At 47.7% G+C, this 143440-nt stretch overlaps 3 protein-coding genes and 1 pseudogene across 11 annotated transcripts; 1 reads left to right on the top strand and 3 right to left on the bottom strand.

Moving 5' to 3' along the window:
* Positions 1–4018: 4018 nt before the first annotated feature.
* On the bottom strand, positions 4019–17823 carry LOC132676134 (tubulin polymerization-promoting protein-like). Its single transcript, XM_060628299.3, has 3 exons — positions 17615–17823; positions 5117–5270; positions 4019–4947 (listed from the first exon to the last, which is right to left on the bottom strand). The coding sequence occupies exons 1-3, from the start codon at positions 17821–17823 to the stop codon at positions 4753–4755; spliced, it is 558 nt and encodes a 185-aa protein (XP_060484282.1). The 3' UTR covers positions 4019–4752.
* Positions 17824–23605: 5782 nt separating this feature from the next.
* On the bottom strand, positions 23606–62837 carry LOC132678952 (palmitoyltransferase ZDHHC11-like). Of its 3 annotated transcripts, XM_060631976.3 has the most exons (16): positions 62758–62837; positions 61479–61744; positions 60104–60316; positions 55807–55982; positions 55271–55372; positions 52340–52464; positions 50046–50198; positions 47495–47604; positions 46205–46236; positions 43420–43507; positions 41198–41232; positions 39418–39502; positions 35287–35321; positions 33687–33780; positions 28180–28252; positions 23606–24463 (listed from the first exon to the last, which is right to left on the bottom strand). In XM_060631976.3, the coding sequence occupies exons 3-16, from the start codon at positions 60314–60316 to the stop codon at positions 24168–24170; spliced, it is 1617 nt and encodes a 538-aa protein (XP_060487959.2). In that variant the 5' UTR covers positions 61479–61744; positions 62758–62837; the 3' UTR covers positions 23606–24167. The 3 variants fall into 3 exon arrangements, with proteins under 3 accessions (XP_060487959.2, XP_081651131.1, XP_060487958.2); XM_081795005.1 differs by having other exon boundaries at positions 60104–61747; XM_060631975.3 differs by having other exon boundaries at positions 60104–61744.
* A 3179-nt stretch (positions 62838–66016) lies between these two features.
* On the bottom strand, positions 66017–132275 carry LOC144615671 (uncharacterized). 7 transcript variants are annotated; one of them, XM_078442666.2, is made up of 10 exons: positions 132153–132241; positions 131302–131467; positions 114231–114269; positions 84402–84511; positions 83686–83769; positions 69802–69944; positions 68997–69128; positions 67804–67935; positions 67450–67552; positions 66017–66746 (listed from the first exon to the last, which is right to left on the bottom strand). In XM_078442666.2, exons 6-10 carry the CDS (start codon positions 69843–69845, stop codon positions 66705–66707), a joined length of 453 nt encoding a protein of 150 aa, XP_078298792.2. In that variant the 5' UTR covers positions 69846–69944; positions 83686–83769; positions 84402–84511; positions 114231–114269; positions 131302–131467; positions 132153–132241; the 3' UTR covers positions 66017–66704. The 7 variants fall into 7 exon arrangements, with proteins under 7 accessions (XP_078298792.2, XP_078298794.2, XP_078298791.2 ...); XM_078442668.2 differs by lacking the exon at positions 131302–131467 and having other exon boundaries at positions 132153–132275; XM_078442665.2 differs by lacking the exon at positions 132153–132241 and having other exon boundaries at positions 131302–131468.
* Positions 82167–82742, top strand: LOC132676144 (large ribosomal subunit protein eL20 pseudogene; annotated as a pseudogene).
* Positions 132276–143440: the final 11165 nt, after the last annotated feature.

The raw sequence follows: 143440 nt of genomic DNA, 5'->3' as shown, positions 1-143440 counted from the left end.
AATCATTTATTTACAGGGTTTTTGTATGGTTACTTACTGCCCATTTTTTGAGCCACTTCCCTGCAGACATTCTGTCTGTGGTCATGTTCTTGCTGCAATTAGACTTACTTTTAATGTCTGCTGGTGCAGTTTTCCTTGTTGTAGTCTTAGAATGAATGCCTTTATCTTCAGTTTTGAAAACTATTTCACAGAGGATTTCATGTTGGTACTTACTCGAGGACATCATTGCTATGTCTGGGCCCCCACCCGGGGCTGCACCAGGGCAAGATTGGAACGAGCCTGGGACTACGAGGCAGGTGGCCTGGGGTCAGGCCAGGAGTCACCCTGTCTAAATGAGGAAGCAAAAGTTTCCACCCTGTGGGGAGGTGACGTGAGACCCTGTGAGCTGTGGCTCCCATCCCTCCCACAGCCCCTCCCACAGCCCGTCCATGTTAGATGTTAGTGCCTGTGTGCGACTGCTGGTGTAGGTGGTGCACCTTGAGGACAACAGATCCACATTTCAACACCTTTATTTATCACTTTACCAATTTGACACACAATGTTAACAGCAAACACAGGAGAAGCAGTATGCAGACAGACACGAGCTGCTTCACTACAGGTTTGCAGGTCAGGCCTTGACGGCAGCTCTGACCGGGGACACAGTGCCTCATGCTCTGGGGAGGGAGAGGAGGGCCACCCCGATCCCATACATATCCCTGGTTGAGTGCGGCTTTGAGACGCCAGCAGACGTGCCTTTCTGAGTCAGAACACCCAAGACGTCAACTCTACTCTTCACTATCACACTGATAAAGTGATACACTCAGGACTCCCTAATGGTAACAAAACAGTGTAAAAATATATTGCATATATATACATATATATATATATATGTATATATATGTATATATATAAATTTATTTCCCTTTCCTGAAAAAAACTTAGTACAAACTAGTAGTATACGATCCCTTTCAAGTTTCTTTTAAGTTGTGCGGGTTTCCTTTCTGTTTGGCTTGGTTTGGGTTTTCAAGAGTCTAGAGGGAGAGAAAAAAACCTCTCGAAGCTCAGGGTGGCCACTGCCCAGCCCACCTGGGGCCATGCACTCCACATGCCCAGGGACAGAGGCCATACCCTGAACCACCAGGTTCCACAGTGTTCAGTAGTCAATCAGTGGAGGGGAGCTGTTCACGGTCAGTGTTTTAAGGATATTCTAGCCTATTGGTAACTTCACAGTACAGCTGAATTTTCAACCTGGCCTGCATGGAACAGGTGACCACAGGGTGTCCCATGTGGCGTGGACTGCAAGACGGGGGAGCCGCCAACTTGTGTATGAAGAGAGCTGGGCTGGGTCCCCAGGGCAGGGCCAGCACATGCTTTTCCCGTAAAGGGCCAGATGGTGAAAATTTTAGGTGTCCCCTCCTACCACCACCAGGCGACATAGCGCAAAACCGGCCATACGTCATGCCCGACTGAGCACATGGGCACAGCTGGGCGCCAAAAAACTATTCACAGAAGCAGTCTGGGGTGGGGGCATGAGCCCGCTGCCGCAGGCCCTGTCCACGAGCAGCCAGAGGGACACCCGTGGCCTGTCCTGAGCGCTGAGCACGGGGACGCAGACACAGAGCCACACCAACAGGAAGTGGTGCCAGCGAGCCGCCTGCGCGCACTGTTCCCCGGCTTCTCGCATCGGCTGTGATTTTCATCTGCCGCAAACGTAGGACTGGGGACACTAGAGGTGTGAAAATACTCCGGTATAAATATATATCTTCTGCGATAACATCCTAAACTTACATGATTTGAACTTCACTTTGGTAAAGCTGACTGTTACCGCCACCTAGTTGCCTATCCTATCACGTTAAATAGAAATAAATAAGTGTTCTGGTGTGATCAGTGTTAAGCACCCTTCTCCAGTTCTCCTGACACTCGCATGCTGTCAGCCCTGCCCTCCCTGGCAGAACGTGTCCTGTCTCCTCGTGCTGTGCGGTCTCTCGCTCACAGATAGACGCTGGATTTCTGGGTAACCACGGTTAGTAGAAGATAATTGGCATTGCATATAACATGCAGCAAAGACACACACCCTGCCTGTGTGTTCTCAGTGTTCAGACGCCGATGGAGGAGCACGCGTGTGCGTGTGTGTGCGCGCGCGCGCACATGTTCTGTGTGCGGGGGCCACACACATGCGGGGCCACGTTTAGCAGATTATTTTAAGCTGATGGAATGGAGAGCACTGAGGACTCGTGATGGAGTCTTTGCCACCTCCCCCTCCTTTTGAGGGAACGTCCAGGCTTTGTCTGGGGACGGGTGCCATCTGAAGAGGCTTTGGGGTTGGGCAGGGGAGGCAGGGGAGACTGTAGCCCCTGTGGGGCCAACCGGACCTCCCTGCTGTGGGATGGGGTGGACCGCCAAGGGGACCCATTCACAAACCCCATGGGAAGGTGCTGTGAGAACAGTCAGGAGCACATTGGGAAACACTGGTCACAAGTGAGCAGCTCAGCTCCACCAGACTGTGGCACTGGTGCCTTCCACTAAGAAGAGGGCTCCTGCTCTGGGGAAGGGCGTGACAGCAGGGGTCCCCGTGGGCAGGCAGATGTGTGGTTTCTCTTGCTTAGACCCCAATCTCCCAGGGTTGTCCTGGGGAGGCTGTTTTGCCTGGAGACCCCGCTCTGGCACAGAAGATGGCCTCCTGGGGGTGAGAGGGGCTGAGAAGGGCCGGTGGAAGGGGGTTGTGCATTCCCGGTACAGGCTGTGGCATGGGGACCCTCGTCCCTCGGCTCACTGGGGCATGCACACTGTGGGGGCCAAGGTCCTGCTGGACTCCAGTGTCCACGCTGTGTCATGGCTGTGACGGGGGGACCCAGGCGGTAATGGCAGGAGGCGGAGCCCCACCGCCTCAGACGGTGCTCCCCAACATGGTGCCCAAGAGGATCTGGGAGGAGGTCTGGTTTGTGATCTGCTCGTTGTTGAGAAACATTTGTCATGTTCAGAGTCGCCTTCCAACATTTCCCACGTCCTCCCCTTGCCTCCAGATCCTCACCGCAGTCCAGCCGGGGATACTGTGTCCTGCTTGCTTGTCCCTCCTCCAGCACTCAGTCCTTGGTTTCCCCACCTTCCCCCACCATGGGGTGGAGAGGCCTGGCCGGGCAGCTCAGGATCGCCAAGGTAGAAACTAGAGACTGCAGTGAGCACAGGTGACTCAAGGCCTGCAACCATCTCAGATTTTTCCCTGCACTGGGAAGTCTCAGAACCTCGGAAGGAAGCTGCTGGCGAGGCCCCACCGTGGGGGCGAGGGGGAGGACCACATCCCTTCAGAGGGGCCATGCTGGATGGGAGCTCGAGCCCCGAGCCCCACCACACAGACGAGGGACCATCCCTAGCTCTAGCGATGACCAGCATGCCCTTTGGGCACAGGGAGGCGGGTGCGTGTGCCACCCCGATGCTGGTATTTATTTCAACAGCCTGTGCTGTGCGCCAGGGAGTGCCCCCAACCAGCCAGCTGCCACGGACACAGAACAGTGGCCAGGGTGGACGGGCTCCAAGAAGCATTTCCCTGAGGCTCCCATGGGCTTTTCCCAAGACCAGCGCCAGGACCACATGGCCCCTCCAGTCACTTGCCAGGCTTGGTGGCACTTCTGCAAGGGGACATGTCCCCATGAAGCCACTGTGATAAGAGTCCCAATGCTTGGCTCCCCTGTCCAGCCTCATGGAGAAACCAAATGCCAACAAATGCTGCTGGCCTCGGGGCCCTTTGTGGGCCTGCCTCTCTTGTGTGGTTTTCTGCATTTGCAGGGGTTGGGAGAGGTTAGGGAATACTCATGCAGAGACTGAACCACTGAGATCTGTGCCACGTGCCAGTGAACAGGGAGCAGCCACAGGGACCCACAGCCCGAAGGCCCTGAGTGCAGAGTGGGGCCCTGGACAGAAGACACCATCATGCCAGCAAAGCGACTGCATGGGAAGCCTTAGCCAGCAGGGTCTCCTGGCCTAGAGACACAAACGGCAGGAGAGAAAGGGGCAGAAATGGTATTCTGTCTTTGCTGAACCATTCTGGGAACAAATACATTTCCAGTTTATTCTTAGAAAAACACAATAAAGTGAACGGTCTTGTCCTTGGTTTCCATTTTGACAACTTCAGACCGTGTTCCTCTGGTCCACTGAGGAGCCCCTTCCACTGGCTCACCTTCCTCCAGCTCCACAACGTGTGTGCGTGTGTGTGTGTGAGCATGTGCGTGTGTGCAAGCACACACATCACATGTAGGTATGTGTGAGTGTGTGTGCACATGCAAGCACCTGTCCCACCTCCTCACACCTTCATGATGTCCTGTTAGCAGCTCACTTCTGTCTTCTTGGTGCTGCTGGTTAGTGCGTTAGCTTGTGCTGCCCTCAAGGTTCCAGGGAGGGGTTTGCAGGTCAGCAGGGGGCCAGCTTCTGACAGGGTCTGTCCCACTCACCCCTTGTGGCCCACTGGCCCCTTTAAAATGGACTTTTCGCCTGTAAGCCAGGTAGTTAGTGTGGTCTGGTCCCAGGAGACGCTCTGAAAAAGGCCATTTGTTGTCGGCCAGCACTGGACGCGGCAGGTGTGTTAGAAATGGTCAGTGATTTCGGGGCCTCACTTGGGGGTCAGAGAGAAGCACACCAGGCCGCAAGCAGGGGGAGGCCTGACTGCCACCCCCACGGTCCCCCGGGGCCCCAGCCTTGAGTTCTTCCCCAGGGAGCAAGGGAATGTAATGAAGTGTGAGGTGGCACGGGCCCCAGCGGGAAGGGCTGCTCCTGGACTGGCTACTTGCCACCCTGTACCTTCTGGTCATAGGTGCCCGCGTGCTTATAGCCCGGTACGTAGCCTGACTCATCCACCAGGTCCACACGGCCCACCTTGCTTTTGCCCTTGCCTGATGGGTCGAAGCGTTCCTTGTGGGAGCCCGTGAACTTGGTCGTGTCCGTGAGCTGGGACACAGTGGGCGACGAGATGGCCTTCTGTAGAGGGAGAGAATGGGGCGCGCCCGTGTGAGCGCAAGGGGCCAAGTGAGCACGTGAGGCTGTCGGCAGCTGGGTCGGCACACCCCCAGGGAGTAACACGTCCCCTGTCCCACCCCAGACCCCATGGGCTGCTGCCCTCCAGGGAGTCCCTGCTAGCCATGCTCACCATCACCCCTGAGATGATGGGGGCCTTGCCCTCAATGAGCCTGTGCACCTCACGGACGGCCCCCTCGCTGCTCTTGTCTTTGAATCTCTTCTTGGAGAGCTCTTCAAACGCCTCCTTGAACTGCTCGAATGTGATGGTCCAGCAGGATTTCCCTCTGAGGGAGGAGAGCGCTCAGGGCCCAGGCCAGGGCCACTCCCCTCCATAACTCACAGCCCCACCAAGTAGTGCCCCCAGAACCTGCTGACATCCGGGGACCAGGTGATGTCAGGGGACCCCTTCCCAGGGACCTGGTGGCATCAGGAGACCCCCTGCTCGGGGACCAGGTGACATTGGGGAAACCCTGGCCCTGCCCAGGGACCTGATGACATCGGGAGACTACCTCCCAGGGACCTGGTGACATCGGGGGACCCCTGCCCCTGTCTGGGCACCCAGTGACATCGGGGTAACCCTCCCCCCACCCAGGGACCAGTGACATCAGGGGATCCCTACCCAGGAACCTGGTGGGGGCCCAGTGGCCTTGGGGAACCCCCACCTCTCTCCCACAGCAGAAATCAAGTCTAACGTTAAAATACAGAATATGCCCCTCCCCCGCCCTGGTGTGCACTGTTTTTGCCCAACAGTCGGCCGCCATGGGCAACGGCAGCAAATATAAATTGTCTTGGAAAAAAGCTTAAAGGAACTATATCCTTTATGAACAACTGGACATTAAAACAAAGCTGCTGTCTGGTTCTAAAATGGGGCGTGTGTGGCGTCCACTCAGAGAAGGAGGGAAAAAGTCAGGTCAAGAAGCTCGTCCCATCTGAAACACACAGAGGCCAAGTCCTGCCTGGGGCCACCATGGCCCGATGTCCCTGTCATCATGCAGGGACGGGGTCGGGCGGCGGCCTCACCAATACGCCCGGCAAAGTGGTCCCAGGGCCTGTCCCTCCTCCCAGGACCCCCACTGCCCCCACCTGAAAGCCACCTGCCTAAGGGGCACAAGGTGGCTAGGGGCAGATGCAGCCCTATTCACTCCTTGCTGCAGGCCACTCACAAAATTTCAGGAAGATTCTAAACTGTGCACTTTTTTAAATTTTTACTAAAAAACCATTTTTACCACTTTGACTGGATCTCTCCTGCTAATCCATGGAGTGAGTTGTCAGGGTTTTAGAACAAGAGGTCCTGTGGGGGCGGCTCCCTGCCATTCAGGGACACCCTGTGGGTGCAGAGGCCTGAGTGGGACGGCCCTGCAGATGTCCACGAGCAGATGGCCCAGAACAGCCACAATAACCACGAAGGCACAGGGACAGACCCACACGAGGGTTTCCACGGAAGAGCAAAGAAAGGCAGCCCAGCAGAGAAAGGGCCGTCTCTAAACAGCTGATGCTGGTACAGCGGGGACCCAGCCCTGCACTGTGCCTCGAAGTGCCTACAGAGACTCACTCAAAATGGGCCATCGTCCTAAGTTCAGCACAAAACCTAGAACTATAAACTTCTGGAAGAATACCTAAGAGAAAAACTTTGTGATCTTGGGTGAAGCAAAGATTTCTTAGAAACAACACCAAAAAAGTCCATAAAAGAGACAAGGAATTGGAATGCACCGAAATTTAAAACACCACGCCCTTGAAAAGATGCTGTTTTGAGGAATACAAAATGAGCCACAGATGGGGAGAAAATACGGGCAAACAGACACCTGAAAGAGAAAGCTTTTCAAACTTAACAACAGGGAGAATCCCGCATAGAAAACAGGGCAAAATACCCGAACCAGACACTGTCCAGGAAGACCCCTGGGTGGCCCGCGCAGAGCACACAAAGCACCACCCCACATGGCGAGTCCTACCAGACTGGACGGCCAGCGTGGCTGAAGCCAGTGAAATGGCCACACCGGGAGGATGTGGTCAGCTGGGCACTCCGACGTGGCGTCCACCGGGGGAGGCAGTTTGGCAGTTACGGCTCTGAGCCCCCAAGTCTGGGCTCGACACAGGACAGACGCACCATAGTCCCACGTAAACCATGTAGTCAGGTGTCCTTCAGCAGTGAACAGATGGACACCACACGCAGGGACTCAGAGGCACTTGACGTGCCCGTCGGAAGACACGGGACACAGCCCACAGTCGGGGATCGGGGCTGGGAAGCCTGAGCCCCCACGGGGCCTGCACTCAGAACACAAATGCCCCTTCTGTCCTCGGGTGCTGGTCCCGACCACGACCGCACAGCAGGGGCTGGTGACCTGGTGGGTGCAGGGCTTCCTCAGACCCAGTGGTGGGCAGTGGGCTCTGCCCCCGCAGCAGTTGGCCTCGACCCCCCCACCCAGCCTCTGGGGAAACGTTCCTCGGCAGCAAGGTTCTCACAGCAGCCGCCCCACATGGAGATCCCTGCCCTGCTGCCTGGCCAAGGCCCTGTTTGTTTGTCCTGGGCCGTCAAAGGCACTCCTGTCTCCTATTCACGCCCTGCCCGGGTGGCATGTGGATACCAGGCCTGACGGCCAGCCCCGAGACTGGCTGCCGGAGCACACAGCCCTCTCTGGGCACCGCGGCACCAGGCGCCACCAGTGGGAGTCACTTGAGCTGGGGGTGGGGGGAAAGGCTGACGGGGGCTCCCATCAGAGGGCCACATTCAGAGCTGGTGGACACGAGCCTAAGGCCGACTCTCCCACTCCACCTGGCTGGGCCAGGTGTCCCCAAGTGTCCCCAGCGTGATTGCCCATCAGGGAGTTCTCCCCACGGGACCCGGCACCCTGCTGCTGAGAGCAATGCACAGTGAGTTCTAGAATGACAATGCCCGTCTCTTCCCCAGAGACACTGATCACATTACACTGCTCTCTGGACACAGAGTGAGCCTGTTCTCCAGAGTCCACAGAACTGGAGGGTGTCCCCACACTGAAACCCCCTCTCCCAGCTCCAGGCCTGGCTGGCCAGTGCCCTGCCTGCAGGCCCGCCCAGCAGTAATGGGGTCACTGATCACACACAAGGCCCCGTGAGCTGGGGTTTCACTTTGCTTCCCAAGCCTTGTGTCCCCCAGGCCTCCAGACCCAACTCAGGGTGGGCAGGGGGCTAAACCCTGCCAGTGCCAAAGGTCACCTGGGGACACTGGGGCTGGCGGGGGCCCGGGCAGCCCTCCAGAGACAGGCGTATGTCCCTCCAGGGCCAACAGCAGGAAAGCTCCCGGGCTTCAGGCCAAAATGTGCCAGCACCTCCATGATTCAAGACCGATGGCACTCACAGGGACACCTCTCCAAGAGGTGGCAGGCAGCATGGTGGGTCATCACGGAGAACTTGGCATTCATGTGGGAGGAAGCTACTGGCCCCCCATGCCCCGCTCCGCAGCAAAGCCAGGGGCCTGGGTGACCTGTCCAGAGGGCAGCCTGGCTGGCCAGGATGCCCGTGCAGGCAGGAAGTGGGGTGTCAAGGGGCCACTTAAGGCCCTGATGAGGCTCAGTGAGAAGGAGGGGCCTGTGGGGAATTCCTTTGGGCTGGCAGGAGTGGGGGGCTCCTGGGGGAGCTGTCATTGTGGCTGTGATGTAGCGGCGATGCCCTCACATCATGCCTGACCTGGGGCAGTTCCCAGGCCAGACCAGCAGCTCCAACTGCACGCTGTGCCCAAGGAGGACCGCCGGTGGGACGCCTGGGGGGCTCTGTCCATCAAGTGTCTGACTTTAGCTCAGGTCATGGTCTCAACGGTACCCGAAGCCCGGCTTTGGGTCTGTGCTGACAGCTCGGAGCCTGCTACCGACCCTCTGTCCTCTCTCTCTGCCCCTCCCCTGCGTTCGCTTGCTCTTGCCCTCTCTCTTAAAAAAAATAAACAACAGAAAAAGGAGGACCAATTGAAGCCAGACCTTCCTGGCAGACAGTGGCCGCCCTGCTCCTACCCAGGGCTCCCCATTGCTGCTGATCCACCCGCCTATCAGGGCCTGGGCACAACCATGATGCTGTGGGGCTGTAGGGGCCGCGGGGAGGCCCTGACCTGCCTGAAGGGGCAGCTGTGGCCCCGACTCTTCCCGGCCAAGTAGGAAAAAGCCACCCTAGCGTGCTTGCTTCATGCAGGTGCCTGGGGCTGGGCTTGCCCTGTGAGGGGCAGGGGCGGGGTCCCTGGGGGCTCCAGCCACCACCCCCACCCACAACCTGCACCCCTAATTGCCATCGTGGCTATGGCAGGGGATGGGCTATGAAACAGACCCACTGAGGTCACTGAAACCATTTCTGAGCATTTGGGGAAGGTCACCTTAAAAGGACAAAAGGTGTGCTAAGACCCAGCATCCACATCAACCCAGCAAGGGACCAAGTGTCAGCAACTCCCCAATTCCAGACACACCAGGCTGCCCATCGTGGAGGCCCTACATGGCCTCAGGCCAGGAGAGGGCCCCCACAGAGAAGGCCTCAGCCACATGGCCATCCTGACCCCGCCGCTGACCCCAAATGCCCACGCTCACTTGCCCCCTGCCTGGAGAGTGTGGGCCCTGGGCAGACCCAGCACAGGGGAGCCCCTGTCCCTGGTGTCTCTGGGATGTGTCCGCACGCACGGGGCCCTGCCAACCTCAACCAGACCTCCCGTGGATGCCCCTGCCCCACAATCGTGCTGGACCGGCGGCGGGCAGCATCTGGACTGTGTTCTGTGGAGAAGGCTTAGCTCTGTTATTCCCGCTTCCTGCCTCGGACAAATCCCACCATGTCCGGGCCGTGGCCACGTCCTGGCTGGGGCCACAGGGTGTGTGGCAAGAATGGAACCGGTCAGTGGCCAACAGGTCCCAGGGAGCCCCACCAAGGTGCTTCTTCCTAACCTGAGACCCAGACACCAGCATCATGTTGCAGGAAACATGGCCCCTCACTCTGAACACACAGCAACCCCAAAATAGGCGCATGCATGGGCCAGGAGGCCGCCCTCTGCCCCCCTCGGCCGGGCCCTCCACCTGCACCCCACGCGAGCACACAGGCCTAACTGAGGGGACGCTGTCGTCCAGGCTCCCCACATGGGGCTGTCAGGGTGCTATTTGTGCAGGATAGCACACAGAGTCTGGATTAATTAGTATTTCAGACCCACCGAGGTCTGCCCCTCGGGGCGGAGAGGGTGCCAGAAGGCTTTGTCTTGGTAACAATAGCGTTCAATCGAGACCCGGTGTGGAGCTGCAAGAAATTTTTTTAAACAACCTCCTTAAGCCTCGACTGCCTAAAGCAAAACTTACAGAAAAGGTGACACAGGACAGACCCCGACAGACCACCGTCAGCTGCCACATGGACATCAGCACACAGAATTCCTGACCAGGAACACTGGAATTCCCTGTTAGTGATGTTCCTGCAACAGAAGCAGGTGTGTCTGTGAGCATGACCAGGTGTGTCTGTGAACAGAGCCAGGTGTGTCTGTGAGCAGGACCAGGTGTCTGTGCGCAGGCTCTGTGGAAGAGCTGCACTTACACTAGAATCGGAGACCAGGGATGGTGTGCAGAGTGGGGTAAGGTGGGGGCCGGCAGGACACATGTGTCTGGGAATCTGGACAGGCCACAGGGAAGCCAGAGCTCACCCAGACCCCCATCCCCCAGTCCTCCACATGCTGCTGGCTTCTGTCATTCTTCCTGGGGGCTGCATGAGCCCCTCCTCTGGCCCCATCTCCCTGGGAACCTCTGGCCTGGAGGTGAGCAGCCTCCCAGAGACCCTCTCTGAGAAATGCCAGCCCCTCCTCCTGCCCACCTGCCCCTGGGCCCCCGCTCTGAGAGGGGGGAGAGCCCACCAGTGTGACCCCAAGTCCCCCAGCACACTTCCCAGGCTCTGTCCTGACTCCTGAAACTCCATGTTGGTGTCCTTGAAGGAGCCAGGTCCTGCCAAGCTGGTACCCAGGTGTCCTGCACTGGCCTCCCCGTGCTGCTGGGGTGCGGTGTGAGTCTAGGCCCCTGAAACAGGGGGAGCCAGTGTCCTCCACGGGGACACCCTGCGGCCACAAACCCAGAAGAGGCAGATATTCTTTGCTAAATAACAGGGCTGGAGTGTCCTGAAGCCTTGGAACCTATAGCGTTCCCTGGAGAATTCCCTATTTGCGTGCAGGGAGAATTCCCTATTTGCGCAGGCCTGTGTGGGGGCTGCTCACCCCGCCAAGCCCCTCGGCTCCCAGAAGTACCCGCCCACGAAAGGCAGGATCTTGTTCCGGGCTCTTGCCTTAACCTCTTCCGCTAAAGGCACAGCGCCAGCCCCTCTGGGTGCAGTGGAGTCTGCACGGGACACACTGTGTTGCAAGTGGGATTGAGAACCAGGCTCTGGGCCCCTGAGGGACACCACAGGCCCTGTAGGGGGATAGGGCTCCTGGGGGCAGGCGCATCAGAGGGAAGCTTCTGGAAGCCACTCTGGCTCTCCCTGAGCCCCTGCTCAGTGTCCCTGCTGTTCACTCCCACCTCTCCCGGATCTTGACACCTGGGCCCAGGCCAGCAAAAGCTCTAGGTGCTGAAGCCCTTGGGATGGTCGCTGGGCCCACCGATGGGACGCCGGGGCCCAGGGTCCAGACCGAGACCTCATTTCTGTGCAAGAACCCTCGGCATGAGGACACCACAGCATGAGGGGCACCACGGCACACCCCCAATCACGAAAGAGGGCCTCAGAACCAAGGAGAGCAGAGTGGCATGGGAGGGTGGCCCCGGGTTACCAGCAGGGACAGAGGAGAAGGGGGTTCAGCCCACCTGAGCCCTCTGGGGTCCCCTGGCTCTGAGATGGCTGCCCAGGCCCACACTAGCCCGTGGCTCACCGTCTGGGCCACAGGTTCTCTAAGACCTGTCCTAAGATGCTCTGCCCACAAGTCCCAGCCATGACACAGAAAACACTGAAGCCCTGAGGGTGCGGGTGCCGCGTTTCCCACACTTTACACTCTGGTCTTGGTGGGCTGAACCGGAGGGAGACTTGAGGCTCCCGGACAGATGTCCCCGGGCAGGTGGTGCCCTACGGGCTGGATGAGGACACAGGTGGAAACTTCTAGCCGCTCAGTCACCCAGCGCCTGGCCCCACAAGTGCACGGCCAGGGGTCTCTGTCAGCGCCTGCAGGCAGCCTGAGGGCAAGTGGAGTGGGCTGAAAGGTGGCCCCGAGAAAGGAACGGCCACATCCTAACCCCCAGAACTGTGAATGTGACCTTGTTTGGAGAAAGGGTCTTTGCAGGTGTCATCAAGCTGAAGGTATCAAGGCGAGGCTGATTTGCCTGGCGGCCCTGAACCCAATGACAAGTGTGGGGGTGGGGGCGGGTCCTACACAGCCCTGCTGCAGAGGCAAGGCAGCCAGGTCCCAGCCTCGGTGGGAGCCAGAGTCACTCCACACCGCAGGCAGACCTGAGGAGCTGCCCATGGATACAAAAACTGTCCTTCACAATCCTAAACAAAACATTAACCAACAGAATCCTGTCATACTAATGCCACCGTCATAAACGCAGGGAGAGCATCTGACAGAAGTCAGCATCTATGCATCATGTGAATTCTTAGTAAATCAAAAAAAGAGGAAACTCCTTAATCTGAGAAAAAGGGCCACTTGAAAAAAACTGAAAAATGCTGCCACACTTGAAATATTGAAAGCGTTTGTTTTTAAGTTGGGCAAGTACTGTATTCCCCATGTCAGTACAGTAAGGCAAGAAAAGGAAATGAAGATATAAAAATTGTTAGGGAAAAAAACTCATCATCTGCAGTTTCTAGGGTTGTGCACACATCAAACCCAAAGGGATCCCAGGACGATTATTAGCATCAATAAGTGAGTCTAGTGGTGTTTCTGGATACGTGGTCAACACACAAAAGGCCATTTCATTTCTGCATAACAGCAAAGATGCACAGTAAAAAGCATTTAGAAATGCAACATTTAAAATATGAAGAAATACAAGTTCCTAGGAACACCGCTCACAGAGGACACACAGTCAACACAGAAAACTCGGCCACTGAAGGAAACGAAAGGCCTAAATGATGACGTTATGAACATGGGTTGGAATCTACATACAGAAAGATGTCAGCTGTCCCTAAATTTAACCAGCCTTAACTTAATCTGGATAAAAACTCCGACAACTTTTGTGTCTAGTATCCAGATGCACTGAGCTGGGAGAAGGGCTGTGAATACACAGTGATTTTAAAAGGACAAGATTTGCTCCACGGGCATGGAGACTCAAGAGAAAGGTCTGGAAGCAAAGACAGCACTAATGGGACAGAATCAACAATGGGAGGGACGCCAGAGCCCAAACACATGTGCACACGTGTGTGACCTGCAGAAAAGGTGGCCCTGCAGAAAAAAGGGAGGAGCATATTTTCAGTAAATGGCAGACGCAGGGGAGACGGGGCATCGACACCACCCTTCAGGCGCTCCGAGGACTGAAGTAGGAAAGGCAAAATCCTCACCAAGGTGAGGGCTGAGGGTATCTGACGTCCTGGGGATAGAGAAAGATCCACTGCACAAGCCTCAAAAATCACTGCCCTTAAAGGAAACAATTCTAGGATGGCACCAGGCTGAAATCAAGAACTTCTGTTCATCAAAAAATATCACCGATGGAGAGAAAAGGGAAGCCATGGGGTAGGAGAAGATACAAATATGGGCTTGTCTCCAGAACCCGCAAAGGACCCTACAACTCAATGAGAAAAAGGCAGCAAGTCCAGAGAAGCAGGCAGGGGCCCCTGCCAGGGTGGAAGGCCCAGTGGGGCAGGGCCTGCAGGGTGTCAGGAGAATGGAGCCTCAGACCCCGAGGACGCGGGGGACAACTGACCAAGCAGCAGGAATCAGAACCAGGGCGCAGCGGGCCGCGCGGCTGAGGGGGCCGTCCACCCACAGACATGCGACCTGCTGCCAGGGAAAGGGTGCAGCGAGTCCTGAGGGAGCAGGCCAGGGGCCGTCAAAGGCCGAGGGGCACAGGGCCAGGGGCCCCAGGGGCTGCCACAACTGGTCCTCCGAAGCACCGAGAAGGGGGCCACCCTAGAGCGTCTCCCACCCACCAGCTCCTGCCCCTCAAGCCAGGGGCCCTTCCAGCTGGCCGGACCATGGGACACAGCCAAATGACAAAGAACCAGGCTCCCCTGTTCCCTCAGGGGACAGGCAAACGTTCTGGAGAGACCCCACACAGAGACAGGGGAGCCTCGTGCCAGCCACTCAACCCAGACTCAACTAAGCAGGGCAGCCTCGGGTGGTCCTGTCTGGCCAGCAAACCCCTAGCCGAGGTCAGGGGGTGGGGACCACTGTCCGTGCCAAGCCCTGCTGGGTGGCAGAGTCATGAGCAAAAGCAAATGGGGTCACTGTCTTAAAGCCCTGGTTTGGGGACAGTCTGTCCTACGGTATTAAATGACGGGAGCGGGGTCAAGGGTCAGTGAGTGCACGAAGTGCGTACACCTGGATGGAGAAGGAGGGTGTGGGTGGGCTTTCTACAGACAGCTTGTGACGCAGCGCCGCAGGCACACTCGAGGAGCACCTGACTTAACCTGACTTAACGTCGGTTCTGGGCCCAGACCCACACCTGCACTGCACGCCCCACACCCTGCCCACCTGGCGCCCCCTCCCCCCCCACCCCCCTGTGCAGGTGAGACAGCGGGGCATGTGGGGACTGCACGAGGTGACCCGGGGGCACCGGCTGCTGGGTATTGTCCCCAGTGCAGTGGGGCTTCCCATCTGGCAGGTGCTCAGCAGACATGCAGTCACACAGGTGTGACAGGGAGAGATCTGGGGAAACGTGGCTCAGGGCCGGAGGTCACACGGAGCCCATGCGGGGGCACTGCACTTATGCCAAGAGAACCAGAGACACAGGCACCCTGGGGACATGCTGGAGACATGCAGGGACATGTGGGGACACACAGGGACATACGCTGGGGACACATGGGTGCGCCCCACCACAGAGGCAGCAGGGGGAGTGGAAAAGGCTCCAGGTGGTTTTAACATCTAGGCTTGAGCAAAGGTAAGAATCCATCATTCCTCACCACAAACCTAATTAAAAACAAGAAAAAGTCGGTGTGAACGTGCTCCTCCCAGGACCGGCTGGCAGGTCCCCCTGCTGAGAGAAGCGAGGGCTGGGGGCGAAGGCTGGGAAGGCAGAAAACTGTCACTGCCTTACACTCTATGCAAGACTTTAGACTCTTCACCAAGAAGGTCCTGTGTTTGAATGCTAAATTACACCTCCCGGCTGACGGCCGTCCTGTGCTATTGCACAGTTCCAGGGAATAAGGAGCTTGGAAGCAGACTGACACCCCACATCAGATGGGAGGAGGGAGGAGCAGCCCCCCCCCACCACAGGCCGCTCCTGGGGCTCACACAGGGCCGCACCCTCACCCGAGGCCCCAGCAGGGCCAACCCCGCACCCCGCACTCTCCGCTGCTGCAAAGGGTCCCCCTGAAGACGCACTGCTGAGGGCAGACACCAGGGCTCTGTCCTCACCCAGAAAGGCTGGAGACCACGTCTGAGCCCCAGGTGCAGGTGCGCTCCATCCCCCCACCCCCTTGAGGTAAGGCTGCTGCTTACACACAGGCAAGTGTCTGCCAGGTCCAGGGTCTGTGGGCTCAGGGGCACACCGCCCCGCCCCCACCGCCCTCCAGCTGGAGCCACGCTGAGCCCAGAGAGGACCTGACACTTCAAGGTGCAGCAGGGCCCTTGCCTTGTGGTCCCAAGATCCCCAGACATGCTCCTCCTGCCTCACCAGCAACATCACCAGCTATAAATAGGCCTGGCTTCCAGGCAGCGCAGCCTCTCCCAGAGGAAGCTTTTCATTCTCAGTCTCTCCTGCCTGGAGCACTCTGCGGCCCTGAGGACCGTCTGGCTGCTAAAAGCCTTCTCTGCATCCTCAAGCAGTGATGAGTGATTTAATTTTCTTTAAATTCTCCTGTGATTTACACATTTTCCACCATGAGTATTTATAACCTTGTATACACTTTTACAACAGTTATTTACTGAGACTTCAAAGGATTCGGGAAGAGGAGCCAAACAGCACCAGGGAGATAAGAATACAGCCAAGAGAACTTCCCATGATCTCCATCACTTCATCCTTCTGTACTCACGGAGAGGGATTTTCTAATGTAGCACTTACGTTATGGTACCTTTCTGACTCATGGAACCCTCTGGAAATCAGGAAAGCGGCAGACCCTTCCGCCAGGAGAATGCACATACCCTCCTACCGCAGGCAATTTGCAGACAAATTCACCAGCACCCCTCCCCCCAGAACCCTCGAGGAGCCCTGTGATTTGGACCATGTGATGGGAAGAGGGGCTGGTACCAGAGACAGGGTCACAGAATCCAGCTTAATTAAGGCATCAGTCAAGCCGCTGTTTCGCTGCCCCACCCCCATTTCCTGCTTGTTCCAAGCTCTCTCCCCATCACTCCAAGCCTCTGTGGTCCCAGGGCACTCAGGATCCAGATTGGCCTTTACCAATCACCTCCTAGGAGTGCGGGGCTGCCCTGGATTGTGCAGAGCTCCCCCCGCCCCCCCCTCCCCCCCACCTCCATTGGGTCCTCCCTGAGAGGCTGGCCATGGGGAGTCAGGACAGGCCTGCAGAGTGGGACATGGGAGCTGGGTCCTTTATCCAGCGTCCCCGAGACCCTGCCGAGACCCTGCCGGTATCCAAAAAATGCCAGGTAAATTAACCACTAAATACGCAGATAGATGGCCACACTGTCAGCTTACCCTAAACGGTGTCTCATCTTCAGAGACACCAAACGCCTGTCGAAATAGTCATGAGCAGAGTGGCAGGAATGGATTTTCTCCCCAGCTCATTTCGAGGCTGCATTTGTGTAACTGAAACCGCAGAATAAAGGGTTTCTCTGGTCCTGCTGCACAGGTGGGGCACTGCTCCCCAGAGGTGTGTGAGCAAACCTACTGGCAGCGGATCTCTTCATCCTGACTGCCAGGTTCTGTGCTCACAGGCGATAAGTGAATGTGTCACCCTCCGTGGAGGCTGCTGGAGTCGCACAGTGAGCGGCAGACACTGTCACCTGGCATGATAATGGTGAAGCAAATATGACCAGAGAGGGGCCTAGGACCCCGAGGGGGCGGCGCGGTCTTTGTCAAGGGACCACGCTCACTCTGAGCTCTCTGCGTGGCCCCGGGTCTCCCGGAATTGGGGCTGCAGGGCACTGGCTTCATTACACACCTTCTAAGTCCTAATTCCCTTCGGTCTTGCCGGCGGCGACCACCTCAGGCCCGGGCGTCCCCGTAGCGGGACGTGGGGAGGCAGCAGCTGCGGCTGCGGCGGCGGGGAAAGGGGCTGCCCGGAGGGGGCGGGGCGTGGCTTCGTCGCGTGAAGCGCTGCCGCCCAGACAGGCCTCAGCGCCTCATCCGGGGCCCACGCACCAACCACCTGTCCCTTGCGGCGCGGTCGCCCCCGCCCGCGCCCCTCGCGCCCCCGGACCCACGCCCCCGACGCAGCCCCCGGGGGCCTCAGCGCGCAGCACCGACCGCCAGGCAGCCCAGGGCTTGGGATGGGGGCGCAGGGACGCAGGGGGCCGCAGCCAGGAGGGGGCGTGGAGGGCGCAGGTGGCAGGCGGGGCGGGCCCGGGCGGAGTGGGTGGTCCTGCGTCCAGCGCCCGGGACCTAGCTCTGCGGACGCTTACCTCGGAGATGCGGCCACTGCAGCGAGCGCCTCCGCGACTCGGCCGCGGGCGACCGGGTGTTCGGCGAGCTCCCGCACCCCCGCCGCCCCGGGCTCGCCAGCCCTGCACCGCGCGCCCCGATGGCCCGCCACGCACCGCGCGCTCATTGGCCCGCCACGCCCCACGCGCTCATTGTCCCGCCCCCGGCCCGGCCCGCCCCGCACGCTCATTGGCCCGTCCCCGGCCCTGCCACACTCCCGGCCCCTCCTGGCCCGGGGAACGCGCGGGGTGCACGGAGGCATGTGGCAGCGCGGTCTGCCTTACAAGGCCGGCGCGGCGCAGGGGCGTGGGAACCCCGCAAAGGAGGCGAGCCCGGGGCGGTGGGCTAGGGGCGGCCGCACCTGGCCCTCCGGGACCTCGGGAGGCTCGCCCGCATCCCCACGGCAGACAGCACGGGAGCGGACGGGCCTCCGGCGAGGGGCGGGGGGACGGCGGGGCGCTGGCCTCTCCGCGGAGACTCGGGCCAACGAGGTGGCCCAATGTGGAGTGGGGTCGGGGTCGGGGGTGCGGGCTGGGACCTCACGCAGGGGGCGCAGGGAGGGCCGGCGGGGAATGGGCCTCGTCCCGGAGATTGGGAGCAGCCGGAACGTGCAGCCGCGCCTGGGTGCGGTCAGGCCATGCTGGGCCCCGGTGCAGCCAGGGCCGCCCTCCCAGGGACAAGCAGCGGTTGCATTCCCAGCGCAGCCAGGAGACCCTTTTCTTCCTGCGCTCGAGGTGGGCCCGTCCTGCCTACCTGCGCACGCAGATCCGGAAATCTTCCAATGTCTCCTCTTTTCTGGCTGAGGCCTGCTGCCCTTCCCCTCCAGGCTGGCCCCACTTGCTCAGTGCTGGGGCTTGGGGTAAGGGTCTCCCTGTCTGTCCTGCAGGACACCCTCCAGAAGAGAAGGCCGGTCGGGGGGCGGGGTGTGACCCTTCTTCCAGTTTCATTGCTGTGGCTCCCTTGGACCTCGCCAAGGAACCACTATCCCAGGTTCTGCCCTCCCCTCCTGGCTACAGAACCCCCACCCACATGCCCACCCAGTCTCTGTCCTTGGTCCATCTGGCACCAGACCCCTGCCCCCACCCAGGCTCTGTCCTTAACTCTCCCAGCTGCAGAGACCCCCCCCCCCCACACACACACACATACACCCCCTCCAGACTCTGCCCTGCTCTCAGAGCCCCATGAATCACAAGTGCCAGACTCTGCAGGTGGGATGCAGCTTTGGGGCTCACCTCAGAGATTCCAGCCTGCTCAGAGCCTGCACAGGCAGCTCACGAACCAGAGAGGGGGCTATGGTGCAGGCTCTGCCGCAGACCACTAGGCCACGGTGGGGAGGACGTGCTTTTCCTGACATTTTGGGAGCCAGGGACAGGCAGCCCTAGGGGCTCAGCCCCACCCCAGCCCCACAGAGGTCCTGGGTTCCACATGCCTCCTTTCAACCCTCTAGTTTCTACTTCTGCTACAAACTGGTAGAAGATGGGCGACCGTCTAGAGGTCTGTTCGTTGAGACTCAGGGTTCTGTTTGTTCAGGTCGGAGCTGGACAGCGTCTTCGCTGCATCCCACTCAGGCCTGAGCACTGCTTTCTCCTGGACATCACTACTAATGATGCAAGAGGAAGAAAGAAAAACATTGCACACTATGTTCCCACTGTCGTATCAGCCAAAGGTGACCGTTGAATCCATTTTGCAAGACCTGTTAGAGCTCTGACATAGACACAGGGTAATCTGCCAACGGAGGTGGGCACCAGGTTTCAGGAGCATAAATGTTCAAGGAGCATTTTCCCTGGGAAGGAGAGGCAAGGCCTCGGGAGATGGGGACACCCTCAGGGCCAGATGGGCAGAGTCACGGCCCGCGGAGGTCCTGCCCCCACATTTCAGGCTGGCTGGCGCCCTGCTTCTGGAGGGTGGAGACAGCATCACTGTCAGGGCCAGCTATACATACGGGGCCTGGTCAGAATTCAAACTTGGGGCCCCTTGTGTAAAAGTTAGTAGCACCCCCAAGATGGCAACAACAGTGTATTGAACAGAGCTCAGGGTCCTCCTTGGGGTCCTCAGCACACACAGCCCTGACTGCAGTCCTGCTGCCAGGCAACTCTTGGGACTCAGAGAGGTTGGGTAGTTGACATGAGGACACACAGAGGCATAGGGCAGGGCTGGCGCCCACAGCCCGTGCGTGTGATGCTTACTTCAGAAACTTGCCTTTTCATCTTTATTTTTAAATGCAAATTTATTTAGTTTGAGAGAGAGAGGTGGGAAGGGGCAGAGAGAGAGGGGGGTGGAGACAGAGAATCCCAAGCAGGCCCCTCACCGTCAGCGCAGAGCCTGATACGGGGCTCGATCTCATGAATTGTGACATCATGACCTGAGCCAAAATTAACAGTTGGATGCTCAACTGACTGAGCCACCCAGGGAGCCCAAAACTTGCTTTTTTAGCTTATGAATTTATCCTTGCAATCATAAAACTGGGCCTGGAGTGTGCACCAGAGGAGGCGTGTGAACAAGGTGGCTCTCTGGCTGCCCCTCTGGGAGGACGCAGTCCACCACCAAGTTATCGGGTGATGAAAACAGAAACAATCTGCCACCACTGAGATCCAAGCCCTTCAAGGAGCTGCTCCCACATGTGCATGTAAACCTGTCAGAAGGCAGCCGTGGGACAGAGAGGTGCCACAGCCTCCCAGGAAGCCTCCACATGGTAACAAAATCTGTCCCTTAGTACGGTCCAGATCTGCCCCCAGTTAATCTAAGCCAGAGTTCCTCTGCAGCGTTCCATGCACAGGACTGCGTGCGCACCTCCTGGTTAGCGCAGCCATGCCCTCTGCTCTGACACAGTGCTCCCCTCGAGAGTTCCGGGATTGGGTTCATCCCAGTGCCTCTCCACCTCCTGGGGACACAGCAGCTGAGCCTTTTAAGGTCCGGCAGACTCTGCTTCCATGATTGCATTTTCTGCTTTTGCAGAGGAAAATGGGCCTTTGTGCAGCAGCACGTACCATCTGTCCCATTGTTACAGTTTTTCGCGTCCAGATAAGGCAGAGTGACAGAAGTTAGGTGTGCTCTCTCACATGGAGCAAAGGCAGCAAAGCACAGGACCCCTGAGTGGCAGGGTCCCCAGCAAGTGCCTGGGTAGTAGCCTCCAAGCGCCATGCAGGGTGACAGAACTCAAAGATGGACCCAGAGCCCCGCAGGAGCCCGTGAGAATGCAGCTGGGTCTGGCCAGCGTGTGCAGCAAGTGTGGAGGCCGAGCTCAAGACTCAGCATCCGTGGAGTGCCGACTGAGGCAACAGGGGAAGGAGACAACTTAGTGGGGGACTATTAGCCCCAACCAAGACACAAAGATCAAAGTCTTTAACTGTATCTCGGAATAAATTTCAAGAATATTCATAAAAATACAGGAATACTCAGCACCCCAAAAGGTGAACATAATGATTCCATGTAGCAGTACCAGGGGTGCAAACCAGCAGGAAAATCAGATCCATGTGACAAGACCAGTCATCTGGGACTGACCCAGGACTGATACGAGGTATTAGCACAGCTAACTGCATTCCACAGGGCCTGAAATTTAAGTTGAGACATGGGAGTCACAGCAGCACCACAGACTGAATTAGTAGGACTGAAAAACTACAGTGTGTGACATGGAAAATACCCTGGACAGGCCAATGGCAGATTAGGCACGGAACAAATGTAGCAACAGAAGCTACCCAAAGTGAAACAGGAAGAAGAGAATTAGAAAACCCAGATCGTCAGTGATCTGTGGGACAGCTTTAGGTAGCCTACTGTGTGCTTAATTGGGGTCCCCCCAAAAGCAGAGAGAATACTTGGGACAAGGGTGCAGAAAAGGTGTTAGAAAAATAATGGCCAAATGTTTCCAAGTTTGACGTAAACTATAACCCACAGACGCAAGAGGCTGGATGCTCCCCAACCATAAGGACCACAAGGGGAATGCTGCTGGCAGTGAGCAGGAAGGGACAGGAACAGCCGGAAGACCGGCACAGTGTGAAGGGGCAGAGGAACAGAGGGGGCGGCACGCCGAGGGTCCCTGGGTGAAGTGTGCTGAGGTGAGGCAGGGCAGCCCAAGCTCCGTTTCTAGAAAAGGTCCACGAGCCCCGGGAGAACACACACCTCCCAACAAGTGAGCCTGGGGTCCGCAGCCATCCCGTGAATCAGGCTCGTTACTTGTGTCGTCCAAATCTGTGTCTTTACTCTGTGAAAACCTGGTGAGCTGACAGGAAGCACGAGAGGGTCAGGGTGAATGTCACACCTGTTCCCCGTGCCTCCTGTCCATGTTTGCTTCGCGCACTTCTCTCCCTTCTGCCTTCTCCAGTCACAGCACTATGTGTTTGGTGGTAGTAAGCACAGTTCTCTGTCATCTACAAATGTGTTTTTACTTTTTCCTACGTGTAGCACTTCTGGGTATGTGACTTTTCTGTCACGCTTTGTGGAAGTTGTTTCCTCCCTCTGTCCTTACGGCCAGAATGTCTGCTGTCTGCTCTTCCTCTGTTGGTGGTCTTTCCTCTGGCTGTCCTTAAGGTCAGAGTGTCTCCGGTGCCCCATGCTTCCGTACAGGAGGTCGAGGTGTAGATCTCCTCACCTGTGCAGCTGGCTGGACAAGAAGCCACTGGCACGTGTTTTGTGAGTCCTGGGAGACCCGGCCACTACAGTAAGTCCCTTCTCGTGGGCTTTGTGGACGCGTCTGAGGCCCACCTGCCCTCCGCACCTGCCAGCCCTCCCTCCACGTGGCCCTCACGGCTGCATCCACATTCCGACAACTTCTTCAGATTACTTTCCAGTTCAAGAACTCTCTCTTTGGCTATGTTTAATCTGGTGTTTAACTTATCCAAGTTTTAACAAGTATATTTTTTATTTCTAAAAATTCTTTTCAGTCTTTTTACGTACCTTCCTGATCATTTAGAACATCCTCTCCTTGCTTACTTATTGTCATTCTGTTTCACATTAAAATATTTTGGTTTAAAAAAAATTTTTTTAACATTGATTCTTGAGAGACAGAGAGCGTGAGCAGGGGAGGGGCAGAGACAGACACACAGAATCTGAAGCAGACTCCAGGCTCCGAGCTGTCAGCACAGAGCCCGATGTGGGGCTCGAACTCACGAGCCGTGAGATCGTGACCAGAGCCGCAGTCAGTCGCCCAACCGACTGAGCCACCCACGCGCCCCAACATTAAAATATCTTGTGCATCCTCCTTAATATCCCGTATTTCTAGTCCTTGAGGTTTCTGGGGGTCTGAATTCTCTTTTACTGTTTCTTGGCTCTCTCATGTGTGATGGTTTGTGATCTTTGGTTGTGAGCTTATCTGGACTGATCTCAAGCTCTGAAAATCTAGCTTCTTAACTTGGGCCAGTTTAGCTCAGTTTATTTTTGCCTGAGACTGGATTCATCCCGGATCCTTGCCACCAGCTCTGTTCCTGGCTTCTGGATCAAGGCCTGGTTTCAAAGGAGCCCCTGGCCCTGGACCACCTACCTATCAGCTCACTTTTGTTCTCCAGTGTTGTGGGGATTTTCTCACTTTGTATGAATCCAGGATGCAATGAAATTACATTTTCATGAGAGCACTAATTATCTTGTGGTGAAAAGTTCACCATAAAGCCAGAAGCCCTGGGGCGCCTAGGGGGTTCAGTGGGTTAAGCGTCTGATTCTTGGTTTGGGCTCAGGTCATGATCTCACTGTTTCTGAGTTCAAGACCCATATCAGGCCCTGTGCTGGTGGCATGGGGCCTGCTTGGGATTCTCTCTCTCTCTCCTTCTCTCTGCCCCTCCCTTGCTTGCTGTCTTTCTCTCTCTCTCTCTTTCAAAATAAATAAACTCAAAAAAAAAAAAAAAAAAGCCAGAATCCCCTCCTCTGTATCACACCCCTCGGCCTCACTCTGGCCAGGACTCAGGTGGCCCCCAGGCTGGGTGGGGGCAGGAGGGGCTTTGAAAAGGCCACTTGAAACCCAAGAATTTAAAGTTTACCAAGACTGATTTCAAGCTTATTGCCAGTGAAATTATTTTTTATTATTTCGTATAACTTTCTAAGAAATTCTGAAGAATTTCCTTAAAGGCTACTTAGGTTCATAACAGTTGTCAACATTCCTAAGTAACACAAGTGAAAACATCACACCAAGTCTGTCCTGAATCTTGGAGCACGATGGGGACGTGTTTGAAAAATTATGAATGGCTTTCAAGTATGGCTTCCAGGTGGAGTGAGGCGCAGGGGTGGTCAAAGTCTTTCCGTTTAGCACAAGTCAGGGTGCGCACAGGCTCCCTTCTTTCCTTGACTCTGGATGCAGGACCCAGCACTCCGCTTGGAAGAAGCCGGGCCATCGGCTGCCACTGGTGCCTGCATAGAGTCGAGGGCTGCACTGCATCATGAACACGGCGGGAGCGCCTGCCGGCCTCAGGCCAGTCAGGCATCATGGGAGTCGGGGTGAGCGCCTGCCCTGGACTCAGGGGCTTCCGTGGCAGGGCGGACACAAGTTGTGCTGACAGAGATATCCAGGTTGACCCTGGTCTCTCCCTGAGCATCGAGCGGGCTCTCTGCTTCCTAGCTGGGTGGCGATGCCCGGCCCCAAGTCTCCTCTTTTATCTGTCCTGGAAGCTGGATGTCCTCTCCATTGCACACCTGCCCATCTGCAGGCTTCCTGGTGGTGATGACAGTGGCAGGCTCCATGCCGTAGACCTGCTGCCTCTCCAAGGGGACATCCATGTGCGGCACATTCTGGCTGCTGGAGGGCAGTGTGTGCGGGAGCCTGAGTTTCTTCAGGGCTGCCTCCCGAGCCCGGATCTCTAAGGCCATTGGTGTGTGGACAGCCCATTTGGCCAGTGTGGGCTCCTCGTCTCCTGCAGAGCAAAAGAAAGTGCCATGAGCACCTGAGGGCGGTGAGCAGAAGGCGCGCCCAGTCCTTGGCCCTGGGTGCAGAACCGGCCCTCTGCAAGGAAGGCCAAGGACAGGTTCCTGGTGCAGTCCGTCCTGACATCTTGCCAGGAGGGCAGCTGCTTCTGCACAGAACATCTGTGTCTGCACACACAGCCCTGCTCAGCGGGTCAGCGGGAACCCTCCTCCACCTATCCCCCATGCTGGGATCCCCGTACTGGGCATCTCCTCAGACCCAGCAGCAATGCTCATGGCTCCTGGTGCAGCGGGCAGGCATTTCCCCACCCACACCCAGGATGACTGGCGGTGCCGACGGCCTTGTCCACCAGTTGTGGGTGCAGCACTGGCCCAGCCCACCAGCCACGTGCACGTCCCAGGCCCACCTGTGCCAGTCCTCAGTGATGTCAGACTCACACCTGCTCATGTGACAGGGACCTCACCCCACCACATGTGGTTTTCAGTCACATTTCCCGGAGGATGGCAGCAGGTACACACTTGTTTGTGGGTCTTCTGGGTTCCCTGTTCCCTGAAGTGCCTAGTCATCATGTGTCTACGTTTTTCCTGCTGGTGTCATAGTACTTTGTGTCCTGGACACCAATTTTTGTCAGCTATGTGTTACAAATATTTTCCCAATTTTTGACAGCCTCCCTTTGTATCTGGGTGTGATCTAATTTCTGTGTATCTTCCTTTAGGGACAGTGCCTTAAAGAAAATCTTGCTTAAGGACCCTCAGTCACCATGAGGACATAAGGACAGTACCAGGAGTGCCCGGGGGGGCTCAGTCTGTGAAGCATCGGACTCTGGGTCTCGGTTCAGGTCAAAATCTCATGGTTTCCTGGGATCGAGCCCCGCATCGGGCTCTGTGCTGACAGTGCTAAGCCTGCTTGGGATTCTCTCTTTCCCTGGCTCTCCACCCCTCCCCTATTCTCCGTCTCTCCCAAAATAAATAAATTAATTAAAAAAAAGAAGATAGTACCAAATATTATCTTCCAGTTTGTATAGTTGTCCCTTCACGCATTATGTCTTTAGTCCACGTGGAATTAATTTGTGTCAACGGTACAAGGTGGGGTCTGGTTTCATTAGTGTTATTCCCACACGGCACCAAATGTTTCCGCGTTTATGAAACAATCTACCCACCCCTGCTCGTCAGTCGCCCCACACCAGAAACAGTGTCCCTGTGCCCACTGACGTGCTCGCGGCCCCTGCAAGCCACCACACCAGGCCCTGTGCTTATTTCTGCACAGACACCACTCTGTCTTTGATTCACAAGCTTCGTGGAAGCAACCCAGCCAGACATCCTAAATTGCTCCTTTTCTGCTTCTTGGCATTCTTGATCCTTTGCAGTTCCACACACATCTCAGACGCAGGGTTTCGAGCTGGCATCCTGCACTGGCCTCTCTGGGAGGCCTGGCACGCACTCTGTGAACTGTGTCTGTCCGCACTCATCAGGCTCCTTAAAACGTCTCTCTGCAAGTTTTATCATTTTCTCCATGAGTCCGGCATGTCTTTTGTTAGGTCTGTTCCTAGGGACTTTGCTTTCTAAAAATGCTACGAAAATGGTCTATTTTTCACTCCCTAACATTCCTTACTTCTGTGTGAAGTGCCTGTTTCACTTTCACCTTAAAACGTGCATCAGCCAGGAGGGCAGCCCTGGGCTGATGGCCCCCTATACTGCAGGCAGGACTCCACTCTGCTGTAGCTTCCATTACAACGAGTGTAGCTAGTCGATATTCCCTGGAAGGACTCCCCTTTTTTATCGCCAAATATTTAAAAATACGCATTTTATTTGTCTCTGGAGTGTGCCAGCTTGCTCACGACATATCTACAGTCTCATTTGCTGTTCCTGGACTCATTGGACCCGAGTGTGTGCGGGTTTGCAGTGCAGGGCCCTCAGCCCCACTGCCTCGCACAATGCCCCCTGAGCAGCCCTCCTTGCAGGGGAGCCCGCTCACACCACAGACCCAAGCCCCACCTCCGGTCACGCTCTCCGCCTGTCGTCCCTTCTTTGAGTGTCAGGTAACTTCTCCAGTTCCAGCTTCGAGCTCACGAACTCCAACTGTGACCCGTGTGCTACAAAACCCTCAGTCAGCTGCCCCACGTCAGTGGTATTTTCTGCAGCTCTAAGTTTTATTTGGTTTCTCTTCAAATACACATGCAATTTAAACAAGTTTTCTGTTCTCTTCAGATGTTTTCCCCTTTGCCTGTTGTTTCCCCAAACAACAACCACAGTTACTTTGCATTTGGTCCTTGAGCCCAACTCCCAACATGTGTCTTTTTCGGTGGTGTCCTTGGCCTCCATGAGGGCGTGGCCATGTGGGATGAGAGCGGCTGGTATCTTCCCAGCTCCTGCGAGGGGAGCGCCTCTCGGCACCTGCAAACGGCTGGTCCAGAATCACTTGGTGTTAATCCTCAGCTTGAGGAGTTTGGGGATTTTCTCAGCTCCTTTCGGCTCCAAGGTTCATTCTTGTGTCTTGTGGGAGCGGAGCACGGGGTTCCTCCGGGCTCACCACTACAATGCACGTGTAGCCATTTGAGTCCCGATTTTACAGGATGACTTATCGGCCTTCCATTCTGGCTGCGCCCTGAGCTTGGGCCTGTCTCTCCCTTATGTGAGGCCGTGAGAACCCGGCTCACCAGGGAGGCAGGGACTCTTGGGACATAGGCTGCAGGTGCCCACGGGGCTCTCTGTGGGTTTTTTCTTTGCCTCTGTCCCTGGCTGAGGACCCCTTGTTCTTACCTGTCCACAAGCACCACACCCACATGGACAGCGTGCACATGCATGTGCCCGTGGTGTCAGTCCACTCAGGAGCCAACCTGCCATGTACCCAGACCTGAGGCTCAGGCTCCCTGTCACTTATGCCACTTGCTTGTATTTTATGTTTCTTAAAATCCAGCTTCGGCCCTTTCTGGAATCACGCAGAAATCAAACTCACCCTCTCAGCCTCCACCTCTTTTCTAGAAACAGGAGCCACTGACTCCTGCGGCCACAGGTGTGTTGAAAGGTCAGCCTCCACCTCTTTTCTAGAAACAGGAGCACTGGAGAATTGCACTGTGAGCTCTGAAGTGATGGTGGCAGCAGGAGGCGTCATCGTGGCCAAGGGTAGGTAGTTGTTTAAAAGCTGAGTGGTGAACATTTCCTTAGATGAGGTGGGGCCGTCTCAGAAGGACTCTGGAAGGGTCAGGCGAGTGAACAACGAAATCACCGTGCATTTCGGCAGACAGCGTGCGGGTGGTGGAGTCTGAGCCTCTAACAGAGCACATCAGGCCTTTAGTTCCAGTCACTAGTCAAACTCTCCGTGGCCCTCGCTCTGGTGCCATCATTAGGCTGGCCACCCCTGCACGTCAGGGTCCATGGCTCACATCGGCAGCCACAGCAACACCATCCAGGGCCAGCTCCTACCTTGCCGGCACTCTGCCAGCGGGGCGTTCAGCCCCACGTCTTGCACCTGCTGCTTTGTGGCACACAGAGCAGGTGGTGGGGCTAGCGTGGGGACGCCAGGCACCATTGGCAGACACTACGTGAGCCCAAGCTTGTCCTCCTTGCCACTGAGACAACAAGCGTCCTAGCCTTTGACTCCCCACCGGTGATTTCTCCCTCTCCTTGTTTTTCTGGAGAAAACATTTTCCTCTTTAGGGAATCAAACTTGGGTGGATGTCAACTCCCACACTGTGTGATGTCTTACCTGAAGCTGGGCCTTTGCCCTCAGCACTGTCTCCTTCCACAGGCAAACTCATTTCCTGTTGGTCCTTTAAGACCTGCAGAGAAATAACAGGAAATACGTGACATGGCATCTCTCGCACTGCCAAAGGGGACAGAATGTAGCAGCAAGAGCACAATTTGGAGATGGAGCCATGACGGGCTCTGGGACACTGGCAGCCATCTCGCCTCTTGAGTTCAGAGCACTCACTTGTATGTGGGGCTGCTGATGAGGCTGCGCTGGGGGGGTGGCTTTTCCCTCTGCATGCGCATCAGGACAGAGACAAGTGGTGCTTTTCCTGATGAGCAGGAGGGTCTCCTGGGGGCCAGCAAAGCCTATTTGGACCATTGGCATGGGGGGAAGACACAACACAGGCCGCCTCATCTTGCTTGGCACCTTCTCTGCACAATCTGCTTGCTGGTGGTGAGTTCTGGCTACCCAGGGGCCCCGAATGTCTTCACACCGTCTCTCGAAAGCAGGAGGTTTCTCCCTTGCCCTGGTGCTACTGGGCCTGCTGACGGTGACTTCAAATCCCCTGCACAGACGACAGGGGAGAGCCTGGCTCTTGCCAAATGGCCGGGGACGGTGCTCCTTCTGACTTACAGGGCTGCGGTGGGACTGGACTGTGCAGCTGTGCACAACTTTCCTTGGAAGGTTCTGCAAGTCCAGTGTCTCTAGGAGATCTCTAAACCCGTACATGCCTTTGTCCTCCTCCCAGAGCCAGCTCTTGAGAATTAGTCAAGATACAAACTGAGGCATGAATGAGGTTAAATAGGAAGGAAATGAAAGGGGAGCCTCATGAACAATGGCTCCCTGAAGAAGAGGAAGCAAACGGGAACAGACTGCAGAAAAGCCAGGCGTGAGGACAATGCTGTTGAGATGGACAGGCCCCCAGGAGACCCAACGCAGAGGCAGTTGTGGGAGCTGAGGTGGGGGCAGGGCTCTGACGGGTAAGAGGTGGGGGCGCCGGCCACAGAGGGCCACAGAGTGGGCAGCAACCTGATAGAGGCAGGACATGTAAGAAAACCCCACAGAAGGAGGTCATGGAGCTTGGAAGCAAAGGTGATCAAGGTATTACTGAAATGATGCCCCAGGGAAGCACACTGTTTGTTTAGAATGAAAACAGAAACACAATGGAGCCGGGCAGTGGAACAGTGGAGGCCTGCCTGCGGGGTAGAGATTTGTGGGGAGGTGGTGACACGTGTTCTCAGAGTGCACATCGGCATCCTTCACCTGAGGACAAAGCCAGGGAACAGGAAGCATGACCAGATGTGACCACTGTGCTAAAGAGAGCCTTTGGGGTCAACTATTCCAGACTCTGAAGCCAGACCAGACATGGTGCACAGCACCAGGGAAGGGATGCTGTCCAACTCTCCCGAGTGAGTGGTGTCAACAAAGCAGCGACAAACCCACCCTTGGTCGTCCTGTGGCTACAGGCCAACAGCCTTCATTCCTGTGCAGGCAGTAGGGACTCTGTACTCCAAAACTTGTCTGTTGTGCCTTTGGTTGGTCTGGTCTGGTCATGTCCCGAGGGGCCGGCACAAGGGCTCGCTTGCCCTGGCCCCCTTGGCAGCAGTAGCTGTCTTTGGGAGCATCTAATGGGACACTTATTCCCCTTATTTGCAGCCAGACATTGAAGGAAAACACTGGCTGACCACAGAGATAATGAGAGAAACTTTGCAACAACAAATACATGTTTTGCAAAAGTAGCTTGGGAGAGTCACAAACTGACAGTTCAACAAGCAAAGATCTACAATCCCAAGCAGTGGGAGAATCTAATGTCCAGACTTAACCACATTATAATACTCAGAATATACAGTTCTCAACAAAAAATTATAAAACATCCAGAGAAACAGGAAAATATGGCGCATTCAAAGGAGAAAAATAATTTGACAGAATTTCCTGGAAGAAGCCCAGACATTTGAATTAGTAGTCACGGACATTAGGTCAGTTATCTTAAATGTGCTCAATGAGCCAAGGTGAAGAATTAAAGGAAGTCATGAAAATACCGAATGAACAAAAAAGAAAATCAATAAAGAGATAGAATTACAAAAAAGAACCAAATTCTGCCACCGAAAAGTGTGAAATTAAAAATTCACTAGAAGAGTTCACAACAGAGCAGGAGAAGAAAGGATCGGTGAGGCTGAAGACAATTGAAATTCTCCAACCTGAGGACCAGGGAGAAAAATGGAACAAAGGAAAATGAAGAGCACCTGGCGGACCTGAGGCCCAGAAGGAGAAGAGAGGGGGCAGAGAGAAAAAGTATCTGAAGAAACACAGCCTGCACACTTTCCAAATCCGATGGAAGATATGGATCTACACATCCAAGAAGCTCAACAAACTCCAAGCAAGATAAACTCAGAAGGGTTCACACCAAGACACAGCATTGCCAGATTCTCAGAACCCAAAGAGAGGAGTCTGAAAGCATTGAGAGAGAAGTGGTTAATCACATACAAGGGGCCTCAGTAAGATCAACAGCTGATTTCTCATCAGAAACCATGGAGTCCAGAGGGCACCTTTCAAGTCCTGGAAGGAAAATCAATCTGCCGACCAAGAATTCTAAATCCAGCAAAACCATATTTTGGGAATAAAGAAGAAATTAGGATGTTCTTAGATAAACAAAAGCTGAGAGAACTCATGAGCAACAGACCTCCCCTACAAGAAATGCTAAAGGGAGATATTTAGGCTAAAACAGAGGCTCTAGACAGTAGATGAAATAAAGTACGCTCAGAAAGATAACCACACAGGTTGAGACATAAGCCAGGATTGTCGTACTTTGGTTTGTAACTCCTCTTCTTCTCTAGGTGACTTAAAAGACCAATTCACAGAATAATTATAAATCTTTCTTAATGGGCACACAATGTGTAAAGATGTAACAATATAAAGGAAGAGGTAGGAAGATGTATAGGATCAGAGTATATATTACCGAAATTAACGTAGTATTATTCAAACTAGACTCTTATAAGTTTAAGGTATTAATTGTAATCCCCAAGGTAACCAGTAAGAAGGTAACTAAAAAGTATAAGCAAAAGGAAAGAAGATGGGAATCACAATGGCGCAGTATGCAAATTCAACTAAATACAGAAAGGCAGTAGTGGAGGAAGTATGGAATAAAAAGTATACGAGACATACAAAAAATAAATCAGTGGGGGAAAGAAGGTCCATTTGATGTTTAGCGAAAGCAGCTGGAACAACAGAAACCCACCTGGAACGGATGAAGCTGGATCCCTACCTCACACTAAACACACCAATGATCCACAGAGTGAGGACTCAACTCTCAAAATCAAATGTTGAAAATTAGTAGTGGAAAGTATAGATGGCTGTCTTTTAGAAGATTGGGTTCAAGATTAAACGAGACCAAAAAGCATTATCATAAAATATGCACAAGTGTGAGTGTGACTCTGACTCATCAAATGTTGAGTTCAGCTAAGCATCGAGTCGAGTTGCTGTGACACTCTATCTGTAATTCACCCAACTAATGAGGCGTTTGTATCAAGCATATATAAAGAACACAAATATATCTATAAGAAAAGCAGAAACAGGCCAGGAGGAAAATGGGCCAACGACAAGAGCAAGCACTTCCCACAGAAGGAAATTCACGTGGCTAATGCACATTCAGCACCATCGGTGGTGAGGGGAAGGCTGGGAGGGATCATGAGCTGCCAGCCGCACCACTAGGTGCCCCGGGTGTTGGGGACGACACGGACCCACGGGGCTCTGAATATGCATATGCTTCTGCGGGACTGCAGACCGAGCACCCCTGTAGAAGAGTCTGGCCTTGTAGAAGAGATGGCCTACTGCTCATCACAGAGGCCCGCACGGGGGCACACGTCCTGCTGGCCCACAGCAGAGGGGAGTTACAAGAAGCAGTCGCAGAAGGAAGGCAAATGAGCTCCGCCACCCGGGACAGGGAACCACCGTTTTGACCGAGAGGTGATTCCCCCAAATTCCAAACATCACATACACACTATGTCCTTTCTGTGAAGTAAAGAGTAACCGATGTGTTGTGAGCATCTATTTTTTAGGAATACGTATGATGTGAAACACTGAAGTGAAAGGAAAACATGAGAACAAAGAGCGTGGCCAAGCCACATACACAGAAGCAGACCACATGTGGCTGGGCCACACAGAAGCTGACCACATCAGGACCCTGCCTTTTTCTGGGGGGGTGGGGTGATGCTTCATCTGTTACCAAAAATAAATGAAATACTGAGTAAACTTAGGAAGCAGGTAATGCAGAGATCAGTGATGAGTCTGTGTCCTCAGATGAGGATTATAATTAATGGGCAGCAAGGTCCAAAGCAGGTGTGATGGGGGACGGGGGTTACCATTTACTGAGCACCAGTCCCAGCTGGACACCGGCAGCAGGACTCGGGACCCCACACAGAGTCCATGCATATCTTGCAAGCGTGCAGACCCAGGCACTCCAGGAGGTTAAAGAACTTACTCTGGGCTGTGGAACCAGTCACGCTTGCACACCAGAGTGGACTCCAAGTCCAAGTGTGTCTTATGGCGCCCATTTTTCTCTAATGACTCTGCTAAGAGCTACGGGCCTTGGGGTCACCCGCAGAGGGGTGGGCCTGGTGTGAAGTGGGGCACACAGGGTGTCAGGATTAAACGCGGGTTCCAGAATGAGCAGAGAGGAAGCCCCAGCCCGGGGAACGGCGTGAGTTCAGTGAATGTGCATGGGCAGCTGAGCACCAGGGTCTGAGGGGCCCTCTCAAGTGCAGTCAAGCTCGAAGCCGAGGCTTCCAGCACATTGTCTGGAGCCTCGTGCTGTTACAGAAGCAACTCAGGCCCCACTGGCTGGGTGGCCTCGTGAGCCACTCTGGAAGGGAGCACACAGAAGGATGGACGGTGGGACCCGGGTCCTCCACAGCCCTGCCTTGCTGGGTTCTACACTCACCTGCTGGTGAGGCTGCCACCATACTGTGTCTACCTGTGTCTCTGCCTGGCCACACAGGCCACCCCACACGCCCTGTCCTGGGGCCATGAGCGTATCATCTGCAGGCTTCCTCACTCAACCCCGTGTGTGGCTCACACGCTCTGTGTTGACCGTCAGTTATACACACCCCTTCTCTATCCCAACATTTATCCCCAACATTTATTATGAAAAACTCCAAACACACAGAAAGTTGAAGGGATTACACAGGACACCCTGAAAACACCCACTGCTGAGAGTCTATCACAGCGGGCGTTCTGCTCTGTGTCACCTACCACGTGGCCATCACCAGCATGTGGCACCAGAGCACACATACGAGGCTTGTTTTAGGGACACCTGTCTGGGGACTCCGCTTCTACACACACGGGCCCCTGTCAGGAGCGTGATCTGCTCTCGCTTCTCCTCCTACTCCACACACACCGTCGGTGCTCTTTGTGTAGTGGCCCAGGCACCCAGTAAATGCAGAACACCAGTGCGACCAGCATCCAGGTATGGTGCTGAGCCCAGCTTACGAGGGAGCCCCAAGCCCTACATCTGAGCACAGGCTCACCTTCAGTGGCAGGTGGTCCTCTGTGCCGGCGGCCAAGGTGGGGTGTAGGGTGAAGTCACTGGATAGCGACAAGGACACCTTGCTCCCAGGTAGGCTAGGGCAGAGCAGGGAAGGAGGAACACATTACAGAGCAGGCCCTCGCTGGGCGGGCTAGCACGTGGGGACCCTGCAGGCTCCACGGTGTCCGTGGACATCTCCCCGCTGGGGCCCCCTCTTATCTGCAGGCTCGGGAGCAGGCAGCGCCTGGAGGCTGAGTGCCAGAGGGGGTCCCGCGCCATAAACATGCAGAAGGTTCATGCGAGAAGGACACTGCAGGCTTCCACCACCAGCGGAAAATTAAAACAAGCCACCCGGTGGATTTCTGCTGACAGAAATGCCTTTAAAACCAGACAGAAGCAGCTTCACCTGCATGATGGACCCTCCCCCTTATTCATATATTCACTGTTTGGCTGATTTGTACATAACCAGCAGACCATACACCCTAGACAGATAAACAGCCGGAAAGAAGTACTCCCAATAAGTTTGTCTGCCAGCGACCGCCAGGAACACAGGCTGCATTAAGTCCTACAAGGTTTCCCTGTGATCGACGTCCCAGGGAGGCCCTGGGTAGGTGGGCCTCGAGGACTAAGACTCGGGTGAGGCCTCAGGAGCAGGCCACGGAAGGTGTCTAAAGCGCTAGCTGCTCAACTGGGTCCAAACTCTTTGGTTACCAAAGAAACATTTTCTGCAACAATCCCTGCGGGCCAGAGCAGGAGGTGTATGTGTGTGTGTGTGTGTGTGTGTGTGTGTGTGTGTGTGTGTGTGTGGTGGGTGACATTCAAGTAAATAACTTGCCCTTTTTAATTTTACTTCAAATGCATTAAAGGGCACTTGGTACAAAGTTACTGAGGTTGTGAAGTCAGGATACAATATTCAGACACTTACAACTGCGAAATATTCCCCAGAACCATCCTTCCAGGAACAGAGGGAGCCTGTGCTCACCGTGTGCTCAGGGAAATGTAGGGGAGACAGCACAGACCTCGCTGACACGGGTGCTGTGAAGCCTCCTGTTACTCATACTCCAGGAGAAGATGACGTCTTGTCAAGGGGACGGTAGTCACCGTGTTTCGCTACACCTGATTTATTCTCTAAAATGTGTGCTTGAAGCTGGGCCATGATGTGAAAGGGGCTACTCTCTGTCTCTGTGGCACAGGAGGGGCAGAGGCCGTGTGCTCCCCAGGGGCCGTGTGCTCCCCAGGTGCAGTCACCCACCTGGCACACGGTGAGCCCTGCCACTGCTGCACACGGTCATGGACCGCGGTGTCCTCTGCAAGCGGCACATGCTCACAGACAGAAAGTAGACGGGCATCGCTTACACCTGTGCACTAGCTCACATGTTACTTGTGAAGAACCTAGAGAGGTCTCATCGCAAGCTCCAGTGAGCGGAGTATGGCGAGCCCTTCGGGGGGCAGTCCGCATCTGTGACGTCAAGGGAAACTGGTTTGTCTTTGATCACGTCATCACAGTACCCCAAGGTTTCCCACAAAAGACTGTGTTCCTCGGGAATCATGGTGAAGGCTTTGAGACACGGGAAGCACCTGCAGGAGGCTCAGAGACTCACCCGAGGGCAGATAAAGTCAGGCTGTTGTCTATTTCCTGTGAGAGAAGAAATGATTGTTCACGACAGGAAACAAGATGGAGTGGTCAATGTCGAGCTTATTGTTAAACAAAACCCACATTCTTTATTACCCGATTTGGAGCAAATATTCTCAGGGTCCCAGGGTCAGGGAAGGGGTCTGTGAGGGAGCGCACTCCACAGCCAGTGCCCACACTGGCCAAGGGGCCCGCTCAGGACCGGTATGTGTCACACACGGCCACCGGCGGGCCCTGACCTCTGTGGCAGGTCTGCATGCGGGCAGCTGCCAAGACTGAGGCGCACAGAAGAGGAGCCGCCTGAGGACTCGGAGGGCTGAGGGGAGACACCCCAGGAGAGTCTGACCTTGACAGCACCTGGGTCTCAGGGCAGTCAATACCTAAGTACGGTATTTTTTTTTTTTTTTTAGTTTTTTTGTTTTTTTTAAATATACATCCAAATTAGCATATAGTGCAACAATGATTTCAGGAGTAGATTCCTTAGTGCCTCTTACCCATTTAGCCCATCCCCTCTCCCACAACCCCTTCCATAACCCTCTGTTTGTTCTCCATATTTATGAGTCTCTTCTGTTTTGTCCCCCTCCCTGTTTTTATATTATTTTTGCTTCCCTTCCTTTGTGTTCATCTGTTTTGTGTCTTAAAGTCCTCATATGAGTGAAGTCCTATGATTTTTGTCTTTCTCTGACTGACTATTTCACTTAGCATAATACCCTCCAGTTCCATCCACGTAGTTGCAAATGGCAAGATTTCATTCTTTTTGATTGCCAAGTAATACTCCATTGTATATACCACACTTTCTTTATCCATTCATCCATTGATGGACAGTTGGGCTCTTTCCATACTTTGGCTATTGTTGATAGTGCTGCTATAAACATTGGGGTGGATGTGTCCCTTTGAAGCAGCACACCTGTATCCCCTGGATAAATACCTAGTAGTGCAATTGCTGGGTCATAGGGTAGTTCTATTTTTAGCTTTTTGAGGAAGCTCCATACTATTTTCCCGAGTGGCTGCACCAGCTTGCATTCCCAGTACGGTGTTATTTTTATTTCACAATGGATATCTGGTTGTTCCAGGACCATTTGTTGAAATTTTCACTTCTCCCCAAAGGATTGCCTTGGCCATAAATGTGAAGGCTTACTTCTAGAATTTTTATTCTATTCCATTGACTACACTAACCTGATTACTATAGCTTTTTAGTAAATTTTGAAGTCAGATTGTATAATTCTTCCAATTTTGTTCTCTTTTCAAAATTGTTCTGGCTACTCTAGGTACTCTGAATTTCCATGTACATTTTATGATCAGCTTGTTGGTTAAAAAACAACAACAACAACAACAACACACAAAAAAACAGAACCTCCTAGGAATTCAATAGGGATTGTACTATGTCCATAGATCAGTTTTGGGGGAAATGCTATCTTAACAATATTGAGTGTTCATATCCATGAACGTTGTATATCTTTCCATTATTTTATTTTATTTTTTTTTAATTTTTTTTTTCAACGTTTTTCATTTATTTTTGGGACAGAGAGAGACAGAGCATGAACGGGGGAGGGGCAGTGAGAGAGGGAGACACAGAATCGGAAACAGGCTCCAGGCTCCGAGCCATCAGCCCAGAGCCCGACGCGGGGCTCGAACTCACGGACCGTGAGATCGTGACCTGGCTGAAGTCGGACGCCCAACCGACTGCGCCACCCAGGCGCCCTTCCATTATTTTAAATGTCTTCAGTTTCTCTCAGCAACGACTTATAACTTTCAATGTATAGACTTTACTACAGTTTTGTTAAATTCATTATTGTTAATGCTATTGTTAATAAAATAACTAATATTATTTTCAGTGGCATTTTTGCCAAATACAGAAATATGATTGGACTTGCTATTTTTTTTAACAATACAAAGTCAAAAGATTTGTTTTTTAACAACTGTTTCCATTCCAGATAATGGCAAATTACATAAAACTTTTCTAGGTCAGCCAAGGCAATGGAGAAATTTTTACTTTGACCACGTGGTGGCAATTTGCTGTGGAGCTAGCTGGAGGCACGCAGAGGTTCCTGACGCCAGGTAGGGACTGTATTTGATTTCAGGTGTGCTCTGGATAACACTGAAGATAAATGTCCCAGAGCTTACTGGAGAGCACTTTACCTGCCTCTTGCAAAGCTATTTCATTACTAGTAGTTTTGTTTTTTGTTTTGTTTGTATTTTAGAATCATGTTGTCTGTGATCAACACAGTTTCACTTTCTATTCTTTATTCCTTTTTCTTGTCTTATTGCACCAGCTGGAACTTCAGTACATCCTTGCCTTGATCCCGGTTTTAAGAGGGATGTACTCAGTCTTTCACCAGGAAGTATGTTAGTTGTATTTAATAGGTGTATTGCATAGGTCAGAATGAAGATCTTTTCATTTCATTCCTAATTTGTTGAGAATATTTTTTTGTCACACGTAAGAGTTTCTTATTGGCAACTCCCTTTCTGAATTGACATCGCCATATTATTGTCATTTATTGTTGGTATTTTGTATAATGTCAAATAATTTTCACATAGCCATGGTACTTAATCCTGTATGCTGCTAGATTCGGTTTGCTAACACTTAATCAATGGTGTCTGTCTGTGTTTTCTTGAAGGATTTTGCCTCGTGATATTCTTTTGGGATGACATTGTCTGGCTTTGGTATCAGGTTGGAACTGGCCTCACAGAACAGGTCTCCCTTCTTCTATATTCTGAGAGGGTGTGTGTCATTATTTTTTAAAAATTCAGTAGAATTCGACAGTGTTGGTAATTTGTGTAAATTGGCTGGAAAGGTAACTACCTTTCTTAAGTGAGAAATGCATTTTTCAACACTGGAAGATTTAGAATGAATATACAAATGTTTAAAAGCTCCAGACCCCATGCTATTACTACTGTGGCACTAGAAAGCCATATGACCATATCTGGCATATACAGTTTTGAAAACAGAAGAAAATGTATCCTCAGGGGTGTGGGGTGGGGAGGGTTTAAGCCGGTGGGATCCTAAAGCTCCACGCACACCAAGAGGCGAGCCCAGCCATCAAAGTGGGATGATGATCTATCTCAGATAATCCACAGAGGGATTAAACGTGATGATGGATGACAAGTGTCCAGCAGAGTGACAATGAACGGTCACAGCTTCCTTGGATTCCTGAGACAGGATGGGAATAAGGTGGCCCTGAGACTGCTCTACTACACATTCTAGAGGCGAGCTCCAGAGCCACACACCAGAGAGAGGGCTTCCACATGTTCGCCTGGACACACGTTATAACCAGCGGGGGTACATGGCCCTCACGGTCATACATGGTCAACACCCACATGGTCATCACATCTTTGCTTCTTGAGATGTGTCCTTCATGTCACTCAGAAGCTGTGTGGCCACCACCACCCAAGAAGGGATGGCAGGGATGGGGCGCCAATAGATGCTATCACTGCCACAGCCACCACTGTGACCCCTGGAATGGAGCATCAGCCTGGTCTCCATGCATGTAAAGTGTGTACTTGTTGGAAGGCTTGATGGGAGCGAGTGGCGGGGAGGGGTCATGCCATAATTGTGTTGGCTACGGTTTAAGCTGTGACTTGGCCAGTCACACACAGTCCCCACTGAAGACCGGCCTCCAGCATCTCCAACACGGAGCTCTGACTCCAGGCTCTGCAATGAACGCAGTGGACCAGATATGTCCCTCCTCCCCGCTGACCTGGGAGATGAGCAGGGGCACCCTTCTGCCGTGACAGTAAGTGGGTCACTGAGCCCTTCCTGGCCAGAATCCCGCCAGCTTGCTGGAGTGCACACATGTCACCCAAGCACACGTGTGATGCTTCCGTTCCAGTAGCACCCATTTTTCCGTCATGTTTCTCTGCTCACACACATGCCCTGTGTTTTAGATCGTTTGTGCTGCCCGCCTTGTTTCCCTTTATCCCCCTCCCACCACTGTCCTGTTCAAGCAGTGTCCCCGGAGGACACCATAAATGCCTTAAACCAGCCAGACAAGCAGGTCCAAATACTGTCCTGCCCTTGCTCTTGTGGGGAGCTTAGACTCAGCACTGGACCCCACCCCTGTGTTTGAGGCTCACTCACGCACGGCCGTGCCTCACTTACCATCACCCACGAGTCCTCCATGAACGTGTTGGTGGAGAAGGGTGGACCTGAGTGCACATCCAGCAGCAGGTGGTTGAACTTCACTCTGTGGGATGGCAGGGGGAAGGGGAGACACTCATCAACAAGGACGGCCACTGCTTCCTGGAGGGGATACTGATGGCTGCCGGAAACCACAGGCCACAGCATCACACAGCCTCCTTACCACCCTTTCCCCTCAGGTCCACTGCATGGTGGGAGACCCCGGGAGGGCAGGGGAGGAGCACCTAAAGGGAGAGCTGCAGGAGCAGCAGGGGGTGTCAGGAAGAAGGGGTGCCCCTGCAGATCAGGAGGGGATTTGGGAAGAGACCCTGGGTTTGGAAGGAAAGAGATGTTCAGGAATTACCAAGAGCAATGGTGGGGATGTAGGTCGTGGGACACTCAGCTAACTGAACTGTGCAAGTGGATTGAACAGTGTCCACCAATGACCTCACATTGCTGTAAGGGGGGTTTTCAGATGCAGCGACTCTAGCAGCTCAAGGTGTCATCACCTGAGACCAGGGTCAGCCCGACGACCGCGTCCGTGCAAGAGGACAGGCCCTCAGCCCGACGACCGTGTCCGTGCAAGAGGACAGGCCAGCCCTCGGCCCGACGACCGAGTCTGTGCAAGAAGACAGGCCTTCGGCCCGACTACCACGTCCATACAAGAGGACAGGCCCTTAGCCCAATGACCGCATCCGTGCAAGAAGACAGGCCCTTAGCCCGATGGCCGCGTCCATGCAAGAGGACAGGTCAGCCCTCGGCCCGACCACCATGTCCGTGCAAGAGGACAGGCCCTAGCCCGACGACCGCGTCCATGCAAGAGGACAGGTAGGCCCTCAGCGGGATGACCACTTCCATGCCAGAAGACAGTCAGGCCCTTGGCCTGACGACCGCATCCGTGCAAGAGGACAGGCAGGCCCTCCTGGTTCGTTAATTTTCAATCATTCTTGCCAGAAAGGGGCAAAATGGGAAAACTGAAGAGACAAAGGGAAAACAGCATCAGGTTCGAGCCAAGGAGAGAAGCCAAGTGCAGGTCCTATGACTGGGGACATGTCGAGGTGAGTCCGGCTCCAGCCTCCAGAGCAGTGAGACGGTACATTTCTATTTTTTAAGCCACCTGTTTTGTGGTCCTTTGTCAGGGCAGCCCTGGCAGACCGAGACCCTCACCCTAACGTGAGCATATTTCTCACTTCTCCATGTTCTGAGGTGACTTTCCACGCTGGTACAGTTTCAAAGTGGAGACCAAGTGCACGTTTTAAAATGTGTGCTTACCCTGGGTTGTGACCTTCATAATGGGCCACTTTCTGCTTCTGTGACTTTGCAGGGGTGCACTTTGGGTGCGTGTGTGCCTGCAGGGCTGTCCTCTGTGTGACTCCTCGCAGGCTCAGAATGAGCAGGCATGGCTCAGGAGCGACGGGAAACTAGGTATTATCGGAGGTCATAAAAAGGAGGCTGGGACCCGCTCCCCACACGTTCTCCGACTGACACACAGAATAAATGAGCGCTGACGCTGGTGTGCTAGTTCAGATGCAAGTTGTCCACAGGGAGAGAATTACTGCATTTCCCCAAGCACGTGGAGCGCAAAAGGTCCCTGCGTAGCTGTACGTGGTACTGTTACGTTAAACAGAGCTATTTCCTACTGTGTTGTCACATTATTTAAAAATATCCCATCAGAGATGAGTCACTTTCCAAAGCAATTTGACTTAAGATCGCGTAGCCATTTTCATTCAGAGAGAACAAGTCCAACAAGCTTACAACCTACCTGTGTGAGGGTGATTTCAGGTCACCTGTGGCTGCCTGTGGGGGTAAAGGAAAAAGAAGAAGAAATTATTGGTACTGAGGCTATTCGTAGGAAATCAAGTCCGTCATTAGTTTCAGGTGCGTGTGGCTCAGAGACTTCCCAGGAAGGGGTCTCTGTGTCAGAGGTTAAGAATACATTGAAGATTTTAAGAAACTGTCAAACTACTTTCCACAGTGGTATCACTGTAAACCCCCGACGACTTTGCACACCTAGCTACGGGCCTCCGGTTCCTCTGTGTCTCCCGCTGCTGGTGCCGGTACCCTTTCTCAGGGAGCCGTTCCAACTGTCTTACCGTGGCTTTAGTTGCACTTTCCTAGTGGTGAATGATGTTGAACATCTTGTCAGGTGATTATCTGCCACCCATATATCCTATTTGGTAAAGTTTATTAGAATCTTTTCCCCATTTTAAAAATGGGGCCATTTTTCCCTATTAAGTGTTGAGAGTTGTTTATTTATTCTGGATTTAAGTACAGGGTTTGCAAATATTTATTCCAACCTGTGACTTACATTTTTATTTTTGCAGTGGTGAATTCTGAACAGGAAATGCTTTCTTTTATAAAAAAGTCAAATTTTCCACTTTCTTCATAGTGGTTTTGGTGCCCATATTAAAGAAAACTTTGTCTACCTCAAGATCACAAAGGTTTTCTTCTGTTTTCTTCCTAAAGTGTTATAGGTTAGCCCCTAAATTCAGAACTGTGGTTGATTTTGAGTTATTTTTGTGTGTATGGTGAGAAGCAGCTATTAAGCTCTTCCCCGCCCTCTTTTTTTACATATGGTCATCCAATTGTTCTGGCACAGCTTATTAAAGATACTCTCATCTCTCCCTGTTTAATTATCCTGGCACCTCTGTTTAACACCCACTGATCAGGTTTTATTTCTGGACTTTCTATTCTGTTCCCTTGACCTGCATGTCTACCCTCACTGGGCACACCACCCTCACGGCTCACACTGTCCTGACTACTGTAGCTTGATAGTTCATTTTTAAGTCAGATTGAGTAAGTCCTCCAATTTGCTGCTTCTTTTTCTAAATTCTTTTGGTCACTCTACGTCCTTTGGATTTCTGTATCTATTTTAGGGTTGGCTTGCTATTTCCTTAAAGAAAAAAGCTTGCTGGAAACTCAATAGGGCTCATGGTAACTATGTAGATCAATTTTGGGGGGAGTTTTCTATCATGACAATATTTTGCGTTCCAGTCCACAAATATTCTAAATCTTTCCGTTTATTTGGATTGTGTTCAGTTTCTCTCATCGATAGTTTGTAGCTTTAAGTATACACATTTGGTGCTTGTTTTATTTTATTTTATTATTTTCAATGCTATTACAGATGGAATGGTTTTCTTAATATCATTTTGAGATTTTTCATTGTTAGTATACAGAAATATAATGGGGGTTATTATATTCATTTTGTATTCTACCACCTTGCTGAGCTATCTTATTATTTCTACTATATTTTTTGCAGATTTGTTAGAAGCATGTTTCCTGCAAATAAAATCAGGTTCATTTTCAAATCTATATGTCTTTGTATTTCTTGCTGTATTACACTGGCTGGAACTTTAGTAAAATGTCAAACAGAAGTTTGAGGTGGACATTCTTGCCTCAGTCTCAATCTGTGAAGAGCAGACATAAACAGACACACACACACACACCCCTTACTCCACGTCTGTGTCCTATAGTTATTCCGTAACACTTTTTTAAGAATGGACAATTTCAAACACCCAGAAAAGTGGAAAGGATTGTACAAGAATGCCCAAACACTCAACTTCTAGGTTCTATCATCATTAAAATTTTGCTGTGAATATTTCTTTTTAACCATGTGACTATCCATCCATCATTTTATTTTCTGGTGCTTTTCAAAGCCAGCAGGACACAGACATCAATACCCTTCGTTAAAGCACACGGATGCCACTTCAGTCTTCGCACACCCAGATTGCATTGCATTTATCTCTTTCTCCCCCCTTACACACACACACACACACACACACACACACACACACTATAAGCCCTACAGTTAAGGATATTTTCTGTCAGTTTTTCTTCTCTTCTCCCTCCACCTTTGTTCCCATACGAGTAGCATGCCTGGGTACTGAGTAAATGCTTCAAACCAGTCAAACAAGCAATCCCAAGCGTTTTCTGTCCTCATTCTGGGGGCAGCCTGAGACCTTTCACATGCCCAGCGGCTCTCACCTGCAGCGGGGAGCTCTCCTCACACGTGGTGATGGTGGAACGCAGACCCGGGCACCTCAGCTGCGGCGGGGCCTCCTTGCGCTGCTCTCTACAGGGATGGGGCAAAAGGGAGGACAGACTTCCATGAGCAAAGAAGGGCCTTGCTTTGTGTAGTGAGCTCAGAGAGCACCGCTGACGGCTGCAAAGCTCCATGCACTGGCCGCCATCGTGACATGCTCATCTGCAGAGCCTCAGAGCCAGGAGCTCCTGGGAGGCCGTCCGTGTGCCCTTGGGTTGGCTGCACAACGGAGGACACGGCGCAGGAGCACCATCCATAAAGGTCTATGACTGCTTGCCGGTGGGAGGCCACAGGGGTGCTTCTTCCTGCTGCGGCACCCCCACGCTGGGCCACTGCGTTCTTGAGTCTGTGTGTGCAGCAGGGCTCAGTTACAAATGGACAAAGTGACCTGCCTTGGAGACCATGGCATTGTCACTTTGTGCTCATTCCTTGCAGCAACTGTAGGAAACTGAGGACTGTCCTTGATTACCCAAGTAGGTCCAATGCAATCACACGAATCCTTAAAAACTGAGAAATGAGGAAAAGGAGGAAGTCCGAGAGATCTAAAATATGAAGAGACTAGACCCACCATTACCAACTTAGAGATGGAAGGGCCACATAGCAAGAGTGGGAAAGCAACAGCTGCACTGGCATTCTCTATCTGCCCCGAAGCAGACTCTTCCCCATAACCTCCAGAAGGGAGGGCTGACCTGGTGAGCCGTGACTGTTGCCTTGGGAGGCACCAATCAGGGACCCAGCTGAGCTTGCCAGGCACATGACCCACAAGCGCTTTCAGACGAGTCTTAGTTCAAGCCACTACATTTGTGGGAATTTGCCAGATAGCAATAAAAAATTAATACAAGCCACTTGATGGACATTAGCTGAGCAGAACACCTGTAGAATTAGGCAAGAAGTATCTTCACACGTGTGATCCTACTTTTGCAGCAGATTAATGGTCCAGAGGAAATACTCCCAATAAATTGGTCTGATACCTACTAATAGAGAGAAGCACCCTAGAGAGTGCTACACTAAGTTCTCCCCTAAAATATACCAGTGATTTACATCATGGAACTCCACAGGCACTTACTGAGTGGATTTTTCTTTTGGGGGGATTGACAGAGTGCCATGTGATTTAAAGATACTCTTTGATCTCTTGGAGCTGACATTCTGACAGTGGGCTTTGCCTAACATGTAAGTTACACGTGAGTGTCCAGGTCAAACTAGGGACACTTCTGCAGGAAAGAGAGGCCACTGGGACAGATGGCCCAGCGCATTGAGAGGGCTTGTCTCTCAACACAATCGACCTTTCAATACAAAGGTTAGCAGCTCCCTTTCCAGTTGGAGAAGGGAACACTATAGTGATTGAAAATAAGAAATAACATTCCAGAAATGAGGAATATGGTCCCTCCCAAAGATGAAGTAACTTATATTCATAAAAATTATGTTTCTTTTTCTTTTAACTATGTCCACAATGTATGGAATTTTTTTAAGTGTATTTATTTATTTTGACAGAGAGAGGCCTTGGGGAGAAGGGGCAGAGAGAGAGGCAGAGAGAATCCCAAGCAGGCTCACTGCTGCCAGCACAGAGCCCAACGTGGGGCTCAACCCCACAAACCGTGAGATCATGACCTCAGTAGAAACCAAGTGTCCCATGCTTAACCGCCTGAGCCACCCAGTGGCACCACAATATATGGAATTTTTAAAAGGGGCTCTAAAGAGTTGAACAATGTGATTACAATTTTATAAAAACAAAGCATTGTGAGTATAACTCACAAAATAATACTAAAACGGAACTTGGAAGACAGTCCTCGGAGCACCAGCAGTGACTGCAGTGCGTGGGGCGGCCAGAGACTTGAGGTCCCCAGTTCCTGCGCAGTGTCCACACCGACTGCCCAAAAACGGGGTTAGTCTCAGTTGCTTCTAGAGGCGGCTGGCCCCCAGGCTGGACAGGGCGAGGGGCACGTGCTCAGATTGTACCTAAAGGACCGCAGTGTGGCAATGCTTCAAGTGAAACTCCAAACGACCCGGGTTTTCCCAGAAGCATGGCTACCGGGTGTCTAAGGAAACAAATGCAAAAGGAATGAGCGGATTCTTTGGAGGGATTCCCGATCCTCGGTCGAGAACCAGCACCAGCCCTGCGACCTGCCCAGCTCCACCAGAACACGGGAGTCGCCCCCCACCCGTTTCTGCGAGGGCCGAACTTCCGAGAGCACCACAGAACTGGGGCACTTACGGCCCGCTCCCCCAGGGGAGACCGACTTCTGGGGCAGTTTCAGGGCTTGGAGCTGAGACCATGCGGCTCCGCTCGCTCCCGCCTCTAAGGAATGTTTCCTGTAACTCCACTTGGAACTCTGCCTTTCTCAGAACTGCATGAAAACTATTTTAAAAATGATACGGAAACTAAAAACGTGGAGGAATTGTCAACAACTATGAAAACTAAAGAATGCCAAGGGCGTTCCCCTGCTGGACATTCAGGGTGAGGCACGGCCGGAAGAGGGTCTCCTGGGGGAGCCGGGGGCACCAGGTCCTGGGCAAATCCACCTTAGCCCCTGTCTCTGTGAACACACAAATTCAGGACGGCTTGGAAATCAAAATGCAAAGCGAATAAAGCTGGTGAAAACACTAGCAAAGAATGTGGGTATTTGTATAACCTTGGAGTAACGAAGACTTTTTAAAGCAAGACTATTGAGAGCATATAGTATTTGTCAGACAGATAAAACAACTCTAGTAAGCTTACACACTACTTACCTACGTGCAGACGGACTCAGGTCATCTGCTTGCTGTGAGCAATAAAAATTCATAACGTGAAAAAGTTGTTGACACTGGGCTTAGTCTTATACACGATTCAAGTCAGTTATTAGTTAATTTTGAGTAATGGTGCCTCAGAGTCCCTGGGTCCTAGGAAAGGATCTCACTGGGGGATAGCACCCCTGTCACATGAAGAATACCTGTGTCTTCACTTCTAATAGTTAAGAAACTGGAAGTGGGGTTGCTGACTTCAACGCTGACTATACATTTCACTTTTTAAGAAAACACCAAACTGCTGATCAAAGTGATATAATTTGGTATCTGCACTAGTAACGTAGGAGCCTTTCGATCTACAGCTTCACCAACGCTTTTTATTATTGGTTCTTTTGATTATAGCCATTCTACTGGGTGTGTAATGGTATCTTACTGTGGTTTTGTGTTTTCTTAATGGTAAGTGATGTCGATGTGCTTATCTGCCACCGTGGATCCTCCTTGGTGAACAGTTGGTTCAAATCTTTTGCGCATTTAAAAAGTTAAAACACTGGGTCATTTTTCTTATAATTAAATTTTGAATTCTTTATATATTCTGGGCACAAGTATATGATTTGCAAATATTTCTGCCTTTGGCTTATGTTTTCATTTTCTTAATGGTGCTCGTTTGAAAAGCAAATGTTTTTAATTTTGATGAGAAACAGCTGCATTAATATATGGGCCTAAAAGGAGTCAGCCCTGCTGGCTTGATTCTGTGGACAGTGAACGTACAAATGATATAACACACATGCACACCACACACCAAACACACATGTACTGCGCTGCACACACACACATACACTGCATCACACACACCATGTACACATGCACACATACACATGCACTGCATCACACACATGTACTCGGTCACACACACACACACACCGTATCTCACACTAAACACACACACACACACACACACACATGCACTGCATCACATACTATGCACACACAACCACACACGTGCATCACATTATACACATCATGCACTCACACGTGCAAACATGCAGTGCATCTCACACCAAACACACGCGCACACACACACACTGCATCACACACACCACATACACATACACACATACACCTGCACTGCATCACACAACGTGCACACACACACACACACACACACACACACACGGAATCAGAGAATTGTGCCAACACAGAAGCAAAGGACTGTGAGAAGTTCCAGCTGCAAGGTGACACTGGGCGCTGCCCCAGGCCTGGATAGCGCAGATGGTGAAGCAGAGGGGCACCCGATACCTGTGGCATGCTTATTTTGAAGGACAGCTCTTTCCTCCCTGCTGGAACTTTTGGAATATTTTGATAGCGGTTCTGTGTCACATACTCATATGTGCTCAACTTCTTGAACACTAGAGAGGAGAAAGGCGGAAACAGGCAGTTACAATTACGCAAGTGGGCAGAGTGGCCCACAGGCCACAACCCGGTCTTCCAGGGCTTCCCCCCCAGGGTGCCGGGAGCTGCCTCCTAACCTGGGGCGCTGGGGGGCTGCTGCATGGCCACCCCGGGGCCCACCTGGCCTGTGGGAGGCAAGCAGTAGCTCGTCACAGCCCCAAGGCTGCTGGCGCCCCGTCCCAGGAACAGCTACCCTGCAGCCTTCCAGGCCCACAAAGCCAGTGTGGACCTGGATGCTGGCTCCGGCACTGTGGCAGAAGCACCCCAGGTCACTGAAAGGACATCTGAGACCCGAGTCTGTCAACAGACAGCACCGTCCACGAAACGGGTTCTGTGCCTGCTTCAGCAGACGCACCAATCCTCCCACTTCTCTCCCTAAAACCAACAAACACGAGGACAGATGGCTTCTAATTATTTCTGGAAAGGGATAAGGGCCACCCACAGAAGCCTAATTGCAGCTGGAAGGGCAGACGGAAGGTGGGCTGCCCCCACACCCGCGTGGAGCCCGTTCCCTTCCCTGGGTGGTTTGTACAAGGGCATCTGTCTGTGTTTGCTTTGGCTTCCTGATGAACTACACCTGGCTCTTACTGGTTCTCCCACCTCCCCCAGAACCTGTGTGAGGGCATGATTTGCATCTGGCCACATGCTCGCGAAAACACTAGTTCTCTGGCAGGGATTGCAGGGATGGCTGCCATCACCATCAGGTGGCAAGTACACACTGTGTGTTCCCCAGAGCTCACACTCGTCCTGAGTTTTGAGTAAACACCTTCATCTGACAGTAACGAGAGGAGATGTGGCTGGGGAGGGAGGCCAGAGTGCGGTGTGCACTGAATGAGTGTCTGCCGTGTCCCCTCCAGCGACACTAGGCATCAACACAGCAGCCCGGGGCCCCTGGTCTTTGGGATGCTCTGTCCCCCGCTTGTGTGGAGGCAGCTTTCCCCACACCCCTGCTGCTGGTACCAGACATCTGTGCATCTTCCTGGGAGGTCTTGCCCTCACCAATGCTGCACTCCACTCGTGCTGCAGTGTCAGGATGTCCTTCCCCCAAACTTCAAAGAGGCATCCAGCTGCCCACAGCTTCTGACAGGCCCCCCAGCAGCCCCTACCCCCCACCTCAGGGTGTTTGTGTCACGCCATCCCTTGGAGAGTGGGTGGCCCCAGCGCCTTGCACAAGAGGTGAGGGGCGTCACTTCCATGACTGGGCTACAAAAGGCCGGCTGCCCCCTCATGCTGGAGTGTCCTGGTGGGAGGAGGCACCAGCCAACAACTCACGGGGAACTGAGGCCAGGAACTGGCCTGCCAACACCCTGGTGTTGAACCTAAACGTGGGTCCCAGTCGGATGAGACCACAGCCCTTCCTCACACCTGGCGGAAGCCTTGTGGCCGAGCAGGGCCAGTGGACCCAGCTAAGCTATGCTGAACCCATGACCCACAGAGACTGCAAGGTGATAACTCTGTTACTTCAAGCAGGGTAAGTTTATTATAACAATAGCTAATATCCCAACTTTTTCTGGAAGTCTGTGCTTTGCTGTCCAAATACCCTGTAAACAGCACCTTGAGCCATAAGCTCCGTGTGCATCTCCCTCCCCTACCCCCACAGTGAGTGTGGCACCACCAGCCTCCCTGTTGCTTGGGTTGGGGCCCTCTGGTCCCTGTGCCTGGATCTCCCATTGGCCATCTGTCCCGTGGACCTGTTCTCCAGTCTCACATCCGTCTGTCCTGAGTGGCCGCAGTGGACTTCTGGACCTGCCCAGCTTGCCACCTGCTGGCTGTACTGTATGCTGCAGCTGGGGCACTGTCCCCAAATTCAACCTTGTCCCCATTGGCCAGTGAGTGGAAGCTTTAGGATAAGGGCCTGGGCTGACCCACCTCTGGCTCCGGGTGCTGATTCCGGCCCTGGCTCTGCTGAGGACACTCCCTGTGCCAGACCCGCTCTGGCAGCCACATAGGGCCCCCGCTGCCACCTTCTCCCTTGCAGAAGCCACAGAGAGAATTCATGCCCTCCCCTGGGCCACTGCGTGGTGGGGCCTGCTGCACGCAGTGCCGCGTGGACTCCAGGAAACGGCCAGTGTCCCTGCAGCAAGCTGGGTCAGCAGATACCCTGTCGCTGGCTCACTATGTTTCATTGTTAGGACTTGGTGCTTCTCTAAATCCCCTGTTCTTTTTTTAATGGTGCCTGTTCCTGCCTCGCATGTTCTGCTCCCTTATCTAACTTACTCCTAGTCCCTCTCGTGTCCTCTGCAGGCCTCAGAGCAGAATGAGCCCTGCTGTCCCTCTAGGGGTGTCTCTTCCTGTCATTTGTCTGATGTGCTCGTTTCTAGCAGGGGCCGGCAGACCTTGTCTTGGGCCATGTGGGAACGCAAGGGACAAAGACTGGAGTGGGGGTCAGGACACATACTTAAGAAGAGGTGGAAGATGAACAGGTATCCAGGCAGCAGGAAGCTGAGGGCAGACAGCAGCAGGACGAACACCCCAATGCCCAGGACCACCAGGGCCTTCGTCTTTACAGGGAAAAAAGGAAGGAACAGCAGCCAAGTGTCCTTGGAGACACCTGCGGAGGCAAGGGAGACATGCATGCATCCGGCACCTGGGGCATGGCCAGCCCCTCCTTGGGAGGTGGGGGAGGGTGAGCAGCCCAAGGAAGCCCCTCCCCCACCCCAGTGTGTGCCCTACCTCACCCAGGTGCCCTTGCAGCCCCCTGACTGAGGTGGGTGTCACAGCCCCACTTTACGGGTCTGGAAGGTGAGGCTGGGAGAGGATAACTAAGGGTCCGGGTTGCAGAGCCTGACCCCCTGCCTGGCTGAACCCCCACCCTGTCCCAAGGGCCATGCCACTGTGCCAGGCCCTCCCCGTTCTCAGTCAGCCGCCCTCACAGGGAACTGCAAGGCAGTAGCCAGCGCCTTGGGACATTTCCAGGACTTGGTCATCTGGGCCCCAAGGGCTGTTGACACTTCCAAACTTCGGTGTGAGGAAAGCACTGAGGAATCTGCAGGCAGGCCCATGGAAATGGAATCCAGCTGAAATGCTCTCATCCCACCACAGAGTCTGGGAGGTACTGATTCCAGTCCTTTACGTGGCATGGAAAGTGGCTGCCAGGCCCGCTGTGTGCCTTGGGGGCTGCAGCGCAGTGTGCATGAGGCTGGATGTACCATGGGGTGGCTGGCCACATGCTTGTCCCCTTAGCTGGTGATGTCTTGATGAATTCCCACCAATGAGACCAAAGTGCCCCAGGGAACTGGCGGGTAAGCAGCCCCATGGAATCTTCTGGAACAGCAAACCCAGGAGATTGCCTCAGTCATCAGGCATTCATGTGCAGCACATCCACGATGGTTCTGGAGCGAGCAAGTTCCCAGAGAGAAGCACCTTCGGAGACCAGGCTGCCCTCTGTTCTGCCAGCGCGTGGCAGCGAGGGCCCAGCCGACGCCCACATTGGAAGGAAGTAAGGACACGTGCTATGGAACTCGGGTGCGCTGAGGCTGCTGCTTACCATGTGTGAGCCGCATTTCAGAGTGTGTTGGGGCAATGAGAGGCCCCGTGGCCGGGAGGACCTTCGCAGGGAATCCCCAGTGCCCACCGGTGACTGTTCTGAGGCGGCAGTCACCGGCCAGCCCCTCTGCTCAGGCCATGTGTGGGGAATGTCAGGAAGGATGGCAGGCGGAGGCCTCCAGCTGGTTGTGTGCAGAGCGCAGGCGGCTCTTCTGCTGAGCAGGGCCGGGTCTCGCTGAGACTCCCACTGTTCCCTTTTACCATGGAAATATCCAGGATGCACTCCGGAGCAGGTGCAGGTCAGATAGCCCATCCCACCAGGGCTCATCCAGCCCAGGTGCACTGAAGGCCTTGGGATGAAGGTGCACAGGGCATGGTGCCCTTCCAGGAAGAGGGCATGGCCGTGACGTGCTCTGGAGAGAGGCCTGGACCGGGAAAGGAAGCTTTGCTCTGAACCCTGAGGGCTGAGGTCCCCAAACACTCAGGACAGACACATGAGGTGCTCCGCTTGGGGTTCTCCCTGTGTCAGTGTCCAGGGCTGCTGTGACTGATGGCCATAGACCAGGCAGTTTCAACAGCAGAGATGAAGCCCCGAAGTCAGGGTGTTGCAGGGCCCGTCTCCCTCCGAGGCCATGGGGGAGGATCTGTCCTTGGATCTTCCAGCTTCTGGGGCTCCAGGCACCCCTTGGCTTGTGGCCATGTCCCTCCAGTCTCTTATAAGGATGTTTTCACTGGATCCAGGATCCCACATATTGCCAGGTAACCCATGATCATCTCAGGATCCTTAATCACATCTGGGAGGACCCTCTCTCCAAATAAGGTCACGGTCACAGGCCCGGGGTTGTGCAGTGATGGACAGACCTTTGAGGCACATGTGTTCCCAAGGCCAGGTTCCTGGAGCCGCTCAGCAGACACCTACAGCCACACACCACCCAGCACCTTCCCCAGGCAGCCCTGCCCTCCCGCCCCACCCTGCTCCCTGCCAAGACCAACTACTGGGTGATGGGCACGGGGCCCCAAACCTGCCTTCTGGTCCCTGGGGGACTGCTGCCCTCCTGCCCGGCCCCACAGCTCACCCAGCTAGGGGCGGGCCAGACTGACGTCCCCCAGAAGGAGAGCTTTCCCTGAAAGACAGCTGGAGGGAGAGGCTACCACCACGAGTGACCCGAGAGAAAGCAACGCCAGAGAGGGCCCCCCGCCCCGTACCTTCATAGAGGGGATGAGTGCGCAGCACCTCCGGGTTGACTGAGTACTGGATGAAGATGTACAGCAGGATGCTGATCAGGCAGAGCAGGCTGGCCGAGGCGGAGACCAAAGAGCAAAAGAAGTACCTGCGGGGGGCAGAGCCAGACTCAGGGCTGGGCAAGGTGCCCCTGACCCTGAACCCAAGGCCCAGCCTTCTTCCTGTCTCCTGGCACCCGAGCTCCCCAGGGGATGCCCTGAGGGCACCTCCAGTTTCTGTGCCCCCCTCCCACCCCCACGCGGCAGTGAGAAGGGCCTGGCCTGGCTCCCAGGTGGGTACACGGAGGCTCCAGGCGGGTCGGGCTGCCCGCAGCTTCCTCCACACGCCGCCACTGCTCACCAGGGCTCTGCCGGGTCGGGATCAGGACCACCACCCCTGCCCCCCATGTTGCACGGGATCCTGGGTGCTGTGCTTCATCCAGAAGCATGGAAGCCCAGCAGGTCGGGGAAGCAGGGGTGCTGGGACAGGCGCCTGGCCGGCCAGCGGCCCACAGTGCATCATCTCCACACACCCTCCCGGGGCCTGTGCACACTTCTGTGCACAAGTGACATCTTGTGCTTTGGCATTAGACCAGAATCACTCCTGTCCTCTTGCCTGTGCTCAGGACACAGAGAACAATCTAACCATCAAAAAATTAAATTCTGGTCAGCAATTCTTGGAATAATCTTCTGCTGCAAGGTCTTCCTTTGGGCTTTCTACCGTGGTGATATTTAAGGAAACTGTTTCTTTAGCATTTTCAATCTTCAGCAGTGTCTTTTATCCAGCTGAAATTTATCTGACTCCATTATTCTTTTCCAGAACATCTTGAGGTTTGTTTTTGTTTTTTTAACACATCTTTAGGCAGAGAGCTAAAACGAGAATGTCCTCAAAGGGTCATGTGGATGTGGAGGGCAGCCTGCATTGTGGCCCCTTGTCAAAGGCCCTGGAGGGCACGTGTCCTGTGTGTCCCCGAGGTGCAGGGGGCACAAACCTGGCCCCACACCTGGCTCTGGTTCCCAGGGAGCCTGTGGTGTGCGGTGCAGCTGTTCCAGCCGACGGGCCCACCCCGCAGCAGAAGGCCCTCGGCCATCCGGTGCTGCTGGCACCAGGCCAGAGGCGGCCCTCCCGGCAGGGTGAGGGCCAAAGCCTGTCCAACTGCATGTTCGGGGCCAGAAACGTCGCTGTCGTCTCTGACTCCTGCGTCTGTGGTGCCTCAGCGCCCAGTCCGGGCACTTCCCCTGTGAAGGCACGTCCTCTCAGGAGCTTATCACACTTTGCCAACTGTTTTGGCCAACTCGTCTTGTAAATGTAGTCATTTCCTCTTGCTTTCTCTGCCTGACGGTGGAAGGGACAGGAGGGAGTCTGGGACTCCACGTGGACAGGGGTGGCCATGCCCTCACCAAGACCCCCACGCACATGGTGCCCTCCCTCACTTCTGCACACACTCCTTGCTGCTGCCACTGCCCAGTGGATAGGAGGGCTCCTGGGGCCCAGCCGTCCCCACCAGGAACTTCTGCAGCCTTTTGTGCCCGGAGGCCACTGTCAGGACCTCGGAACTCCACCCTGTGTGCCCTGTGGGGCCCGGTCAGCTTGGTCCTCCTCAGTGGCAGGGCCACACACCCTCGCCCATCCCAGACAGCCGACCAGACCTCAAGGCGACCAGCCTGTGGCACCAAGACCTTAAGAGGAGCATCTGGGGGAGAGAAGAGAGCCCTGCTACCATGAGGAGGCAGCCCCCCCCACCCGACTCCAGCTGGCCTGGGGCTCCTCCTCTGTAGTGGAGAGGGCGAAATTTGTCAAATTCTCATTTGACTTTTCTAATGATGACGGCTTTGCATTTCCTTCTGCTCAAAGCAGCAATGCTTTTGAAGCCTGAACAAGTGGAGCATTTCTTGACTGGGCTGCACGGAGCATGGCCCTCCTGAACCAGGCTGCCCGGAGCACAGACCACGACGCTCCTGGACCGGGCTGCCCGGAGCACAGACCACGACGCTCCTAGACCAGGCTTCCCAGAGCACAGACCACAACCCTCCTGGACCGGGCTGCCCGGAGCATAACCCTCCTGGACCAGGCTGCATGGAGCACAACCCTCCTAAACCAGGCTGCCCGGAGCACAGACCACAACGCTCCTGGACTGGGCTGCACAGAGCACAGACCATGACGCTCCATGACCAGGCTGCACGGAGCACACCTGCTATGAGTGGTGGGTGAGCAGTGGAACCCCTTGCAGCGCCATGAGCCGGCGAAGGCCACTCTGAACTAGCTGGGGGAGCCCCTGCGACTTTCTCGGCCACTCACAGCCTGGGCCCTAGCACATGGGGTCCTGGCAAAGCCCGTGCAGGACTGAACACCTGCTCCCAGTGCAGCCTCGACCCACATCCTCTGTGCTCTGATGGCCTCCCAGGAGAAAGCGCCCGGGTCCAGGCCAGCGAGCAGGTCAAGGACAAGTCAGCTCAGCCTGAGCCCCTCTGGATGGGGCTGGGCCTCCACATTCGGAAGGGGCTCCAGGCCAACACATTTCAGAGCCAGACAAGGAGAACAGAAAGACGTTAAGGACCGCTGTGCTGGGGACAGCACGTGACTCCCCCCACTGCCTGTGGCCCCCACCCTCTTAGCCATGAGGCCCCCAAGCCTGCAGGACCCCTCTCTCCAGGCCCCCTCACCCCTCCCCCTGACCAATCCCCCTCCCTCCCCCAGTCCTTTCACCTTCTCCTTCCCTAGCACCCCACCCCTCCCCCCTGCCAAGGACCTCCTCTCTCTCCACCGGGACCTCACCCCTCCCCACTTCGAGGTCCCTCCTCCCTTCCCCACCCCCGGCCCCTGCAATGCCCTTTTCCCTCTTCCCTGCTTGGTCTCCCTCTCCCTCCCCCAGGACTCTGCCCCTCCCTCCCGGACCTCCCCCTCCAGCCCCTCACCTGTAATTCCTGCCCCCTACACAGTTGTTAAGCCATTTGCAATGGTGGTCAAAGTCAGAGACACACTTGTTGCAGGCCCCACAGTGTTTAGCCTTCTGGCTCCTAGAAGGAAGAATTCACATGAGCAGCCTGTGCGGGAGGAAGACAGGGTCAGAAAGGAGAGACAGGTGGCAGGGAAGACCAGGCCCCAGGCGGGTTATCTTCCCTCAGCCACGCCTGCCACACTGTGCCACCAGCTCCCATCCTGAGCCACAGGTCTCCCTCCCAGGCTGCCTGCTGAGCCCTCAGGGCTCTGACTAGCCCAGGTGGGGTTCCGGTGGGGGGGCTGGGACTCATCTGAGCCCTTAGATGGGTGAGGGGTCCTGCATGTCTCAGGGCCACTGCTGGTCATTCAAGGAAAGCAGCACCGGTCAGCTGCGTGAAAACAGAAAGGCCGGGGCAGGAGACCTGCCTGTGCACAGCACGGAGAGGGGATGGGTCCACACGGCAGGGGCCGTGCCCTCGGGGCTGCCTGCTCCCACACCCTGGGCACTTACACGGCGACCTCACACAGGTGGCAATATTGGTTCTCGATGACACGCGTGTGTTTTGATGGGTCAAAAGTGGGTATGGGCTCCAAGTATTTCTTGAGCCGTACGTTGGTTTCAGCAGGATCGATGGAAATTCCAAGCAAGTGGACCACGAAGTGGAAACAGAAAAGCCCACCAGTCACCTGGGCGTGAGTGTGTCAAGGAACGTGCAGGCAGGCCTGGTCAACACGGCGAAGGTGCCCGCTCAAACTAGAAGCAGGACCCTGGAGGCGCCTGCTTACGGCCTGAGGGTGTGGACCCCGCGCTTCACCAAGGCAGCAAGGGAAGGCCTTCAGGGGCCAGCGGCCACCACGCTGGGTGCCGAAGTCGTGAGGGTTCTTTGGGCAGCAGAGATGCTCAGAGCACGTGCGTCGGGGGAAGAAGACGGTGTATCATCAAAAAATGAAGGAGGGGAGCAGGGAGGGCTCACACGGCCAGTCTGCACGGTCTGTCTGGGTCCCATCTTGTTGTCTCTCCTCGCCCCTAGGCCCCTCAGGCTCTCTGGCACCCACTCCCGCCGTGGCACCCAGGGTAAAACCAGTCCCCGGGCTCCCACCCTCATCTTCCCCTTCGGGACCAACACACTGTCTGTCCCCTTGGAAACCAAACAGAAGAGGTGGAAGCCGCCTCCCTGTCAGCCCTGCCCTGCTTCCCAGGACCAGTGCTGAATGGGAGGGTTCAGGGTTTACAGGTTGGGTTCCCGGGTGTGGTAGGGGGAAATGACCCAGCCTGGGAGGCGAGGCCATGGGTGCACGGGGTTCTGCCGGGATTTGACAGGGGTGGGGGTTCGGAGCAGGGGGTTGGGGCTACTGCTCAGTCCTGTGGGAAGCCCTTTGGGGGGGTCCTCCTCAGACCTGCCAGCAGCCTCTGCTTCCGCCTCTGAACAGCCTGGAGCTGACAGGCGGGGTCCTGCCTCCACAATGCACTAGCCTGAGTGGGAGGCTGCTTCTGGCCCAAATCGCTCATTCCTCCCTCGCCCTCCAGCCTCTAGGCACCACGTGCAGACCCAGGGCTCAGGCTGCCAGATGAAGGCATGGAGGCGATGGGGACCCAGCCCTGCTGGGGGAGGAGGGCAGGAGGAGGGCAGATGAGAATGAGCTGAGGGCCACGAGGATCAGCCCAGGAAGCTGGTGCCCAGGCCAGGGGTGAGTGGAAGGGTGGCTGAGAACCAGCCGGGCCCTGGGGGACCTGCACGGGGGCACGAGACTGACCAGATCCCTCAGTGCCACATAAGGGTTGTGGTGACACCAAGGCCCTTCCTGTGGCCACCGGACCCTGCAGGGCTGGGTAAGGCCTGAGCCTCCCCTGCTCTGCTGTCCCATTCAGGGTATGGGGCCGTGGCCGGGTGGTCAGGGGTCTGGTCAGGCTTTGCCATCACAGCTGGAGACACCAACACAGTGCTGGTATGCCATCTCCCTGCACCTATTCCCTGAAGCCTGAGGCGCTGGCTGGAGGCAAGCACTGTTTGTGTGGTTACTGGGGCAGCGGGAGCAGGTCCTGAGCAGAGGGGTCCGGCCCAGGACAAGAGGTGCAACAGGAAGGCCCCTTCCTCTGTCGCATCAGAAATAGGCAGGCAAAGTATGGGGGAGGGACTGAGGCGTTGGGGCCCTTGGAGACATTGTAGGGGCAGCGTGGTCTACACTATAGCCTCAAACTGGAGGCAGCAAGGCCCCTGACCTGAGCCTGATTTTCCCCACATGTCCCAACCCTGCAGGTGCCGTGGCCAGGCCACTCCCAGGACGTGTTCCCCAGGAACAGAGGGGCAGCCCCCTGCCATGTGGTAGGCAAGCCCTCTTAAGCATGAACACAGGTTCATGACAGGTCACCCGTGGGAGTGACACGGGTGAGCAAAAGGCCACCGCGTTTTGCCTGGCCGTTCACACCATCAGCCACTTGGCTGAGAAGTGTCAGCATGTGGGCACCACACCAAAGTTCTGCCCCCACATTCAGATGCCCTGGTTATGGGTGTCTCTCAGGTTGCAGATAATAACAAAAGTAAAAGGGACAGGGTAGGAGGTCTCCAGATGCAGAAGGCCAGGCCCTGCCCTCGAGGCCTCATCCCTTAGAGACAATCTGTGTTTGGTAAACACAGCTCCGCCAGCCCAGGACACATGCCCTCCTGACCTTCCTTTCGGGTCCTTCAGGTTCTGCGGCAGGAAGGGGTGAGGCGCCCCCCAGAGCTCCCACCACCCGCCACCAGCCCTGCAGTCACTGAGGCTAACCTAACCAGGGGTTTTGCCTGGCCATGGCGCAGGCCCTGGGACTAAGACGGGTCACATCAGAGGCCAATCCCTCAGCACAGGGACCCTCTGGGCCCTTCACAGGGGCAGGGCGGTGGGGGAAGCTGGCCTCTGAGGTCAGCAGGGAACCAGGGGTCCGCCTCCTCTGCTTTGTCTTCTGGAGGTGCAACCGAGACCTTGCCTTCCCTCCTGGGGCAGCAGCCCCTGCAGCGCCGAATGACGCTGGCGCCCCCCCGGTGGCCAAGCGCTTCGGAGCCTGGGGGAAAGGAAGCCAGCCAGAACCTGAGACTTGGGGCCAGCCAGGGGCTCCTGGGAGAAAGGGTGTGCAAGTGAGCTCAGGGCGCCCTCTGGGCCCAAAAGCAGGTGAGTTCTCAGAGTGCTCCCTGCACAGAGGACATGAGGCAGCTCGAGAAGGCCCCAGAACAGGCTGAGCCACAGCGAAGGGAGAAGGGAGACAACGGATTAGAACCCAGAACGCAAACAAACCCACGGTCAGGGACGGAGGTTAGGATACAGATAGAGGGGAAGCTGGAGGCTGCAAGGAGGCCAGGAACCTCCCCGGAGCTGGCCCCTGCCGACACTGAGGGCTTCTGGTCCCAGAACGAGAGAGGGCTCCCTCTCAGAACTGGGAGATGTTTCGCTGTGGTGTGAGTCCCAGTGAGAGTGCCATTCTGACCAGGAAGTCGTGGGTCGGGCACTGCAGGCCTTTGTGCTGGGACAGAGAGAGGAGACCCCTTGCCACATGCAAAGCGTGAATTGTGACTGGATTCTGGATTTAAAAAACCCGACAAAGCAGGTTTTGGGGACCAGTGGAGAAATCTACAAGGCTGGCCGACTTCTGCCCATCCTCTTGTGTGTGAAAGACACAAGTTACACGGGGTGATGTGGGGCGTGGGATGTTGGCTTTGGAGGCCCCACCTAGCGTCGCCAACCCTGGGCCACAGGCCTAGAAGTGGGGCAGCTGCATTCAGACACACAGGACCCACATTCCCGGCTCTGTGCCGCTGGATCAGACACCCTGAGGGCCCCACAGGGGGAGGCCGGCCAGATCAGGGGCTGCGTGGCGCTGGGCAGGGGGCAGCAGGCTTGCACATCAGGCCATGGGGGACGCCCAGGCTCACTGGTGGGGTTGGCCAGCGGTGGCCCCCGGAGCACGGATGCGCTGGCAGAACTGAGGTCCGTCACTCACAGAGTGAGGTGTGAGGAGGGGGCTAGGCTGGCGATGCCCGCCTGGCCAGGGGAGGAGCACTCGGCTGCACCTGCCACGCTCCACCACGGGGCCTGCCCGTCAGCCCCAAGTGCGTCCCTGATGCCTGCCTACCTGGCCTGAAGCCTACTCTGGTGACATGTCTGGAACCTCCTTTCAAGGCCACCACGGGGTTCACAGTCCCCACTGTGTGGCTCCTAGCAGCTGGCAGGTTTTCTCTCTGGCCTCGGCCACTCCAGGCCCGGCCAACACCCTCCACCAGACTCACTTGTTGCAAGAAGGGACACAGTTATAATCGGTGTCTTCCTTGCACCCCTGGCGTGGTTCCCCCACCAGCCAGCCTGACCCACCCCACTGCAGACCTGCAGACAAGTAGGGCCTGCATGGGGCACCCCAGACCCTGAGAACGAACGCCATGTGAATCCCTGGGACTCAGGCTTCAGTTTCTGAGCCAGCCCTGTGACCCCTCTGTGACCCTTTCCTGTCGTCCAGGCTGCCTGCCTCACCCCAAAGACCCTGGACCCCAGGCGTGCTCTCCCTGCACTGACAGCAGGCAAGCAGCAGACACTCCTGTGCTTTTAGCCCCAGCCCCAAGCCAGTGAGCCACACAGAGAACAAACGTAAGATTTCAGGCAGCGTGGCCATGGCGGGTGTCTGGGGTAAAGAGGGGGAGTGGGGTCGCAGAACAGGGTGCGGACCCGTGGGTGACTCAGGTGTGGGGGCTGGTAGGCATGGCAGGGCCCCGAGCCAGATCTGGGGCAGGGCCCGCGGGGAGCCTCCCTGGGACAGCAGGCACTGCTCCCACAGTGAAGGATACACCATACATGATCAAGTTCCAGTTAGGTGGCAGCAAGGGGACGAAGATACAGAAGTTGGTGAAGGCCAAGATGAACAGTATGATCCAGGCCACCACCTGGAAGGTGTGCAGGGGCCACGACCAGCCATTCACTCTGGACCAGTGGCGGGGCGAGGCCGGTTTCCTGCTGGCTTCCCGCAGGGCCCCTCTCTGGCACCAGCTGCACAGATCCATCTGCAAGACAGGTGGAGGGCCACCCCCACCCCCAGGGACACCGAGGAAAAGGTTGCAGGAAAAGCAGACCCTATGACCACGCGACACTTCTGTGTGCTGAAATCCTCAGGAAATCTTCTGCAAGTTTCCCTTGAGGACGATCCTGCTCCAGAACAAAGGCCTGCTGACCAAGGGGCTTCTGGGGTCTCTGGGCACTCTGGGGACACCCAGGTCGAGCTGAGGGGCTGGGAGGGAGCTGTGGCCACTTCTGGCCAGGTGTCAGTCCGTTGGAGAAGGTGAGCCACATCACAGCTGCCCCCGGCAGAGCCGAGGGTCCTGCGGACTTTGCCTCATTAGGGCGGATTTCTGCCACTCTTCTCGGGGTGTGGGGCCAGGCAGGGCTTACCTGATCAGTGAGACCCCTGGGGGACCACAGAGACCATCCCACATGGACGGCGAGGCCAGCACCCCGGGGGTTGGAGCACAGAAAGGCACCCTGTGTTACAAACGACACAATTCCCGCACGAAAACAACATTTGGATGGAAGTACCGGCCAATGGGAAGGATGCTTCTGAAAACCAAACCCCATAAAACGGGGAGCTGGACTCTAGGGTGTAACCACAGACCTTGGCACAGGGAGGTGAAGCAGGGACGTGGGAGAAATTGGAAGTGCCATGGAGGATGGCAGTGGAGACAGCACTTATCTTGTCGAAGAAACGAGGGGGTGCGGAGAGGACACGAGGGCACAGGGAAGGCACGGGAGGGCGCATGTCAGCCCAGGAGCCCGAGGAAGGCAAGGGTGGGCCACATCCTACGGGGCTTCCCAGGACAGAAATGGTATCACTGACATGTGGAAACACTGAGGTTGCAGCTGGCATTGGATTTGGTAAAACTTGAAACAGAGCGAGTTTTCAAGTTCTGAAAGTACTTTGAACCCGAACAGAGACAGCCAAAGTGTCACAGGAACATGGGACCGAGAGTGCACGTGTGGGGGCACCGCAGTAGCACTCCTCAGAGGCCCCCCGAAAGCTTCCCTGCAGCCAATCTCAAAGTGGCACCAAGAGCAACACTCCACGGAGGGTGAGTGCAGCCTTGGTCCCTGGGGCAGGACCACAGCACCATGAGTGTGAGGTCACAACCACGCACACGGCCCAAGTAGCCGCAGCGGGAGGTGCACACTTACCCAGTCACCAGGAGTGGCTGTGGTGGGCGCCACCAAAGTCGGGCCCCACAGGCTCCATAGTCACGTGGGCTCTGGTGAGCCGGGGGGTCTGGAGAGAACAGCTGCAGGTGGTAGCAGGGGCCTCGCCCCGGGCCCCCTGGTGGGGCAGGTGTTCGGCTCCAACACCCCCTTGGATCTTCTGGTTCGGTTTTTCAGTCTCAGAAGATTCCAGCAGTTCTCACCAGGACAAATACACAGTTACCAACAAACGCACGGGCTCCTGACTCCTGCTGAGACCAGACGGCACAGTTAACGTGGGCTCCGTGTGTGCACAAGACACCCGTGCGGACACGTCCATCCACGTGCTCACGCTCACACACCACACACGGAACACACGTGCACACGCAACACACCTCACATACCACGTACATGACGTACCACACACATACACCATAGAGCGCATATACATGTGGAACACACACCACAGAGACATACACATGCACCACACGTACAGCACACACACAAGACACACACGCAACATAGACACACACCACAAACACACACACACACACAGCATAGGCACGCGAGATTTCTCGACTCATTTCTCGTTCCTCACCTTTCTCGTGCTATTTCCTCGGCCTGGAGCCACGTCGTTCCCCACCCCCTCCGCCAATGGCCATCTCTTGCCTTTGGAGCCTGTGCTGGTGTCACTCCCTAGACGACCTCCTAACCACCCCCCCCACCCCCACCAGATCTGAGCCAGGCCCCCGTCTACTCCTTCCGCAAATGCCAGGACTGTTCCCCTGGATTCAGCCTGCAGGAAAGGAACCTAACGATCTCCCTCTTGGGCAGACTCGGTGGGGCCTGGGTCCCCTCTTAGCCCAAGCTCAGTTCCTGACATTCGTTTTTCGTTACTCCTAAGGGTTTAGTCCAGGTTTTGGTGTGAGATGTGTTGGAGCCGCAATGCTCCCACAAGGCCGTCGTCACCTCCATGTCCCCAACACAAACATGGCCGACTCACAGAAGCTTCGAGCAGAGGCTGCTGCACTGGCCCAGTGTGACTGTGGACGGTGACCCTGCCCCCTGCCAGACAGACACCGTCACACCATGCTCTCTGAACAGGGCGTCCTGGGCACACCTGCGTGTTTATGATATCATAGCCTGGCAAACGTGACCTTCTGAAACCTGACACAGGTCCTGACAGCCCCTGAATCATTATTTCATTCTGTGTCCTGCTTGGGGATGCGCACAGGTTGTGCTTCTGAGTTCTCTGGTCACAGTAGAAGCAGGAGACACCTACCTCACTGGGAGACAGAACCCGCTCCACTTCCTTCCTGGTTAACAGTCCAGGCAGGACTGAGGATCACAGTCTCACTCGGCCCAGGCCTGAGAAACAACAAAGGCCCAGTTGCCGTGGCAATGATGGAGCCCAAGGCGCCTCATAAAGCCAGGGCCGGCCCCACCCTGGGGCCCCCACAGCCAATGGGGGGCAGGGAGGGTCCAGCTACAGACACCCTGTAGAGAAGGCCCGGGGCCCCCACAGCCAGCTGGGGACACCCTGCAGAGAAGGCCCCCGTGGCCAGGGCAGGGCCAACTTCTGGTCTGGGTCATTCTTACATCCAGCCTGACTACCTGGGCTTCCACGTCCTCAACACGTACCCCCTTTGGCCCAACACACCATGCGGAGCGATCTTCAGGAGCAAAGAGTCCCTGGGGATGATAGGGACGCTGATCCTGGCAGCTTTGTCTGACCACAGGCGGGCGAGAGGAGATGGGGCCCAGGATGAGGGGCCGCAGGGAATGAGGGTGCTGGAGGCCGGTGGCCGGGCGGGGGAGGGGAGAGCGGCTGCCCCTTATGGGCCCTGCACACCAGCACCCGCCTGTGGGCAGTCCCGGGCTGGGGCCCGCACAGCTCTGCGTGCTAACCTCCACCTGGAACCACATCCCAAGGAATCCCGTGCCCAGGCCTGCCAGCCACCACTGTCCACAGCGCTACCCTGGGCCAGGCCAACATGCCACCAGAGACCCAGGGCAGACGACAGGCTGCTTGACCAGGGTCTCAGACCCCCAAGAGCCCAGCCATCGGCACAGCAGAGGCCGCGGATGGTGGGAGATGCCAGTAACTGAACACAGTTCAAGTTCAGGGCAGGGCACCCACCAGAGTGCAGGCCTCCCACAGTGCACTCACTTTTGAGCCGCCACGTCTGACACGGCATGTGAGTGCTGGCTGTGAGGCCACCACTCCCACTGGCAGAGCTCAAGCTGCGGCAAAGTTTAGTCTTTACAGCGCTTGAAAGTGCTTTTCGGTAAATGAAGACGAGCAAGTTCTCGGCCTTCTGCATAGAACGGGCTTCCCCAGATACGCCTGTGTGCAGGCTGCTGGCCCCTCGCTGGGGTTTTTTCTGGGGCTTGTGGCCTCAACCCCTCCACTCGGCAGACCCTGAAAGAGGCACCAGGGAGTGGGGCAGGGGAGGCACTACCCCAGGGGTCCCCCGAGTCTGCAGGTGGTCGGGCCTCCTGGCTGACCTGGAGCCACGGTGACCTCAGCCACTCACACCTATGAGAAATGTGCCTCCAAAAGAGACATCTTCGCTCCATGAGAAAAACTTCAGAAGCTACAACACTAAGAAACAGACTAAAAACCAGAGCCGTAACCCCCGCCCGGGACAACCAGGACTTTTCCCACGCACAACTGCATGCCCTAAAGTTCTAATGGGCCCCACTCTGTGCTGTGGGCCCCACTCTGTGGGCCCCACTCTGCAACCCACTCTTGTCCCCTCTACTGCAGCCCAGTGTCCCCTTCCCTCAACACAGACTCCCCCCTAGTTTTAGGGTGCACAGAGCACTCCACCGAGTGTGATCCTCAACCTGCCTGACAGGAAGGTCATTCACAAGCTCTGTTACGGGCCTGCTGCAATCCCGCTGCACACACACCTAAGCACCCAACCCCCAAAGGATCAGCACTGGGGCTAGGGGCAGGGATGGCGGAGGAGTGAGGTGGGAGTGCGGGACAGGTAGGCGCTGGCACTCACGTGCATACACACAGGCACCAACACACACACGCCAACACATGTGCTCACACGTGTACGGGCATTGACTCACACACATGCTCACACACGTGCTCACACATGCACTAGCACAATGTGCATGTGCACACCCGTGCACCAGAATAAACATGTGCACACGCGTGCTCACACATATGCTCACATGTCACACGTACTCATGTGCACACAGATGCACATACGAGACTGCACAAGCGTGCAACACTCACACATGTGCACACTCTCCATCTCACTGGTCTTGTTTGGAGTGTGGCTTCCCACAGAAAAGGCAGCAAGTTGGACCCCCATCACCTGGCACTGTCTGCCCAGACAGCCCCTTCCTGGAGAGTCAAAAGCATGGTTGAGGTGCTGTGGTGCTCCCATGCATCCGTGGCTGACACGTGGCCACTGTGGCTCTGAGGGACACTCCCCCTCTCAGGCCACCTGCCCCCAGTTATTCTGACCACCAAGAGCACCTGTGGGTTCTGACCTGGATCCTGCCAGCTTCCTGGGGCAGCAAGCCCAGGGAGGCGCCCCAAGCCCCAGGTCCCCCCTTCACGGCTGTGTGTGACACACCCAGGAAGGAGCAGCCTGACCGTGGGGTCTGTCCTCCTGGGGACTTGCTCCTTTGCTGGCACCTGCCACGGCTTCCTGACGCCTCAGCTATGCAATGTTTTGCTCCCCTTCTCCTGAGGTTCCCAAGGCGCCCTACCAGTGCAGCAGGCAGTGGTAGCAGGGCTGGCCCACCCCGTGGCACTTGTGGGCCGGGGGACGTCGTGCTGTCCACTGCCTCCGTCACACATACCCCCTTCCCCCAGGATTCACTCTGCCCTGTGAGGTGACAGAAGCACCAATCTTGTTTTGTTTTAATATTTTGAAGTTTATTTATTTTGAGAGAGAAAGAAGTGTGCGCACGTGCGTACAAGTAGGGGAGGAGCAGAGGGGGAAAGAGAGACTCCCAAGCAGGCTCCGCACTGTCAGCACAGAGCTCGACATGGGGCTTGAACCCACGAACTGGGAGATCATGACCAGAGCCAAGATCAAGAGTGGGACGCTTAGACGACAGAGCCGCCCAGGCGCCCTTCCAATTCTGTTTTCAAAAAGGAAGCCACCTGGAAGTTGTGCAGGGTGGGTAAGAGAGAGAGACACACTGCGGGCGGAGAACGGGGCCAGACACAGAGTAAACGCGAGAGGGTGAGCAGCCGGAACGGACGCTGCTGACCTCCTGTGACAAAGGTTCTTGCTGAAAAGTCACTTGGAAGTGGATACTTACAGGGGCGCCTGGGGGGCTCAGGGTGGTTGAGCGTCCGACTGCGGCTCAGGTCATGATCCCACGGTTTGTAAGTTCCAGCCCCATGTCGGGCTCTTAGCTGGCAGCTCGGAGCCTGGAGCTGCTTCCGTTTCTGTGTCTCCCTCTCTCTCGGCCCCTCCCTCTCTTGTGCTCTCTCTCAAATATAAACGTTGAAGAAAATTAAAAAAAACAAACAAAGAAGTGGACACCTATGGGGCTGCAAACAATTACATGCAATCGCTCTGTATTTTATTGAGATCTCTACATTTTGCAAATGTAAACAAGCATCCAGTAAACACAACCAGATTAAAAAAGTCTATGGACACAGCACATCACTGTCGTCAGGGGGCAGTGTCAGCTTCCAGCAGAAGGCAGGCCTCGCCCAGCACAGAGCCTATCCCAGGCCAGGAGGGTGCAGCCCCACCATGACCTGCTTCGGAAATGTGGGGACTGCGGGGAGGGTGGGCAGGGCAAACAGCACACAGGACCCTCAACGTGGGCATCTCTTGCCTCCCAGGGGGTGCTCGGGAAGGAAGCTGGGGCAGGATGGTATGTCCCGGCCAGCCACAGAGAGGAGCTTTACAGATCCCTCAAAGCTCAAGAGACAAAGTACAACGGCTCAACCCCACCCGGTCACACACCTGTATGTGTGCTGTCCACTGTCCAGGATTCACGGGGCTACCCACAGAAACACGGGATCCGCGTGTGGCTGACATGATGCCAGAGACACCTCCCCACCTCCCTGGGGCTGCTTCCCGCACGCCAGAGGGGACAAAACGAAAGTCTCTGTCTCACGACAAAAACTCTGTACACACAAATAAAAAAATAAAAAACTAACGGAAGTCTATCTATAAGGCTAGCTCTTTGCAGAGGCTGCAGGTTCTGGAAACTGAAGAAATTCGTATGGGTCGTGGGTCACCTCTGGCTGCTCCCCGATGCTGAGGCCAGAAGGACTTCCTGCAATTGTGGGAAAGACAGGTGTTCACACAGTGGATCCACACACACGTCGCGGTTCACACCGGGCCGAAAACGTGTCCTAGTGATGGCGGTTAGTGAAACCACAACTCAGCCATAGAGCCCGCTTGTTACTCAGCCAAACCTCCACCATGGACGAGCACCCCCGAGCCCACAACGTCAAGACGTATTTCGCGAGCCCGACCTTCTATCTGGGAACTACAACAGCAGCATGGGGAAGTAAGGGAGTAAATTCAAGGAGCCAGGAAGCGTTTGGTTCCCTTCCTGGTGGGACTGAAATCCCTGTGGGGCCCACACACCTGCCCGCTCTGTCTCAGTAAACACAGAAGGCCCCAGGCCACCTGCTCTCCCCTCAGGGCCCCGGAGGATCGACACACTCGTTGACACTCTGTGTTAGGACTAAAAACAGGAATGGCAGAAAGAAACAAACGTTCCCCGAGTTGAACTCAGTGTCTGAGGCTCGTTCTGCCCCTTCCAAGGTCCCTGGGGTGTAGCCAGCTGGGCCTCCTCATGACGCAGGGCCGGCCATGTCTCACGGCCACTCCCCACGATTCCTAACCCCAAGTGACTTCCACTCACACGCTTCAGCCCCGTGCAGCTGCCCGACTGGAGGGCGGTCTCAGCGCCCCAGGGGCAGGGGCACCCTGCAGAGGGAGCAGCCCACAAAGTCCCGGGGCCACCTTACCCAGGTGGTGCTGGTCCCTATTGGAGGGGGAGGTGTTGGACAGGGAGCTGAGGTTGGAGGACAGCTAGAAGGCCCCGCGCTCTGCCTGTGCCTCGTGTAGGTCCTGCAGAGGCGTACAGAGACACAAGCAACCAGGAGAGGAGGGAGGCTGCAGAGCAGATGACTGGCAGGCCTGACGTCCATCCGCCGGTGGGCAACATCCCCACTACGGGGCGAGCCTGCCTGCAGCGACCCCATAACACACGCCACTTCTGGGAGGGTCCTGCTCGCGAGGCACCCCAGAGATGGAGCTGGTGACAGGACCCAAAGAGAGCCTGCGGGACACGAGCTCTGCCCAGACACCCCTGACGCTACCTTGCCCCCTGTGAGAGCCGGCTGATCCTGTCCCGAGCCTCGTCAGCTGCGTGCTCCACCAAGGCCAGCACGTGCTCCTCTGCCGTGCTGTCAGTCAGGCTGCAGGCATTTCCTTCCGGCTCAAACGTGCAGCTGCGAGGCAAGAACACCACACACGTCACCGGGGCATGTGCTGCTCCCACCTCACCACGGTCAGTCCCTACCACTCCCCAAGGTCACCATGGGCTGGGAGCAGGGGCACGAAGTACTCCTTGGCCCTGTCCTCATGGCTGTAACTGCAGCAATACGCGAGGCCTCCACGAACAGCAAGGGAGACCCGAACGGCCGCTGGAGGTGTCTCGTGTCTCAGCTGCACACCTGAGTCGATCTAAGAGCAACCTGACGGCAACCTCACTACTCACAATGTCATTCGAGGCACCGTTGGAAAAAGAGGCAAAGCTCCATGGAGCGTGGAGACACCAGAAACAAGGGTGAGCAGGGAGCACAGGTCATGAGGCAAAAGGGGCGTCCCGAGGCTTCGGCAGGTGGCCTCAGACCCCACAAGAGAAGAGCTTTATTTGAACAGCCAAGGGTCGCTGGGTGCAGCACCCAAGGGATGTGGTCTCTCCTGTGGAAGGTTCCAGAAGCATATGGACAGATTCCATCCAAGGAGCTGTGGGAGCAAATTCTGCCTGCAGATCCCAAGCCTGCAAGAAGCCCCCCCCCCCCCGCCCCGGCCCAGGGTGGATGGCTGCAGGAATTGGGGGGTTGGGTATGATGAGAATGAAGCCCCCCCCAAAGCGTGTCACTTGCCTAACACAGTCCAGCTATGTCCCCCGCTCAGGGACAGCCAAGCCAGGCCACCAACAAGTGTCCTGCATAGGAGGGAACTTCTTCAGAGTGAAGGGCCAACAATCACTGCAACACACATATGGGAACAGCAGTGTCACACCTGGAACAGAGCCTGCGTATGGCTGGCAGGAGCGGTCCAGCCCTTGTGCCCCTAGGTCCGTTAGCGTGACAAGGCCCGGCTGGTCCAGGTTGCCGGCCAGCTGCCTGGAAACACCTGAGACCAGAGCTCACACGCAGCCTCTGGGGACCAGGCTCCTTCCAGCAGGTGGGGGGGGGGGGGGGGGTCCACGAGCTACTCCGCAGACACGGGCGCCAGCACAGGCTCACCCTCACTCACATTCCTGAGGTGCATTTCCCGATACCTGATAACTTCTCTACTTCCTTTTGGATTTCTTGGCAGTTTCAACTTGTACAGGTGCCGCTTCAGGAACGAGCTCCTCAAAAGCTGTGTCTTCGTTGCCCAGAAGATCTGCTGGCTGAGAAAAATCCATGTCCTGCATAAACGACATGCTGTGCTTCAGAGCTAACAGCCGCTCCTAGAATCAAAAAGGACAGAGCAGCAGGCCTTTACCTCTGCCTCGCAGCCAAGGCGCCATGGCGATGGGTTGGATGTGAACAGCCGCAGCCTCGCCTGGCCTAACAGCGGGCTCCCATGGCACTACCGAGGCAGGTGTAGGTGGGAGTCAGCACCACAGGCGCGGCCGACTGGCTGGAAGCACTCGGGGCTGGCAGAGGGGGACGGGCCAGAGGGCACAGTGGCCCTCACCTCACCTACAGGCCGATCAGGTACAAGGCACTGGTCCTAGATGCGTGACACATGCAACCTGGCTCACGGGACAGATCTGGGAAGCCACTCTGGATGGCCAAGACGTCCTGTCCGGACTCAGTGAGGCAGCCACGTAAAACAAATCACAGGCTGGCTGCAATCCATCAGACACCCACACTTAGATCAACAGATCCAGCACTTTCCACCAACCCTAAAGGAGACGTTCCAGCTGGCACAGGAGCAAAGAGAGAGAGAGAGAGAGCTTACCTGGAGGGGAGGGTGGCCTGGGATGTGTACCCTAGAGCAGAAGCTCCGCGCCACTGCCAGTGATGGACTGGTGGAAGCATGTCAGTCAGTGGGGGTGGGGCTCTGTGTAGGCATCGAGACAGAGGGGAACTCACGTCTCTGTGGCTCCCTGCTGCCGCGGGTTTCTTACTTTGCTCATCTTAAAGCCTGAGTGAAGGATCTTCTTGGTCTACTTGTAGTACACGGTGTCTGGTCTGTTGTAGGTCATCGCGTTATCACACATCAGTTTGAAATCAGCCTGAAAGGGAAAAAAATAGAATCTGTCGAATTTGAACCACTAAGATGCCAGCGAAAACCGGATTCCTGTCAAGAGGCTAAAACTGAGTGGCAAGCAACTAAACCAGGCTCTTCAGCTTCACAAATGGTTTTTAACGACTCTTTGAGGAAAGTTTCAGACCTTACAGTGAGAAGCCTGCCAAACCTGGAGCTTCCTCTTGAGCACGACACATGCTTGCTTTCTGTTTCTGTTGTTTTATTCTGAGAAAGAGAATGTGTGTGTGAGCAGGGGAGAGACAGAATCCCAAGCAGGCTCCACGCTGTCATCACAGAGCCTGACGTGGGGCCTGAACTCGCGAACCATGAGATCATGACCTAAGCCGAAACCAAGAATTGGACGCTTAACCGACGGAGCCTCCCAGCTGCCCCAACAGGTGCGCGTTCTAAGAACACCGCAGCTCCCTCTCTCCATCTCCAACTCCCCCGCTTTGGGAGAAATCAGGTGTAAATAGGAACAAGAAGTGACAGCCAGGCCCTTTTAAGTAAAAGCTGAGGGATGAGCAGAGACCTGAGCACGTTCACGTCCTCTCTCTGGGATTTTGCCACAGAATTCAAAACTTGGTCTCTCGGCGATTACTCTAAAAGCATCAGCAAAAAGGCTTTCCGTAAGATAGGAAAATCTTGCTGAACAGCTTACATTAAAAGCAAGCTATTGGACATTTCCATATATCATCACCCCAACCAAATTACAGACAGCACACACCTGTCACAGGTGCGCTGGCCATGAGGACGCATAAGGACAGCTGAAGCCAGCCAGACCCTGACTGAACCCCAGCACTGGCCCCACGGCCAAGGTCCCCAGGGCTGGGCCTGTGGCCAAGTCCCCACCCTCTGCAGGCCTTGATGTAGCAGTCTTGAGGACAAGGCAGAGGGGGGACACTGCTCACATCCAGGACTGTCACTGGGCAGCAGAGCAAACCAGCGCCCGACAAGGAAGGTGGAGGACTGAGGGCCGCCCGCCCCAATACCCTTTCATGTGGCACAGCCTCTGAGGCTCAGCAAACACGCTCAGTCATGTCACCAGAAAATGACAGTGATAGAGCTAAGCCTTCCAAATTGAATAGAAACTAAGAAAGAAACCCGATGCCTTTTCCTAAATGACATCATTACCAAAGTGTCAAGCACTCATCTTGATCCGCCCCTGGTTTCAAAGCCAACAAACAATTCCTACCTCGCAGTTGTACCAAGAAACAGAGTTCAGAACTACACGCTAGAGAGTCATAGCGGCGGTGGTGGTGAGGTGGCATTGGCGGCGTGAGTAATTTATTAGGAATATTATTATTAAGTGTTAGCATATAAATTTTATTATAATAAAACATATTAAAATAAAGATATTTCTGTAAAGAAAGAAACACCAAATAAGCTTCTTATGGAAAAATCACATAACATTAAGTAGGTAGTTTACAGCCATCTGATATGAATCCTGGGATATCCTCATTTCATACAAACAGAAGTTTTTAATTGTATGCAGAATATATGCACTAAGACCATTTTGTTAAGTATTTTCACTGAATACTCTACATAAGTTACAACTACATATCCCCTTAATTATAACAGGAAAAAAAATTTACTTACAATAACTTTACGGTAAACATTGAATATAATATTAAGTATAAATATAATGCATAAATATACGTTTTATTTCATAAAAGCTGAAAATGAAAGTGAGGGATTCATGTCTGTTATATTCCTCAGTTTTCCCAATTTACAAATGCTTAAACAATCCTATCATACTGAGGATGATACTGAGGATCCACTAGATCAAATATTGATTCCCATTATAAACAGAAATCATTTCAAAATACAATTACGATCACAAAATGAAAATTTTAGAACTTTATCCTACATAGATTTCTCTAAAGAATGGTTGGATTGACATCAGCTTCATTAGAAGACAACTTATGTTTAAAGCCATCATATCTTTCTATACTATTCTTCTTTTGCATCCTTAATTACTTGTATGATATATTCCTTTTGCTACATAACTAGCCGTCCCAAAGGACTTATTCTAATGGTACTCACCTGCATCCTTGAACATATATACCATCTTACGCTGACTGTAAATAGCCAAACCACCTACTTTGTCAGTTCAGAGACAACAAATCAATGCATGATAAATAACACCATTCCACTTTGGACTAAAAAACAGGAGGTTAAAGTGTTTCCCGTTATTGCTACCAAGAAAAAAAGAAAATTTTCTGCCTTTGAAAATAGGCGTTGACTTCTCTTGACAGAATGTAAGTTTATCTATAGAAAAGATCCACGAATTCTTAACACATTTTTTTCACAATAATATAGTCTGTCCTTTAAAAAATAAATGTAAGAAAAAACTGTATATATTCTCTATAACAAGTAGGTAAACCATTTCACATACCAACAAAGAGTTATGTAGTGTATATTTCTATATGCTACTGTATAGATATAGGTATATTCCTATATTGAGGTTCTTATAAGGCAGACAGATACACATATGAATACATATATCACAAGGTATTGTGCATTGACAATAGTATAGGAACAAACATAAAAAAATAGCCATTAATTATGCTATGTCCCCATGGTGGTAGTAGATGGTGGGCAAGAGTGCTGAGAAAAAAGTATAAATGAAGAGAAAAAAGTTATGGATGAAATGGCATTTAAACTTGGTCTTGATAAGTGAGTAGAATCACAGCAGAAAGATGGATTATAAAAGCAGTCCATGCGGACTAAATATTATGGGTAAGTTCTGAGTATTCTCATGTATATAATTTAATTAGAGACCAGAAATTGAAGCACATAAAACTGTCAGGATAGGTACTCAAATATGGGTCTAGCAATAGACAACCGAGTGCCAGAATAAAGCGTTCACAATTGATTTGGTAACTAAGAGAGAGAAATTGAAGGATTCTGAGGAGAAAACCTGACTTGCAAGAGAAGATGGGAAGTCTACTGGAATTTGTAGGAATGATGTTGAAAAACAATTTTGACAGTGTAGGTAAGAAAATGTAACCTTGAACTGAGGGAACTAGTTATAAAAGACACCCGATAGCTATCAGTATAACTCTAGTACTTTTCTATAGCAAATTTCCCCAGAAACGGATTAAAACACCAACATGCTAAGGAAAATCATATGTTGTAGGGAAGGCCAGCAAAAGAAACTATGTGCATATGTATGTATAATTTTTTGTTTTGGATGCTACTTTTTTTAACAGTATGGTAATTAATAACTTCTGTGCACCATAAAAAGATAAGAAGACACAAGTAGTCTGGGCTTAACTTACAAATCAACAGACATGCAAAAAATCATCAAGGACATCTGTGTGTTATACCTCCCTCAGTAGTATGTCAAAAAGACAACCTACTCTCTCAAGAATGATGCCTGCAAAAAGCAGAGAGGAAAAAGTTCTCCTCAAGAACGCTTTTTGTTTTTCCTACAGCAACATTAATTACACTGTCGGCTAGAGCTGAAAGAATGAGATAAGCAGAAGCAATCTGATTCTCATCTTGTTTAAACTTGTCAGTTCTAAAATGAAGTCAAGAGTTAGGGAAAATGGAGAAGGTCTCCTTCCTCATTTAAAGATAAATGGGAAGTCCAACTCCTGAATTTTTTTAAAAGGAGGGTTACTCTCTAGAAGACAGTTGTCTCTTTGAAAGTATTTCTAATTCAGCCTCTCACATGACAGCCTCCCAGAATCTGAGAGTGATATGTTTCATCAGGAGACACTCCCATCTTCAGTGCAGCTCTGGATCACCTGTTCTGCCTTTGACCCTCTGCTAAAAGAAAATGGATCTCTACAGGGCTTAGAAGCTGCCAAGACTTAACAAATTTTTCAGCTGAACTTTTGCTTCAACTCAGTGTTCTTACTTCCTAGTTCTGCTGTTTCATGTGGCATGCTAGGCAACCCTAAAGAGAAGCTACTTTCAATAAGCACTTATTTGTTAGAATTCTGACTCCCAATATGATCCTGGAGATTAGATACATGTTCCTCCAGAGAAGAGAAAGAAGGAGAGGGAAAACTGAGGAAAGAACAAAAATAGATGAAGTATGAATACGTAGATCACCTAGTGAAGGGAGGGTTAGAGAGTATGACACAGAGATGTGAAACAAAGCGTCTGAGGGGATGCGATGCCTGGGATTTGTCCCAAGTATCAAAACACTATGAATGTACCATATATTGAAGGGAATTTCAATACAGATCTTATCCAGTCAACATTTTTTTTTCCCTTCTGAGTTGTGAATCCCCTTCCTCTTCTAGTTGTGTATCCCTAAATTTTTCCTCAAATAAAGCCTTTTATTTTTTCAAGTGTTAAACGAGTGGAATGAAAAGAAAGAGACCATTTTATTTCTCATTTCTTGGACACATTTTTTTTATCCCTTAGAAAGTAAATACATTCAAATAATTACTTATTAAAATTATCTGGGACAATGCTTTAAAAAGCCCAATGCATGAATGGTTTTATTGTTGAGATTAATATATTTCACCAAATTCTACCCACTATTACATATCCAGACTGCTCTGATTGTTCACATGAATTTTTTAATGAGATATATTTTTAAAGTGTATTCTTTGAAGAATTTTTTTTTTAAATAGAAGCTTAGGCACATGAGTGAGGTCTGACTTTATGGGGGAAAAAAATATCACTTGAATCAAGACATGAGGTCTAGTCTATGCACCGATGCAGTGCCTACAATTCTGATGTGACATTCCAATGAAATCCTGAAAGTTAATACTTCCTAAATTCAAGTTTAGGGTACATGGGCTGGGAGAAAACAATTTCTCCATTATCTTCTTCACAATCTGAATCTTAAAGGTCACTTAATGATGGCAAATTGATGGGAGAAAAACTAAAAGCAACAAAACCAAAACCAACAAATAAGTTTTATTGTCAATTGAAAAAATAAATAACCAGCGCTGACAAGTAACAAAGAATCCTGATTTTAAAAAAGAAAGTGCATTTGCCATTTTTTTCTAATCTCTTTAAAGGTTTTCAATAGTTCTAAATTAAATCCCTTTCACCCTTATCTCTTTTTCCATCAGAAAATCCGAAGAGTATTTGGATTCAGACATCCACTGCACCAAAGATCTTTCATTACACAGCACAAACAAGCAATTTATTGAACAAGAACCCAATTACTTAACCTAGCTTCAGGTTTCATTCTATCTACCCTGCCGCATCTACCTTGACAGAAGCCTACTCATCTCTTCTGATGGACGTTGCTACATATCAGTTCTGATACAGAGAGATGATTCCTAACCTTCTTGTAGAGAACCATTGATTAAAGAAGCTCAGATGCCCATCTCAGCTTCCTTGGACCCAGGAATAACAATGGGAAAGAGTGCAGACAGATATGGACCCTTTCTTCCTCTGTATAAGGAACCAGCATTCAAAGAGTTGAAAAAAAGGAGTATCTGCTCAGAGAAAATGACTAACATTTACCAAAGTCCTGTACTGGCAGTGTCTGAGGTTCTCTCCAGTGTGTTTCTGTTCTTTACATTACTATCATGCTCCCCCCATTTTGCTAGTAGAGAAGAAAATAAATTCCGTAAAGTTCTTGTACCTTTATTGCTGCCATTCTTGTTTTCAAACTTATTGATAAACGATGTTAATGACTTGACTTTTACATCACAAATTCTCAACAGTAAATGCACATTAGAAGAACCTAGGAACCTACAGCCTGAGTCCCATCCCTACAGATTTTGATTTAATTCATCAGGACTGGAACCTGCGCATTGTTATTGTTTTTAAATTTCTCCAGATGATTATAATTTACAGCTAATGTTGAGAAGCATTATTTGATGTGAATAGCAACCAAAATTTTGTTATTATATTAGAATTATGAACAGCTGTTAGGAACCATTTTAGTTTAGCTTCATTTCCAAAGCAGTAATATTTTAAAGAAAAGCCTCTGGGGGCACCTGCGTGGCCCATTGGTTGAGCATCCGAATTCCTTTCAAGTCCTGTCCTCCTGGTTCATGAATTTGAGCCCCAGGTTAGGCTCTTTGTTGAGAGCTCGGAACCTAGAGTCTGCTTCATATTCTGTGTGTGTCTCTCTCTCTGCCCCTCCCCTGCTGACACTCTGTCAATCTCTCTCTCTCAAAAATAAATAAACATTAAACAATTTTAAAAAAGGAAAGCCTCTAAAAGTTTAACTCATGAAGACATCGTTACCTCACAGGAAAGTCTATTTCTTTGGTTTCCTTTTTAACATTAAATCTTTAGAGAAAGTTCCCGATATATTTCAAAGTATCCATGTACACGACTGCTCATGACAACACTGTTTTTCTTAATAAGTTCAATAATACCGACAATAAAGAAGTGGAGTTACACACACAAACACAGAGAAAGAGAAAGAGAAAGAGAGGGAGGAGAGAGAAGGAGAAAGGAAGACACCAACTAACTCACATAAATGGGAATAGGGAGAATGCCTTCAGTGTAAAATATTTTACGGATGTACTTATAGGCATATATGTACATGCATAATACCTTTTTGAAGAACACTGTAAAGGGTGGTTTCTAGAAATATAAGGTTAGGCTTTTATTTCTAGTATATACCTTTTTAATTCTTTCTATATTCTAATCATTTGTATGAACTGGTTTCATATATTTCAACTAGGAGAGACTATTTGGATAATGGGATAACAAATCATTTGTTTCTTTTTTAGAAGTTTTCAGTATTCTCCCAATACTGATGTGCAATTAGCTACCCACACTCTTCCTTGTGCTACCGTTTGGAGGTGATGAAGTTACCAGTCTTCTACATGATGGCCCATTAGCTATTTTAAAGAAAACGACAATGTTTTCCTTTGGTGGAAACTCATTTCAGATTTTCTTCATATTCTTTTGAAGACTGTACAGTGTGTTTAGTATTAATGTGCTGGTATTAAAGGATATGAAAATAATTTCACTAATTTGTGCCATGAAGAAGCTTACATTCGATCAAGGAGATAAAAATAAAAACATAAATAAAAAATAAAAAGTAGTAATTTCATTGCAAGTTCATTTGTAAACAGAGGAAACAAATGCCCACAGGGGAGTCTATTCTCTCAAGATGGTGAGCAACCAATACAGGGAGTGTAAAATTGGCAAATGGGCATGGAACGTGTTTCTCAAAATTTACTTTTCAAGTTAACAGAATTTTGATGTGTTATTTTAGTTCAATTTTACAACAGTATCAGATATTATTATTCCCAATTTATAACTTCATAAGTAGCAGCTCACGATATAATGGCTTTAAGGTCTTTTCTTCTCTGACCATGTTCTGATTCATCAATGTTGCTCTACAATAGCCAAGAATTAAATATACTTTCTAAATATGGTCTGATCAGTGCACAGGCAAGTGACACTACTGAGTCCACTGATTTTAGCACTAATATCTCTGATAATTTGTTCCAGAGTGAAGAGAGTGGAAGGAAAAATAGAGTTGATAGAAGCAGTTGGGTATATGGAGAAAGAAACAGCAAAGCCTGCCTGGAAGACTCAATGATGGCTTCAGAGAGCAGGCAGTGTTGGCTTGAACTGAGATTTGAAAAGCAAGTATTGAAAAGAAAAGTATTCCGGGGATAAATAGTGGGGTCTTCATTCCAAGCACAGGGAGTAATACAACCAGAATACTACCTGTTTAGACACTATGGATGCTTTCCACATTGTGTACAGTCACAAGAACAGGAACAAAGGGGCAAATGGGAGTGAGGTTTGAAAGGGAGATAGAGGACTGACCATTATTATCTTGGGAATTTGGATATGATTGTATAGGCAATTAATATAACAACATAATAACTCATTTTATGTCCTGGAGAAAGACCTGTGTATTTTCCAGACATTAAAAAGGAATGAAAACATGTATAATAGAGATGCGCTCAGCTAAAACAAAACGTCACCTAAATATCAGTAGTTTTTAAGTTGAAATGACAATTTCATACTTTTGTAATTTTACTCCCCATCAGGAACACAGTTACACACTTTTGTGAGAAACAATGGTCTTTTTCATTAAGCTATGCATGATATAGAAGAGTCAACAGGTGCCTAACATGACTGCTTGTGGTTAGGATCACTTTCAAATTTATTTTGGCATAGTATTTCCATCAGAAAATTCTAAGTCAATAATTTTTCAAAAAATTTGTACTTCTATTACAGGCCATTTATTGCAGGCTGTTTACTATGATTTTTTGCTTACAATTTCTTGCCAAATGAAAAGCCCTAACTTAGCTTCTCCCGAACAATTTCAAGCTTTAGCTTCTATAGTACAGCTGTCTACTGCATATCCTAAAATTGGTATCCCTACTGGGAACAACAGGAGACCATGGTGAGGAAAGAAAACACACAGCAATATGTATGAAAAGAGGTTTTTTTGTCTCTTGGTTTTAATGTTCTTTAAGATAGCATGCTGGTTTCCTCTGATGCAAGAAGATTCCTCAAAAGACACTAAATTTAGAGCCTTTAAACAATATTCTGCTCTGTGAAATTCTTATCAAACATTCATTGTTGAGATTTTTAAAATATGGGTTAATAAGTAGTTTCAGACAATAGCAGAACAAAACTACTTATTTTATATTTGGAATATAAGACGAAATTGTATTTGTGTGATACAATGTTAGGGACTATATTGGTTATTTTTACTTGATAGAAGTATGATTTATAGTGTCTTTATGTAGATTGTGATTGTTTCATGTTTTATTGTCAAATTTCCTTGGCTAATAAAGCCACAGATAATGAAGCTGGCACAAGAGATCATTGTCTAGAGTTTTCAAGGTCAATATGTCAATTAAGATCCATGAGCTACTCATTAGGACCAGAAAAAAATGAACATGCTGAGCAAGAGGAGATTACAAGTCTGGGATATCAAACATCTGTATTGACTTATGACAGCGTCAAGTTCTCCCTTTTGTGAAGTGATTTAGAGGGGCAAATTACTTTTTCACTAATTTGACAAAGATGACGCTTTTTAAAGCTTCCTAATATAGGTTCAAAGATGCTTCATCACATACATCCATAAACCATGATACATATATTGCATCAAATTCTCCAAGTACATATTGTCCATTTCATCTAGCAGAAGCATTAATTTATTTCCTTCATTCATTTGACAAAGACTTATAATTTCCTGAGTATGTACTGTGAATAAAGTTCTGGGTTAGCCAGAGGAGAGGGGCAAAAATGAGGTAACCACGATTTCTGTCTCAAATACCCTACAGAGATAGATACTAAGCAATTAAATACATGATCAGTTAATTATAGCTGGTATAAGTGTCACAAAGGGAAAGTGCATGATGTGAGAACATACAATTATTATCATATAGGACCTTCAATGAGAGAATCATGTGGTATGAACATATCCACAAACATAGATATTAATTTACTAACTAAATATAATTGAATATGTATTTATTGAGAACCCACTATATTCCATTCATTCTGTGGGGGTTAAGGATGTAAGAAAATCATACAATGTAATTGGGGAAACAGACATATGTACAGAAAAATGCTAAAAGCTACAGAAGCACAGATAAAAGGTGGTCCCTGAGATTTAAAAAAAGAAGAAGAAAAATACTTGAAAGAGAGAACTGGTTCATTCATTTAATAAAATATTTATTAAACATTTATCATTTTTCCAACTTGGTGCTTGGTGTTAGGGACTTATGTCAATAAAATATAACCCCTGTCTGTAAATGACTCACTTTCTACAGCAGTGGTCGAAACCAGGATGGTTTTCTCCTCAGGGGACATATGACAAAGTCTGGAGACATTTTTTTTTTTTTGTCATAACTGGGGAGGGGGCACTACTGTCATCTAGTGGATAGAGACCAGAGATACTGTGAAACAGCCTACAATACAAAGAACAACACCCCCAGTGATGAATAATTATATATCCCCAAATGTCAATAGTACCAAGGTTGATAAACCCTTGAGAGCCACAGAGAAATAAGTAACCAATTACAATGCAGTATTATTAGTGATGAAATTGGGCTGTGTTTTAAAAGACTAAGGAAAGTAAAGGAATAAATGTGATGCATTAAGGAGAGTAGGCAAGGAAAATCATTTAACATAGTACACTATTATTGCAAATTTTGGTGAGATTCTGGAAATGCCTGTCAAAATGAAGATAGCAAGGTTAATATAGAATGGATGTGAGAGGGTTTTTGAGAGGTAAAACAAACGTTAATTTATGAAGCAATTATATGATGAAAGTTTGTGAGGTTGAAACAGATGGAAGAAGCAGATGGAAGAGTCAATGCTTTCCTTACAATTTGTTTTGTTTGGGTGGTAGGTTAGATGGTGTTAACATTAATATATATCAGGACAAAGGTGAAAGACAGTTTTGAAAGATATTAATAATGATAATAAAAATAATACTTACATGTTACATGTCAAAGAGTATGTTAGTCACAGCAAACTATTAAATGTGTCATAACCCTTGTTAGGGAGGTAGAGCTATTTAAAGTAAGTAGTTATCTCTAATTTTTAAGAAAGGGCAAGAGAGATTAAATACATCACTCAAGGTCCCATTGCTTATTTGTGGCAACATCCAAACTCCAATTGATATTTACCTTCTGAAGCCAGTGTTGTCAACCTCTATGCTCTACTGGATAAGGAAAGAGAGACTGTAGACCATCTAGGTGGAGTTTTCACAGTTTGGATTTAGATTGCTTGGGTTCTCCAAAAAGTGAAACCTGGCATAAAAGTTTATATACTGCCAGTTTCTTAGGGAATACAATTCCAGGGAAGCAGAAGTGAGGAGAAAATTGAGTGAGACATAGATATACGGAGAGCAAACATTCAATTTTAAGTCAAGCACACTTGATGGTTTGATTGCTGGAATGTCTTCTAAGAGACCACCCTAACTGTTGCATTTCAGGATCGCCCATGGATAAGACAAAAGGGAGAATATTCACCACCTCTCAACAACATTAGTTAAAAATTTGCTCTAAAAACTTTTAACTCTTCTGCCTTTCCTACATTGCTCATCTAGAGATACCAAGTGGGTGTCAGTGGCAACAGAGATGTCTTGAGGCAGGAGGCAAGAAAGATTCAGCATGAATGGAAGATAAAACACGATGAGTTGTGCCAGTGAGAATCAATCACAAGGAAAGCTAATGCAAAATAAGAGGCCAAGCCCTGAAACAAATACAACTGGGAAGCTATGCAATGGTGTGTACGAAATAGCTGACCTATCTGCTCTAAATATTACCAGCTTTGTTGCGCTCAAGTTATTTCCCCTTCTGGGGTCTTAATTTTCTCATCTTCAAAACGGAGAAAATCATGGTACCTATCCAGTAGTATTGAGAGGACTGGAGGATTTAATATATATTAATAATTTAAAACAGAATGAACATAAACACCAAATGCATTTATCATTTATTATTGACATCACCATCATCGTTGTTGAGAAGGAGAATATCAGCCCCTTAATAGCCACAAATGGGCTGAGTCTAACAGCAAGGCCTGGGTGTTGTTAGAGCTGGCCTGGCACCCACAGTTAAGGGTATAATGTCCTCTTGTTGAATATAAGTTATCTCGGACAAAACACGAAGATCCAACAATGTCACTTTGTGACCATGATGAAGTGAGACAAAAAAACAAAAACTTAATTGATCAAATAGAGAGTACAATAGTCAATACTCCAAAGAGTATTTGAGAAAAATGGATAAAATAGAAGACAGATTACACTGGGCAAATTGATGAGCAGCAGATGGGGAAATCAATCATTTTTAAAGTATGAATGTGAATAAGACAGAGATGGGAATTTAACTTGAGGAAAATGTAGGGTTGCAGGAGAAATTACGTATGACAGGGAGAAGTAAACAGTTAGTTTGCTTTAAGAAAGGCTCTGTGGGAAAGAAGTGTTTGCAGATCCAAGAAAGAGAGGGGAAATCTGATGAAGTAAGTTCTTAAAGTACATAGAAAGGAGAGATAGCAAGAAAATCGTTGGAAAACTAACCCTAAGAAGGAAAAGGTATTTCATTCTCTGAAATTGGAGGAGAAAGTGAGATAAATCCTAGTATCACTGAATATGAAGAATCTGTGATAGAGGGTAAAGAGGGGCAGCAAAGAAATTTCATGACTGTTGACTTGTTTTCTCACTGAGGAAATAATCCAAGACATCTGTTGAAGTTAAAGGATAGTAGCTTGGTAACACTGGGGCAGCCACAACAAAAAAGGGACCTGGAGCCAACAGGAAAGAAAAAGGTATCAGACATTAATAAGTATGCAGCCAACACTTCCTTTTGTGGGCTACAGTAAGAGTGGAAAGTGCGCCCCAAAGGCCTCAGGCACACTGGGAGAGTACAAGGTGATAGAGCACTGCCTGCCTACCCCAAATGCCATACTCTGCTCCTCTATCACGTGCACATCTTTGTACATAATCATGCTGTCAACAAGTCCCACTTCTGGTACTTTGTGTCTCAGCTGAAGAAGATGAATATATCTTCAAGGGAAATTGTCTACTATGGACAGGTGTTTCAGAAATACCCCATGTGGGTCAAGAACTTTGGCACCTGTCTGTGCCATGACCCCCCAGTGGCACTCACAATATGTACCAAGAGTACTGGACCTGACCACTGCAGGTGCTGTTACCCAGTGCTACTGAGACATGGACACCTGGTATTGCACCTGGGCCCTCTCGATCCAGATTATAAAGGTGGAGGAGACTGCAGCCAGCAAGTGCCTACCAGCAGCCAACCAACTCCATGACTCTATGATCAAGTTCCCACTGACCCACCGGGTCTTGCATGGCCAATAGAAGCCATGTTTTACCATGAAGAGGCCCAAAATCTTCTTTTAGATACAGAGCTTCCCTGTCCCTAGGTCTGCCCAAAGAAATGCCTTGGGAAAACCAAAAACCCAAAAAGCCAAACAAACAAACAAACAAAAAAACCTAAACAAAACAAAACAGAGAGAGAGAGAGAGAGAGAGAGAGAGAGAGAGAATGCAGTTAAGGCAGAAGATTCTACACTCATAACCCTAAAGGATCTGATCAGTATAGCTATGTCATGTTTCTGTAGAAGTCCTAAGCATCTGAGATGACAAGGAGACACATAAAATTCTTGGACCAATCCCTGTTATCAATGGCAAGTTTTCTGTGGTGAAAGGTGAAGAGGAACAAACGAATAAAAAGTCTTAAGCGAGCACAATTGAAATGAGCGATGACTGTGTCCAGGCCACATAAACAGGAAAACAAAGCCTGCTACAGAATGACCCATTAAAGGAGCTCAATTTCTAGGTCACTGGAGATAGGGAATGGAGAAGACAGGTGGAGATGTAAGGGTGGGGTGGGGTGGGGGATGGCAGCTACGCTCAGTAGCAGTGCCACCGAAGGAATTTGAAGGTTGGAAAGGTAGAGGGTTTCAGATAAAGAGTTTTAAGATTTTGGAAACCAAACAATTATAAAAGATAGTGAGATGCAGACAATGATCTAGAAATTTGTCCTTGAAGTTGGGCAGTGTTATGGAGGGAAGTAACTAGAGAAGAGTCCGAGACCCTAGTGGCCAGGAAAGGTGTTACATGTTAACAGGAGATTAACTTTAAAAAGATTACTAAATATTAGTTATCCTATTTTCTCAGGCCAAATAAGATTTCTAGTACACTATAAAAAGAAGAAGAAAAAGAAAACCCCTTTAATGTTTCATATTATAGTTCAGAAAACTTACATTATTGTATAACAATTTCATTAAACTGCAGTGAGATTTATTTTTACAGAATGCTCATATGCTGCAGATAGACATTACCTTCTGAAGAAGATGTCAAATAGACTTGTTTATGCCCAGAGAAGCCACGTATGTAGAAAAAGCCTCACACATCTACTACAGTTTCTGGAAAAGAGTTGAACAATTAGTGGTTACTATGATGGAATTTAAAACAGATTCAAAAGATATAAGAAGCTACATTGTCAAAGGAATGGTATATAATTCTTGTGCTTCTTTACGTATGAGATCTTTTCTAAAAATTTTTTTGATGTTTAGTTATTTTTGAGAGAGAGAGAGAGAGAGAGAGAGAGCGCGCAAACAGGGGGAGACACAGAATCCAAAGTAGGCCCCGAGCTCTGAGCTGTCAGCACACAGCCCTACACGGGGTTTGAACTCATTGACCGCGAGATCATGACCTGAGCTGAAGTCCAATGCTTAACCAACTGAGCCACCCAGGTGCCCCTCTAGGTATAAGATTCTTAATTTAAAAAGTAACTGCATAAATCTCGTGATGCTAGGAAATACTTGGTTACACTGAAGCTTTATTTAGCCCTGAAAAGAAATTCAGTGTTCTCTCTTGGTAAAATTTTGAAGAATCACTCATTAGATCTAATTGTTCTTCCAGAACGTCTGGCTGTTAGAGGTAATTTAGTAGGACACTAAATAAAATATACTCACAGATTACTTGGTACAAATAAGATTGTACTCTCTGTCTATATCGTGAAACATTAAATCATATTTCCAAAGAGAGAAGTTACCTGATTATCTCCTTGAGAAGATACATGTGTGTTAATTCTTGACATCTTAACTCTACATTTGGGAAGACCTTATTTTAAGGTTTGACTTTTTCCTGCTGTTGATCATAGGCCTGAGGACAATAATCAGAACCACTAACATAAGATGACAAAGAAATGCCATAAAAAATACTTACATAAGATATACCAGGAAAACAAACAAACAAACAAACAAACAAACAAACAAAATACTTGTTTTTTTTCTGGGCAGTCTTATTGTGATATGTAGAATTTTTACAAAGATTAGGTGATTTTGAGTGGCGTTTACAACTAAAAGATAGGAAAAATCAACATTTTTTTTAATTTTATTTTTCTTCTGGAATCCTCAGGCAATATTATAACTGACTCATTTAACTCATCTGAATTAGTTTTTAATAAGCTCTCAAAGGTGGACCAATCGTCTCTAGTTTCTCCTGGGAACTGGAGAAAATTAAATGAAGGTGCGATCCAAACTCCTAAGGATATTTTTTGGCTAATTTTTGAGACTTCTTACTTCTAACTAATTTCCCTTAGATCTACATACCATTCTGACCCCACATCTACCATGGGTGATTAAGAGTTCTGCTTGCTTCTTTCACTATCAATAGGAATAACTCTTATTTCAAACTTAGAATTTACCTGCAAAGCTGAAAAACTTGTCAGTTATTATCTACCATTACACTCTGTCTTATTCACACACAAAAAAATCATTTATTGATTTCATATGTAACCAATGATGGGTTTTACATTCTTAGCTATTAACCAACCACTCCTTTTGATTTTGGTATATTGTTAGAATTTAGAATTCAAACCCAATCCCTTACTCTTGTCTCTCAACTTCCACATATCTATTGGCATAATCAGAAGTTAGGAATAGGTCATGTTTGAGAACCTAGAACTCTCTGCATGTCATTTAACAGCCACCAGTCACCAGTCATGTATAGTTATTGGGCCCTTGAAATGTGTCACTACTCTGAACTGAGATGTGCTGTAAGTTTAAAATATAAAGCAGGTATTTAGGTCCTAGTACAAAAATAGGTAAAAACCTCATTAATTTTTATAATGGTTTGATGTTGACATAGTAATAGTTTTGTATATTTGCTAAAATACAACATTGAAATATTTTATAGTGTATATAGTATAGTAGTCTGGCTATAAAAAATTTTAAATTACATATGAGATTCACATTTCCGTTTCCCATTACAATTTTATTGGACAATACTGCCCTAGCACAAAGTTTGAAATTAGCATTCTCAGTAAATGTTGTATCCTACAAAAGAAAGCAGATTTGGAAAATGTTACAGGACACCCTACTATCTGCTGCACCATTTCTCATGAGTTGTGCTCATTCTTTCTCTTTGAAAATAACCAAGATTTTTTTTTTCTTTTTTAATGTGTATTTCTTTTGAGAGGGGGGAAGAGGGAGGGATAGAGAGAATCCTAAGCAGGCTCCAGGCTGTCAGAGCTGAGCACAGCATGGGGCTCAGTAGCACGACTGTGAGATCATGACATGAGCCCAAATCAAGAGTTAGATGCTTAACCTACTGAGCCACCCAGGTGGCCCCAAAATAACCAAGATTTTCAAACAGCTGTTTAAAGGTATACCAACAAATAGCAAGATTTTAAAACAGCTGTTTAAAAGTATGGATTGACAAGAACCAAGTTTTAAAGTGTTTTAGAGTGTAAGCCAATAATTGTAGTCTTTCTACTGCTCACAATGTCATGTGTTATTCTGTAGTCATAACATTCAAAATAGCTGAGGAGGTATGAAGTTGAATAGAACCTCTGCATCTTCTATCTCTAGCATTCTTTAGACAGTAAAACAGCTATGCATAGGCAGACAACATTTAAAAAACCAAGGCTCTCACATATTTACTCCTCTGGTCACAAATGTGCAATCATTCCCCAGGCAGTACTGTCCACATGTATAGAAACAGAAGCTTACCTTACATTACCTCCTCAATAACTAATAATGACTTGTCCCTACCAATAACACTAAAACCATGGGATACAGCTTGGACAGGGTCATGTTTTATAAATGCTGTCTTTAAGAAAAAGAGTAAAGTGGCTACTAGCTCACAAATTGGGTATGAATGCCAGTTAATCATTTTTTATTTAAAGAATGCTTATAGTCTTCATCAAGCCTCAAAGTCCTAGTAGATCACAGAATTGAATATGGATACTGAAAAAAAAATACTAAAAAGCAATAAAAAATAAGGCAAATTATATAAATATGCAATTAAGAAACAAAATTCAGAAGGAATAATGCATTTGTTTTAAAAGTTCTTTTTTCATGGTGCCTGGGTAGCTCAGTCGGTTAAGCATCTGACTCTTGACTTCAAGCTCAGGTCATGTTCTCATGGTTAATGGGTTCAAGCCCCGTATCCACCTCTGCTCTGACAGCTTGGAGCCTGCTTGGGATTCTCTCTCTCTGTGCCCCTCCCCCACTTGCTCTTTCTTTCTCAAAATAAATAAAAATAAACCTTAAAAAATAAATTAAATAAATAAATAAATAAATAAATAAATAAATAAAGTTCTTTCCTCATTTACTAGAAATGAAATGCAAATTAAAATATGACATGATTTTTGTCAATCTAGTCAGCATTTTTTAAAATTTGACCTTTATTTTTATACAGCAGTTTTAGATTCATACAAACTACAGGGCTTATCTTAGTTACATATTGTATGGGTCTGAACAAATATATAATGACATATATCCATCAGTACAGTATCATAAAGAGTATTTTCATTGCCCTAAAAATCCTCTATGATCTTCCTATTCATCCTTCCCTGCCCAGAACCCTTGGCAACCACAGATCATTTTATTGTCTACATAATTTTGATTTTTCCACAATGTCATAGAGTTGGAATCACCCGGTACATAGCCTTTTCAGATTGGCCTCTTCCACTTAGTAATATGCATGTATGTTTCCTCCATGTCTTTTCATGGCATGATAGGTTTTTGTTTTTGTTTTTGTTTTTTCAGCGCTGGATAATATTATAAGGTGGCTTGCACGTTTTGCTGAATTAGAGTAAATGTGCTACAAACATCCAAGTACAGGTTTTTGTGTGGGTGTAAATCTTTAACATAAACATTGAACTCCTTTGGATAAATACCAAGTAGCATATTGCTGGAGACTGTGATTCTTTTTTTTAATTATTTTAAATGTTTATTATTTTATGAGAGAGACAGAGTGTGATCAGGGAAAGGGCAGCAGAACCTGAAGCAGGCTCCAGGCTCTGAGGTGTCAGCACAGAGCCCAACTTAAGGCTTGAACCCATGATCTATAAGATTATGACCTAAGATGAACTCGGATACCTAACTGATTGAGCCACCCAGGTGCCCCACTACGATTAGTTTTGTAAGAAAACACCAAACTGGGTTCCACAGTGGCTGCATCATTTTACATTCTTACTAGCAATAAATCAAGAGTTCCCATTGTTCCACATCCTTGCTAGCATTTGGTGTTTTGGATTTTGGCCATTCTAATAGGTGTGTAGTGGAACATTGTTTTCATTTGTAATTCCCTGATGACATATAATGTGAAGCATCCGTTTGGATACTTACTTGCCATCTTTCTATCTTCTTTGGTGAAGTGTCTCTTCAGGTCTTTGGTCCATATTTTAATTAAGTTTTTTGTTTTCTTATTGTTGAGATTTAAGTGTTCTTTGCATATTTTAGAAAACAGTCGTTTATGAGAATGTATTTTTAATTATCTTCTCCCAATGTTTTACTTACCTTCTCATTCTCTTGACATTATCTTTCACAGACCAAAAGGCTTTAATTTCAATTTTTATCCAGTTTGTCATTTATTTCTTTCATGGATGGTGTCTTTAGTGTTGTATCTACAAAGTCATTACCAGGTAGCATCTTTTAAATATATGTACATATACCTAGGAATAAATCTAACCAAAGATGTAAAAGATCTGTATGCTGAAAACTATAGAAAGCTTATGAAGGTAATTGAAGAAGATATAAAGAAATGGAAAGACATTCCCTGCTCATGGATTGGAAGAATAAATATTGTCAAAATGTCAATACTACCCAAAGCTATCTACACATTCAATGCAATCCCAATCAAAATTGCACCAGCGTTCTTCTCGAAACTAGAACAAGCAATCCTAAAATCCATATGGAACCACAAAAGGCCCCGAATAGCCAAAGTAATTTTGAAGAAGAAGACCAAAGCAGGAGGCATCACAATCCCAGACTTTAGCCTCTACTACAAAGCTGTCATCATCAAGACAGCATGGTATTGGCACAAAAACAGACACATAGACCAATGGAATAGAATAGAAACCCCAGAACTAGACCCACAAACGTATGGCCAACTCATCTTTGACAAAGCAGGAAAGAACATCCAACGGAAAAAAGACAGTCTCTTTAACAAATGGTGCTGGGAGAACTGGACAGCAACATGCAGAAGGTTGAAACTAGACCGCTTTCTCACACCATTCACAAAAATAAACTCAAAATGGATAAAGGACCTGAATGTGACACAGGAAACCATCAAAACCTTAGAGGAGAAAGCAGGAAAAGTCCTCTCTGACCTCAGCCGTAGCAATCTCTTACTCGACACATCCCCAAAGGCAAGGGAATTAAAAGCAAAAGTGAATTACTGGGACCTTATGAAGATAAAAAGCTTCTGCACAGCAAAGGAAACAACCAACACAACTAAAAGGCAACCAACGGAATGGGAAAAGATATTTGCAAATGACATATCGGACAAAGGGCTAGTATCCAAAATCTATAAAGAGCTCACCAAACTCCACACCCGAAAAACAAATAACCCAGTGAAGAAATGGGCAGAAAACATGAATAGACACTTCTCTAAAGAAGACATCCGGATGGCCAACAGGCACATGAAAAGATGTTCAACGTCGCTCCTTATCAGGGAAATACAAATCAAAACCACACTCAGATATCACCTCACGCCAGTCAGAGTGGCCAAAATGAACAAATCAGGAGACTATAGATGCTGGAGAGGATGTGGAGAGACGGGAACCCTCTTGCACTGTTGGTGGGAATGCAACCTGGTGCAGCCGCTCTGGAAAGCAGTGTGGAGGTTCCTCCAAAAATTAAAAATAGACCTACCCTATGACCCAGCAATAGCACTGCTAGGAATTGACCCAAGAGATACAGGAGTACTGATGCATAGGGGCACCTGTACCCCAATGTTTATAGCGGCACTCTCAACAATAGCCAAATTATGGAAAGAGCCTAAATGTCCATCAACTGATGAATGGATAAAGAAATTGTGGTTTATATACACAATGGAATACTACGTGGCAATGAGAAAGAATGAAATATGGCCTTTTGTAGCAACGTGGATGGAACTGGAGAGTGTGATGCTAAGTGAAATAAGCCGTACAGAGAAAGACAGATACCATATGGTTTCACTCTTATGTGGATCCTGAGAAACTTAACAGAAACCCATGGGGGAGGGGAAGGAAAAAAAAAAAAAAAGAGGTTAGAGTGGGAGAGAGCCAAAGCATAAGAGACTCTTAAAAACTGAGAACAAACTGAGGGTTGATGGGGGGTGGGAGGGGTGGGAGGGAGGGGAGGGTGGGTGATGGGTATTGAGGAGGGCACCTTTTGGGATGAGCACTGGGTGTTGTATGGAAACCAATCTGACAATAAATTTCATATATTGAAAAAAATATATATGTATATATATTATAAATGATCTAATTTGCGAAGCCTAATGTATACAGATACTTACAATTTTGTCTTAAAATGGAAAAAAGAACAAGATACTTGAATTATGTGGAAATTTTAAATAAATTACAGCATATTCAAAGACTGAAATATCAAGTATGCATCAAACTTATCTTGAGAGTATTCTAATATAGGAAATTATCTATAATAAAATTTTAAAATAAAAGTCAAAAACCCTGATATACTCAATTAAAAACAATGATATTTATAGAAAGGCTAGAGTAAATTAAAATATACAAAATGTTTTCTCTGAATAGCAGGATTATGGATGCTTTGAATATTATTTTAACCATTTAATTTTCAAGTTTTCCAATTTTTTTTAAATTATAAAAATACAAAAAAAAATCACCCTTTAAAAAACAGATTAGGACAAATCTAATCAGATCAAATGATGAGACAGTTTATATACTGAAGTCTCTGAACAATGCTGATGATATGACTGACATGTAAACTTTAAGTATTCTCCCAATTTTATCAAGTCTATTTTCAGGGAGAAGAAGGAAAATTGACAATTCTAATTATATTAAAGGTTTCATCACTGTAGATCCTTACATTCTCTGAAACTTCTATGCCTAGCGCACTTTTTTGTTTCAAAATACTTAAACATATAAGTTTTGTTTGTTTCAAATACATTAATATATAAATACCAGAAGCACAGAACATACAAAATATTTTTCAATATGCACCAAAATTGGGCAAATTTGATTTGAGCTTCTAAGGTCCCAGGTAAAAGACCTATTCATTTGCTCACCAGTTCTCTTTTTTTTTTTTTTTAACCTATTTATTTATTTAAATATAATTTGTCAAACTGGCTTCCATAAAACATCCAGTGTTCACCCCAACACGTGCCCTCCTCATTGCCCATCACTCACTTTCCCCTCCCTGCCCCCCACCCATTTGCTTGTTCTCTGTATTTAAGAGTCTCCTATGGTTTGCCTCCCTCCCTCTCTGTAACTTTTTTTTTCCCCTTCCCCTCCCCCATGGTCTTCTGTTAAGTTTCTCAGGATCCACATACGAGTGAAAACATATGCTATCTGTCCTTCTTTGTCTGACTTATTCCATTTAACATAATACCCTCCAGTTCCATCCACATTGCTGCAAAATGGCCAGATTTCATTCTTTGTCGTTGCCAAGTACTATTCCGTTGTAAACATAAACCACATCTCCTTTATCCATTCATCAGTTGATGGACATTTGGGCTCTCCCCATAACTTGGCCTTTGTTTGAAAGTGCTGTTATAAACATTGGGGTACAAGTGCCCCTATGCATCAGCACTCCTGTATCCATTGGGTAAATTCCTAACAGTGCTATTGCTGGGTCATAGGGTAGTTCTATTTTTAATTTTTTGAGGAACTTCCATACTGTTTTCCAGAGCAGCTGCACCACTTTGCATTCCCACCAACAGTGCAAGAGGGTTCCCGTTTCTCCACATCCTCTCCAGCATCTATAGTCTCCTGATTTGTTCATTTTAGCCACTCTAACTGGCATGAGGTGGTATCTGAGTGTGGTTTTGATTTGTATTTCCCTGATGAAGAGCGACATTGAGCATCTTTTCATGTGTCTGTTGGCTGTCTGGATGTCTTTGGAAAAGTGTCTATTCGTGTCTTCTGCCCATTTCTTCACTGGATTATTTGTTTAAAAAAACCATGTATTTATTTTGAGAGAGTGTGTGAGTGGGGGAGGAGGGAGACAGAGAATTCTAAGCAGCCTCCATGCTGTCATCACAGAGCCCAACCTGGACTTGATCTCAACGACTCTGAAATCATGACCTAAGCCAAAACCAAGAATCAGACACTAACCGACTGAGCCACCCAGGTGCCCCTGACATGGTAATTCTTGAATATGTTGCTTCATGTAGAAATCTGCTTTCCTGTCCTAAATGTTCTGGATATTTTCTTCTTACACTATATGTGGATATTGTCATAATACAAGTAATGTCATCCTGATGGATCTAGGGTATACCCAGTTTTTCCCATTAGTACGGTGATATAAAAGCTTTTGAAAGGGCATGCAGGTTTTTTACTTAAATAAGTCAAGGTAATTAAGGTAGATAAGATATAAAAAGTACTTTTATGTATAAAATAAGATGGCTTTAGGAAATGGTGGCATCCTAGAATTCTAATTTATGGTAACAGTGTTTGTCCCATGCTCCCAGTTGATGTCTGTTTTATAGGAAATCAATTTTATGGGCTCTGTTTAAACACAATGCAGAAGTAGAGAGAAAAATTGTAATTCAAATGTCTGGCTGGCTCCACTCATGATGCCATGTCCCTGAGTGTGACACTGCCGATGTGAATGTCCTGTGCCCACTGTCCTTCTCAGAGCACATCTTGAGCCCATGGATAGGAGCTGTGCTTTTTTTTTTTTTTTTCAATATATGAAATTTATTGTCAGATTGGTTTCCATACAACACCCAGTGCTCATCCCAAAAGGTGCCCTCCTCAATACCCATCACCCACCCTCCCCTCCCTCCCACCCCCCATCAACCCTCAGTTTGTTCTCAGTTTTTAACAGTCTCTTATGCTTTGGCTCTCTCCCACTCTAACCTCTTTTTTTTTTCCTTCCCCTCCCCCATGGGTTTCTGTTAAGTTTCTCAGGATCCACATAAGAGTGGAAACATATGGTATCTGTCTTTCTCTGTACGGCTTATTTCACTTAGCATCACACTCTCCAGTTCCATCCACGTTGCTACAAAGGGCCATATTTCGTTCTTTCTCATTGCCATGTAGTACTCCATTGTGTATATAAACCACAATTTCTTTATCCATTCATCAGTTGATGGACGTTTAGGCTCTTTCCATAATTTGGCTATTGTTGAGAGTGCTGCTATAAACATTGGGGTACAAGTGCCCCTATGCATCAGTACTCCTGTATCTCTTGGGTCAATTCCTAGCAGTGCTATTGCTGGGTCATAGGGTAGGTCTATTTTTAATTTTTGGAGGAACCTCCACACTGCTTTCCAGAGCGGCTGCACCAGGTTGCATTCCCACCAACAGTGCAAGAGGGTTCCCGTCTCTCCACATCCTCTCCAGCATCTATAGTCTCCTGATTTGTTCATTTTGGCCACTCTGACTGGCGTGAGGTGATATCTGAGTGTGGTTTTGATTTGTATTTCCCTGATAAGGAGCGACGTTGAACATCTTTTCATGTGCCTGTTGGCCATCCGGATGTCTTCTTTAGAGAAGTGTCTATTCATGTTTTCTGCCCATTTCTTCACTGGGTTATTTGTTTTTCGGGTGTGGAGTTTGGTGAGCTCTTTATAGATTTTGGATACTAGCCCTTTGTCCGATATGTCATTTGCAAATATCTTTTCCCATTCCGTTGGTTGCCTTTTAGTTGTGTTGGTTGTTTCCTTTGCTGTGCAGAAGCTTTTTATCTTCATAAGGTCCCAGTAATTCACTTTTGCTTTTAATTCCCTTGCCTTTGGGGATGTGTCGAGTAAGAGATTGCTACGGCTGAGGTCAGAGAGGTCTTTTCCTGCTTTCTCCTCTAGGGTTTTGATGGTTTCCTGTCTCACATTCAGGTCCTTTATCCATTTTGAGTTTATTTTCGTGAATGGTGTGAGAAAGCGGTCTAGTTTCAACCTTCTGCATGTTGCTGTCCAGTTCTCCCAGCACCATTTGTTAAAGAGACTGTCTTTTTTCCGTTGGATGTTCTTTCCTGCTTTGTCAAAGATGAGTTGGCCATACGTTTGTGGGTCTAGTTCTGGGGTTTCTATTCTATTCCATTGGTCTATGTGTCTGTTTTTGTGCCAATACCATGCTGTCTTGATGATGACAGCTTTGTAGTAGAGGCTAAAGTCTGGGATTGTGATGCCTCCTGCTTTGGTCTTCTTCTTCAAAATTACTTTGGCTATTCGGGGCCTTTTGTGGTTCCATATGGATTTTAGGATTGCTTGTTCTAGTTTCGAGAAGAACGCTGGTGCAATTTTGATTGGGATTGCATTGAATGTGTAGATAGCTTTGGGTAGTATTGACATTTTGACAATATTTATTCTTCCAATCCATGAGCAGGGAATGTCTTTCCATTTCTTTATATCTTCTTCAATTACCTTCATAAGCTTTCTATAGTTTTCAGCATACAGATCTTTTACATCTTTGGTTAGATTTATTCCTAGGTATTTTATGCTTCTTGGTGCAATTGTGAATGGGATCAGTTTCTTTATTTGTCTTTCTGCTGCTTCATTGTTAATGTATAAGAATGCAACTGATTTCTGTACATTGATTTTGTATCCTGCAACTTTGCTGAATTCATGTATCAGTTCTAGCAGACTTTTGGTGGAGCCTATCGGATTTTCCGTGTATAATATCATGTCATCTGCAAAAAGCGAAAGCTTGACTTCATCTTTGCCAATTTGGATGCCTTTGATTTCCTTTTGTTGTCTGATTGCTGATGCTAGAACTTCCAACACTATGTTAAACAACAGCGGTGAGAGTGGGCATCCCTGTCGTGTTCCTGATCTCAGGGAAAAAGCTCTCAGTTTTTCCCCATTGAGGATGATGTTAGCTGTGGGCTTTTCATAAATGGCTTTTATGATCTTTAAGTATGTTCCTTCTATCCCGACTTTCTTGAGGGTTTTTATTAAGAAAGGGTGCTGGATTTTGTCAAAGGCCTTTTCTGCATCGGTTAACAGGATCATATGGTTCTTATCTTTTCTTTTATTAATGTGATGTATCACGTTGATTGATTTGCGAATGTTGAACCAGCCCTGCATCCCAGGAATGAATCCCACTTGATCATGGTGAATAATTCTTTTTATATGCTGTTGAATTCGATTTGCTAGTATCTTATTGAGAATTTTTGCATCCATATTCATCAGGGATATTGGCCTGTAGTTCTCTTTTTTTACTGGGTCTCTGTCTGGTTTGGGAATCAAAGTAATACTGGCTTCATAGAATGAGTCTGGAAGTTTTCCTTCCCTTTCTATTTCTTGGAATAGCTTGAGAAGGATAGGTATTATCTCTGCTTTAAACGTCTGGTAGAACTCCCCTGGGAAGCCATCTGGTCCTGGACTCTTATTTGTTGGGAGATTTTTGATAACCGATTCAATTTCTTCTCTGGTTATGGGTCTGTTCAAGCTTTCTATTTCCTCCTGATTGAGTTTTGGAAGAGTGTGGGTGTTTAGGAATTTGTCCATTTCTTCCAGGTTGTCCAATTTGTTGGCATATAATTTTTCATAGTATTCCCTGATAATTATTTGTATCTCTGAGGGATTGGTTGTAATCATTCCATTTTCATTCATGATTTTATCTATTTGGGTCATCTCCCTTTTCTTTTTGAGAAGCCTGGCTAGAGGTTTGTCAATTTTGTTTAGTTTTTCAAAAAACCAACTCTTGGTTTCGTTGAGCTGCTCTACAGTTTTTTTAGATTCTATATTGTTTATTTCTGTTCTGATCTTTATTATTTCTCTTCTTCTGCTGGGTTTAGGCTGCCTTTGCTGTTCTGCTTCTATTTCCTTTAGGTGTGCTGTTAGATTTTGTATTTGGGATTTTTCTTGTTTCTTGAGATAGGCCTGGATTGCAATGTATTTTCCTCTCAGGACTGCCTTCGCTGCATCCCAAAGCGTTTGGATTGTTGTATTTTCATTTTCGTTTGTTTCCATATATTTTTAAATTTCTTCTCTAATTGCCTGGTTGACCCACTCATTCGTTAGTAGGGTGTTCTTTAACCTCCATGCTTTTGGAGGTTTTCCAGACTTTTTCCTGTGGTTGATTTCAAGCTTCATAGTATTGTGGTCTGAAAGTATGCATGGTATAATTTCAATTCTTGTATACTTATGAAGGGCTGTTTTGTGACCCAGTATATGATCTATCTTGGAGAATGTTCCATGTGCACTCGAGAAGAAAGTATATTCTGTTGCTTTGGGATGCAGAGTTCTAAATATATCTGTCAAGTCCATCTGATCCAATGTGTCATTCAGGGCCCTTGTTTCTTTATTGATCCTGTGTCTAGATGACCTATCCATTGTTGTAAGTGGGGTGTTAAAGTCCCCTGCAATTACTGCATTCTTATCAATAAGGTTGCATATGTTTGTGAGTAATTGTTTTATATATTTGGGGGCTCCGGTATTCGGCGCATAGACATTTATAATTGTTACCTCTTCCTGATGGATAGACCCTGTAATTATTATATAATGCCCTTCTTCATCTCTTGTTACAGCCTTTAAAGTCTAGTTTGTCTGATATAAGTATGGCTACTCCAGCTTTCTTTTGGCTTCCAGTAGCATGATAAATAGTTCTCCATCCCCTCACTCTCAATCTAAAGGTGTCCTCAGATCTAAAATGAGTCTCTTGTAGACAGCAAATAGATGGGTCTTGTTTTTTTATCCATTCTGATATCCTATGTCTTTTGGTTGGTGCATTTAATCCATTTACATTCAGTGTTATTATAGAAAGATACGGGTTTAGAGTCATTGTGATGTCTGTATGTTTTATGCTTGTAGTGATGTCTCTGGTACTTTGTCTCACAGGATCCCCCTTAGGATCTCTTGTAGGGCTGGTTTCGTGGTGACAAATTCCTTCAGTTTTTGTTTGTTTGGGAAGATCTTTATCTCTCCTTCTATTCTAAATGATAGACTTGCTGGATAAAGGATTCTCGGCTGCATATTTTTTCTGTTCAATACATTGAAGATCTCGTGCCAATCCTTTCTGGCCTGCCAAGTTTCAAAAGAGAGATCAGTCACGAGTCTTATAGGTCTCCCTTTATATGTGAGGGCACGTTTATCCCTTGCTGCTTTCAGAATTTTCTCTTTATCCTTGTATTTTGCCAGTTTGACTATGATATGTCATGCAGAAGATCGATTCAAGTTACGTCTGAAGGGAGTTCTCTGTGCCTCTTGGATTTCAATGCCTTTTTCCTTCCCCAGTTCAGGGAAGTTCTCAGCTATTATTTCTTCAAGTACCCCTTCAGCACCTTTCCCTCTCTCTTCCTCCTCTGGGATACCAATTATGCGTATATTATTTCTTTTTAGTGTGTCACTTAGTTCTCTAATTTTCCCCTCATACTCCTGGATTTTTTTATCTCTCTTTTTCTCAGCTTCCTCTTTTTCCATAACTTTATCTTCTAGTTCACCTATTCTCTCCTCTGCCTCTTCAATCCAAGCCGTCGTTGTTTCCATTTTGTTTTGCATTTAGTTTAAAGCGTTTTTCAGGTCCTCCTGACTGTTCCTTAGTCCCTTGATCTCTGTAGCAAGAGATTCTCTGCTGTCCTCTATACTGTTTTCAAGCCCAGCGATTAATTTTATGACTATTATTCTAAATTCACTTTCTGTTATATTATTTAAATCCTTTTTGATCAGTTCATTAGCTGTTGTTATTTCCTGGAGATTCTCCTGAGGGGAATTCTTCCGTTTGGTCATTTTGGATAGTCCCTGGAGTGGTGCGGACCTGCAGGGCACTTCCCCTGTGCTGTGGTGTATAACTGGAGCTGGTGGGCAGAGTCGCAGTCAGACCTGATGTCTGCCCCCAGCCCACCACTGGGGCCACAGTCAGACTGGCGTGTGCCTTCTCTTCCCCTCTCCTAGGGGCGGGATTCACTGTGGGGTGGCGTGGCCCATCTGGGCTACTTGCACACTGCCAGGCTTGTGGAGCTGGAGATCTGGCGTATTAGCTGAGGTGGGTAGGCAAGGTGCACGGGGGCAGGAGGGGCAGGCTTAGCTCGCTTCTCCTTAGGTGATCCACTTCAGGAGGGGCCCTGTGGCAGCGGGAGGGAGTCAGACCCGCTGCTGGAGGGGTGGCTCCGCAGAAGCACCACGTTGGGTGTTTGCGCGGAGCAAGCAAGTTCCCTGGCAGGGACTGGTTCCCTTTGGGATTTTGGCTGGGGGATGGGCGAGGGAGATGGCGCTGGCGAGCACCTTTGTTCCCTGCCAAACTGAGCTCTGTCGTCCCGGGGCTCAGCAACTCTCCCTCCCTTTGTCCTCCAGGCTTCCCGCTTTCTGAGCAGAGCTGTTAACTTATGACCTCCCAGATGCTAAGCAAGTCCCGCTTGCTGTCAGAACACACTTTGTCCGGCTCCTCCGCTTTTGCGAGCCAGACTCGGGGTCTCTGCTTGGCCGGCGGGCCGCCCCTCCGCCCCGGCTCCCTCCCTCCAGTCTGTGGAGCGCGCACCGCCTCTCCACCCTTCCTACCCTCTTCCTTGGGCCTCTCATCTGCGCTTGGCTCCAGAGACTCCGTTCTGCTAGTTTCTGGTGGTTTTCTGGGTTAGTTAGGCAGGTGTAGGTGGAATCTAAGTGATCAGCAGGATGCGCGGTGAGCCCAGCGTCCTCCTAAGCCACTATCTTCCCTAAACCTCGCTTACCAGTTCTTGAGAGTATCTGCAGAGTGTGTGACATTTTCTAATTTTCTCAGCTTTAAAGTCCTGTCCTCACCACTAAATAAGTAGATCTTCAAGAGGTAGTTTTTATGGGGTAGTAACTACTCTCAGCAAGCCCAATCTTAAATCACATCAACACAAAATTACTTTAATTAAAAAGAAAACTAAAACACAAACACTACAGACACATATCCATATCCATATCCATATCCATATCCATATCCATATCCATATCCATATGTATATATATATACACACACACACACCTGCAGTTCTCTAGAGATCACCCACTTAAACTTTCCTTAAAGTTCAAATAATATATTCCTGAATTTAACGTGGATCATATGATACAATAATCTTTGGTTTCATTCATCTCATTATTTACAAGTCAATCTTTTCCAGCAAACAGTTAAATAATTTTTTAAAATTAACTGACAATTCTAATGATATATTCACAGTTGCCTAATAGGCTAAAGAAAAAAAGACTCCAAGGAACAGCAAATAGAGGCCCATTCAACCTCCTTTTAACAACAGTAAAACTCCAGTACTTTCTCACAGTTGAGTCTCCAAGCATTTATTTCCCTTCCTTTTAATTTTAACCACACAGCCAACGTTGCCTTATCTTCCTTTACATTTGTTGTGAAATCTTCTGCCACTTTCTTTTCCCTCTCTTGTTGAAGTTGTCAGTCTCTATTTTCCCTGCAGTATTTCACTCAGCCTTAATGAAAATTAACCTCACAGTCAAAATAAAATGGAGCTTAATGGGAGAAAAGAAGAAGGTAATACGTTTGTAAGAAAACTGATGCCATACTTAGGAAAATCAGTGTCAAAAGCTGTGATCATGGTATCACTTAATGATGCAACGTCATTAACGCAGCTGATGTAAAGTGATCCTGAGTATAAGTAATTGTGTCTGAGAGAACACAGGTGTGAGTGTACATAACCACCCACTGGATTCCACTCAGGATCTGGGAAGGTCATATGTGGTCATCACATTCAGGACCTCATACCAAAATAGCAGCACCTTTGATGATAAAAGATAAGGCTGGAGCATGAACAGAAAACCAATTGTCTTCTTTATAATGCAGAAAGCTCACACTGCAAGGCATTTCCATTCTAATAGAAATACACTTCACGCTTTCCACAGATCAAAAGATATTTGAGTCTCTCATATCTGGCATATGAGGATATTTCACTTTATGTTCCAGACAATTCTTCCTCTCTCTCTTCTTCTCCCTTCACTCCCCTTCCCTGTTCTCTCCTCCTTGACCCCAGACCATGTTTCCTTGCTAAATCACACCACAAGCAATAGTTTCAACTTTACCTAATCAAATACACATAAACTGATCAAAGTGATTAAATGATGAGGCACCAACCAAAGATTTACAATAGGCTCTATAGAAAATGAAGGATACAACATCTCCAGTAAAGCTTATACTTTCAAAGTGGTAAACTTTCTGTCTATTCACTTTTGGTTCCCTGGATTTTGATAATTTTTTGTAAATCTGAAGTTCAGGAAACCAAAGAAAATCCACGAGAGATCTTTAGGGTACAATGATAATCTGGTGTCGAAGTTTTACCTCTTCCTAAACAATAAAAAAAAAAAAACACACAACACCTGAAACTACATATAAAATGTAATTAAAAATCATCCATATTTCTCTAGTAATCCAGTGTTCAGAAACAGTTGATTCTGGAATAAATAGGTTTGTAAATTTTTTAGTGTGATTAATTATGATTTAGTAAGAGTAACTAAGTTTTATTAGTTTGCCTGAATTTATGATCTTTTTCTTTTTTAAAAGCAGTATCTTCGGGGCACATGGTAGCTCAGCTGGTTAAATGTCAAACTCTTGGGATCAAGTCTGGGTCAAACTCCCGGCTGGGCATGAAGACTGCTTGGGATTCTCTCTCTCTCTCCCTCTGCCCCTCTCCTCTACTCATGCTCTTTCTAAATTTACAAAAAATTAAAAACTGAAAAACAAATAAAAAATAAAAGTGCTCTCTTCACTGACAGTAATTCTATTTGTGGCCATAACATTCAAGATTCTGAATGCTTCTTCAGTCTCCATTTTCGTATTTATTGATTTTTTTTTTTTTGTAGACACATTGTTTTTTTCTTATTTGAGGGAAAGAATGCATGCAGAAGCAGAAAGAAGGGGCGGATGGAGAGAGACAGAGAGAGAGAATCTTAAGCAGGCTTCACACTCAGCAGGGAGCCTGATGTGGGGTTCCATTCCACGACCCTGGGATCATCACCTGAGCCAGTATCAAGAGTTGGATGTTCAGTCAACTGAGCCATCCACGTGTCCCTCCATTCTCTTATTTATTAAAGAGTCATGGCCATCCATTCTCAAAGGCAAAACTATCCGAGGCTCCTGTATAAAAGTACCCAGGTGATTCTAGATCTATCATTTAGTGGTTAATACATGTTTTTTGGCTATTGACTCCCTTTTGGGGAAATATTCATCTCCTACTCTCAATTCATGTGGTTCCCATGAAACTGATTCCATTCATAGGTACAGGCCTGGCATATGACTCAAACCTGGCCAACAAAAGCCTCACATTTGTCTACCTCAGTGATTGGCTCAAGGATACACACTGACCTCATGAGAACCAACTAAAGCAGGTTTTAGTAAGATTTCCCACAGAGAATTCATCTGCTTTCTTTGCAGTCGTTGGCCTAGTGGTACCCAACTTGCAAACACAAGAAGTCTACCTGACAATGGAGCTTATATGAAAGAGAACCAGGGTCTGGAGAGAACAAATGGATTGAGGGACATTGTTTGATCCTCTGAATTAAGCAGCTAATGAGTTTATATATATTGCTGGAAGTCTCAGTTTCCAGGGATAATGATTCTGACTTTTGTTTAAAGCAATTTGAGTTAAATTTTATGTACCTTGCAACCAAAATAGTCTTAACGGACACACAGCAATGATCACTCTCACTTCATATATTCTGTAGAAATTAAAACTGTACAAACTGTCAATGTAATAATATACAGGTTTAAATTACTTAGCATATATTAAGGAAGGCTTGTTTTTAATCTCTCTGATAGGATTTAATTTCTACAAAGAATATTTTATCTTATAATTAGCCATGTTCTCCCATATGAAAAGGAAAACTGAGAAGCACCTGGGTGGCTGAGTTGGTTAAGTGTCAGACCCTTGGTTTAGACTCCGATCATGATCTCGCAGGTTCATAGGTCTGAGTCCTGCATCAGCTCAGCTCTGACAATGCAGCCCTGCTAAGGATTAGCTCTCCTTCTCTCCCTCTCTCCCTCTCTCGCTCTCCCAAAATAATTAAACTTAAAAAAAAAAAAAAAAAAGGAAGACTGAGATAGATAAATTTTTCAAGAGCTTATTTGATCACACTTCTAATGGAATTGCAAGGCAAACCAAGAATAGTTGGAAGCATTCCACCCACAGAAGCTAGGGGCAAGGTTTTTATAGAGGAGAAAAAGAAGCAAAGCAATTATTTGACTGGTTATAGCTTAAGCAGTTGTCTGATTTGGGAAAGCCTAGGTGGCTGTTTGGGACTGGCTGTCCTCAGGGTTCATTTTCTTGAATTCAAATGCACGGACTCTGGCTTAGTGTTTGGTTTGCTTAATGAAGCATTAGAGCCACCCCTGTCTAGTGGCCTCCTCCTTTAAATATTTTCACACCAGCATATATTCTCCACAGGTTTAAGTTTAAATATAATGAGCAGGGACAGAAACAAACCTTGCTGAAGCAAAGCTGTTAGGGATACTTCCTTTTCTTTTAAGTTTATTTATTTATTGAGAGAAAGAGAGAGACAAAGAGCTTGAGTGGGGGAGGGGCAGAGAGAGAGGGAATAGAGAGACCCAAGCAGGCTCTGTGCTGATAGCAGCACACGCTGAGAACAGCACGGAGTCTGACTTGGGGCTTGATCTCACGAACCGCGAGATCATGACCTGAGCCCAAATCAAGCGTTAGATGCTTAAATGACTGAGCCACCCTGGTATACCATTAGGGATGATTCTAACCTGACCTTCTCAACTTAGCTTTAATAGTAACAGAGACAAGGATGGTTCACACTGTACAAATATCTTTCTTATTCAATTATTAGATGGATTTTTTATGAATGAATTTTATCAGAACTGCTAATTGATTAGATAATTGCTCATCGTTTAGCAATAACAGAACTCCATAATATTTTATTTCATTTATGGGGTTATTTACTTAAAGCATAATTATATTTATTGTCATGATAAAAAGATTTCTGTTTTTTTTTTTTTTCTTTTTTCTTTGAGAGAGACAGAACACAAGTTGGGGAGACGGGCAGTTGGAGAGAGAAAGAATCTCAGGCAGCCTCCACATTCATCATGGAGCCTGATGCGGGGCTCAGTCCCACCAACCTGGGATCATAAACTGAGCCAGATCAAGAGTCTGACGATCAGTCACCTGAGCCACCCAGGAGCCCCAAAGTGGGTTTCTGATATGATTTCTCAGTACCTTAAGCATTGGAAATCTTCAAACTGGTCTTTCTAACGATTATTTTCAGGCTATCAGGCCAAATTTTCTCTCTATATCACCTACTTTATGCTATATGGTATACTGCTCTGGGTATTACAATCATAATTCAGGCCAGTGTGTGTTGAGATGTCACTTTTATGTATTTGGTCTTAATTATTAATTGCATAAATGCCTGTTTGCATGTATTTGTCAAAAATTGACTTTTAGGGAGAGTAGTATTGGTTTTTACATTTTTCTAATGCTTTCAAACACATTTCTGTCTCAGTTATCATCACCTAGGACGTTTTTCTTCTTAATTAGATTGCTGTGAATGTGCTAAGGTACTATCTCTCCACTTCAAGCCCCCATCTTCTCAGTTCTCTGATTACATGGCAACACGTTCTCTAACTCTTGCTTCAGTTGCTTCAGTTTTATGACATTATCTAAGTCACACCTCTTAACTGAAAGAACCTTTTCACCAGAAAATGCAGATCCAACTAAGAGTCAAAAAACCACGATATTGAGTTACTTTCTATGAACTACATTAAGCATTTCCTCCACCTCAAAGTCACAAGTATTTTGTTGTTATTTAAATACCATATGATACGTGTTCACCAGAGCCTTGCAGTTAAGATACACTCAATGATTATGTTGAGTCATAAGAAAACCCATTGACTGACAGAGGTAATGGACACCATACATTTTTGCTTCTCAGTCTTTTCAATTGTGGCATTCGACATAAGTCTGTTAGCTGAAATAAGAATTTCTAGGCTGATCAGTAATTCAATAAATTATTAACTTCAGTTGAATACATGTGTCAACACGTAATTAAGAAGGTCATCAACTCAACAAGAATGATGCTACCATCTTCATTGTGTATTAACAACCTCTCAAAGAGTAGCTCTTCAGTCTTCGGGGTTTGCACTGAATTCATGTTTTGAATACAATTCTTAATCCAAGATTAATTCATTTAAACTTTACCTTTGTGTACAACCTATCTACTTCAAGCAGGCTTTAGTGGGACTATTGGAACTCAGGGACTCTATAATGCCAAAGTGTAAGACTAAAGGAGTTTAATATGAGAACATTTATATTTTATCAGAACATGTGAAAAGTCATCTTCTCCATTTGTATTTTGGTCTACCACATTATTTCATGAAACTATTTTCTCCTGAAAATCAATTTGCCACAAAGCTTTATTGTATAACCTGTTATATACAATGCATTAGGTAATAAGAATTTCAAGTTAGAATGGTTACTTCTTTTGAGAAATGTCCATTATTATTTACAAATATTTTAAAATCTCTAACAACATACAATGAGATATGATAATAACTGTATGTGGTCAACTCCCCTAATGGTACAATGGGAAGAATGTAGATACTGATGAAGGCTGAGAAAATGTTTCAAAAAGTAGAATTCGAAATTTTAGGATTGATAAACAGCACTTTTATAAAAGGGTGAAATTAAAGGAAATAAAAAGTGATCACAAGGATGAAGTATCAGCACTACATCATTACAGAGCAGTCAGGAAACTAACCTTAGTTTGTCAATGAGGTGGATGACATAAAACATTAAAATCCAGGGATGTCTGGGCGGCTCAGTCCGTTAAGTGTCTGACTTCAGCTCAGGTCATAATCTCGCGGTTCCTGGGTTCAACCCCACATCAGGCTTTGTACTGACAGATCAGAGCCTGGAGCCTGCTTTGGATTCTGTGTCTCCCTCTTTCACTGCCCCTCCCCCACTCACACTCTGTCCCTCTCCCTCTCAAAAAAATAAACATTAAAAAAAATTAAAATCCAGACAGATATTTTCAAAACATTATTGTGCAGACAGTAGATTCACAAAAATACAAGTATTATCAATTGACAATTATGGGGATTTCTTTAGAAACTCTGAGCTGTTTCTTTAGAAACAACTCAGTTGTTCCTGTCATCACTCCTCTGATTTGTAAACGAAAATAACAATACAGTATTCAGTAGCAATAATTTAGAGAGAAAATAATCAAATAAACTTTGAACTTGAGGTGAGAAGCATAGTTAAATAAGAAGAGAACCCAAAGCAGTTAAACAAAATACATTTTAAAAATTAAAAATCAGATGAAGAGAGACAGGAGAAAAACTAGGATGCAAGAGTTTTATGAAAACAAAGGGAAGAAAGTATGTTTCCTCCCCTCTTTTTTTTTCTTGTATGAGAATGCACACTTAAGGCTTTATCACAACTTGTTATTTTTAGTTCACAGTTCTTAATAGACAAGCTAACCTATAATTACCAAAGAATCACTAGGAGTAGTTCTTCAGATAACAGGACACTGAAAACACATTTCCACTTAACAGGAGGGGATTAGTTGGGAGAATGTGTTAGAAAAGCTGCAAATCGGGGCGCCTGGGTGGCGCAGTCGGTCGAGCGTCCGACTTCAGCCAGGTCACGATCTCGTGGTCCGCGAGTTTGAGCCCCGAGTCAGGCTCTGGGCTGATGGCTCGGAGCCTGGAGCCTGTTTCCGATTCTGTGTCTCCCTCTCTCTCTGCCCCTCCCCCGTTCATGCTGTCTCTCTCTGTCCCAAAAATAAATTAAAAAAAAAAAAAAAAAAAAAAAAAACGTTGAAAAAAAAGAAAAGCTGCAAATCTCCTACAACAAATATCAATCCTCTCATTCGGGGGTTGTTTTTCATCACTGACTAAAAAATATAGTCAATCCATTAAACTTTCTTTCAAGTTCTAAAATTGTCCCAGGTGAATTATCAGGGTTTTTTCCCCATCATGTCACTCTGGTGGGCTGATAAAGACCCAAAAACAACATATGGTCAAATGTTTACTGTCAAACAGCAATCTCGTAACGTTAAAAGAAAATGGGTTTTGGATTCAAAACTACATTAAAGAAACACTTTTGTTAGTTTGTTTTTAGTTTATTATGTGCCAAAAACTTGAGGTGGGCACAAGCACCCCCCCTCAAAACAAAACAAAAACCCACAAAACCAAAAAACAGAAAAACAAATGTATTACCATTTAGTGATAAAATTAAACAACAACAACAAAAGAACACACAAATACCAACAACACGATATGATGTGGTAAAACATTCTGAAAAGACAGAAGGGAAAGTGACTTTTTGTAAGGTGAGAAAAAGGCAAGTAGTTAACTAACTTGGATCTTAAAAGAGAAGTTGTTTTCCTTTTGTTGTTATTGATTTTTGTCTTTTTTTTTCTGAAAAGAAGTAGAGGAAGGCAAAGGGGAATAAGTGTTAAGGTATGAACCCTATTCATGTTTGAGTAGCATCAAGCTTTCTCTGAGATTGGAATTTAGACACACACACACACACACACACACACACACACACACACACACACACAGACGGAGGTAGTAAATGATTGGTAAGGCTGTTCTACTTGAAATCATCCCTGTATTAGCCAGGGTTCTCTAGAAAAAGAGAACTAACAGGATGTAGACACACAGATTAGAAAGATAAGGAAGGGAGGGAGATTTACTATAGGAATTGACTCATGCAGTTGCAGAGATCTAAAAGTCCCATAATCTTCCCTCCACAAATTGGTATAATTCAATCCATGTCCAAAGGCCCTTGTACCAGGGGCTCTGATATTTGAACACAGGAAAAGATGAATATCCAAGCTCAAGAGAAAGAGTGAATTTGCCCTTCCTTTGTCTTTTGGTTCTATTCAGGCCCTCAACAGATTGGATGAGGTCTACTCACATTGGTGAGGGCACACGTCTTTATTCAGTCTCCTGAATGAAATGCTAATCTCTTCCACAAATACCCTCACTGACCACCCAGATATAATGTTTTCCCAGCTGTTTGCATTCTATAGCTCAGTTAACACATAAAATCAACCAATACCGTCGCCACTAGCTCCCAGACTTTTCACAAATCTGCAACTATCCCATCACTTAAGTTCCAGTTCAGATATTGTAATTCCATTGAGATCTTCCCTGATGCTCTAATAAGTCAAAATTGCACCTTCTCTCCAGTCCTGTCACATTATCTTGTTATACTTGCTCTCTCTTTTGTTTTTACCCTATTTTTCTTTCCCCATAAAACTTATGACTTCCTGATGTTTTTTGTCACTTACATATTTATTTATTCTATGTATCTTTCCACTAAAAATGTAAATTCCATAAAAGTAGGGTCCATGTATTTGTACCCACTGGAATATTCTGCGGGAGTAATTAGAGATGCATCTTATATGTGCATGAAAGCAACAGATGAGCACACAGTATTTCAAAGATCATTTCAGAGAGTGATTATTTTAAAAATAAGAAAGCATATAATCCTAAATCAGTTTCAAAAGCTTAAGGAATGAAAGAAGTAATGATTATCCAAAGATCACAGTCTCATTCAGGAGGGGTTAATTTTCTATTATGTATACGCATATAATATTTATTCAAAAAATGAGACTAATGCATTTATTTTCAGAATTAAAAAAGATAAAGTTTGAGGAAAATGAAAGTTATTATAGATAAATCAAAAAAAGATTTGTTGCTGAAAGTTTAAATTCCAAATCTTTTCAAGTTTCCAAAAAATTAGTTACCTGTTAATTTCTTAATGGATCAAAGAACTTTTCTCCTACCACCCCCAATACCCATTAATAAAAATCATCTAATTATCTGTATTAGACTACCAGAAAAACAGCTGTTTCGTTAGAACCTGCCTTGCAATTCTGTAATTATCTTTCAAGACTCATTTATTTAACCTTTTTTTCATTCATTTTTGAGGGGGGGGGGTGGGGGAGGGAGGGGCAGAGAGAGATGGAGACACAGTATATAAAGCAGGCTCCAGGCTCTGAGCTGTCAGCACAGAGCCCGATGTGGGGCTCAAACCCACTAACCATGAGAGCCTGATCTGGGATGAAGTTGGGCGCTAAACCGACAGAGCCACCTAGGCGCCTATTACTCATTCTGAAGAGAGACTGGTCCCCCAGTATTTGAAGGTTTCAAAACATGCGTGCAAGTTCTCTGATACGTCTTCCATCAGGAGATAAAGTCTATGCTCCCACCTTCCCTTGAGTCTGGGTGGGTTTGTAATTTGCTTGCAACAAATACAAGGGGCAGCAGAGACACTGTAAGATTTCTGTAGCTAAGTCACAGAAACCAGTGCAGTTTCTGTCTTGTTCACCCTAACACTCATTTGCACAACTCTGAAATGACATGTAAGGATCTAACCAATCTGAAGAAGCTATGCTATGAGGAAGCCTAAGACCCATGAAAGCACCACAGGTAGATGCACCATTTGAGAATCCAGGTTAAGGTCCAAGCTAATATTGGAAATGAACTGCCATATTTGTGAATTAAGACAACTCCAGGTGAAACTGTACATTCACCTGCAAGTGTGAAGTCTCTCCAGCTCAGGACCCCGTCATCACTAAACAGTGAAAATCTATGTCTGCTATGGCCTCCCTAAAATTTTTTCCATTGTTTTTTGATGTTTATTTGTTTTTGAGAAAGACAGAGCATAAGCAGGACAAGGGCAAAGAAAGAGTGAGACACAGAATCTGAAGCAGGATCCAGGCTTGGAGCTGTCAGCACACAGCCCGAGGTGGGGCTCAAACCCATGAACCACGGTATCATGACTTGAGCTGAAGTCAGACGCTTAACCAACTGAGCCATCCAGGTGCTCCAGACTGCCTTAAAATTTTAGCTCATAGAATCAGTGAGGCTCACAAAACTGTTGCTTTAGGTCGCTAAGTATTAGAGTAACTGTTAGGCAATTACAGTGATCACTATGCAAAGACTAGAAATTTCAGCAACACCAACAAGAGATTCCCCTATGTATGGAATAAAAAACAGGTAATCCTTCAGGAAAAATCTCCATCACAAGAGCTTATTCTCAAATAAGCAGTTAGTCACTATTAAAGAGGATTCCACTTGGCCTGGAAGAACCCTAGCATTTGGAAATTCTAAAAAAATATTTACCATACTGGGTAGTATCGTGCTCTGTCAAGTCAAGAACTCTATAGAAACTTTATGTGCTTAAAGACTTTAAAACTGGGTCTGTCTTTTCTATTTACCTTAAACTGGTCATTGTGAAACAGGTATAATATTTTATTCTGAGTATTTTTGCCTTTAAAATAGGCCTTACAAGCATGGGGAATGACTGTGTAAAACAAGCAAGCAAGCAAGCAAGCAAGCAAGCAAGCAAGCAAACAAGTGACAAGAGAAGATAACCTCTTTCTCATCAGAACTATTTCAATCTAGAGAACATGTTTTTCTGATGGTATGACTGCTTGAATTACTTAGGCCAAGTCTGTGTGCAAAGATATTTGGATGAGATGAAAACTATCAATGCAATTTCCAGTTAGAATCGCTTCATTTATGAAAGCTAACACTTATTTATACCCAAAGGTGGTCCCTAAAAAATACAGCTAACTTTTAGTGCAGACTGTACATGGTCATGAAGACTGAAAAATTATCCATTTAACTTAGACAATGTAGCTAGGTATTCTAGACGACAATCTATGTCTCCCAACAAATTAGAATGCTCTTTTTCCTAAAAGCATATAAAAATCACTAGATTTCAAAGATTACTCTGTTTTAGCACATTATTTCCAAACATTAATAGACATTGGTTATAATATAACCTCAGTATTATTTTGTCTTAAATAAATTCTACTTGGATTTTGTCATGTAAATTGGAAAATATGCCATCTTTCACGAACATTTAATTCACCTAAACGACTAGGCTGTAAATTCTCTGCAATATGCTTGAGGTACTAGCAATTCTATGGAACAGTGTTGACCAATAGAAATAAAATGTGACCACAAAAAAGAATTTTAAATTTGCTAGTAGCCACATTTTAAAAAGTAAAAAGAAGCCAGTAAAATCAATTAATTCTATATGTGTATATACTTATTTATATATTAAATATGTACAATTATATATAATTTTTAATTATATATGTAATTAAACCTAATATGTCCAAATATTATATTTCAACCTGTAATGTATATACATACATATATACATATTTTGCTGTACTAGGTCTTTGAAATAGATTATGTTACCGCACATCTCAGTGTGAGATACAAGCCTTGCTTCAAATGTTCAGTAGTCACATGTGACTAGTGTCAACTAGTTGGAGAGCTATAGAATATTACCCACAGTGGAGTTACATCCAGGTTTTGTGCACGTTTACCTGTTTCATTTTTCCCCTTTATGGCAAGGCTCTAATTATTTCAAGAACCTCAAATAAAAGTAAATATATTTGATTGTATCCTTTTATGTAAGTTATTTACTATTTAAAATAAATCTTTATTTCTTCCCATTAGTTTCAATGCCAAATACTGATATGCTACCCTAATTCAATATGCAGATGTAATCAGTTTTCCAAACCTAGTGAGAAAAAGATTAAATGTAATAAATAATTCTTTTGGCTGAATTATCAGCTGTGCAGAGAAACCTTCTCTAACCACCTTCTTGGGCGTTCCCACCCTCCATCCCACCAGACACTCCATCATGTAATCCTGCTTAATTTTTTTCATGTTTCATATAACTATTGACAATTTAAGAACATTATTTAAATCAGTTTACCTGTTCATTGTGTATCTCTGCTACTATAATATAGGTTCTTTGAGAGCAACCACATTTTTTTTTTCCGTGAAGCACCAATGATGCTCATTGCTTAGAAGAGTGCATAGCACAATGGAGGTGTTCAATAAATACTTGTTCACTGCATTTTAAAAACATAGACAAATCAGCTAAAATGGTGTTTAGAGAGCTTCACCTAAGAGTCACTGGCTTCTTAAAATCTTTCTAGGAAGTATTAAAATCTTCTAGAAAGTAGTGCAATGTTTATAGTGTAATTCATATGGTGGAAGGTCTCCTTTAAAAACAAGGAGTTCAGAAATGGAAAACATCTCATTTCTGATTAGGATAAGAGAAAAGCTTATCCTCCCCCCCCCCCCCAAAATATCATCTACAGTCTACTTAATACAATGCTATTTAACCCAACATACAAACATGTTTCTTTCTCGTTATTAAAAAAAGCCTCTCAAATTTAAAGTCAATAAAGAAATTAAAAGCTTAATGAGAGCAAGAATCCCCTGACTGTGTTCGTGCTGTTATCAGCCTGTGATGCTGTAAAAGATAGGATGATGATTTCATTACCAGACAACCAAAAGAAGAGGAAGGATAACAAGGAGAGCTGTGAAAGACCTCCTGGTGAGAGAAATCTTGCAGTGAAAAATTGTTGAGCTTAATCAAGTCAAGGGAGAAATTAAATACAAAAGGGATAGCTTTTAAACATAACCACCTATTGCTTAATGCAAAATAATTTGGGAAAATAAGGAAAAATAATTTGAGATTGATCTAAACAAGATTCCTATTCAATGTAAAATTTTGTGGGAAACCCTGAGATAATGCCCACCATCTCTTCCCACGTAATCTCAAGAAATTACAATTGGCCTGGTCAGAATATAAGTAATTTTTTTTATTACTCACTTCAAAAATAAGTATTATATGAACTAGAAATTTACTGCAAAATTCTAACATTTCGCTCCCAGATTAAGAGAGAACCAACCCTTCAGCAGATGTCAAAAGCTTCCACAACTATGGTCAAAAGAGAGGTGCATGGGTACAGTACTGGACTTTTCCTGCTTCCCACTGCCTTCACAAGTAGTACACAGGGTACCCCAGACACAAAAAGGTTCTCACCACTTCTCCCTTCTATAAGACCACTACCCCCACACCCTCTGTTCTGGCTTCTTTCAGATCATCATCAAAACCTCCTGGCATTGTTCTCAATTCCCACACTTTCACCCCTTTAGACTCTGCACAGCTCCTGTTTATTCCCCCTCTCTCAGCTTTCCACAGTTCCTAAAACTTGCCCACTGTGTTCTGTGCAATTCACAATGCATCATCTTCAAAGTCCCCAGGATCTTGACACTTGACTCTGAATGTTCCCTTCCTCATCTTGCTCAAAGGAGCCCTGGATCTTCTCTGAGAAAAGTGTTTTCCCAATGGATCATTTTGTTTTACCCTGTCCTTCCTCACACGCTTGAGACTGTACTGGGACAAGTGTTCGTTCTCTTTACAGCTCATCTCCAGTTCTAGATTATTCCCTCTTCCTTCTCTCTGAATTACTCTAGCTTTGAATCATGTCATCAGATATTACCGCATACCACTCTTGAGAGTTAGCTCCTATCCCTCGTGTTATTCCTCTTCATTTCTTGAAGATTTTAGTTTCTACTTCAATCACTCTCTCAAAGATCTTACAAATCTTAGAGATACCAATTTATAGGAGGTGATTCTTCCAACATTCTAATTTCATGTAAATGACAATAAAATTTCCATATTCACAAGTTCAAACATTTACTTTCTGGTCATGTACATACATATTAGGGAGAGAGAGGGAGTGGAAGGGAGAGGAGGGGAGAAGAGAGAATGGAACAAAGAAGAGAGAAGACTGGTTTCTTTTCAAATTTTTGAATGTGAATCTTAAAGGATTCCTTAATAATTCCTTAAAACTCAGCAAATGTAGTCTTTTTTTAGTCTCCCCGTCTTGACCTTCAACTCTACAAGTTTTGTATGATACAGCAGTAGTTTACTATTTGTAGTCATATACATACATGCACATATAAATACATACACACACACAATCTCTGTACATAAATACACATTTGACGATACTTTTGGGTTACTCAGAACAATCTCCTTCCCACATGGTTATCTTGAAAAATATTGGGGTTTAAGGTTAGATGAGTGGAGGTAAGGTACCAGGCCAGCATGTACACCTCATCAGAGGAATGCAGATTATTAGATTAGTAACAAATGCTATAAAACATACCCTGGCACTTTGGTGTGCCATAGCCCAGCAAATTAGACGGGTGTCCTTAGTCCTTAAGGAAAACACTATGCTTCCAATCCTTTACAAGTTGATCTATGAATGTAAACCTGGCACTCATTTCAATACATACAGGTAGTAAATAAACCAAAGGTTTATTTCAATCCACAAAAATTTCAAAAGGAAGAGAACATGATGGGGAAACCATATGTTTCTTAGATACACTAAGCAAGATTACTAATTTCAGAGATATACCAGCATTAACCATAACAACAACAACAACAACAACAAGAGTAAGGATGCTTACACACATCAATAAAAAGCAACTATTTAATTTACTTTTAACTTACTCTATATCTCCGTCTTGCCTTGATTTAGCTAATTCTTGGTTTCACTCTACTCAGGGATATCACTCTCTTTCAACATCAGTTTTACTGCCATCGACCTCCCCTCTGGCAACCATCACTTTGTTCTATCTATTTAAGAATCTTTGTTAGTTGATGTTTTGTCCATTTATCCATTTTTTCAGTTTGTTATTCATTTGTTTTGTTTTTTAGATTACCCATATTAGTGAAATTATATAGTATTTGTCTTTCTCTGACTTATTTTACTTGGTATAATACCCTCTCGGTCTACCAATGTTTCTATTATTTACAAGACAAATATGGAATCAAGTGGTTAATAAGCACCTAAATAATTAAAACTAGCTTATATTCCATTTCAAAAATTTTATTCATTTTGCTAGACATGTGTCAAATATGCATGAATAAGTTGGAACTAGGGAATCAGTTATCCAGGATCACATGCAGATATCCCAGGATCAGTGATCCGTGAGGTTTTCTGAAATGGAATTTGTGTTTAAACATTGTTTCTGGACTTTGTGTAAGTTTCCTGTTCATTTTCTCCTTTACATAATTTTCAAATTTTGAGTTTCAGGCTATCTACTCCATAAGAGTTTGATATCTGACATTGCTAAATGAAACTTCAAGTTCCAGCACCTTCTTAATAATAACAACCTAGAGCAAATAATTTTCTTGCTCTCAGACTTCCTTGACTATAAAATGGAGCTAATACCTACCTCTTAGGTTTACTATCAGGATAAATGGAAATGTTTCTTTGAAGCAATCTAGCTCAGTGACTGGTACATAATAGGTGATCATTATATTGGTATAAGCCATCCATTCAACAAAATTCTAGTATAGGTCAGATGTTTGTCAGTAAGTAAGCATTTTAGCACCCCTGGAAGTACCTTCTAGTGATAAAGACAGTCAACAAAGGTATAAACAAATTAACAATCTGGTGGTGATAGGTACTATAATAAAACAAACCAGGTTATGTTTCAAATCAATAAGTCAATAAATGAATAAATCAGGTTAATGGGAAAAAAGAATGTAAAGACGAGCAATCTACTTTTTCTCAGCCCTTTGTTTATTGGACATTGTATCTGAAAACACAGAGAATGTCATGCAATAAACATGTTATGATCATTTTTATAAAAATTTGGTTGATTATATGTTCTTACCATAAGAAGTTCTTCATAAGATCCCAAAAGATGATTTCCCTGATGACAAAAAAAAAAAAAAAAAAAATGAAGATTAGAAATATGAGTATCACACCATATGTGATTTAGGTTTATTCAAGTTTTATTTTCATATTCTGATTTCTCTTTTTTCTTGAACTGAACCATATTTATTAAAGTAAGACTCCCATCACTATTTGAATAATCAAAACAATTTTACATTTGTTGTAACACTATTTGTCTCTTAGTAAGTAAAAAAAAAAAAAAAGCACACCAACCATATAGAGTGAAAATACTCAAGACCTTTCCACGTCTAATTCTAATATTAATTATTTAACCTTTACTCGACTCAGTTTCCTCATTTTATAAAATCATGGAATTTGTTCCAATGGAATTAGAGCATATCTAAAATTTGAATTCTGTTAAAAGTTGAGCCAAAGTAATTTTAACTCATTTAAAGAAAAGTTTTATACATATTAATTTTGAAATACCAATTATACCACATACATACAACGTGTGAAGATATATTGCATATATCTCATGTTTAAACTAGAATTAGAAGTTATTGAGTAATTTAAAACCATTTAATTTCAACCAAGAGAAGAATATATTTTCCTTCAACTTTAGAATTCTAAACACTGAAGCCTGAGACGAAAAAGAAGAAAGAAAATTCTAATTTGTCCCTGAGTGATTTAAGTGGTTTTTAAAAGCATCTTTTGCTCATAGAAAATATTTTTCTATCCATTCCTTTTTTTCAATCCCTACCATGTCTTTTTCCAATACCACTTTAATTTAAATTTTGACTACCAACTTCGAATTGAGCAAAAGAAATAGATTTCCAAAATCAGTGGGCTGCTGTGAATCACTTTCAAAAAGAGAAGACAAACAAATGGATTACAGCTATCATTAGGCTCTGGAATTGAAATTACAAGCACTCTGAGGAGTAATTCTAGTATGTGGTCCAAGGATCCTGCTGCTCATGTCCATTAACATGGCACACCCTGCTGAATTATGAAAATATTCCTAAGATCTAACATTTTTACAAAACGATGCTGAAACCAAATCCCCAAAATACTCCCTTGATAAATACAGGTTCTATAAAACTCAGTATTTATATTGTAGTCTTAAGAAAACTTTAAGACATACAGATATATTTCACATATTAAAAGCGGTGAAGTGTCTGGTATTAAAATTAATGTGCAGAGCAACTGAAAACTCCATTAAATAGATCCTTATTTTAAATTCCATCACCAATAGACAATGACTCTGGTACTCCCACAGTAATAAAGCCCAGAGTTCTTTCTCTGCAACTCAAGAATGCAGACCTGGGGCAGGTGAAAGTTCCAGAAAGGTGGATTTCATCTTACTATAAGGAGGAAAAAATACATCATGAGATAAGAGTGTTTTCAGTGACTAAAAACATTTAAACAGAGAAGAGGTTCATGTTAGACCATTCTAGCAAAGGTTTCTGACCAGAGCGCCCCCACATTTCTTTCCCACATTTGGGCCATTATTTCTGTGTGTCAATAACCTTTGTAGTGGGCTTACAAAAAAATGTGAGACACAAAACAAATCTGTGTTAAATATACATTAAATATATATTCCATATTAAGCATTTCTTAAAAATGTGCCATGCTGTTCAAGAGTGTATCATAATCACAAGTAGCCCCTCACATTTGGAGTTTCCTAGGTCTCAAACACTCTTTTCCCATCCTCTTTCCCAGTAATATAACCTATCCTATAGGTTCTAGGTATGTACCACCTTTTCCAGAAATGAGTTTCTGCCCCTCTCCAATGTTGAAACAGATTGTGTTTTACCTATTTCCTTTGCTAGAACCATAGGCACCCATAGGCAGCAGTTGTGGTTATAATTAAATTGTACCCCCAAAATTAGTTCTGTAGAAACACCAGATCCAGAATGTTGATGCACTTTAAACAGATTATTTTTTGAGATAAATTTGGAGAACGCTGCATGATTCAGAGATTAAGCAAAGTCATTTATTAAAGGACATCACAGAGCCATGAAACTTTTATATTCTGTGAATTACTATTAAAAAGGTAAGTGGGTACAGAATTTCTCAAAATTGTTTTCCTTCAGACTCATTTTTTTTTTTTTCATGGAGCACCTTCTAAGACTAAAGTTTCTTCACATTTGTTTTAGAGAACACAGAATTATTTTATTCACCATACTCTTGACTGCACCTGGCACAAAGTAGACAGGTAGGAAAAACTAATTGTATCAGTTTTTAAAGTGTAAACTAACCGGCTTTCAGGTTTCTTGATAAATGCCACCCCAACTGCCCCTATTTTTTGAAAAGGGACTTGGTGATCATCCTCTTCGTTCTGATTACAGGAATTCCCTGATATACTTGGTCACTTAATTTCTGTGAGAATAATTCAGGGCTCAAGATATTACATCTACACGAGCAGTGGGTTTCATTTTTGGATAGCCATTGTTCAAAAAATTCTTTTTCACTGGGGCACCTGTGTGGCTCAGTTGGTTAAGCTTCTGACTTCAGCTCAGCTCATGGTCTTGTGGTTCCTGAGTTTGAACCCCACATCAGGCTCCTCATGGACAGCGTGGCGCCTGCTTGAAATTCTCTCTCCCTTTCTTTCTGCCCCTCCTCCACTTGTGTATCCTATCTCAAAATAAACTTTAAAAATTCCTTTTCATTGAATTTATAACTGAGCACCTCTAACTGCAGTGCATTGATTCAAGCTCTTCCTCTTCAAATGACTAAAAAAGTTTACACTCTCTTCTACCTAACACTTCATAGGCATTCCTTTTAGGTTTCTACCCTCTCAAGTGAACATCTTAGTTCCCTTATTCCTACTGCAGTGTGGTTTCCAGGTTTCTAAGTTCACAGCAAACTTGCTATAAAAATTTAGGTTGTTAACTCTGTGTTATTCTTCTAAAGCATACTTGAGGTCAAAATAAGACAGGATCTTAATGTTTTGGAAAGATGCCACGGCCTAATCCTGTGCTCTCTATTCCATTCATATTGTTCCTGTGGCCCAGAATGCTGTTCTTTCTTTCCTTCACCTCTACAAACAGCGTTTACCTTTTGAGATCAAGTCAACCCCATGGCATGCTCAACTACTTTAGCTGCCATTTCTTCCCTCCTGCTCTCAGACAAATCATTCAGGACTCATTGTCTACTATCACAATTTACCCTCCCAATTTTCTTTATTATTCGCCGATGTTCCATGTGTATTTTTCTTTATTCCCTAAGAAGTTATAAAGGTATGAGGGCAAGTACTTTACTTTTTATTTCTCCAGAGCACTTCATAAAAGGCTTACACACATGAAATCTATTGGTTAAATATTTGCCTGAAAATGTTGGTGCACATTGATATGCAGATTGCTATGGCTACCATCCTTACAAACCTCCCCTTGCTCCTTAATATTTAGAGGGCTAAGGTAAAGAGCACTGGGATCGACATAGTCAGGATGCAGTTTACTTTCTGACTGCCCAAGCTTTTTTCTTTGCTCTGAGGGAAAGGTGGTGTGCTGAAAAGGACACTTGCAGATTCTCTGGCCTGGTTTCCTGATAGGTCCCTCAAACGGGAGGCACTGGTAGGAATTTAAAAGGCAAAAGTGAGGAAAAAATCCTTCTGTTTTCAACTCTCAAAGTAGCAGAAAGTCAACTACCAAGAGGGTGTAGACTCCAGCATATGCAGGTACTCACAGCAGCAGGTGAGGAAGCTCCGTTTCGGAAGCAGTGCCTCAGCTTAACTGGGAGTGCTCTCTAGGACAGAGGCAGGGGCAGCTCCCTGATTCCATGTCATATCTACTCATCCCTTTCCCTGCCCATCTATCACTTTTGAAAACATTCCTCTGCCTTAAAAAACCTCTCTTTGAGGGGACACAAAGGGCCGTTAAACCGACGAAAATCCATCAAGGAAATACAAATTAAAACCATAATGAGATACCTTTCAATAATCACCCAAGCCATTTAGAAAGTACAGAAATAGGGGCTCCTGACGGACTCAGTTGATAAAGCGTGAGACTCTTCATCTTAGGGTTCTGAGTCTGAGCCCCACATTGGGTGCAGAGATTAGTGAAAAGATACAATAAAATTTTAGAAAGTAATAAAAACAGAAAATACAGAAAGGAAAGAGAAAATACCAAGTGTTGATGAGGATGGACAACAACCAGAATTCTCAGACACAGCTTCTGGAGCTGTAAACTTGGCACAAACTCTTTAGGAGCCTAGCTGGCTGTTTCTACTGAAAGTGAACTTAGGCCACCTCTATGGTCCCAGAGCTCCATTTCTCTAGGCATATGCTCATCATAAATATGTACAAATGTTTACCAAAAGACACAGAATAACATGTTCACAACATACTACTTGTGGTCGCTGAAACCTGGATATTACTCAAATCTTCAGTAACAACAGAAGGATACATTGGGGTATATTCACATAATAGGGATACTTAGAGCAATGATGATGGCTGTCTACAACTACATGCAACGATATGGATGAATTATACAAACAATGTTAAGTTAAAGTAGTCAGTCATGAAAGTACACATACTGTATTATCCCTTTTATATGAAATTACAGCAGACAAGACTAGCATATGCTGTAAGAAGTTAAGACAATGTACTACCTTTTGGGGAAGCAGGAGACAGCCTAATGGGGTGCCAGGTGATCTGTTTCTTTATCTGGATGCAAGGGACAGGGATATTCACTTGGTAAAAATCATTGAGGTTCACTCCTACAATATGTGCACTTTTCTGTATGTATATGTGTGTATACACACACACACACACACACACACACACACATATACAGAGAGAGAGAGAGAGAGAGAGAGAGAGAGAGAGAGAACTCAGTACAAACTTTAAAAAAGGTCCTGGTCTACTTCAGACCAGGGAATATCAGTGACTTTGTCACTGCATACCTAGGGTAATATACTGGAAAAAAATGAAACCAACTATTCTAAACATTTCTTTTAGCCATTAAAACAAACAAGCAAGCACTAAGCAAGTTTTCTCAGAACACCTAACTATAAAATAAAATAACTGAAAAACCTGCAGTAGTTTCTGTCTTCTTGACTTAATGCATATAGATGTAGGTTTCCTTGCTTTCCAAGTTAACACATGTAATTCTTATGTTCTATTTCAAAATAACTTTTATCATTTCCATAAAATAACTAAAAATTCCAGAACACACATGTTAAACATTTCTGCCAGAGGCACCTCGGTGGCTTAGTCGATTAAGTGTTGGACTTTGGCTTAGGTCATGATCTCATGGTTCATGAGTTCAAGCCTTGCATCGAGCTCTGTGCTGACAGCTCAGAGCCTGAAGTCAGCTTTAGATTCTGGGTCTCCCTCTCTCTTTGTCCCTCCCTCGCTCGCGCTCTCTCTCGAAATAAACATTAAAAACAACTTCTGCCAAATCCCATGAAGTGTTTCAAACCAGTAAGATATAATTCAGGTTTTAAAAATATGTAACAAACACCACTGGCATTTTCACATATTTTAAATACCCAACTTTATCTTCCAGATCATATTTAAACATTTTCATTCATAATCATTATTTTCATAAAAGTTGAGTCTTTAACCAGAATAAAACTTCCCTACTGCTAGACAAGGAAAGGAGTTATGAAATAAAAAACCTGAAGGGAGATACTTTGTTTTGTCTTTCATTATTAAATACAATTCAGAGGCTCACACTATTTAATGGAATTTCTTTTAAAACATACAGAAGTGAAAGGGAGGAGGAGATGGCAGCGTAGGAGGATGCTGGGCTCACCTTGTCCTGCTGATCGCTTGGATTCCACCCACACCTGCCTAAACAAGCCACAAAACCGCCAGAAGACGAGCAGAACGGACTCTCCGGAGCCAAGCATAGACAAGAGGCCCACGGAAGAGGGTAGGAAGGGCGGAGAGGCGGTGTGCGCTACACGGACTGGTGGGATGGGGCTGGTGTGGTGGAGGGGCAGCCCGCCCAGTAAGGCATAGCCCCTGCGTCTGGCTTGCAAAAGTGGAGGGGACAGACTGCGTGAGTTCTAACAGCCAGCAGGACTTAATATCTGGAATGTTAAAAGTCAACAATTCTACCCTCGGAGATCTGGGAGGGCGAGAGGACCCCGGGAGAGTTGATGAGCCCTGAAGACGGAGCTTAGCTCGGCGGGGAACAAAGGTGCTGGCCAGCGCCATCTCCCTCTCCCATCCCCCGGCCGAAATCCCAAAGGGAAACAGTTCCCCTCACCGAACTTGCTTGCACCATGCAAACACCCAACGCTGTGCTTCTGTGGATCCATCCCTCCCACGGGTCTGCTACCTCCCTCCAGGTGCTACAGGGCCCCTCCCGCAGGGGACCACTTACAGCAAAGAAGCTAAGCCTGCCCCGCCCACCCCTGTGCACGTTGCAGATCCACCCTGCCTAATACGCCAGATCCCATCAAAGCAGCACAAACCTGGCAGTGTGCAAGTAGCCCAGAGAGGGCCCACACCAGTTCACAATGAGTCCTGCCCCTGGGAGAGGGGAACGTAAGGTGCACACCAGTCTGACTCTGGCCCAAGCGGTGGACTGGGGACAGACATTGGGTCTGACTGCGGCCCTGCCCACCAACACAAGTTACTCCAGACAACACAGGGGAAGTGCCCTGCAGTTGGGCGCCACCCCAGGGACTATCCAAAATGATGAAACGGAAGAATTCTCCTCAAAAGAAATCCCAGGAAGTAGCGACAGCTAACGAATTGATCAAACATGATTTAAGCAATAAAACAGAACAAGGATTTAGAATAATAGTCATAAAATTAATCCCTGGGCTTGAAAAAAGCATAGAGGACAGCAAAGAATCTATTACTACAGAGATCAAGGGACTAAGAAATAGTCATGAGGAGCTAAAAAATGCTATAAATAAGGTGTAAAATAAAATGGAGGTGGCAATAGCACGGATTGAAGAGGCAGAGGAGAGAATAGGTGAATTAGAAGATAAAATTATTGAAAAAGAGGAAGCTGAGAAAAAGAGAGAGAGAAAAATCCAGGAGTATGAGGGGAGAATTAGAGAACTAAGTGAGGCAATCAAACAGAACAATATCCGCATAACAGGAATTTCAGAAGAGGAAGAGAGAGAGAAAGGGGCTGAAAGTGTACTTGAACAAATCATAGCTGAGAACTTTCCTGATGTGGGGAAGGAAAAAGGCATTGAAATCCAAGAGGCACAGAGACTCAATTCAGATGTAACTTCAATTGATCTTCTGCACTACATATCATAGTGAAACTGGCAAGTACAAGGATAGGGAGAAAATTCTGAAAGCAGCTAGGGATAAACATGCTCCAACATATAAAGGGAGACCGATAAGACTGATGACAGATCTATCTACTGAAACCTGGCAGGCCAGAAAGGAATGGCAGGAATACTTCAATGTAATAATGAACAGAAAAAATATGCAGCCAAGAATCCTTTCTCCAGCAAGTCTCTCACTCAGAATAGAAGGACAGATAAAGGTCTTCCCAAACAAAAACTGAAGGAATTCATCACCACTAAACCAGCCCTACAAGAGATCCTAAGGGGATTCAGTGAGTAAAATGTTGCAAGGACCACAAAGTACCAGAGACATCATTACAAGCATGAAAACTACAGACATCACAATGAATCTAAACCCATATCTTTCAATAACAACACCGAATATAAATGGACTAAATGCTCCAACCAACAGACATAGGGTATCAGAATGGATTAAAAAAAGAAAAAACACAAGACCCATCTGTTTGCTGTCTACAAGAGACTCATTTTAGACCTGAGGACACCTTCAGATTGAAAGTGAAGGGATGGAGAACTATCTATCATGCTACTGGAAGTCAAAAGAAAGCTGGAGTAGCCATACATTTATCAGACAAACTACACTTTAAATTAAAGGGGGTAACAAGAGATGAAGAAGGGCATTATATAATAATTACAGAGTCTATCCATCAGGAAGAGCTAACAATTGTTAAGTGTCTATGCGCCAAATTTGGGAGCCCCCAAATATATAAAACAATTAATCACAAACATATGCAACCTTATTGATAAGAATGCAGTAATTGCAGGGGACTTTAATACCCCACTTACAACAATGGATAGGTCATCTAGACACAGGATCAATAAAGAAACAAGGGCCCTGAATGATACATTGGATCAGATGGACTTGACAGATATATTTAGAACTCTGCATCCCAAAGCAACAGAATATACTTTCTTCTCAAGTGTACATGGAACATTCTCCAAGATAGATCACATACTGGGTCACCAAACAGACCTTAATAAGTATACAAGAATTGAGATCATACCATGCACACTTTTAGACCACAATGCTATGAAACGTGAAATCAACCACAGGAAAAAGTCTGGAAAACCTCCAAAGGCACGGAGGTTAAAGAACACCCTACTAAAGAATGAATGGATCAACCAGGCAATTAGAGAAGAAATTAAAAAATACATGGAAATAAATGAAAACGAAAATACAGCAATCAAACGCTTTGGGATGCAGCGAAGACAGTCCTGAGAGGAAAATACATGTCAATCCAGGCCTATCTCAAGAAACAAGAAAAATCCCAAATACAAAATCTAACAGCACACCTAAAGGAAATAGAAGCAGAACAGCAAAGACACCCGGAACCCAGCAGAAGAAGAGAAATAATAAAGATCAGAGCAGAAATAAACAACATAGAACCAAAAAAATCCTGTAGAGCAGATCAATGAAACCAAGAGTTGGTTTTTTGAAAAAAACAAACAAGATTGATAAACCTCTAGCCAGGCTTCTCAAAAAGAAAAGGGAGATGACCCAAATAGATAAAATCATGAATGAAAATGGAATGATTACAACCAATCCCTCAGAAGTACAAACAATTAGCAGGGAATGCTATGAAAAACTATATGCCAACAAACTGGACAACCTGGAAGAAATGGACAAATTTCTCAGCACCCACACACATCCAAAACTCAAACAGAAAGAAAAGGAAAACTTGAACAGACCCATAACCAGCGAAGAAATTGAATCAGTTATCAAACATCTCCCAACAACTAAGAGTCCAGGACCAGATGGCTTCCCTGGGGAATTCTACCAGACATTTAAAGCAGAGATAATACCTATCCTTCTCAAGCTGTTCCAAAAAATAGAAAGGGAAGGAAAACTTCCAGACTCATTCTATGAAGCCAGCATTTCTTTGATTCCTAAACCAGACAGACTCCCAGCAAAAACAGACAACTACAGGCCAATATCCCTGATGAATATGGATGCAAAACTTCTCAATAAGATACTAGCAAATCGAATTCAACAGCATATAAAGTGAATTTTCCCCATGATCAAGTGGGATTCATTCCTGGGCTACAGGGCTCGTTCAACATTCGCAAATCAATCAATGTGATACATCACCTTAATAAAAGAAAAGATAAGAACCATATGATCCTGTCAATCCATGCAGAAAAAGCATATGACAAAATTCAGCACGCTTTCATAATAAAAACCCTCAAGACAGTTGGGATAGAAGGAACATAGTTAAACATCCTAAAAGCCATTTATGAAAAGCCCACAGCTAATATCATCCTCAGTGGGGAAAAACTGAGAGCTTTCCCCCTGAGATTAGGAACATGACAGGGATGTCCACTCTGACTGCTGTTGTTTAACACAGTGTTGGAAGTTCTAGTGAAAGGGCGGGCCTACACCAGCCGACTCCATCTTGTTCTGTGTCCTTCACCTTGACCACACCACCTCCCCTTGAGCCACCCCCTCCCCCACCTGCCTAACAGAACTCGGACCTCACCAACTGCCCTTAGGGGAGTTGGTGCTCCCCTTGAGCAACCCCCTTCCCCACCTGCCCAACAGAACTCAGACCCTTCCCCAGCCAATCGGCTGAGGCCATAGCTATTACCTCACCAACTGCCCCTAGGCCCCAATAAAACCTTTGGGCTTTGGAAACTCGCTCTCTCTCTCCCCGGTATCTCACCGCTGCGTCGGTGCAGGTAGGGGATTGAGCTTGAGCTAGCTCAAATAAAGGCTCTTTTGCTTTTACATCGGACTCGGCTCCCTGGCGGTATTTGGGGATCACGAATTCTGGGCATAACATTTGGGGGCTCGTCTGGGATCCCCAAGACCCCCGAGGGACCCCCGACCCGGAGAGCCTGACTGGCCACGGTTAGTGTCTGTCTGTTCTGTCTTTTCTGTGTGAGCTCATTTAATTCTGGTAGTGCCCGACGCGGTCTAAGTGGACGCACTGGAGGACCACGGGCTGGGAGTTTTGGAAGACGTTCCGATTCTCCCTTCTGGAGGGACGTGGAATCCCCTCATTGGTTTTGGAGGGACGTGGAATCCCCTCATCTGTTTTGGAGGGACATGATTTCCCCTCATCGGTTTTGGAGGGACGTGGAATCCCCTCATTGGTTTTGGAGGGACGTGGAATCGCCTCATCTGTTTTGGAGGGACCTGGAATCCCCTCATCGGTTTTGGAGGGACATGGAATCCCCTCATCGGTTTTGGAGGGACGTGGAATCCCCTCATCGGTTTTGGAGGGACGTGGAATCCCCTCAAAGGTCTAAGCTAGCTTTCAATTTTGCTTCCATGGAGTTGGAAGACTTTCTAGGGGCCCTCTGTTTGTCTGTTTTTGTGTTTCTCTGTTTTGCTCTGTGGACTTACTGGACGGACGTAATGGGACTCAGACTACTCCTCTAAGTATTATGATTGATCACTTTAAGGATGTGAGGGGAAGAGCTAACAACCTCAGTGTGGAAGTCCGAGAGGGTCGGTGGCAGTTTTTTTGTTCTAGCGTGTGGCCAACTTTCAATGTCGGACGGCCACCAGAGGGGACCTTCGACCTCCCTACCATCCACCGAGTCAGGAGTATCATCTCTCAGCCTAAGACGGGCCATCTTGATCAGCTCCCTTACATTATCACTTGGTAGGACCTTATAGAAGACCCAGCCTCTTGGCTTAAGCCCTTCCTAGCCCCACTCCCTCCAGAGCCAAAACCCATTCTTGCTTTGCAGGGGACAAAGAAGAAGAAAAGTCTTACCCACCTTCAGCACCCCTCTACCCTGTCTTACAGGGGGGTACTGAAGAAGAATTAATTTTTCCTTCCCCGTATAACCCTTCTAGGATGCCGGAAGAACACCATCCTCCCCCTCCGGGGGAGGCAGACCCTGTTCCGAGAGCAGGAGGCAGAAACGCTCCAGTGGGAAGCCCGCCCTTTACCAGACAAAGGGCTCAGAGGGAGCAATCCGCCTCCGCCGCCGCCGACTCCACTGTTCTGCCCCTGCGAGCCACCGGACCCCCAGACGCAGAGGGGAATCAGCCCCATCACTATTGGCCTTTCGCCACTAGTGACCTCTACAATTGGAAAGCTCAGAATCCTAAGTTTTCCGAGCAACCGGCAGGGCTTATTGATTTATTAGACTCTGTTCTTTTTACCCATCAGCCCACGTGGGACGATTGCCAGAAGCTTTTGCAGGTCCTGTTCACGACTGAAGAAAGAGAAAGAATCCTCAATGGGGCCCGAAAACTAGTTCCGGGCGCAGACGGGAATCCCACCACCAACCAGGCTCAGATAGATGCCTCCTTCCCCTTAACTCGGCCCCAGTGGGATTTCAACACGGCAGAAGGTAAGGAGAGGCTCCGGGTCTACCTCCAGACTCTAATGGGGAGGGTCTCCGAATGGCTGCTAGAAAGCCAACCAATTTGGCCAAAGTAGGAAATGTACAACAGGGAAAAGATGAATCTCCGGCTGCCTTTTTAGAACGGATCATGGAGGCATTCTGTACCTATACCCCCAGGGATCCAGAGGCTCCGGAAAGCAAGGCAGCTGTTATCATGGCCTTTGTAAACCAATCGGCCATAGACATTAGGAGAAAATTACAGAAAATAGGTAGACTAGGAGAAAAAAGTCTGCAGGACTTACCGGTGGTAGCCAAAAAGGTATATAATAACCGGGAGCCTCCTGAGGACAAGCAGGCTCGTGCCATGGCGGCTGCCAGCAGTAAGCAGACTCGAGACCTGGCCAGAATACTACTAGCTACCACTGCTGACTCCCCCGAGGAACGAGACCGCCGTCTCCGGCAGCTGGCAGACAATGCAAGAAAAGGTAAAGGAACCACCAAGGTGGGGAAGCAGAGGCTGCAGAAGGATCAGTGCGCATACTGCAAGCAGATAGGGCATTCGGCCCGAGATTGTCCAAAAAGTGCTGGCGGGAAGGGAAGCAAGACTGATCCAGTAAAAGTCCTAGAGCTAGATGAACTAAGTGATTAGGGGAGTCGGGGTTCGGACCCTCTCCCCGAACCCAGGGTAACTCTTAAAGTGGAGGGGACCCCTGTTGACTTCCTTGTCGACACCGGAGCACAACATTCGGTCCTCCGCACCCCACAAGGAAAACTAGCTAGCAAGAAGTCCTGGGTACAAGGGGCAACTGGTATCAGCCAGTATTCATGGACTACCCGAAGAACAGTAGATTTGGGAACGGGCCGGGTATCCCACTCCTTTATGGTAATACCAGAATGCCCCTACCCGCTGTTAGGACAGGACTTACTGACCAAGATTGGAGCTCAGATAACTTTCAGACAAGGGGGGCCTCAGGTCACCGATGGCAAGGGCCACCCCATCCAGGTCCTGACCATGAAACTGGAGGATGAATACCTCCTCCACCAGGAGGCGCTCCCGAGAGAGGATAATATAGACAGATGGCTACAAGAATTCCCCTCGGTTTGGGCAGAGACAGGGGGGATGGGACTAGCTGCTCACAGGACCCCGGTCCTGGTAGAGGTCAAGCCAGGACAGAGTCCGGTAAGGATCAAATAATACCCCATGTCTCAGGAGGCCCAGAAGGGGATCCAGACACACATCCGGAGACTACGAAGCCTAGGGGTACTAGTTCCTTGCCAGTCTGCCTGGAACACACCCCTACTGCCGGTCAAAAAGCCTCACACAAATGACTACCGACCGGTACAAGACCTCTGGGAAGTAAATAAGAGGGTCGCGGACATACACCCAACTGTTCCCAACCCATATACTCTCTTGAGCTCCTTGGCGCCCTCCAGGGTCTGGTATACTGTACTAGATTTAAAGGATGCCTTCTTCAGTCTGCCGCTGGCACCCCAGACCCAACCCTTGTTCGCCTTCGAGTGGCATGATCCGGAGGAGGGCTACAGTGGGCAGCTCACCTGGACACGGCTACCTCAGGGATTCAAAAATTCACCCACCATCTTCGACGAGGCACTACACGAGGGCCTGGGTGAGTACAGAAGGGAGCACCCTGGCCTCACCCTTCTACAGTACGTAGATGACATCCTGATTGCTGCCGACACGGCCAAAGACTGCGAGCGAGGGACCCAGGACCTGCTGGCTACTCTGGGGGCCTTAGGGTACCGGGCATCCACGAAGAAGGCTCAGATATGCAGGGAGAGGGTAAGTTACCTGGGATATATCCTGGAGGGCGGACAGCGGCGGTTATCAGATGCCAGAAAAGAAACTGTCCTAAAGATCCCTACTCCTACCTCCCGAAGAGAAGTGAGGGAATTCCTAGGATCAGCCAGCTACTGCCGCCTCTGGGTTCCAGGTTTTGCTGAGATTGCCAGGCCCCTATATGAAGCTACCAAACAGGGGAAAACATTTAAATGGACTGAAAAAGAAAAAATTGCCTTTAATCAGTTAAAAAAGGCCCTCCTAAGTGCCCCAGCCCTGGGCTTACCAGACATTACGAAACCCTTCCACCTCTTTGTAGACGAACATAAGGGAATAGCAAAAGGGGTTCTAACTCAAGCCTTAGGCCCCTGGAACCGCCCAGTGGCTTACCTGTCTAAGAAACTAGATCCAGTGGCTGCCGGCTGGCCGCCATGCCTAAGAATTATTGCGGCGACAGCACTCCTAGTAAAGGATGCAGACAAGCTGACCCTAGGACAGGAGATCTGGATCACGACCCCACACACCATTGAAGGGGTCCTGAAACAGCCTCCGGATAGATGGATGAGCAATACACATATGACTCATTACCAGAGCCTCCTACTCAACCCTCCACGAGTGCAGTTCCACCCCAGTCCAGCCCTCAATCCTGCAACCCTGCTGCCCGACCCTGACCTAGGTACTCCATTACATGACTGTGTGGGAATTCTGGAACAAGTACATGGATTCCAGACGGACCTGACCGACCGGCCCCTCCCCGATGCTGAGACTACTTGGTTCACTGATGGCAGCAGCTGTGTGCGAGACGGACACAGGTATGCGGGTGCAGCGGTGGTCACCGAAACGGACACCGTATGGGCGGAGGCTCTACCCTCCGGAACGTCAGCCCAGCGAGCAGAGCTCATAGCTCTCCCCAAGGCGCTGATGCTGGGAGCTGGAAAACGGCTTAACATCTACACAGACAGCTGTTATGCGTTTGCCACAGCTCATATTCATGGGGCAATTTATCAGGAGAGGGGGTTACTGACAGCAGAAGGACGGACTATAAAAAATAAGCAGGAGATACTTAACCTGCTTACGGCCTTATGGCTTCCTGCCAAGCTAGCCATTATCCACTGCCAAGGGCACCAAAAAGCTGATAACCCAGTAGCTACAGGTAATCGAAAGGCTGACCAGGCAGCCAAGGCAGTCGCCCTTACTTCAGTCCCCACCATGACCATACAACTACCGGACCCGGGAGACCCAGTTTTACCAGACCAGCCCAAATACTCCCAGGAGGAGTTACAGCGGATCAAGAAACTCCCCATGGCCCAGGAGATAAAGGGATGGTGGTATACACCTAACAAGGAGCTCGTGCTGCCAGACCGGCTCGGAGTCTCAATATTAGAGCACATGCATCGGTCTACTCACATGGGGGCCCGAAAATTAAAAGACTTAATCCGACATGCCGGAATCAAGATTCACCAACAGGACACCAAAATACAGCAAGTTGTATCTGCCTGCAAGACCTGCCAACTCACCAACGCGAGAGCCACATCGAATAAAAAAGGAACCAGGCTCAGAGGCACCAGACCGGGAGCCCAATGGGAAGTCGACTTCACTGAAGTCAAACCAGGAAAGTGTGGTTATAAATATCTTTTAGTATTTTCAGACACCTTCTCTGGCTGGGTGGAGGCATACCCAACCAAGCATGAAACGGCTCAGACGGTGGCTAAGAAGCTACTAGAAGACATTTTACCCAGGTATGGTTTTCCTGCCATGGTAGGATCAGACAATGGACCAGCTTTTATCTCACAGATAACACAGGCAGTAGCCAAGGCGGTGGGGGCAAACTGGAAATTACATTGTGCTTATAGGCCCCAGAGCTCAGGACAGGTAGAAAGAATGAATAGAACCCTAAAAGAGACCCTTACCAAATTAACCATGGAGACTGGCGGGGACTGGGTGACTCTCCTACCGTACGCCCTTTACCGGGTTAGAAACACTCCTTACACTCTGAGTTTTACTCCCTACGAGATCATGTTTGGCAGGCCACCCCCTGTTATTCCCAGCCTTCGAGCTGAACTTATTGCTGAGTTTAAAGATCAAGAACTTTTTCTTTCCTTGAGAGGGCTCCAGAAGGCGCACAAGGACATTTGGCCGCGCCTCCATCCCATCTACAAGGCTGGCCCGACCCCAACACCTCATCAGTACAGGCCGGGAGACTGGGTCTACATCAAGAGGCACCACCGAGAGACCCTCGAGCCGCGCTGGAAGGGACCCTACATCGTGGTGTTAACCCCCACCGCTCTCAAAGTAGACGGCATTGCGACCTGGGTCCATCACACCCACGTTCGGCCAGCAGACCCCTCCTCGATCCGGAAGGACTTCGTCACGCGATGGGCCATCAGTCGGGACCAACACAACCCGCTCAAGCTCAAGGTACAGCGCATTCAACCCACCTAATATTGATAACTCTGTTAACTCTGCTTGTCATTGCTCATGCTGCCGGGAGTCCCCACGCCCCCCCAAACATCACCTGGCAGATCATAGACACCAGCTTGGGGACAATACTTAATCAGACCTCCCAGAGCCACCCCAGGGACACTTGCTTCCCAGAACTTTGCGTAAACCTCCAACTCTGTTCCCCTTGTCACCATAAATGCATGCAGCCAGTCCCATGATTGGGTCCGTAAGCTACATGACAAGGGGGGAATGAAAGGGCGGGCCTACGCGAGCCGACTCCATCTTGTTCTGTGTCCTTCACCTTGACCACACCTCCTCCCCTTGAGCCACCCCCTCCCCCACCTGCCTAACAGAACTTGGACCTCACCAACTGCCCTTAGGGGAGTTGGTGCTCCCCTTGAGCAACCCCCTCCCCCACCTGCCCAACAGAACTCGGACCCTTCCCCCGCCAATCGGCTGAGGCCATAGCTATTACCTCACCAACTGCCCCTAGGCCCCAATAAAACCTTTGGGCTTTGGAAACTCGCTCTCTCTCTCCCCGGTATCTCACCGCTGCGTCAGTGCAGGTAGGGGATTGAGCTCGAGCTAGCTCGAATAAAGGCTCTTTTGCTTTTACATCGGACTCGGCTCCCTGGCGGTATTTGGGGATCACGAATTCTGGGCATAACACTAGCATCAGCAGTCAGACACCAAAAGGAAATCAAAGGCATCAAAATTGGCAAGGATGAAGTCAAGCTTTCCCTTTCTGCAGATGACATGATATTATACGTGGAAAACCCAACAGACTCCACCAAAAGTCTGCTAGAACTGATACATGAATTCAGCAAAGTCGCAGGATACAAAACCAATGTATAAAAATCAATTGCATTCTTATACACTAATAATGAGGCAACAGAAAGACAAATGGAGAAACTGATCCCATTCACAATTGCACCTAGAAGCATAAAATACCTAGGAATAAACCTAACCAAAGATGTAAAAGATCTGTATGCTGAAAAGTATAGAAAGCTTATGAAGGAAATTGAAGAAGATATAAAGAAAAGGAAAAACAATCCGTGCTAATGGATTGGAAGAATAAATATTGTTAAAATTTTTTTAAAGTAAACTCAACACCCGATGTGGGGCTTGAACCCAGGAACCCAAAATCAAGATCGCATGATCTGCTAGATGAGCCAGCCTGGTGCCCCCATGACACTGACTTTGTATTCGGCTATGAATTAGCGATTTCTTGGCAATATGAATTAGTCACCTGTGGGTCTTGAACCTTCAACTCTGTGGCAACAATAGACACACACTGCACGTTTCTGCTCAGAAAAGGATCATCAAACTCGGTCCACATGTAGTCACCAAACAAAATGTTATGTCTGTTGATCAGCTTTCTAACGCTCAGCTTAGTATGTTCTTTTTTGGCAGGGCTGGAAACACAAGACACAGAGGTCAGGATGGTAACAAGTGCCTTCTACAAAGTCAGACCTTTCAGAGCACAGCCGTGGGCTCGCCTGGGGGGTCAGCCCCAAGCCAAGCCCTGCTCCCCATACGCCAAGAGGCCACAGCAACAGCTCCTGCCACCCGCGGCTGCCCCAACGGAAGATCAGCCGGGACACACAGGCCTGGCGCGTGCCGCGAGCTCTCGCTAGTGCTGCTACTGTTAGGAACCAAGGCGCAAAGTTCCCACAGCCGTGGGGTTGCAGCTCGAGTCCGCATTTTAACAAAAGCCCGAGGCCTCTGATTCACGTGGGAAAACTCTGACACTTTCCGACTGGCCTTCAAGGCTTCCAGGACGCTGACCGTTTCTGGACCATACCTGCCTCCGCCCCACCTCCCACACTGCCCCAGCCGGCCTCCCCCTCGGCCTCGCCCTCTGCGTCAGGCAGGCCCGGGAGGGTCCACCGTCCCGGGCGTCTGCCCCACACAAGCCACACCCAGACCCCTCTGAAAACTGCGGACCACGGGGGTTCGCCTGGGGTCCTGAGACGTCAGGTGGTGGGCAGCCAGGGTGACCGAACAGCCCGACAAACGCCAGCTCTGAGGATAACTGGCACACACGCCCCTTCATCCCAGGGCCGTCAGGCTCCGCTTGGGTGCGGTGCCCAGGCTCACCTGTGCTCCTCTGGTGCACCTCCAAGTGGACATTCGGCGCCTCGGCAACGCAGGGCGGCGCTTGTTTAAGGTCGCCCACGGCCTCATCCATGGCGCCGCCTGGAGCAGTGGGGACCCGGCCGGAGCGTGGCCGCCTCGCCGCCTGGCGCCGCTGCATCACCCCGCGCCTCCGCAGCTGCCTTGCCGCCGCCTGGCGCCAACTTCGCCTCGCGCCGCCGCCTCGCCTCACGTGGTCGCCGCGACAGCTCGTGCTGCTCCCGCCTCGAGCTGCCCTTGCCTCGCGCGCCGCCGCAGACGCCACCGACGCCCGCAGCTCCCTCGCACCGCCCCGCCCTCGCAACTTCCCTGAAGCCTCCGCCGCCGCCGCCAACACCGCCTGGCGCCGCCAACGCCGCCGCCGCCCCCTCACGCCGCCCCCACCTCACGCCGCCCCCACCTCGAGCAGCCGCTGACGCCGCTGACTCCACAGCCTCGCGCCGCAAGTGAAACAGGATGATGTGATAAGGCTGGAGACGAGGTGCAATTTTGATTTAGATTAGAGCATCAGGGATTACAATGGAATTACATTATCTGAACTGGAACTTAAGTGATGGGATAGTTGCAGATTTGTGAAAAGTCTGGGAGCTAGTGGCGACGGTATTGGTTGATTTTATGTGTTAACTGAGCTATAGAATGCAAACAGCTGGGAAAACATTATATCTGGGTGGTCAGTGAGGGTATTTGTGGAAGAGATTAGCATTTCATTCAGGAGACTGAATAAAGACGTGTGCCCTCACCAATGTGAGTAGACCTCATCCAATCTGTTGAGGGCCTGAATAGAACCAAAAGACAAAGGAAGGGCAAATTCACTCTTTCTCTTGAGCTTGGATATTCATCTTTTCCTGTGTTCAAATATCAGAGCCCCTGGTACAAGGGCCTTTGGACATGGATTGAATTATACCAATTTGTGGAGGGAAGATTATGGGACTTTTAGATCTCTGCAACTGCATGAGTCAATTCCTATAGTAAATCTCCCTCCCTTCCTTATCTTTCTAATCTGTGTGTCTACATCCTGTTAGTTCTCTTTTTCTAGAGAACCCTGGCTAATACAGGGATGATTTCAAGTAGAACAGCCTTACCAATCATTTACTACCTCCGTCTGTGTGTGTGTGTGTGTGTGTGTGTGTGTGTGTGTGTGTGTGTCTAAATTCCAATCTCAGAGAAAGCTTGATGCTACTCAAACATGAATAGGGTTCATACCTTAACACTTATTCCCCTTTGCCTTCCTCTACTTCTTTTCAGAAAAAAAAAGACAAAAATCAATAACAACAAAAGGAAAACAACTTCTCTTTTAAGATCCAAGTTAGTTAACTACTTGCCTTTTTCTCACCTTACAAAAAGTCACTTTCCCTTCTGTCTTTTCAGAATGTTTTACCACATCATATCGTGTTGTTGGTATTTGTGTGTTCTTTTGTTGTTGTTGTTTAATTTTATCACTAAATGGTAATACATTTGTTTTTCTGTTTTTTGGTTTTGTGGGTTTTTGTTTTGTTTTGAGGGGGGGTGCTTGTGCCCACCTCAAGTTTTTGGCACATAATAAACTAAAAACAAACTAACAAAAGTGTTTCTTTAATGTAGTTTTGAATCCAAAACCCATTTTCTTTTAACGTTACGAGATTGCTGTTTGACAGTAAACATTTGACCATATGTTGTTTTTGGGTCTTTATCAGCCCACCAGAGTGACATGATGGGGAAAAAACCCTGATAATTCACCTGGGACAATTTTAGAACTTGAAAGAAAGTTTAATGGATTGACTATATTTTTTAGTCAGTGATGAAAAACAACCCCCGAATGAGAGGATTGATATTTGTTGTAGGAGATTTGCAGCTTTTCTTTTTTTTCAACGTTTTTTTTTTTTTTTTTTTTTTTTTAATTTATTTTTGGGACAGAGAGAGACAGAGCATGAACGGGGGAGGGGCAGAGAGAGAGGGAGACACAGAATCGGAAACAGGCTCCAGGCTCCGAGCCATCAGCCCAGAGCCTGACTCGGGGCTCAAACTCGCGGACCACGAGATCGTGACCTGGCTGAAGTCGGACGCTCGACCGACTGCGCCACCCAGGCGCCCCGATTTGCAGCTTTTCTAACACATTCTCCCAACTAATCCCCTCCTGTTAAGTGGAAATGTGTTTTCAGTGTCCTGTTATCTGAAGAACTACTCCTAGTGATTCTTTGGTAATTATAGGTTAGCTTGTCTATTAAGAACTGTGAACTAAAAATAACAAGTTGTGATAAAGCCTTAAGTGTGCATTCTCATACAAGAAAAAAAAAGAGGGGAGGAAACATACTTTCTTCCCTTTGTTTTCATAAAACTCTTGCATCCTAGTTTTTCTCCTGTCTCTCTTCATCTGATTTTTAATTTTTAAAATGTATTTTGTTTAACTGCTTTGGGTTCTCTTCTTATTTAACTATGCTTCTCACCTCAAGTTCAAAGTTTATTTGATTATTTTCTCTCTAAATTATTGCTACTGAATACTGTATTGTTATTTTCGTTTACAAATCAGAGGAGTGATGACAGGAACAACTGAGTTGTTTCTAAAGAAACAGCTCAGAGTTTCTAAAGAAATCCCCATAATTGTCAATTGATAATACTTGTATTTTTGTGAATCTACTGTCTGCACAATAATGTTTTGAAAATATCTGTCTGGATTTTAATTTTTTTTAATGTTTATTTTTTTGAGAGGGAGAGGGACAGAGTGTGAGTGGGGGAGGGGCAGTGAAAGAGGGAGACACAGAATCCAAAGCAGGCTCCAGGCTCTGATCTGTCAGTACAAAGCCTGATGTGGGGTTGAACCCAGGAACCGCGAGATTATGACCTGAGCTGAAGTCAGACACTTAACGGACTGAGCCGCCCAGACATCCCTGGATTTTAATGTTTTATGTCATCCACCTCATTGACAAACTAAGGTTAGTTTCCTGACTGCTCTGTAATGATGTAGTGCTGATACTTCATCCTTGTGATCACTTTTTATTTCCTTTAATTTCACCCTTTTATAAAAGTGCTGTTTATCAATCCTAAAATTTCGAATTCTACTTTTTGAAACATTTTCTCAGCCTTCATCAGTATCTACATTCTTCCCATTGTACCATTAGGGGAGTTGACCACATACAGTTATTATCATATCTCATTGTATGTTGTTAGAGATTTTAAAATATTTGTAAATAATAATGGACATTTCTCAAAAGAAGTAACCATTCTAACTTGAAATTCTTATTACCTAATGCATTGTATATAACAGGTTATACAATAAAGCTTTGTGGCAAATTGATTTTCAGGAGAAAATAGTTTCATGAAATAATGTGGTAGACCAAAATACAAATGGAGAAGATGACTTTTCACATGTTCTGATAAAATATAAATGTTCTCATATTAAACTCCTTTAGTCTTACACTTTGGCATTATAGAGTCCCTGAGTTCCAATAGTCCCACTAAAGCCTGCTTGAAGTAGATAGGTTGTACACAAAGGTAAAGTTTAAATGAATTAATCTTGGATTAAGAATTGTATTCAAAACATGAATTCAGTGCAAACCCCGAAGACTGAAGAGCTACTCTTTGAGAGGTTGTTAATACACAATGAAGATGGTAGCATCATTCTTGTTGAGTTGATGACCTTCTTAATTACGTGTTGACACATGTATTCAACTGAAGTTAATAATTTATTGAATTACTGATCAGCCTAGAAATTCTTATTTCAGCTAACAGACTTATGTCGAATGCCACAATTGAAAAGACTGAGAAGCAAAAATGTATGGTGTCCATTACCTCTGTCAGTCAATGGGTTTTCTTATGACTCAACATAATCATTGAGTGTATCTTAACTGCAAGGCTCTGGTGAACACGTATCATATGGTATTTAAATAACAACAAAATACTTGTGACTTTGAGGTGGAGGAAATGCTTAATGTAGTTCATAGAAAGTAACTCAATATCGTGGTTTTTTGACTCTTAGTTGGATCTGCATTTTCTGGTGAAAAGGTTCTTTCAGTTAAGAGGTGTGACTTAGATAATGTCATAAAACTGAAGCAACTGAAGCAAGAGTTAGAGAACGTGTTGCCATGTAATCAGAGAACTGAGAAGATGGGGGCTTGAAGTGGAGAGATAGTACCTTAGCACATTCACAGCAATCTAATTAAGAAGAAAAACGTCCTAGGTGATGATAACTGAGACAGAAATGTGTTTGAAAGCATTAGAAAAATGTAAAAACCAATACTACTCTCCCTAAAAGTCAATTTTTGACAAATACATGCAAACAGGCATTTATGCAATTAATAATTAAGACCAAATACATAAAAGTGACATCTCAACACACACTGGCCTGAATTATGATTGTAATACCCAGAGCAGTATACCATATAGCATAAAGTAGGTGATATAGAGAGAAAATTTGGCCTGATAGCCTGAAAATAATCGTTAGAAAGACCAGTTTGAAGATTTCCAATGCTTAAGGTACTGAGAAATCATATCAGAAACCCACTTTGGGGCTCCTGGGTGGCTCAGGTGACTGATCGTCAGACTCTTGATCTGGCTCAGTTTATGATCCCAGGTTGGTGGGACTGAGCCCCGCATCAGGCTCCATGATGAATGTGGAGGCTGCCTGAGATTCTTTCTCTCTCCAACTGCCCGTCTCCCCAACTTGTGTTCTGTCTCTCTCAAAGAAAAAAGAAAAAAAAAAAAAACAGAAATCTTTTTATCATGACAATAAATATAATTATGCTTTAAGTAAATAACCCCATAAATGAAATAAAATATTATGGAGTTCTGTTATTGCTAAACGATGAGCAATTATCTAATCAATTAGCAGTTCTGATAAAATTCATTCATAAAAAATCCATCTAATAATTGAATAAGAAAGATATTTGTACAGTGTGAACCATCCTTGTCTCTGTTACTATTAAAGCTAAGTTGAGAAGGTCAGGTTAGAATCATCCCTAATGGTATACCAGGGTGGCTCAGTCATTTAAGCATCTAACGCTTGATTTGGGCTCAGGTCATGATCTCGCGGTTCGTGAGATCAAGCCCCAAGTCAGACTCCGTGCTGTTCTCAGCGTGTGCTGCTATCAGCACAGAGCCTGCTTGGGTCTCTCTATTCCCTCTCTCTCTGCCCCTCCCCCACTCAAGCTCTTTGTCTCTCTCTTTCTCTCAATAAATAAATAAACTTAAAAGAAAAGGAAGTATCCCTAACAGCTTTGCTTCAGCAAGGTTTGTTTCTGTCCCTGCTCATTATATTTAAACTTAAACCTGTGGAGAATATATGCTGGTGTGAAAATATTTAAAGGAGGAGGCCACTAGACAGGGGTGGCTCTAATGCTTCATTAAGCAAACCAAACACTAAGCCAGAGTCAGTGCATTTGAATCCAAGAAAATGAACCCTGAGGACAGCCAGTCCCAAACAGCCACCTAGGCTTTCCCAAATCAGACAACTGCTTAAGCTATAACCAGTCAAATAATTGCTTTGCCTCTTTTTCTCCTCTATAACAACTTTGCCCCTAGCTCTGTGGGTGGAATGCTTCCAGCTAGCTCCAGGTTCATTTCCTCCAGGAAACCTTCCATGATGTCCACCAAAGGCATCCCTCTTTGATGCTTCAATATTTTTCTGAGCATGATTGTAACACTGCTTTTACTACATTGCTTGGAAATTATAAATTGTATTTGTGTGTGTTCATCTTTTCTTCCCAACGTGTTTGTAAACATTAAAAGCATGAGAGTTTTGATATGAAATTACTTAAGACCACATAGCACCATTTCAGCCTTCCTTAGCGCTGCTGCCATCTGACTGTGTGACTTAAACTCTCTGAATCTCAATTTCATCTTCTGTACAGGATGATGATGTTAATAGTAATGTTACAATGTTACTTTGAGATGTAAATGAGTTAGCCCATGTGAGAAATGTGATTATACCTTGAATATCTCTCTTTCCATACTGTATCTAAGTCAGTGACAGGCATGTGGAAGGCATCATTTTAATAAATGTTTACAGAGGTAGTGGGTGAATCTTATAGGGAATATTTTGTGAGAAGGAAGGCACCCTGGCTCTATGGTGGGTGGGAAGTGGCTATCTGTGGAGATAAGAAACCTCAGGAAATCCCTGGGGAAGGCAGACCTCCTGGGTACACTCTGAATGATAGCATGGGAAAACCGACTCCCAGGAGACCATGAGGGCGACATTTCTATCCCAGTCCTCATGCTGTGCTAGTCATATCAGAAGGAATTCTCTGAGGACTCCAGCAGGTATGAAGTCTATCCTCCTTCCTTCCCAGCTTCCTGAGGAGGAGCTGACATAAAGAACTGAACCTGGACTTTGTTGTTGTTTTTAAGTTTGTTTATTTATTTATTTTGAGAGAGAAAGAGAGAGGATCCCAAGCAGGCTCCATGCTGTCAGCTCAGAGCCCAACCTGGTGCTTGATTTCTTGAACCATGAGATCATGCATGACCTGAGCTGAAATCAAGAGTCAGACGCTTCACTGACTGAACCATCCAGGTATCCTGAACCTGGCCTTTTTAAGTCCTGAATGTTTCTAGGCATTTTATTTCTTCTGCCCAGTTGTAATTTGTCTTTCAATGCTGTGGGAAAAAACTTTCTGAGTGTTCTCTATATATGCTTTCCAATATAGGATAGCTATTGAGCAGTTAAAATGTGGCTAGTCTGACTAAATAACTGATATTTAAATTCACTTAAGATTTAAATTGTACAGGGCAAGTGTATATAGCAAATAAAAGGTTCTCATCACATGGTAATTTGAAATGTCAACAAACACATTTGTATAGAATTGCACTGTTCAATTTTTTTTTTTTTCTGTCTCAAATCTACTCTCTACACAGCGACCAGAGGAGCTGACCAGGTCCCTGACCTGCTTAAAAATTCCTCAATGGGTTTCTATCATTTTCAGGATCAAGTCCCCTGCTATTTGAGTTCTCCAGAATCTGTACTTACCTATTGATGCAGCCACTCCTGTCCTTGCTGTCCACCCCAGACACACTATCCTTTGCTTTGTCCATGCTGTTCCCATTGCCCCAACCACCTTTTCCCCTTGTCCCACTGTTTTCTTTGCCAAGCTTATTCCTACCTGCCCTTGAAGAGTTAGATCAAACACTCTCCTCCAGGAAGTTTCCCCTAAATATCCCTTAGCCTATCCTCTCTACCCCAGGCTGGGTTGTATACCTCCCTCTGGGCTCCCACAGCCTCCCATGGTTGCTCTAATCAGAACATCAATCATGCTAGGTTATAATTATGGATTAATTCTCTTTCCTTTTTTGGATTGCGAGCTTCTAGAAACCACGGACAGTGGTATATTCATTTTTTTCTTTATCTTCGGTGTGAAAAGTAATAAAAGGAAACCTCATTTAGAAAGGAGTCAGGAGGTGGGCAGAGGGCAGAGGGAGCTGTCAAGTTGAGTACTCCTTGTTTCCTGCAGACCTACTGGAAGTGAGGAAAAATGAGAAACAGTCACAACACACTCAATGAAAACCTGTCACAACATACTCAATGAAAATCTGGTATACTTTAAACTCCTAGTTTCGTCCAATGGACTTTATAACAGCATTTCCAACTTTCCCCCTTTTCTCTATGAGAGAGCATATCTCTCCTTTCCAGGAGGCCTTGTCTGTGGTTTTGCCACAGTTTGCTTGTCTCAGGTTGCAAATCTCTATTCCCAGAGAAACCTGTTTTTATTGGTAAAACAGCTGGAAGTTTTATCTGTTTTTTCAGAAAAATGTTTAATGTTTATTTGTGAGTGTGTGTGTGTGAGAGGGAGAGAGAGAAAGAGAGAGAATGAACGGGGGGGGGGGGGGCAGAGAGAGGGAGACGCAGAATCTGAAGCAGGATCCAGACTCTGAGCTGTCAGCACAGAGCTCTAAGGGAAGCAGAGCTCCAGATCATGACCTGAGCTGAAGTCAGAGGCTTAACCCACTGAGCCCCTCGGCACCCCTGTCATTTTTATTTTTTAAGTTTAACACTAGCATCTGCACAGAGCCTACTCAGCAATGGAATCAAGGTATGTTTATGTTAATTGTTCAAAAACATGCCAGGTTCTTTATTTACCATAATTATAGTTATAAAATGCATTTTAACCTGTCTCATTTGTGACTTACTGCACTCTTTGTGGTAGGCAGCACTGTTGTTTTGGTTTCTTGGAAAAGGAATCTGAGGCTCAATGTCTCTTTAAGTGATTTGCCCAAGAGTTTGAGTAGAACCTTGGTTCTCAAAGGCCTTTTTTTCCATTTTGTTATACTTCATGAAGCTCCTTTGTCCTCTTCAGCCTTCAGTGACCCCTCCCACACTGAAATTCCTATAGCCCCCACAGCCTTTACCAATCATTAGGATTGGTGTGTAAAAGCTTGTGTATATTCATCTTGATAGTTGTAGTGACAAGGCTTGTGAATTTTTAAACTACTCAGCTATGGAGGGCTATTTCTGATGAGTATTTTCATGTAACTTTTTGTAGAGGTTCTTCTGGTGCCCAAACTGTTACGCCCAGAATTCGTGATCCCCAAAGACCACCAGGGAGCCGAGTCCGATGTAAAAGCAAAAGAGCCTTTATTCTAGCTAGCTCGAGCTCAATCCCCTACCTGCACCTACGCAGCGGTGAGATACCGGGGAGAGAGAGCGAGTTTCAAAAGCACAAAGGTTTTATTGGGGCCTAGGGGCAGTTGGTGAGGTAATGGCTGTGGCCTCATCCGATTGGCTGGGGAAGGGTCGGAGTCCTGTTAGGCAGGTGAGCGGGAGGTTACTCAAGGGGAGGAGGCGTGGTCAAGGTGAAGGACACAGAACAAGATGGAGTTGGCTGGCATAGGCCCGCCCTTTCATTCCCCCCTTGTCATGTAGCTTACGGACCCAATCATGGGACCGGCTGCATTTATGGTGACAAGGGGAACAGAGTTTGCAGGTTTACTCAAAGTTCTGGGAACCAAGTGTCCCTGGGTTGGCTCTGGGAGGACTGATTAAGTATTGTCCCTGAGCTGGTGTCTATGATCTGCCAGGTGATGTTTTGAGGGGCATGGGGACTCCCAGCAGCATGAGCAATGACAAGCAGAGTTAACAGAGTTACCAATATTATGTGGGTTGAATGCACTGTAGCTTGAGCTTGAGCGGGTTGTGTTGGTCCCAACTGATGGCCCATCACATGACGAAGTCCTTCTGGATGGAGGAGGGGTCCGCTGACCAAACGTGGGTGTGATGGACCCAGGTTGCAATGCCTTCTACTTTGAGAGCAGTGGGTGTTGTCAGCACCACGATGTAGGGTCCCTTCCAGTGCGGCTCGAGGGTCTCTTGGTGGTGCCTCTTAACATAGACCCAGTCTCCCGGCCTGTACTGGTGAGGTGTCAGGGTTGGGCCGGCCTCGTAGATGGCACGGAGGCGCAGCCAAATGTCCTCATGCGCCTTCTGGAGCCCTCTCAAGGGCTTTTTCTTTCTCAAGGAAAGAAAAAGTTCTTGATCTTTAAACTCAGTAAGAAGTTCAGCTCGAAGGTTGGGAATAACAGGGGGTGGCCTGCCAAACATGATCTCGTAGGGAGCAAAACCCAGAGTGTAAGGAGTGTTTCTAACCCGGTAAAGGGCATACGGTAGGAGAGTCACCCAGTCCCCACCAGTCTCCATGGTTAATTTGGTAAGGGTTTCTTTTAGGGTTCTATTCATTCTTTCTGCTTGTCCTGAGCTCTGGGGCCTGTAAGCACAATGTAATTTCCAGTTTGCCCCCACCGCCTTGGCTACTGCCTGTGTTACCTGCAAGATAAAAGCTGGTCCATTGTCTGATCCTACCATGGCAGGAAAACCATACCTGGGTAAGATGTCTTCTAGTAGCTTCTTAGCCACTGTCTGAGCCGTTTCATGCTTGCTTGGGTATGTCTCCACCCAGCCAGAGAAGGTGTCTGTAAATACTAAAAGATATTTATAACCACACTTTCCTGGTTTGACTTCAGTGAAGTCGACTTCCCATTGGGCTCCCAGTCTGGTGCCTCTGAGCCTGGTTCCTTTTTTATTCGATGTGGCTCTCGCGTTGGTGAGTTGGCAGGTCTTGCAGGCAGATACAACTTGCTGTATTTTGGTGTCCTGTTGGTGAATCTTGATTCCGGCATGTCGGATTAAGTCTTTTAATTTTCGGGCCCCCATGTGAGTAGACCGATGCATGTGCTCTAATATTGAGACTCCGAGCCGGTCTGGCAGCACGAGCTCCTTGTTAGGTGTATACCACCATCCCTTTATCTCCTGGGCCATGGGGAGTTTCTTGATCCACTGTAACTCCTCCTGGGAGTATTTGGGCTGGTCTGGTAAAACTGGGTCTCCCAAGTCTGGTAGTTGTTAAGCCGTTTTCTAGCTCCTAGCGTCAGCGCCTTGGTGAGGGCTATGAGCTCTGCTCACTGGGCTGACGTTCCGGAGGGTAGAGCCTCCGCCCATACAGTGTCCGTTTCGGTGACCACCGCTGCACCTGCATACCTGTGTCTGTCTCCCACAAAGCTGCTGCCATCAGTGAACCAAGTAGCCTCGGCATCGGGGAGGGTCAGTTGGTCAGGTCCGTCTGGAATCCATGTACTTGTTCCAGGATTCCCACAGTCATGTAGTGGAGCACCTAGGTCAGGGTCGGGCAGCAGGGTTGCAGGATTGAGGGCTGGACTGGGGTGGAACCACACTCGTGGAGGTGAGTAGGCGGCTCTGGTAATGAGTCATATGTGTGTTGCTCATCCATCTATCCAGAGGCTGTTTTAGGACCCCTTCAATGGCGTTTGGGGTCGTGATCCAGATCTCCTGTCCTAGGGTCAGCTTGTCTGCGTCCTTGACTAGGAGTGCTGTCGCTGCAATAATTCTTAGGCATGGTGGCCAGCTGGCAGCCACTGGGTGTAGTTTCTTGGACAGGTAAGCCACTGGGCGGTTCCAGGGGCCTAAGGCTTGAGTTAGAACCCCTTTTGCTATTCCCTTATGTTTGTCTACAAAGAGGTGGAAGGGCTTCATAATGTCTGGTAGGCCCAGGGCTGAGGCACTTAGGAGGGCCTTTTTTAACTGATTAAAGGCAGTTTCTTCTTTTTCAGCCCATTTAAATGTTTTCTTGTCTTTAGTAGCTTCATATAGGGGCCTGGCGATCTCAGCAAAACCTGGAACCCAGAGGCGGCAGTAGCCGGCTGATCCTAAAAATTCCGTTGCTTCACTTCGGGAGGTGGGAGTAGGGATCTTTAGGACAGTTTCTTTTCTGGCATCTGATAACCGTCGCTGTCCACCCTCCAGGATATATCCCAGGTAACTTACCCTCTCCCTGCATATC

The sequence above is a fragment of the Panthera onca genome, chromosome A2 (assembly GCF_046562875.1).
Source record: "Panthera onca isolate mPanOnc1 chromosome A2, mPanOnc1 haplotype 2, whole genome shotgun sequence".
NCBI classification, from domain to species: domain Eukaryota; kingdom Metazoa; phylum Chordata; class Mammalia; order Carnivora; family Felidae; genus Panthera; species Panthera onca.
This window is presented reverse-complemented; position numbering and strand designations above follow the sequence as displayed.

Excerpts from the sequence above, each read along its gene's own strand:
- LOC132676134 (XM_060628299.3), bottom strand. The coding sequence starts at position 17,823 with ATGAGCGTGCGGGGCGGGCCGGGCCGGGGGCGGGACAATGAGCGCGTG. Across the intron at positions 5,271-17,614 it reads GCAGTGGCCGCATCTCCGAG|AGGGAAATCCTGCTGGACCA; the intron begins GTAAGCGTCCGC and ends CTCCTCCCTCAG. Across the intron at positions 4,948-5,116 it reads CCATCATCTCAGGGGTGATG|AAGGCCATCTCGTCGCCCAC; the intron begins GTGAGCATGGCT and ends CTCCCTCTACAG.
- LOC132678952 (XM_081795005.1), bottom strand. The coding sequence starts at position 60,316 with ATGGATCTGTGCAGCTGGTGCCAGAGAGGGGCCCTGCGGGAAGCCAGC. Across the intron at positions 52,465-55,270 it reads GTAGGGGGCAGGAATTACAG|GTACTTCTTTTGCTCTTTGG; the intron begins GTGAGGGGCTGG and ends TGCCCCCCGCAG. Across the intron at positions 50,199-52,339 it reads CACTCATCCCCTCTATGAAG|GTGTCTCCAAGGACACTTGG; the intron begins GTACGGGGCGGG and ends TTGCCTCCGCAG.
- LOC144615671 (XM_078442668.2), bottom strand. The coding sequence starts at position 69,845 with ATGAGCAAAGTAAGAAACCCGCGGCAGCAGGGAGCCACAGAGAC. Across the intron at positions 67,936-68,996 it reads GGAAGTAGAGAAGTTATCAG|CTGCACGTTTGAGCCGGAAG; the intron begins GTATCGGGAAAT and ends CTTGCCTCGCAG. Across the intron at positions 66,747-67,449 it reads TAGGGACCAGCACCACCTGG|GAAGTCCTTCTGGCCTCAGC; the intron begins GTAAGGTGGCCC and ends CCACAATTGCAG.